The 114,253-nt window shown below is 45.5% G+C and overlaps 1 protein-coding gene across 1 annotated transcript; it reads left to right on the plus strand.

Moving 5' to 3' along the window:
• Nucleotides 1-54,846: 54,846 nt before the first annotated feature.
• Nucleotides 54,847-111,967, plus strand: ARHGEF11 (Rho guanine nucleotide exchange factor 11; the record flags this gene model as incomplete). The annotated part of the gene is made up of 43 exons (XM_084242400.1): nt 54,847-54,863; nt 59,531-59,563; nt 60,718-60,732; nt 61,048-61,136; nt 62,049-62,147; nt 65,845-65,894; nt 66,681-66,738; nt 67,768-67,940; nt 68,687-68,758; nt 74,051-74,170; nt 75,889-75,934; nt 76,451-76,527; nt 77,563-77,700; nt 86,330-86,404; nt 86,580-86,681; nt 87,794-87,892; nt 88,968-89,010; nt 89,864-89,960; nt 90,117-90,239; nt 92,596-92,619; nt 93,669-93,813; nt 94,080-94,179; nt 94,927-94,956; nt 98,346-98,472; nt 101,339-101,518; nt 101,611-101,658; nt 101,869-102,056; nt 102,352-102,498; nt 102,760-102,839; nt 102,943-103,068; nt 103,614-103,731; nt 104,594-104,772; nt 105,321-105,396; nt 105,724-105,891; nt 106,597-106,687; nt 107,376-107,495; nt 107,859-107,920; nt 108,518-108,733; nt 109,037-109,384; nt 110,308-110,403; nt 111,114-111,364; nt 111,608-111,797; nt 111,909-111,967. The coding sequence occupies 43 exons, from the start codon at nt 54,847-54,849 to the stop codon at nt 111,965-111,967; spliced, it is 4,695 nt and encodes a 1,564-aa protein (XP_084098526.1).
• Nucleotides 111,968-114,253: the final 2,286 nt, after the last annotated feature.

Consider the following 114,253-nt stretch of genomic DNA (forward strand, 5'->3'; position numbering starts at 1 on the left):
AATTAAGCAAGCCTTTTCACATTAGCTTTCCAACTGATAAAGGTTAAAGAAGGATAAATAGATCTCCATAACAGTGTCACTATTCCTCTAACGGTGATTTTATTTTCTTAGGCCTGTCCACTAACAACAGCAGGAGAATGATGACAACCTAGCAGCTGTGCCTGGGTGGGTATGTCTGTCCATTAATGAGAAGTTGCTTCCGTAGAACTCATGCTGGGAACCATTCAAGGCTCTGCACCATGGCTCTCCCTTGGCTACTCAATTAAATATTAAGTTTCTAGAATCCTTCTCAGCAAATAAAACCTAACCATACCTGTTTTTTAACCCTTGCTTCTCATTCCTAAAAATAAGAGGGCGGGGGCCTCCCTGGTGGAAGGGGGGTTAAATCCCAGCACTATCAAGCTATCGCCAGCCACTGCAGCACAAGTTCAAGCCCTGGCCAGGGAGGTGACCCACATGGCGCAGCAGACCTCTCCTGACTCACCCACTGCTCCCCTCAGCAGTGTATTTCAGTCAGTCTGCCTGTTCTGCTCCCCACTCTGTCTCTGGTGAATCCTTTCACTCCCCCTCCACACCTCTGCCCGGTACCACAGCTCTTGTATACATAAATAAATCTTAAAAAAAAAAATGTACTCGAAATAGTTTTGAACTATAGCAAAAATATTTATTTAAAGGTTACTCATATTTAATATATAGTTTGACTACCACTCACACTGGTTCTCTATTTAAGAAGTCATCTGTTATACACAGTATGCAAGATGTTTCCAGGAACAGTTCAGACTCATAGTGGATGTAATCACTGGACAGGAATAAGCCTGTTAACTGCTACAAACTTTACAATCTGAGTAAAAGCAGAGGGAAGGGCCATGAAAATCTCTGTTCTGCGGAGATTCATTGGTTATCTCCTGGGAAAAGCCTAAAATGAGATAGTGGACTTAGAGGAGAGACACATTTTTATTTTACAATGTTCTATGATGAGAAATGGCTGGCAAGAGTATGCCTTCTAGCACTTGTTTTCAACAACAAAAGTCCACTTAATCCCTTCAAGGTGAAGATGTCTATTAATAAATGGGGAAGAAATTGTTTTTCTAAAGAAACTCATGTTTATGGAAAAAGCATTTTGAAACTTCATGATGGGAAATATTTTCAATATTGTGATTTATATTTATTATCAAAACCAATATTCTTCACCTATAGAAACTTCTGTCTGCATACTTGAAAAACAAGGAAACAGAATTTTAAAATGTTTTAAAAACCTAAATGAAGCTTCTTAGTGGGTTTGAACCCATTTGTTAATACATGAAATGCTAATCTTTCAATCATTCAAGAAGAATGACTGACTTAAGATATAAATTTACTTAAAATATAAATTTCAATTAAAAGCCTTTGCAGTGCTCGCTTCGGCAGCACATATACTAAAAAAATTGGAACGATACAGAGAAGATTAGCATGGCCCCTGCGCAAGGATGACACGCAAATTCGTAAAGCGTTCCATATTTTTAGCTAAGCTTTGGAAACAACCCAAATGCCCAAAAATAGATGACTGGATCAAGAAGATGTGGTACATATATACCATGGAATATTACTCAGCATTCAAAAAAGATAAACACATGCAATTTGCAGCAACATGGATGGCGCTGGAAGGGATCATGCTCAGCGAAATAAGCCAAAAAGAAAAAGAAAAATACCGGATGGTCTCACTCATAGCAGGAATCTAGAAAACTTAAATAAGGGACCAGGAAAATGAATAAATATAAGAAAGTGAAAATCAAAATCAACAAAAAACTATGAACCAGAGACACTCTATGGGGGGTGGGGGGCGGGAAGGGGAGGGATTGGGGCCAAAATAAGGGATTGCAATTGTATGGGGAATATAAAAATAAAATTTATTTTAAAAAAAAAGCCTTTGCATCCTGGTGAATGGGTTGGAAAATGAGTATCATAATTTAATAAATGCAACCAAAGATGCACTTCTTCTGTTCAAAATCTCACTCTTTGGGAGACAAATGTATGGTGATTGATAGGATCATATTCTTAATGGTGAACTTACTTAATGCAGTTTATACATAAGTTGATTTTCAGTGTCATACACCTGAAACTTATAGTGTTATAACGCAATTTACTGCAATTAAAAATAAAAAACCAGTAAAAGAACCAAACCTACCTCTTTGACAAGTATCTTTCCAGTTATGACAACATTAACTTACCCGAAAAAGTAATGTTTATTAAATATGCTCATCTTAATTTCAATCTTTTTTCTTTTTTAAAAAGATTTATTTATTTATGCATACAAGAGCTGGGGCACAGGCCAGAGATGGGGGGGGGGGGCAGGGGAAGGTGAGAAGATTCACCAGAGACAGAGAGGGGAACAGAACAGGTAGACTGACCGAAACACACTGCTGAGGGGAGCAGTGGACTAGTCAGGAGAGGGCTGCCTCGCCATGTGGATTGCTTCCTAGCTGGCTGGGGATGGAACTCCTGGCTGCAGAAGTGGCGGATTGCTTCACAGCGCGGTGCTTAACCCTGCGCCCCCCAGGAAAGCCCCTCAATCTTTTAATATTTCTACTCTAAGGCATGTTTTATAAGGTATGTAATATTGATAAAATACATGCAAATAATCTTTAAAAAAAGACTACACATGTTAACAAAGCTGAAAATGTTTGCCGACCACTGCTCTATCCCCACAGAGAAATGTCCACTTTTGGGAGATTCACCTTTGCAGGGAGGAAGGGAAAGGAATAGTCGGTAGCAATTTGGACAGTGGTGCTTCAGATACAGGACAGCACTCTCATCTTTGGGAGTTCCGGACTAGGGAGTGAAGGCAGCAGGTCTTTGAATTTGCCAACCTGTACTTGGTAAAACTGAGGGGAAGGTCCCGGTTCATTGAAAGTCCTCAACCGTTGCTTACTAGTTTTTTTCCTCTTGCCATTTGCAAAACCACCACTATTAACACTAAAGTCACTCGGCAGTTCCGGCTGGGGAAGGGGAAAGATACACAAATACAGCCCCTAAGAACAATGGAGATGCTGTGGAAGGAAAAGAATGTATGCAAACAGAGCAATGCCTGCAGGCTATTTTACAATTGCATTTACCTAGGGAAGAAGATCAAGCTAGACTCTCCAGTCCTAATGAAAAAGTTTCCTTTTTATCTGAATTATTTTTAATCATAACGCTTAGGACTTTCAGTCATGTTACTTGGAAAGATTTAGACACTGTGATTATAAGAGAGGGAGTCATGAAAATAGAATTGTCCTTGAAAGGCTTTTCCGTCGAGTTCAAAAACTCTTTACACAACTTGGTATACGCCCAAACCAAGCAGAGGGGGAAAGGCGAAGGGTCTCCGTCCACCACTGTCGGAGGGTGGTGCGTGTGTGTGTGTGTGTGTGTGTGTGTAGGGGGGGTACAGAAAAGGGAGGAAACAGTTCCAAGTGCTCCTGATGCCCTGGAAGGAGGCCGCAACAAATTTTTGAAAATAAGATGAGAAGCGAGGCGGAGGAGAGATGAGCAGTGGCGGTGGGAGAGCAGGGGCGACGCTGGTGGCAGCCAGGAGGTAAAGGCTCGGGTGGGGGTGGGGGTGGGGGGCGCGGGGCACCGCGGCAGCGGGGAGGGGGAGAGCGCGGTCGTGTCCCGAGCCGAGGCAGTAGTCAGGGGCAGGCACCCGAGGGAAGCGGGGAGAGGGCGGCGGGGGCCGCGCGCGGGGCCTCGCGGAGTCGGGGCCGGGGTCGCCGGCGGGCAGGGCCGGAAAAAGCCGGGGATCTGGCCGAGCCCGGGGCCAGCTAGGCCGCGCCGAGGGGCAGGGCCGCGCCGCTGTGGCAGCAGAGGGCCCGGCCGAGGGGCGGCGGCGAGGGGTCGCGGCGGGACAGGCTGCGCCGGGAGGTCCGAGACCCGGCGCAGGCCGGCGGGAGGCGCGACCGCTGGAGCCCGAGGACGCGAGCGCGCCCGGCTCCCGGCGCCCGGCCCCCGCCCCCCGCGGCCGCGGCGTGAGGGGAAAGGCCGGCGGGCAGCGCTCGAGGAGGAGGAGCCTGCGGCCCCGCCCCCCCAGCGAGGGCCGGAGAAAGGCTCGCGGGGAAGGCGGAGGCGGGCGGCGCGGGGAGGGGGCGGCCGCCGGGCCTGCGCCCGAGCGAGCGGCGAGCCGAGGGGGAAGGGGCCCGGAAGGAGGCGAGCGCGGCCTCGACGCCGGGAGCCGGACGCCCGCCCGAGCCGGCCTGCCGCCGCCGCCTTCCCTGCCTGCGCCCGAGCGCGGAGTCCCGCGGCCGCGGAGGCCGAGCGCGGCGGTCGGGCGTGCGGCGTGCGGCGAGCGGCGAGCGGCGAGCGGGGCCGGGCACCGGAGGCCGCCTGCGGTCCTGCGCGCGGCCGGGGCTTGTGGCTGCGAGACCAGGCGAGGGGCGGCTAGGAGGAGAGGCCGGGAGAAGCCCGGCGAGCGATCGTCCAGCGGCTGGTGGGGCGGAAAAGCCCACCCCCGACTCAAATCCACAATAATATTCCAAACTATTCATAATAAGGAGCAGTTTTTTTGGCTGGGCGAGAGGGAGAAAAGGGGAGACGGGAGGAAGCGAAATCTCCGTTTCATGGAGGCTGAGGCAAGAGAAATTTTCGGAGCCTGGATGTGGAGGAGCAAAACAGAACTAACTCAGGAAATTGTCTTTCTGAAAAAGGCCGAACCTGGGCTGGGTCTGAGAATCAGGCTGGGGTAGCTGGAGAAACCTGCAAGTTTAAAGGAAAAAGAAAAGGAGAAAATATTTTCAGAGATTTTCTCTGGTTTGTGGTTATTGCTACCATTTCAAAGAAAAGGCATAACATTTCAGGTGTTCTTTGAATTTTTTTTTTTTTTTTTTGGTGCGATTGGCTCATTTCAGAATTTCAAAACCTTTCATGTAAGAGCTTTTTTAAAAAGGAAATTCATAATTTTGATTTCCAGGGTTGCACTGGACTTGGAAGGAGTGCCGTTGTGTACATACTATTGTATGGTTTTATTTATTTTTCACTGTACAAATAAGCTGGAAGATTTTTTTCCAAGTGCCAATTCGGATTTATCCTTCTTTTTTTTATTCTTCCCTTAAATATATTTGTTGTCGTTTTAAGCATTGGAAACCAGAGAATTTTTCCCCCATTGGAGCTCGAGGCTCTCTTGCCAACAGCTGGGAAAACTGGATTAAAGGATGGGTTTTATCTGTATTTTGCAGTTAAGACTGATATTTTGAAGTCACATTCTTCCTGTGATTCATTTGTGTTAGCCCATAGCGCTAACCTTGAAGAGATTTGTGGTTGGGTTTTTGGTTTTGAAGAAGGTCGTAGTTTTTCCTTTTTCTTTCTTTTCTTTTTTTTTTTTTAAGGGGGGAGGGGAAGAGGGGGCTAAGAAAGGAGGAGACCATGTTAACTGGTGGAAGTAGAACGGAGCTTCAGTTACCAGGGTCCTGAGAGCCCTCGGCAAAAGGACTGTGTCTTCAGGGAGGCCCTCCTCTCACCTTAAAAATTGCAAGCAATTCATTCCTGATCAAGACATCAAAACTACTGGATTCTGGAGCCGTGGAGACGCTGAGAAACCATGAGTGTAAGGTTACCCCAGAGTATAGACAGGTAGGTTGGCTAATAAAATGGTTTTTCAACACTTAGGGAAGGACTGGGAGGGAGGGTGTTGTGTTTTGATAAAAGGTTGCAAGAGAAGGGTCTGGGTGGGCTGTGGGAATTGGGGTAGGAGCTTTGGTCTCCAGGGACTGTCTGGGCTTGTGTGTTTATAGACACCCCACACCCCCTTCCAACACATCTCCTGATTCACTGTTTTTTTAATGTAAGCTACAGTGAAGCCAGCAGCGGCGGAGAAATAGGGGGAAATGGTTCCAGCCACCTTTGACTTTTGCCAGCCTGGAGGCTGAATTTGAGTCCCTAACTTGCCAGCCCAGGGGGTGGGAGGCGGGTATAGGCCTGGTCATGTGAGCCCCCTAAAAGGGATTGGGACTGGCTTTAGGTGTTGGAGCTGCTGGGGGAAGGGCCCTAGCCGAGGCTTGGACCTCCACAGGCTGGTGGTTATGGAATGGTGGGACTTGTTAAAGGGGGGATTCCCATTTCTCCAGTAAGGAGCATGTTCTTGGACTGAATGATGGGGTCAAAACACCCTTTGTACCCATTCAGGTCTGGGTTTTTACCAGTGGCTGACATGGCCCCCAAATACAGAGGTCACTTTAGAACGTCTTCCTCTTCCAGATTATGGCTTAACATGAGACCGGCCAGCGGGCCTGATGCTCTAGGTTTAATCTTCCAAGCTGTTCTTAATACGCTTGACTCTGCAGAATGGGCCTTCCCTCTCCCAAGCTGGAAGGGGTTGTTTTGGGTTCTTGGCCTCATGGGCAGAGGCACTAGCCCTTAGAGTCCTATCACAGTATGCTCCCCCCATCCTCCAGTCTGCAAACCTCCCCATCTCTGGTAACACTACCACTTACAACTTTGTACGCTGTCTGTCTTTACCTTCTCTTCCCCTTCCTCACCCCTTTCCATGAAAATCTTGAGAGAGGGTTTTGGAGGTGCCTCACCCATCCGAACTGGATAAATGGGTGGTTAGAGGACTCACCAAGCAGATGAAAGGATTGGACCTGGAAAAAATATTGGAGAGCTAGGGAAGAATATTTGCAAGGGAGTGATTACTTTCTCCATATCCAGGTAACCTTTGATTATCCATGCTAATAATTTCTTCTTGGCTGTGGAATGTGGCTTAAAATGCATATAATCTCTCGCAAATGCTAATCTGTGTATTGCTTCACAGTCCTATTTAGATTAGTTCAGTACTCCCCAGATGGGGACCTGACTTGGTAGTGGACAGGAGAAGGCAGACGTAAAGGACAAAAAAGTATGTGTGGCTGGTTCGAATCTCTCTCCCTTCTCCGTTGGCCTCTCTGTAGAAAGGGGCAACTGAGGCATGTAAAAGCAAACAGTGGAAATGGTTACCTGGCTGCCCTTCTCTTTCTGTCACTTTGGAGTTTGAAATTAGTGCACTTGCCTTTTTAAGAATTGGATGGTGAATTATGTCAGTGAATTCAAGGATGTAAAAAGATGGAAACCCTGCTGTTAGGGGATGCAAGCAGGAGGGGGGAGTGAGGGTTCCTGGGCTGAAGTTTTTCTTTCCTTAGGTCTCCCCCAACATTTGTATAGCATGGTATGATTTCCTAAGTGCTTTCATAGAACATACCTCATTTGAGCCTTACTATACGTTTGTGAGGTGGACAAGTCAGTGGTTATTATTCCCATTTCACAGAAGGGGTAATTGAGGCTCAGAGAAGCTTCCTGCCTTGCCCAGTGTGATTTTACTCACTACTATCAGTCAGATTCTGTCTACTGATTCTGAATCCTGTTGTCACCCCACCCTGTCTGATTTGGCTGTCCTGTAGTTCATGGGAGCACCGCTGTATTCTCTTTGCGATAGGACAAAATGCATTTTTCTTTGTTAACAGTCTCGGGACCAGCACCTGTAGTTTCTGTCGCCAGAGCACCATTTTCTCCTGTGAGATAATACAACTTGCAGGATGAGAGCATTCCTCCCCTTTACCCCCATGCCAATTCTCATCCCTGTTGGAATCAAATTGGGGGCTGAGGTCCCATTCTGGGGCACTCAATTTGCATTGGCTCTTGCCACTTGATTCAAGACCCTATGAACTGTAAATAATTCACAATCTTACACCATATTGGAGGGTTAGAGTGTAAAAAAAAGTTGCAGATTATGGAGTCAAGGATTCTCTTTAGTTATCAAATTGCTCTGTAGAGAGCCTAGTATAGGTGCTATTAGTGTGTTTCAGAAAATTCAAGAATGCAGTTCTTGCTCTCAAAGAGCTTGCAGTCCAACTGAGGAACTAGGTAAGGTACATGGCTCCTGAGGACCACATAAAAGCAGCACTAGACTGAACTCCATCAAGACAGGAACTATGTTTGATTTCTTCTGGTATATCCTACAGGTCTAGTGTAGAGCTTTGCAAGTAAAGTGCTTCAGTAAATACTTAATGAATGAATTGTGGAATAAATTAGCATGTCAGCAAGTATAAATTCTTTCATTTCAGATGGTTTCAACCTTCATATGTTAATTTCAATTGTAGTGCAGGTAAGGTCAGTTAGAGAAGGCTTCCAAGATGATGTGTAACACCCTCTCAGGAAGTAAGTCGGTGGTCCATAGAAACATGAAGCATTTGTGACATGTCTATTTTTTAGTGTTAATTGTTGCTGAAAGATGGACTAAGTATAGCTATTTTGTGTCTGTTTCAGCTTTTGTCCCTGAATAACATATTGTCATTAATATATATTGTTTTCAAGGGTTTCTAAAAATGTTTGCTATTGCAAGCAGATATAATGACTCTGAATTATATTTACAAGGAATGGTACAAAGCTTGCTAAGTCTTTTTTTTTTAAAGATTTATTTATTTATGCATACTAGAGCTGGAGTGTAGGCCAGAGGTGTGGGGGGATAAGAGGAGTCACCAGAGACAGAATGGGGAGCAGAACAGGCAGATTGTCTGAAATATACTGCTGAGGGGCGCAGCAGGAGAGGTCTGCTGTACCCCCTGGGTCAGCTCCCTGGCCGGGGATCGAACTTGTGCTGCCAATAGCTTCATAAGTGCAAGACTTAACCCCTTGTGCCACCAGGGATGCCCATGACCTTGCTAAGTTTTTATATCCACTTGCTTAGTTCTTCATGCACATGTTTTTGAGATGGCCAGATGGGTTAAGGGTGTGTGTCCATAAAACAGCTTTTTTCTGTGCATTTAGTTATCTCATATGAGGACCAAGCCAGGCGAAGTACTAGATTTAATCCAAGAGTTCTTGGTTTGAGCCCTGACTTCCCCCTAACTATGTGACCTTGGGCAAGTCACATGCTTCCTCTGTTTTCCTCATATGTAAAGCACTAACTCATTTATGTGAAGTGCTCTCCAGTTCTCAAACATTTTCACCTAGCATGTCATTTGAAGATCAAAGCATTTATTGTATTGCTCTCACAGGGCTGTTGAAAGAAACAAATCAAATACAATAATATATTTCAGATAGCTTTCTAAATTGTAAAACTCTATATTAATTTAGGTGATAAATTCATGGATTTCATTTAGCTTCACGTACTACTTTGTTATCGAAGTAGCCCAAAACAAATTAAGGGTGACTGAAAGATCTTTCCATTGATTTTGAAGAATTTAACCAGAGTGAATAGGCTTTTTTGTTGTAGTAGTGCTTGTGGTCAAAAAGAAGGAATATTTTTGCAGTGGTCAGGGTTGGGAGACAATCTAGGAGAAACCTATGAGAAGAGGAAGGTCATTGAATCTCTATCTGAGGAATTTTGATGAATGAGCGTGGCTTCAACTATTTGAATGGGGATGGAAAGTGTTTTATGATCTCTGGCCATTCCCTATTTTAGAAATAGGACTTCCTAATTCAAAATAAATGCAAACCCAGCAACTGTTCTTACCAGAGATCTGAGATCAAGTGTCACCATTCCCCAGTCTAGCTTCTTAAGAAGAGGCAAAATTTCCTGTGAGGTGTATAGAGGAGCTGGAGAGAGGAAGTTGAGAGACTGGGTTTATCTGTAAAGGGAATAGGGTACATTGCTTTCCCAGCTCTTCACTCTTCCCACCTGGACTTCAGGAGCTCCGAGACCAAGAAATCCTCAGTTTCTTCCTAGTTTAGATGGTTGACCACCCAAAACAGTGAAAAGATCCAGAGCAACGAATAGTAAGACTCCTGAAATTATGAGTCTTCTCCAAAATGTGCCCTGCCATATCTGGGAGTGAGATGAGCCGAGGCAGTGGATGTACAGATGAAAAGACATTTGACTATTCATCACCATTACTGTTGTGTGAGAGCAGGCTGACCTTTAACTTTAGATACTCAAAAACTTTTTTTTTTTAAAGAGTTTATTTGAAATTTATTTATTATTTATTTTTCTGATGTCATCTTTGCAGGAATTCCATTCACAGGGATCCACTACTCTTTTTTTTTTTTTTTAAAGATTTATTTATTTATATAAGCACTGGGTACAGTCAGAAGCGCAGGAGGGTGAGAATTCACCAAAGCCAGAGCGGGGAACAGAACAGGCAGACTGACAAAATACACTGCTGAGGGGAGCAGTGGGCGCAGCAGGAGAGGTCTGCGTGCCATGTGGGACCCTCACTGGCCGGTGGGGATCGAATTGGCGTTGCAGAAGCTGCAGGCAGCTTCGCAGCCCAGCGCTGAACCGCTGCGCCACCAGGGGAGGCCCTCAAAAACATTTTTGAATGGGCACCCTTTAATTAACATATTGAGCTTTTTTTTTTTAAAAAAAGATTTATTTATTTATGCATACAAGAATTGGGGTCCAGCCAGAGGTGTGGAGGGGTGGGGTAAGAGAATTCACCAGAGACAGAGCAGGGAACAGAACAGGCAGATTGACTAAAATACACTGCTGAGGGGAGCAGTGGGTGCGTCAGGAGAGGTCTGCTGTGCCATGTGGGTAGCTCCCTGGCCGGGTATCAAATTTGTGCTACAGTGGCTGCTATTAGGGTTAGCTTCATAGGTTGCATCTTAACCCCTTGTGCCACCAGGGAGACCCCATATTGAGCTTTTTCTAACTGGTTAAAGTACTGTCAGGGTTCCTGTCCTCCCATTCAGGAGAGTAGACAAAAAAATATGAAAACTTAATGACAGTAAGAGTTCATCAGAAATAAATGACACATAGCTAATTCACAGATTATCATAAAGATAGGAGTTCCGGAAACTTATATGCTCCATGGACTAGAGTGTGTTTAGAAAACAACTTTGAGATTCTGGGATAGTGGTGCATGTAAAAGGGCTTTGGTAACTGTGACATTGATAAAACCTGGGGAGCTACTGTAATTTACAGTGACTGAATCTACTTCATTTCTTCTTAGTGACATTGCTTTTAAAAATCCATTGATTTGTTATTTTTTAAGCTTAGTTCCTAGGTTTATCACGTGACTTGGAAACTCCTTTCCTCGCAGGCTGTGTGTATTCTTCCTGTTCTCAATCACCTATTGGGAAAAGACCCAAAACATTTACCTGTGGGTGGCATCCAAGGTCACTCCTTCACCCCATGGGGATAAACAAGCACTAAAGAAGTACAGAATCAGATCACAAAAGAAGAGAGTAATCTATCTTATTAAAAGTCATGTTAGATCTTTCATGGAAGGAGGTTAGTATTCTTCGGGAAGATCACCGGGGTCTGAGTTAAGAGATGAGTCGGTTACGCTAGCCAACTGCAGAGATTTGATTTTTTGTTTTGTTCTTTGACCCACTGAAAACTTAATGCCTTGTGTCCTTTCTTTCAGTGAGCCAGGACTTTTTTCCAGGAATATTTATCTGACCTTCCTGAAAACCAGTGAAAATGAAAGTTTGAAGAGACTAGGGAACACAGCTGTGTGATGAAATGGGAGGGGGGAGGGGAGAACAATGATGGGGAAACTTGGGGAGGAGCTGAGAGGTCCGTGGCCCCTCGTAGACTAGTAGGATTTGGAAGGTGTTTTATCTGGAAGAACACCCAGATTTGTACTACTAAAACAACTGGACGGACCTGAGGGAAAACTCACCAAAGTTGTGAGCCTTAAGGGATCGCTTTGCCCTTTCCTCTTGACTCCAAATAGTATGTGGATGTCTCTTGAACTAGTTATGGCAGGTTGAAAGCCTCCCATTTTCAGTGATAGTTTCCAGAAGGTAGTTCCATGAGTTCAACCATTAAAAACTTGTTTGAATTCCCAGCTTTCCTTTGCTACAATTTAACTTTGTTTTATTCTCTTTTAATTCAGATTTCATTATAGACCCTGATGTCACTAGTAATCTTCTAATATTTTTATTGACATCTTAAAGATTTTCCTCCTCATTCCAAGGAACAACAAACTAAGACATGAATGTGTGAGAAAAGGGACTTTGAAAAGTCTGAAGTGATTTTCTTGATTTCCTATCCTTTTGTCTTTCTTCACTGTTTGAAGCTGTTATAAAATGGTCAGAAGGGTTACCAGTCATGGCCTGGCTTCACATCACAGAGGGAACCTTCCAAGCAGTGGCTCTGATTCATGGCACTTGCAGTCCGTTGGTTGGACAGCAGATATTTATCAAGTAACTCCATGCTCTGCTAGTTCTTGGTGTTCTGATAGATAATATGCAAGAATGTGAGCTCCACATTCTTGTTGGGAAATGCTATTAATGAAACAACACAAAACAATAAAAATATAGTATGTAATTGCTGAATCTTGATGTTTACCAAAAAGGTACATTTAGGGAAGAGTAAAAAGTTGGTGCTAATGAGAATTGTCAGAAGCAGTTAGAAACTATTTAGGTGGAAGAAAGAAGAGACCAGGAGAATAGGTATTCTCAGACCAGGAGAACAATGTCAGCAAAGGTTCTGGGGTAAAACCAAGCAGGGTGTGATCTTGGAATAGTAAGTTTGTTGGTCTTTGTTTATAGACAGGAGAAAAGTTAGGTTGACAAGATGAGTGGAGGGGGGAGAGGGGACAGATAAAGGTATTCAGACTTGAGGTGGTAGGAAGAAGGGAGGTTTGTGTGTTATATGGTGATTGAAATAGTGTTTAAAGAGAGAATTCTGATATTAACATGTAGATTTCTGGAGAGCTTGGGGCCACAGGGGGAAGCTGGGAGTTTTTACAGCAAGAGCAATTAATTAAATGAAACTGGAGGAGAACTATAAGCCTGAGGACTCGGGGATCCTCCTGGTAGAGGTCTTGGACTTCATCCTTAGGGCTGGGGAGGACCAACACTTGTTTCCTTATCTTTTTGATCATTGCCTTTCTGACCAGTGTGAGGTGATGCATATTATTATTTTGATTTGCATCTCCCTGTGAATTAGAGATGTTGAGCATCTTTCCATGTACCCATTGACCAACTGTATACAAATATTGAATCATGTTGTATACCTGGAACCAGTGTAATGCTTTATGTCAGCTACACACAGAAAAGGGAAATCAGGTGTGTAGGATGGCACCCTAAGGTGGGTCCTGCTTTGCTCAAAACCCCCCACACCACCTTGGAATAGACAGCAAAGGTTCTGTTGTAAGAACAGGAGAACTAATTTAATTCAGAGCACATGTCCTAAGATAATGTAACAATGAAGAGCAAGATTTGAAAGCCATATAGAAGGTAAATCAGCAAGGTATGTTATGGCTGAATCGAATTTGATTCTCAAGTTTTTGAGAACTGCATATTACTTTGCTAGAGTGAGTAAGACCATCATTGAGTTATTTTGTCTCTTGTTCATGCCCAGCAGTTCACTGAATGCTGAATATTGAATGATACTTATCTCACTAAGACCCTTAGATTAGGCCATTTCTATTAAATTGTTGGAGTTCTTCAATACAGCCTTTGAAAAGGGAGGGGAGGTGAATCAGTTCTGGGAGATCCTTTAGGAAACTGGATCATGATTTGAGATTAGCATGTATGTGCGGGATCCTGGTCAATTAATCATACCCCACTCCCACATAGCAGACCACACTCCAGGGCTAGAGGGATACCTGTGCAGAAACCGTCTTAGTAGCATAATTATAGCGTGTAGGACTTTGAGCACATCTTTGTGTGAGCCCCACTCAGTTGGGTGATCAGGATTTTTGTTAAAGCATTTTGTGAATTTTACAGTGCCAAACATATGGGGAGTGTTGATAAGACATTTATTTGGTTTGGCCAATACCCCAGACTGGCCTGAAAACTCTGGCTGCCATTGGAAGGCCTGTGTTTGAGTGCTCAGGCCTATGTTGATTCTAAACTCAAGACTGACAGGTGTGACTGGGGACATTGAACAAACCCAGGACAGTACTTAAAAATCAGGTGTGTGAGTAGAATTCCATTAAATATAAGTAAACCATCTCTTCTTTATCTGTTCCTCCGCAGTGGATACTTAGGTTGTTTCCATATCTTGGCTATTATGAATAATAGTTCACTGACCACGGTAGGGGTGCATATATCTCTTTGAGATACCAATTTCACTTTCTTCACATAAATATGCAGAAATGAAATGGCTGGATCACATGGTAGTTCTGTTTTTGATTTTGGGGGAAATTGCTGTACTATTTTTCATAGTGACTGCACCAATTTCTATTTCCACCAACAGTGTCCAAGTGTTCCTTTTTTTTTTTTTAAAGATTTATTTATTTATACATATAAGAGCTGGGATGCAGGGGGTGAGAAGATTCACCAGAGACAGAGTAGGGAACAGAACATGCAAACTAACTAAAATACACTGCTGAGAGGAGCAGCAGGCAAGAGAGGAGAGGTCTGCTTCTCCATGTGGGTTGCTCCCTGGCGGGCCAGGGATCTAACTCGTGCTGCAGAGGCTGCGGACTGCTTCATAGTGCGGTGTTTAACCCCTTGCGCCTTCCAAGGTTTCCTTTTTCTCTGCATCCTTGCTAACACTTGTTATTGCTTGTCTTGATAATAGCCTTTCTGACCAGCGTATGGTGATATATCATTGTGGTTTTGATTTGCATTTCCCTGAAAATTAGAGATGTTGAGCATCTTTTCATGCACCCTTTGGCCAACTGTATACAAATATTGAATCATTATATTGTATACGTGGAGCCGGTATAACATTATATGTCAATTATATGTCAATAAAAAGGGAAATCAGGTGTGTAGGATCTCATCTTAAGGTAGATCCCTCTTTGCTCAGAATCCCCTCAAACCTTGGAAAAGACAACAAAGATTCTGTTGTAAAAACAGGAGAATTAATTTAATTTAATTCAGAGTGCAGATGTCTAAGCAGTGCTGTCAGAGTATGAACTGCTAATGTCAGTATCACCTGGGGAGTTGTTAAAAATGTAAAAAATCCAGCCCAACTCCCAACTCGGGATTTATGACTTTTTCCTTCAATTCAGTCCACATCTCACTAGTTGTCGGTGTTATATGACCCGTGTATATGCTGTAGAACTTGTGTGCTGTACCCTGCTTCAGGTAGACCAATCAGCCTCTTTCCTGGGCCACATCATTCTTTCCACATGCTCTTTTTATGTATTGTTCTACCCACCCCCCTCTCCCTATTCCTCCCCTTTCCCCAGATTTATTTCCTTCAAGGAAACCTTTTCTGGTTAATACCATCACTATGTGGGGCCTTCTTGGTGGCGCAGGGGTTAAAGTCTCAATGCTATCAAGCTATCACCAGCCGCTATGGCATGAGTTCAATCCCTGGCCAGGGAGCTAATCCCACATGGCACAGCAGACCTCTCCTGGCTCACCTGCTGCTCCCCTCAGCAGTGTATCTCAGTAGATCTGCCTGTTCAGCTCCCCACTCTGTCTCTGATGAATCCTCTTACCCCCCACCTCTGGCCTGCACCCCAGTTCTTCTATCCAAAAATAAATAGATAAAATCTTTTTTTAAAAAAAAAACATCAAATGGGCCTCCCCTGGTGGCGCAGCGGTTAAGCGCTGAGCTGCGAGGCTGCCCGCAGCCTCTGCAGTGCCAGTTCGTTCCCCGGCCACTGGCGAGGGCCCCACAAAAAACAAAACAAAACAAAAACCAAAAAAACCATCAAACTACATTTTTTGTTACTGAACATTCCTTTGGCACATACATATAGCAGTTGGATTCTTTTGTTTGCATAGAACACTTTATGTAAAAATTTTAGCAGGTTACCAAGCACCTGATAGACTAATAAATGCTAGTTCTTCTATTTTTTGCATGTTTTCTGTTAGTTTTTGTATCATATCCTGTTTTTCAGGGTTCAGCAGTAATGTCTCTTCATTTTTCTGCAGTGTTTTCTAGGACCCAGTTTAGTTGTCCTTACGCAAGGTGTATCCTACCTGTTGTCTCCTGGCATGAAACTGTAGTTCATTCTTGACATTTCCAATTCTCTCCACGCCCAACCAAAGGATTTCAAGAAAGTAACTCTAAACATTGCTGCCAAGAACTGAAGCCAGAAACACCCCCCCACCCCCCTTGTTCTTTTTGGGTGCTAGGTCTTGGGCATTTGCTATTTCTTCTGGGGACAGAGCAGCCTTGTTAGGGTTGCTTGCCTTCAGCCACTCAGAGTTCTGATGGCCTGGTTTCCAAGCTGCCTTTCCCTGCAGGGGTCTGCCGGGCACAGGGCCCGCCCTTCTATTGTCCTCCAGCCCCGGGCTGGCCCCATTCATTTCCCAGAGCAGGGCCCTCAGAAGCTTCCCTCCAAGAGACTGCTGCTGCAGAGAAAGGCCACTGTTGTTCTGGGGGGAGGTGGCTGGAGAGAGTGTAGTAAATAGCTTTGTGAATGGGACCTTGTATGAGGCCAGAACCACAGACACTTTTCTCCTCAGAGCTCTGGGGATGGGGGCAAAAAACCACTAGGGTTTTAGTGACTTTACAGGAACAGGGCTCAGTTTTAGGAATATTCAAATAAGAAGTTTGGTCCAATTAACAAATCTTCACTGACTGGCAACCCTTACTATACTGGGGAGCCTATGTGAATAAGTTGCGTATCCTGCCCTCAAGAGGCTTATGATTTTGTAGGGGGAGGCGGAAGTAAGCAGGAGTTGTAGTATGGCATCCTGAGCTCTCTCCCATGATAGCAGTCAAAACAGGGGAAGGGTTCCTAGTGGAAGGGACCTTTAAATTGAGGCCCCAAGTGAGGCCCAGGGTTGAGACAGAACGTCCAGCTAGAGGGGATGGCACATACGGAAAACTGAAGGCCAGAAAGGGTGTGGTGCTGTAGGAAAGTGGCTGTGATCTATGGCAAGACCACAGAGCAATTAGTTAAATGAAACTTGAGGAGAACTAGGAACCTGAAGACCTAAGGATCCTCCTGGTAGAGGTTTTGGACTTCATCCTAAGGGCTGGGGAGGACCATTGCAAGACTTGAGTAGGCGAGAGTCAGATATGCTTTTAGAAGAAACAGAATCATCTGGCTGCAGTGTGGTCATTGCAGTTGGAAGAAAGAAAGAGTCGAGAGAGGAAAGCTGAACTGGGAAAACACAGGCAATCTGGGCGGTGGGGGTGGGGGGCTCTACTAGAGAAATGACATTGGAGATGGTGAAAAATCAAAGATGAAGTTGTTGGTTATGTGGGGGAGAGGACACTTAGGAGAGTGCGGCAGAGACAGCACCCTTGTTAACTTGGGCTGCTGTGTGGTACTCAAAGGGAGCTCTTGAGCATGATTTCAGGGAAAGGAGGGGAGAGATCGACATGTCTTTCGGACAGGTCAGTTTTGAAGTGCTTGTGGAGCACCCAGGAAGATGTGTAGCAGCAGCTAGCTGGGGCAGGTCAGAAGGGTGCTCTGGGACACAGAATCGCTTTGCAGGTCATTCACATCTGGACATTATGGTGGAAGCATGAAGCTGCAGGAACCAGGTATAGCATGAGAAGAGGCTTGGACAGGCCCCTGAAGGGCACTCCATTCAGAGGAGAGGGGAGGAAAGGCCTCCACAGAGGAGGTGGTAGGGGTGGTGCAGAAGCAGAGGGAGCCTTGCAATCTTGGAAAGGAAGGGAGGAATGGTCAGCAGTGTCAGATGGTTCTGAGAGAAGAGGGATGGAGAGGAGCGAGAGATGTCTACATTTAGTGATGGGGATTTTCATGGCCTCTGGCCAGTTTGCAGTGGGTTGAAGAGAAGAGTTGTGAGGTTTGGTCAGAAAGAGGAGAAAGAATATAGCTCCTGGTTGCTATCAGTAGGAATTTGAGTTTAATTTTTCAAGTAGGGACTAGGTTGCCTAAAGTGGGAGCTTCTCAATCTTTACATATATCAGAATCAGCTTGTTAAAATACAAATACAGGGCCTCCCCAGTGGTGCAGCGGTTGAGAGCTGGGTTGTAAAGCTGCCTGCAGCCTCTGCAGCGCCGGTTCGATCCCCAGCTGCTCCCCGGCCACCAGGGGAGGGTCCCACATGGCGCGCAGACCTCTCCTGCCGCCCGCTGCTGCCCTCAGCAGTGTACTTCGTCAGTCTGCCTGTTTGTTTCCCGCTCTGGCTCTGGTGAATTCTCTCACCCTCCGGTGCTTCCGACTGTACCCAGTGCTTGTATAAATAAATAAATAAATCTAATTTAAAAAAAAAAATACAAATACAAACCAGCTTTTTTTTTTTTTTTTAAGATTTATTTATTTATTTATACAAGCACTGGGTACAGTCAGAAGCGCGGGAGGGTGAGAGAATTCACCAGAGCCAGAGTGGGGAACAGAACAGGCAGACTGACGAAGTACACTGCTGAGGGGAGCAGCGGGTGGCAGGAGAGGTCTGTGTGCCCTGTGGGACCCTCGCTGGCAGCCAGGGATTGAACTGGCGCTGCAGAAGCTGAGGGCAGCTTCGCAGCCCAGTGCTCAACCACTGCGCCACCAGGGGAGGCCCCAAATCAGCTTGTTAAAATACAAATTTTGGGGCCCACACCCAAATTTCTGACTCCATAATTTGGATTGGGCCCTGAGAATTTACATTTTTTTAAAAGATTTATTTATTTATGCATACAAGAGCTAGGGCACAGGCCAGAGTTGCAGGGGGTGAGAGGATTCACCAGAACCAGAGGGGAGAGCAGAGCAGGCAGACTGATGAAGTACACTGCTGAGGGGAACAGCTTGAGGCAGGAGAGGTCTACGTGCCATGTGGGACCCTCGCCCAGCGGCCGGGGATCGAACCCGGTGCTGCAGAGGCTGCGGGCAGCTTTGCAATCCAGTGCTCAACCGCAGCGCCACCGGTAAGGCCCCAGAATTTACATTTTTAACAACATCCTACGTGATGCTTTCGTAGTAGTCTGTTCTTGGAGAACTGCTGCCTTACAACCCCTGCTCATGCTGAAATTAGCTCTTGTGTCCCAAGCGCTTTGTAATAGTGGCTCCACTCTGTTAGGAATTTCTTCAGTAGGTTATGAACACTTTAGGGCCAAGGGTTGACCACTCTGTGACCTTGACACTTAACCTAGTACTTGCCATGCAGTGGACATTCCATAAATAATAGTTAAAATAAGTGGGAAGTTCACTAAGGCAAAATTTGCAGATTCCGGTCTATGAAGTCTTGTTTGGCTCTTTCCTGTCTCCCACTGGCACAGGTGCACATAAATCCTGTCTGCAGGAAAGCTTTAAAAATGGTGGGTTTTTAGGCGCTTTTGTAATTTCACAGTAAACTAAAGCTCCACCCCCACCCCCACCCCACAAATTATGTAGAGGAACAAAACAAAGGGTCAGATAAAACCAAACCAGTAACAACCCTAGAAATCTGTAGAATTGAGGCCACCAGAGGGGGAAGGGAGGAGGGAAAGCAAAGTGGGGAAGGCATTATGGTCGGGAATGGCTTGGCAACTCCTATGCCAAAGGATCAGACCTTAATATCATTTAATTAAGCACTCAGAAATCCAGGTGTTCTTAGCTGGGTGTAGTGTAGGGAGGCTAATAGTTCTGTTTCTGCTTTAGCTCATGCTTTTTACTACTCATGAACTTGAGGCCTGGCAGGTTAAGAAAGCACTGAGAAGGCATGGGAAAGCGACTACTCCCTTGTTAAGACCATTTGTTGGTCTGGGATATGGGACTTTCTCGTTCATTCAGCACATTTATTAAGTACATATTAATGTTAGGCAGTGCTCCTGGTCTTTTCTAGGATACACTACAAACTATATTCTACTCAAGAAAGACAGGCAAGTAAATATATAACTACTAAATATATAACTACTCTTTCTCTTCCTCCTCCCTGAATTTAGTGAAAACCTGGGTTCATAACTCCTATGGGAAAGGTCAAAGGGGATATGTGACAGGATTAAAGGAGAGGTGAGAGTCAAGAGGTGACATCAATTGGGCCAGGCCAGGATTGATGGGGAGAAAAGGATGGAAGTTTTTTGTTTGTTTGTTTTATTAAAGAATTATTCCTTTATTGTATGATTTTTATTTTATTTGTTTTTGCATAGAAGAACTGGGGTATAGGCCAGAGTTGTGGGGGGGTGAGAGGATTCACTAGAGACAGAGTGCGGAGCAGAACTGGCTGATTTACTGAAATATCCTGCTGAGGGGAGCAGCAGGAGAGACAGGAGAGGTCTGCTGCACCATGTGGGTTAGCTCCCTGGCCAGGGATTGAACCAAGGCCATTGTGGTGGGCCTTCTTGGTGATAGCCCTAAGACTTATCCCATAGGCCACCAGGGAGGCCCCCAAGGATGGAAGTTTTAAGACCAAGCTCAGTGCGGTGATGATGGTGCTCCTTTGTATTTCTGCAGTCCCTCTGAGGTCTATAAAGTTGCCTATTATCTTATTGAAGAAGTTCAGGCAAGTGTTTGCATTTCCTATAAGGGAGTAACTTACCTGTAAACTGGTAAGTAATGGAATTGGGATTAAAAACAAAACCTTTGCGGGCCTCCCCGGTGGCGCAGCGGTTGAGCGCTGGGTTGCGACGCTGCCCGCGGCCTCTGCGGCGCCGGTTCGATCCCCGGCTGCTCCCCGGCCACCGGAGGAGGGTCCCACATGGCGCGCAGACCTCTCCTGCCGCCCGCTGCTCCCCTCAGCATTGTACTTCGGTCCTTCTGCCTGCTCTGCTCCCCGCTCTGGCTCTGGTGAATTCTCTCACCCTCCCGCGCTTCTGACTGTACCCAGTGCATGTATAAACAAAACAAACAAACAAACAAATAAATAAATAAAACATGCCTCTAAAAAATTATTAAAAAAAAAAAACAAAACCTTTGCTTCCTGGGCCCTGGCCTAGTGTTATCTGGTCCTGTGCCCTGGCAGGACATAGTGATAGAAATGTAAGAGAGCCACACAGCAGGCTTGCTTAAAAGGACTGGAAGTTGCCTTCAGGGAAGAGACCGGTAAATTAGGAATCAAGTCTTTTGAGTTAAGATAAAAATCACCTTGTGGTCCCCTTAGGACCTGAGGTTTGCATTCACTGTCTAAGAAGATAACTCCTTACCCTCTTTTTGCCTCCTGGTTGGTTAATGGTGGGGAAGGAGTAGCACCCGGGACCTAGTAAGTACGATGAGGTGGGGAAAAAATAAAATCTCAGGAGCAGCATAGTCTTCCACTAAGCAGTGTGGTGTCTGGAAGCTATTCGGGGAACCTTTGTGACATTACGGTACAGTATATAGTGGGTGGATGTGCAGTAAGTGAATAGTACGATTCTTAACATTAACTACCTTTTTGAGATACTTCACATACCATAAAATCCACTACTGGAAAGTTTTCATTTTGTGGTTTTTAGTATATTCACAGACTTGTGCAACCATCCCCACTATCTAATACCAGAAAATTTCATCACCTTCAAAAGAAACTTCATACTCAGTCACTCCCCACAACCCTAGCCAGCCATTATCTACTTCCTGTCTCTGTGATTTGCCTATTCTGGACATTTGTATAAATGGAATCCTGCAATATATGGCTTTCTTTGAATTAGCGGATAATTTCAAGATTTATCAGTGTTATAGCAGGTATCAGTACTTCGCTACTTTTTATGGTCAAATAATAGTCTGTTGTATGAATATACCACCTACAGTGTACACAGTTATCAGTTGCGCCTTTGGGTTGTTTCCACCTTTTGGTTATTTTGAAAAGTGCTGCTGTGAACAATCAAGTTACAATTCCTGTGTGAACGTATATTTTTATTTTTCTTGGCTACCTATCTGTTTTTAAATGTTTTTCTTTTCCTAAATCTCTCACCATGTATGTCCTGTTGGTTTTGTATGAAAGCTGCTTTTCTTGTGGCTCTGTCATCTGTAAACACTTCCATAGTACCTGCCCTGGGCTCTATGCCCTTTTTTTGCGGGGGCGGGGGGGGGGTACACATTTTGAAAGGACAGGATGACTAGGAAAAGGAGAAAGAAAAAGGGCAGGAGAGCTGGACTCTATGCTCCTTAGGAGTCAGTTGGTCCCTCAAATAATTGACTAAAATCTCCAGTTGGGATTTTCCAATAACTTCAGTCAACTTTAGTGTTCAAATGTTGGTTAGTTGTCTCTCTCTTTTTTTTTTTTTTTTTTTTTGGTGGGACCCTTGCCGGTGGCTGGTGGCCAGGGAATGAACCGGCGCTGCAGAGGCTGTGGGCAGCCTCGCAGCCCAGCGCTCAACTGCTGCGCCACCAGGGGAGGCACGGTTAGTTGTCTCTTGATGAAAGATTCTTGCAATTTTTCACACTTACTAACCCCTAATTCTATCCATTGGCACTTTAGGAAAACCCCAGCCCCACACCCCTTTGTTCTCACATGATATTCTAGCCCGCTGAAAGACACCACCATTTTGTCCAGTACTTTACTGTCTTTTGGAAAGTGTTTTAAAAGCCAGCCTGAAATAGTTGTTACAGTTATAGTCTCCCCTTGGAGGTGAGAAAACTGAGTCTCACAGGAATCAGGGCTTGAAATCGCATTCCTAGTGACCCCAGGTGTGCAGCTCTGCAGCCACCTCTACCTCTGTAGCTTGAGTTAGTTGTCTGGCTTGGCCCCTCTAATGCAGTCACCCGTGGCTCCCGGGCCCGGCAGCACTGGCCTCAGAAATGGTTTTCCACCTTCCACTCTTCATTAAGGAAGGTGAACTCAGATGAAATCTCTTCTGCTTTCTCTGTAACAGTCATCTTGGTGATCTGGGACTCGCTTTTGTTTTCTTCCTCTTTGCTCCTGCCTCAGCTGCTGCGGGTTGTTTACACTGGAGATTGAGTTGCTTGGGAGCCCTGCAGGCTTGGTTGGCTACTTTGAAAAAGTGCTCTCCCAATAGGGGAAAGAGAGAGAAGGAGAGACTGACTCTGAATGTGTATGCGAAATAACTGACTAGCATAGGAAACACAGAATAAGCAGAAGGTAAGAGAACAGAATCTCTGAAAGTGGTAACTGTGAGGTTCTCTTTTTTTCCATTGAGAAGAGTATAGGCAGATGAGAAACTGATGGCTCTGTCTGCATCTGACTGTGCTGGTGATCCAGCCGCTGACCCCAAATTGATACTTGTGTCACCAGGGTCTCTTCAGTGAATCTGTTTCATTTCCTGTCTTGGTGATCAGATATTTGGTGAGTTTTATTAGGGTGCTGTTGCAAGAACCAAGACACAAACAAGCAAAAGATAGGAATTTGCTTAATGTAATAATCCTTGCTGTGGCAAACATTTATACAGTGCTTTTAGTCTTCAGAGCACTTTCCATATATTGTACTTGATGCTCATCATATTCTATAAGGGAGTGTCTAAGACTGATGAAGAGGATAGCTCTTGAGCTGAGTAGCTTCCCTTTCCTCCTCCTCTGCCTCTTGGTTTCCAGGTTTCCCTTAAGATATACCGTTTTGACAGTTCTTTCCAGCTTTTGGAATTAACCCCCTTCTGATGCAGCTTCACCCTTCTGCTTCTGGTCCTATGAGTGGGCCGCCTTCTCTCCCTGTTGGTAATTAATGGGAGCCCGCTCCTCTGTGTGGCTGCCCAGTCTGTCATCATCAATCTAATGGTGAGCCTTTCATACTATAGCTATAAGATTAGAAAATAAATTGGCTGGGACAGAAAGAGCACTGACTCAGAAGCCAGGAACCCACAGCCCAAGAAGGCCCCGTGTTGGGGAGGAGGATAGGCAGAGGTAACTAACTGGCAGCACATTTCCACTAGAATACTACTGGAATTTGGACTGTTACCCTCTTTACAGGTGTATATCCCATATTCTTGTGGTACCATCCTTTCCTTCAGCATCTACTTCTGCCTTGCACTGGGTGCTCTTTCCTCCCTCTTCTGGAGGTCTTGGGGAAGATAATGGAGACAAGTGACCCTTGACTTCAGGGGACCTAACAGCTTGGTGAGGAGTCACCTGCAGACGACCTAAGAATCCTTCAGCAGCATAATGCTTTCCTGGAAGGGTGGAGTGAAGGTGCCATAAGCCCACACCAAAGCACTTACTGTCCACACTCTCATCTTTCAGATTTTACCTTCAAGTCTTTTTTTTTTTTAAGATTGATTGATTGATTGATTGATTGATTTATACAAGCACTGGGTACAGTCAGAAGCGCGGGAGGGTGAGAGAATTCACCAGAGCTGAGTGGGGGGCTAGAACAGGCAGAAGGACTGAAGTACACTGCTGAGGGGAGCAGCGGGCGGCAGGAGAGGTCTGCATGCCATGTGGGATCTTTGCCGGCGGCTGGGGATCGAACCGGCTCTGTAGAGGCTGCGGGCAGCTTTGCAGCCCAGTGCTTAACCACTGCGCCACCAGGGGAGGCCCACCTTCAAGTCTTATTTGGCAATTAATTGACTTCAACAGGGAATGTTTATTGATCTGAGGTTGATATGCCAGCACTGTCTAGAAATTGTGGAGATTTAATATTTATAGCATATACTTCACCTGTTTAAAAATGTATGAAAGGAATAGTCGTTCAAGATGCCAGAGCAGTGACATACTGACATGCCTTTGAAAAGATTTCCTCTGGTATTGATAAACTTGGGATTTAAGAGAAAAACAGAAAAAACCGAGTAAGCCATTATAGTAATCTAAGCAAGAGATGGTGGGCATAATTACTGCATTAAAAATCCATGTTTTTACTATAGTAGAGATACAGACTTAAGTTTGATACTAGTGTAGATTTCTGGGGGGGGGGGGTTGTTCTCTTCTCCCGTACTTTTATCTTTAATATATCTTTATTGGTCAAAGCTGAAGAAGGAGTTATTATAAATGTACCCTACAGTTAAGAGATAAATACATTAAAATGCAAATTACATAGCAGGCTGGCACTTCCCATCCTGCAGAGGAGATTTTTGAGGCTTAGTAAACTGGCTGATTTAATTACTACCTTTATGATTTCACTATATACAGCCATTCATTTGTACCATAATAATCTCTTGTGTTTGTGTATTATTTTGCAATTTTATAGTTTGAGTGTTTCCACTTACAGTTATTATTTTTTAATAACAGCTATATTTAGATATAAATCACATGTCATCAGATTTACCCCTAAGTTTGTATAAACATCACCACTATCCAATTCTAGAAATTTTCATCACTTCAAAAAGAAACGGAGTATCTATTAGCCGTCACTCCCCATTGCTAATTGCTCACAGCTCCAAGTAACCACTAATCTGCTTTCTATCACTGTGGATTTGTCTATGCTGGACATTTCATGTAAATGGAATCATATAGTATTTGTCTTTCTGAATCTGTTTTATTTAACTTAGCATATTTTCAGATTTCATCTGTGCTGCAGCATGTATCAGAATTTTACTGCATTATTCCCTCCCTCACTATTCCATTGTGTGTTTATACCACCTTTTGTTTATTCATCTGCTAGTGGATAATTGGGTTGTTTGCACATTTGGTGATTTATGAATAATGCTGTTGTTAATATCGGAGTACAATCATATGGGTAGCTCTGGGTTTAACATTTTGAGGAACTACCAAACTTTTTCCAAAACAACTGCACGATTTAACATTCCAACAGTAATCTCTGAAGTCTTCTATTTCTCCACATCCTCTCCAACACTTGTTATTATCTCTCTTTTTTTTATACCAGCCTAGTGGGTGTGAAGTAGTAACTTCTTATTCTGATTTGCATTTCCTAAATTACTAATGATGTTGAGCATTTTTTGTGTGTGTTTATGGGTTATTGTTCCAGCTTTAAACCAACCTTACATTTCTGGCATAAATCTCATTTTGTCATGGTATATAATCCTTTAGACCTGTTGCTGGATTTGATTTGGTAGCATTTGATGAGAATTTTTGTTCATGTAGTCTTATTTAATCTTTTCAATGAGATTAGGCTTCTCAGGAAGAAACAGGTATAAGTCACACAGCTTGCCTTTGACTGCATAATGTCACACACTGGAGTAGGAATGCAAGACTTCTGAATTTAGTCTCATTTTTCCCCTCAGCTTCTCTTTCCCCCTTTTTTAGATACCTGACAGTTTATGTCATTTATTTTTACTGCTTTCCTTTGTTGAAACCTTATCATTACTGCTTGGATTAAAATTTCCCAGAAGATGCTACGTTCTTATCACATGGCTGTGCAGTTAGGGCTTAATATTGTATGCATTTTGGACAATAATGAAATTTGTATCCTTAATAGTTATTAATATGATTTTAAATGTGTCCTCTCACTCTTTCTTTTTTTTTTGAAATCAGGTTTGTACAGAGCAAGGGCATACTAATTTTTATTTTTACCTTAGTGCTCAGTATTTGCTGTGCACAAATAAATACATGATAAGACTTTAGGAAGGATGTTGGAAGGATGTTGGGATGTTGGAAGGATGTATCTTTATATCAATCACCTGGAAAAAAATCTAAGGACAGTATACTCTGCTGGCAAGTATTTATCTGGCCTGAAATCCCAATGTCCTCTTGAGCAGCTCTCTTTTACTAAACTGTGAATGTCATCACACCTGGCTCCTGCCCTTCTTCTACATAGCATCTGGTTCATCAGAGACTATAATTGCTGAAATTTACTGACAGAATATTAGCATTACATCTTTTGCATTTTCTACTACTTTTCATTTCACATTAAGGAAAGCATTTAGAGACCCAGAAAGGCTATTTGGGGCTGCTCAGGAGAGTGAAAGGGGAAACATGGCAAGATATTTACCTCTAAGTATGTAACATGGGCAGATATGGATGAATGCTTTTGAATTCTCGTTGTCTGCATATAACTCAGTTGCTTCATTCATGTGAGCATTGTGGTTCAACCTTCCCATCTACAAACTCCTTAGCTCTTGCTCTAGTGTAAGATGGAGAGTTGGATAGATAGAAAATTCATTTTAATGTTAGTCAAAGTCCAGCATCCCTTAGAATATGTCTTCTGTAAAAATAAAACCACATATTAAATTATAAGGGCAAATGAAAATGCTTTTTGGATTATCTGTGTTTGCTGATTATTTGTGCTGCCTCCCTGCTAATACAGGTATTTAGGACTTGCCTGTGCATGAATTGATTAAATAATCATTTGTATTGCAAACAAAATACAAGCGTGTATGTATATATTGTGATTTTCCTGTTTTAAATCCAAAGGCCATTGCCTCATTTTAGGATATAGCAGCACTAGCACTATGATTTGTATAATAAACAGAATGTCTTGGGACCAATTTGTATTACCAGTAGAAAGGGTCTGTGCCTGTATCTTTGTAATTGAGAAGGTCAGTGTTTAGTTGTTTAGTTTCTAGTATGGGCCCAGGATGCTTTATTTCCTTAATGCCATTTTCCCTATCAGTAGCTTTGCTAAGGTATATTTGATGTGCAGCAGTGCATATGTTTAAAGTATATATCATCTGGGCCTCCTTGATGGCACAAGTGGTTAAGCACCACACTATGAAGCAATCCGCAGCCTCTGCAGCACGAGTTCAATCCCTGGCTGGCCAGAGAGAAACCCACATGGCGTAGCAGACCTCTCCTGTTTCGCCCGCTGCTCCCCTCAGCAGTGTATTTCAGTCAGTCTGCCTGTTCTGTTCCCCACTCTGTCTCTGGTGAATCCTCTCACCCCCACATCTCTGGCCTGTACCCCAGCTCTTATATGCATAAATAAATAAATAAATAAATAAATAAATAAATTTAAAAAAGTATATCATCTGATGCATTTTGACATACGTGGACATCTGACACTATCACTCTATTCAAGGTAAGATGCATCCCCCCAAAGTTTTCCTTGTTTCTTTCTCTTCTCATCTTCCCACCTCCAAGGAACTATCATTGGAGATTTCCTTTCTATTACTGTAGATTAGTTTGCATCTTATATAATTCTGTAAAAGTGAAATCATGCCCTGTGCTCTCTCTCCTTGATTTTTTCCAACTCAACACAATTATTTGAGGCTAGTCAGTATTGAGGTTAATGAAGTTAATCAGTGAAGTGAGGAAACAATATAGTGTTGTATCTGTGCATATTCCTTTTTATTACTGAGTAGTATTCCATTTTGTGGATAATTTGTGTATTCATTCCCCTGTTGATGGATATTTGGCTACTACATACAAATAAAGCTGCTGTGAACATTCATGTGTTACAAGTCTTTGTGTGAACTTATGTTTTCATTTCCTTGTCTAAATCCTAGGAGAGGACTGGTTGGATCTTATGGTAGATATATGTTTATGTAATAATGTCATAAGAAATTGCCAAATTATTTTCCATTGTGTTCCCACAAGCAGTGTATGAAAGTCCAGTTGGTCTACTGGGACTTAGTAATATTGTGGTTTTATTTTGCACATCCCTGATAACCAGTGAAGTTGAATGGTTTCTTACTATGTCATACATAAGCCATTGATGCAGGGTTTCTTCAAGTCTTTTGTCTTCAAGTCATTTTTTAATTGCCAGTTATTGAGTTTGAGGGTTCTTGGGTATTCTGGATACAATTTTTTTGTCAGATCTGTTTTTTGTAACTTTTTCCCCCAGTCTGTGAATTGCTTTTTATTTTTGTAAGAATGTCTTTTTTAACTTGTTTTAATTTTTTTTTAATTTAAAATGATGTTTATTTGTCCCTCTCTTCATGGCTACCTTCTCCGTGGGACTGTGTTTTTATTTGTTTTTTGTTTAAAGGTTAACAAAAGGTTTATTTAACTTGTTTTAACTTTGCATACAGTAAAATACAATGTTTTTTGAAGAGCGAAAGTCCTTAATTTTTTTTAAAGATTTAAAAAAAATTTTTTTTACATCATTGTTCATTTTTAAACAATATTTGCTTCCCCCACCCCTCAGGTGCAGTCCCCATAGAGTTTCCTTCCCCAAGGCACCCGTGCACCATCCCCTCAGTCCCCTGTAATCCTCTCTCCCACCCTCTGATCCCTCTCCCTCCTCCCCTGCAGGATGTCTCTGGTTTATAATTGTCTGTTTTTGCTTTGTTGTGTTTTGTAGTGTTATTATTATTTTTTTTACACTGATATCTTATTTGGTTCCCCTATATTCCTGCTATAAGTGAAACCATCTGATATTTTTCCTTCTGGCTTATTTCACTGAGCATAATTCCTTCTAGCTCCATCCACATTGCTGCGAATGCCATGAGTTTATCTTTTTTGATTGCTGAATAATATTCCATTGTGTATATATACCACGTCTTCCTGATCCAGTCAAATGTTTTTGGGCATTTGGGTTGTTTCCAGGTTTTACCTATTGTAAATAGTGCTGCAATAAACATAAGGGTACAGGTGTTCTTTTGAATCAGTGTTTTTGTGTCCTTTGGGTAGATCCCTAGGAGTGGAATTTCTGGGTCATATGGTAGCTCCATTTTTAGTAGACTGAGCAACCTCCAGACAGCTTTCCATACTGGTTGAACCAGTTCGCACTCCCACCAGCAATGTAGGAGAGTTCCTTTTTCACCACCTTCTCGCCAGTATTTGTTGTTGCTAGTGAAAGTCCTTAATTTTTATGAAATCCAAAATATTAGTGTTTTTCTTTTGTACTGTGCACTTTGCATTTAATAAATAAATCTTTACCAAATTCAAACTCTGTAAGATTTTCGCCTGTATGTTTTCTCTTAAAAGTTTTATGATTCTAGCTCTTACATTTATGATTTAATTTTAGCTACTTTTTCTATAGAATGTGAGGTAAGGGTAGAGGTTATTTACTCATTTTGGCATATGGATGTTGAGTTGCTTTTACACTGTAGAAAAGAGTTTTGTTTTTGTTTTTGTTTTTTTAGTGAATTGCATTGGCACCTTTGCAGAAAACCATTTTATTTGTATAGTTCCGACTCCATTGATCTTTGTCAGTGGTAATGCAGTGGTTTGGCTATTATGATTTTATAGTAACGTTAAAGTTAGATAATAGAAGTATTCCAATGTTCTTTTGTTTTCAGAATTGTTTTGGTTATTCTAGGTCCCTTTTCCATATAGATTTTAAAATCAACTTGCCAAGTTTCTACAAAAGTCCCTTCTGGGGTTATGATTGAGATTGTGTTGAATCCATAGATCAGTTTGGAGAGAATTGGAATCTTAACAATATTCAGTCTTCTGATTTCTCCATTTAGGTCTTTAATTTCTTCTTTCTTTTTTCTTTTTTTAAAGAATTGTTTATGCATACAAGAACAGGCCAGAGGTTGGTGGGTCTGGCAGTGAGAGGAGGATTTACCAGTGACAGAGTGGGGAACAGAACAGGCAGATTGACTGAAATACACTGGTGAGGGGAGCAGCAGGCAAGACAGGAGAGATCTGCTGCACCATGTGGGTTAGCTCCCTGGCCAGGGATGGAACTCTTGGCACAGTGGCTGTGGACAGCTTCACAGTGCTGAAACTTAACACCTTGTACCACCAAAGAGGTCCAGGTCTTTAATTTCTCTCAGCATTATTTTGGAGTTTTTAGTATACAGGCCTTATACATCTAAATAGTTATTATTTTTGTGCTGTATTAAATAGTAGCTTTTAAATACAAACTTTCAGTTGTTTTTTGTTGGTAACTATATAGACACAATTCATTCCTGTATATTGACTGTATCTGGCAGCCTTGCTAGACTCACTTAGTAGTTCTTAAAGCTTGTTTGTCAATTCCCTAGGATTTTTGAACCAGTTTGTCTTATTCTAAATGATAGTGTTTGCAAGTAATGACAGTTTTACCTCTCCATTTCCAATTTGTATGTTTTTTGAATTTTATAGAAAATAGAGATATAGAACTTTCTGCTAGTCCTGTGGAGCCGATGTAATAAGCTCATATTTACTTTATACTATTGAGAGTCCGAAAGCAATACCTCTTTACCTGTGACTTATTCTCTTTCCTACTTTCTTTATTTAAAAAATATTCTTAGGTAGTATGGCTGCAGCTTTTGCTTCCAACCTTAAATCTCAATCACCTAAGTAAGGCCAGGAACAATGAAGCAGGATATTTGACTTTTTGTTACTTTTAGTTCTAAATTGTACCACTGTGCTCATAACATCTCTGTGAGTTGGGAGCTTTACCCCCATTTCTGTAACCTTGTTTTTTAAAGGGCACTTCTGCATTTATCCTCTTTCCTCATGGCAACATTGAAGTCTTTTTTTTTTTTTTTAAGATTTATTTATGCATGCAAGAACTGGGATGTAAGCCAGAAGTGCAGGGGGTGGGAGGTGAGAGGATTCACCAGAGAGAGTGGAGAGCAAAACAGGCGGATCCACTGAAACACACTGCTGAGGGGAGCAGCAGGTGAGGCAGGAGAGGTCTCCTGTACCATGTGGGTTGCACCCTGTTAGATCTTACTCATGCTGCAGTGGCTAGCAATAGCTTGATAGCGCTGGCTTTAACCCCTGCACCACCAGGGAGACCCCAATCTTGAAGTCTTTACATTTTCTCCTGCCATACACATTTCAAGAGAGAAGCATTCTTTTTGACTTTGTAGCTGCAGCATATGTCTCAGAATCTGGTGAGTGGAAGGTGCTAAATAGATATTAATGAGTGTGTAATAGTGTTGTTTCTCTGTAGCTTAGTTGTCATGTTCTGGATTTCTCTTAATTACATAGGACCATTCCCATTTTACAGATGTTGATGTTTTCCAGACCACTGGAGAGTAAATGAAAATAGGGTTTTCTTTGGTAGAGAATATAATATGTTACTAATTTGTAAAATGGTATAATTTAGAAAATACATAGACCAGTGCTCTTCATTTTATTATTTTTTTTAAAGGTTAATAAAAGGTTTATTTACAAGGGAAGGAGAAACGAGGAAATGTACAACTCAGGGAGAAAAGAGTTGCTCTTCATTTTAGAGGTGAAGGCTCTTGCTATCATAGAGAAACACAGCTTAAAAATAGTAATTTGAGGGCCTCCCCGGTGGCGCAGCGGTTGAGCGCTGGGTTGCGAAGCTGCCCGCAGCCTCTGTGGCGCCGGTTCGATCCCCGGCTGCTCCCCGGCCACCGGAGGAGGGTCCCACATGGCGCGCAGACCTCTCCTGCTGTCCGCTGCTCCCCTCAGCAGTGTACTTCGGTCCTTCTGCCTGCTCTGCTCCCCGCTTTGGCTCTGGTGAATTCTCTCACCCTCCCGCGCTTCTGACTGTACCCAGTGCATGTATAAACAAAACAAACAAACAAATAAATAAATAAAGCATGCCTCTATTAAAAAAAAAAAAAAAACAGAAAAAAAAATAGTAATTTGAGGAGTAGCTTCCTTTTATTGCTTGCTTACCATGTGCCAGACCTGCAATAGAGGCTGTGGATGCAGGACTTCATTCTGTCCTCACAGGCACTGAGGTGTTGGTCTTATTTGTGAGTGGCAGCTCTAAGAACCTAGTCAGAAGTTCTTCCTTTGTTTCGTTAGTGACTGAAACATAAGTGATATCATATTCCTGTTTGTTCTAGGACCTGGGAAGTCACAGACCTCATTTTCCATCACACTGTTGTGAAAAGAGTCTTCCCTTCCTGAACTGAGAATTCTTAGAGGTCGGGGTCCGATAATGCAAAGTCACATACACATGGTAGGAATTCAGTAACCCTTCTTAACTGAGTGGCCTGAGTGTATCCTGTTCACCAGGGGAAGATGCCCACTGGGCAACATGCCAAGAATCTGGTGGCTGACTTTCCACACTAGTGCTGCTTTCTCCTTCAGTGGCATGAAGCACTGACCTGCACATACCTGTGCTGCACATGCGGTAGTCCTCTGTGATCTTTTGACCACCAGCAGCCTGGCCACGTGTATTACTGCATACCCAGAGTGCAAGTATGGCCATGGGCCTTCAGCCTGCAGAATGAGTAAGACAGTCCCTGCCTTAAGTAGCTACAGACCATACAATAGAAAACCGCAGTACATGGTGAATGTGGTGGCAGCGTCATGCTCTGTTAGGCCACGACAGAGATCATTGGCCCAGTGGAGGGTGGGGAGAAAGGGCTGGGGAACTGCTTGTTTGGTAACAAAACTAGTGTATTGCTTCTTACACCCCACGCTTTTCTAAGCTCTTTGTGCATAATAGTTCTTAAATCCTCATTAAGTCCTGCAAGTTAGGTATTTTTAGGATCCCCATTTTAGAGCTGAGGATAATGAGATGTGGAAGGTTACAGAGCTAGGAAGTCATGGAACTAGGATTTGGGCCATCCTCTTTACCACTATGAAGTGCCATGCCTGAGTGGAGCAAGGAAATTGAGAAATAAAAGCATTTGTATCATATAATGGGATTTTTGTGTGTAACTAGCTGTGTGATTAGCAAGAGTCAAGTTGATTCCCTGAGTGTCTACCGTGGGTGAGAGAATTCAGGAGGAGGAAAAGCAGAGTAGATGGAGGTTATCTGGGTGCTGAATTTGAGAACCCACAGGTTCAGGTATCCCCACAGACAGTGACATATAGGAGTCAGGAATTTGAGACTAAGGGCTGAAAAGAGGACGTATGAGTCACCAGGGTCCTAGAAGTTGGTTATGATGCACCAACATAGACACTCCCACCAGAAGGGCAGTAGAACAGCAGGCCCAGGGGAGAGAGGGATGGACTTTTGTTGTTGTTGTTTTAAGATTTATTTATTTATGCATACAAGAGCTAGGGTACAGGCCAGAGGTGCGGGGGGTGGGGTGAGAGGATTCACCAGAGACAGAGTGGGGAACAGAACAGGCAGACTGACTGAAATACACTGCTGAGGGGAGCAGCGGGCAAGACAGGAGAGGTCTGTTTCACCATGTGGGTTGCTCCCTGGCCAGCTGGGGATCGAACTCCTGCTGCAGTGGCTGGGATTGCTCCATAGTGTGGTGCTTAACTCCTTGCGCCACCAGGGAGGCCCGGATTGATGTTTTTGGATACAGAGAGAGGAGTGCAGTTACATGAGATCTGGAAAAGAAAATCCTTCTGAACTTTTTAGTTAAGGGACTATTAACAGTTAAGGGTCTGTAATTGCACTGAAAACAGTCTTATCAGCATCCTGGAGACAAAAGCTGGATTGCAGTGAGCTAAAAAGTACATGGGAAGTGAAAACGAAGGGAGAAGAGATTGGCTGGTAAAGCTAGAGGGGCTTGTTGGTAATAGCAAGAGGAGCTTAACTCTTGCTGAGTCAAGGAAATGCTTGTTTTCCTCAGGTTAAGAGATTTGAAGTAGATTTGTGGGCACAGGGGGGAGAGCCAATAGAACTGGAAGGATCGTGAAGATTTAGGAGAGAAGGGGTTACTAGAGAAGCAGAGAGGAGTGGGGCCAGGAGCATGAAGGGAATTTGACCTTAAAAATAGAGGAGCTAAGACATAAATGTAGACTGAAGAACTTGAAGGTAAAAGTAGGGAATTGAGGATTTGAATGATTCCTAGAACTTAGTAATTCAGGGAGGTAGGAGGCAAAACAACCTAATGGTAGAGAAAGGATGGACTTTAAATACAAAACTGAAGGAGTCGTAAAGGTTTGGAGCAGTGCTGGAATATGGAAAAGAGAATTGACCAAGCTAACAAAGCCCTGATTGGAGACACTGACGGGCTGACAGTGGTTCAAGACCTTGAATCTGTATGCAAGCTTGCACAGCAGTGTGACTTTTCCTCACTGCGTTCAGCTAACTGGAAGCAGGAGCAAGGCCCACACTCAGGAGCTTTGCTGCAACGCCAGTTATCAGGACAGATTTGATGGGAGGAGTAGGGGAAGAAAAGAATCAGGACGGATACTTCAGTGGCCTACTGCAGAACCCAGATTAGAAGGAAGAGAAACCAAGAGGGTTGCTGACATCTGGAAGGAAGATAGGAGAGTCTGGTGAGTTTGTCTCCCTGGTGGCTCAGGAGTTAAGTCTCAGTGCTATCAAGCTATAGGCAGCCACTGGGACCTGAGTTCAATACCCAGCCAGGGAGCTGACCCACAAGGCATAGCAGACCTCTCCTGCCTCGCCCACTGCTCCCCTCAGCAGTATATTTCAGTAGATCTGCCTGTTCTGTTCCCCACTGTGTCTCTGGTGACTCCTCTCACCACGACCCTACACACACACACACCTCTGGCCTATACCCCAGATCTTGTATGAATAAATAAATTTATTTAAAAAAAAAAAAAAGAAGGGTCTGGTGAGGTCACTTACAAGTGAAGGAGCAGATGACTTGGGACTGAATGTGGAGTGAGGGAAAATTGGAGTTTGTGTCTTCGAAGGTAAAAGTATTGTATGCAGTGTCAGGATCAAAAGTATACTTCTGGGAGTGAGCAGCACAGGTAAAAATCATGGCAGTTAAGGGAGAAAAATAAAACAAATTCAAGGAATGCCAAGTGTGTTATACAAGGGAGACCCGTAAACAGAGATTCACTGTCCAGAATGAGAGGTGCTATGATAAAGTGAGAATGGGGGTAAGCAGTTGTGCTGGGAATAGGGAGGGGGCGGTGTTTCACCAACCAGTTACTGTTTGGTCTGAGGCTTGCGGAATGAGCATGCCTTGCTCCACCAAGGGGGAGTATGGCAAAGCATGGCTGTGCCACTTCAGGATGGGAGAGGCAAAGTGCCCGTGCCTTTGAAATAAGCCCACCCCCTGGAGAAGGCTCTTGATGTGTTTGGGATGGGTGGGAGGTGTGGGGAGTTAGGAACAAACCCAAGTACAAGTGCTAGAAGGAAATGGAATCTGCCCTGTAATAAAACAGGTTTCTGTTCTGTTCTAGGGTAGAACAGCTCTGGCTAACAGGGATAGTCCATTACAGGTGGTCAGGACTAGATTGCAGAGCATAGGATGAGGTGTCCACATGCATAGTAGCCTGTCCCATGTCACTGCCCCATTAACCCCAAGAACAACTTCCCTTATTTAAAGACCCTCTATACCAGACAAGGAAGGAGAATCTGATTTTTCTTATTTTGCTTTTCTCTATGTGATACCTAGCAGTGCTGTGTTCGTATACAGTAAGCACCCAGTAAATATTGTTGAATGAATGACTTAGAAATGATGGTGGTGGTGGTGAAGATAGTAACTAAAACTTACCTAGCACTTACTGTATAGAAATGTTCTGAGTTTATTTAACACTCAACAGCAGTGCTGTGGGATACATTTTCTTTCTTTTATGTTTTCTGGTTATAAGTCCCATATCAGATAGGTGATTTATAAATATTTACTATCTTATATAAGCTTTTGAAGCATAAAGGTTTTTATTTTTTATGAAGTTCATTTTTTCTTTTGTGATACATACTTTTAGTATAACTTCTGAAAAACCGTAGCCTGACTCAAAGTCACAAAGATTTACTCCCGTGGTTTCTCATAAGACTTATAGTTTTAGCTCTTACACTAAGGAAATAGTCCATTTTGTGTTCATTTTTGTGTTTGATGTGGGGTAGGGATCCAGCTTCATTTGTTTGCATGTGAATTTCTGGTTGTCCCAGCATGATGTATGGAAAAGATTGTTCTTTCCTCCATTGAATTGTCCTAGCATGGACAATTCACTCACTATCAAAAATCAGTCATAAATGTTAAGATTTATTTTTGGATTCTCTATTTTATTGAAATGTCCTTAATGACAGTCCCATACTGACTTGATTACTGTAGCTTTGTATATGTTGTATGTGTTGAAATCAGGAAGTGAATCCTCCTACTTTGTTGTTATTTTTTCCTTTTACTTTCTCCAAAGATTTATTTATTTATGCATACAAGAGCTGGGGTGTAGGCCAGAGGTGTAGGTGCAGGGGGTGGGGGGGGGGTTGGTGAGAGGATTCACAGAGAGAGACTGGGGAGCAGAATAGGCAGGCAGATATACTGAAATACATTGCTGAAGGGAGCAGCAGGCGAGTCAGGAGAGGTGTGCTGGGCCATGTGGGTCATCTCCCTGGTCGTCTGGGGAATGGAACTCATGCTGCAGTGGCTGCAGATAGCTTGATAGCACTGTCTTTAACCCTTGCACCACTAGGGAGGCCCCCTATTGTTCATTTTTCAAGATTGTTTTAATTCTTTGTTTTCATATGAATTTTAGGATGAGCTTTTCATTTCTGCCCAAAAACCTAGGATTTTGATCAAGGATGCATTGAATCTGTATATCAGTTTGCAGAGTGTCGCCATTTTAACAATCTTAAGTCTCCCAACCAATGAACACGATTGTTTCTCTATTAATTTCTTTCAGTGATGTTTTGTTATTTTCACTTGGGCTTCTTTTGTTAAATTTATTCTTAGGTAATCTTTTGATGTTATTAAATGGAATTTTTCCCCCACCTAGGTAATCTTTCTTATTTAATAAACTGTAGCCTTAATAGCTACAAAGTCTTTTTTGTCATAAAATATAACATATTGATAGGTTGCAGGGAGATTAGATCTTGAACATTTTGGGGGGTCCATTCTCCCTACAACAGACAAAAGAGGAATGGAAGAAGGAAAAACTTGTAACTGAAGTAAAATTGGTTTACATAGTTGTTAGTATTTTGGAAGTATGGGAACTCCCCCTTCGGGTTTAGTCCCTGTAGCTCTCCCACCCCCAAAGCACCCATAATCCTCCACCATGATCCATGTGCTCCCCCCACCCTGTGCTCCCCATGCCCCCTCTGGATGCCTCAGTTCTGTGATCAGGTTTCAAGGGTTGGTTTAAAAATTTGTCTTTGATCCTTTGGTTTCTCTGTATTCCACATACAAGTGACATCATCCAGTATTTATCTTTCTCTTTCTGGCCTATTTTGCTTAGCATAATCCCTTCCAGGTCCATCCATGTTGCCACAAATGACATGAGTGAAAGGGGAGCACTTCACAAATATTCGTGTCATCCTTGTGCAGGGACCATACTAATGTTATGTCATTTCAATTTTAGTACATGTGCTACTGAAACAAACATTGGAATTGCTTTCTTAATTTTTTATTTTTATATTGCTACTAGTCTATAGAAATGAAATTTTTTGTGTCGATTTTGTATCCTACAAAAAAACTACTCTAATAGGTTTTTTTTTGTGTGTGGATTCTTTAGGATTTTCTGTGTATAGCATGTCATTTGTGAAGAGAGGTAGTCTTATTCTTCCTTTTAAATATGGATGCTTTTTGTTTCTTTTTCTTGCAGAATTCCTTACCTGGAACTCTTAGTACATTGTTGAAAAGAAGTGGCAGAAACAAACATCCTTTTCTTATTCCTGATCTTAGGGGAAGACTGTCAGCCTTTCCCCATAGAGTGTGAAGTCAGCTGTGGTTTTTGTATGTTTGTTTTTGAGAGAAGGGTGAGATTGAATTTGATTGGTGGTCTGGGCAGCAAGTTCATGTTGAGAGAAGGCAAGAGAATTCAGGATGAGAGTCAGCAAATGAATATAGAGCTAGGAGGTGGTGACGTATATAATGTTTGTAACGGAATGAAATGACTCAGAGCTAAGATGACAGGTCCTAGAATTCTTGTGTGTTTTGAACTCTGCATCCAGGTAGACTGGCAAACCTCAGCCTAAGTTTCTCACTAGCTGGCTTAGATGAGCTAATGAATTCGCTTTGATCAGGAAGCCCTTTGTGTATAGGTCAAGTCAGAGTTCAGATTCTGGATTAGAAGTTGGGAGAAATAGAAGAAGAGTGTTTATCCCTCTGGATACCCTTTAAAACCTCAGCATCACTCCTTGAGAAGCCCTCTTTTCTGATCATTGTATTTGTTACTGTTCTTTCTGTATACACTCAGCTATTTGTGGATTTGCACTTCTTATTTGTACATTGCACAAACTTAAATCTGTTTTGCCTGTTTCTCCTAACTCCTCAAGATTGTGTGTTTCCCAAGGACAAGACTCATGCCTGCACCTTAGTATATGTCCCAAGTGTCCAAAGCACTTCTGTGTACCAGTAAATTCTTGTTAGCTGTTGATAAAGGTAAATGTGATCATTAATAAAAGCTTTTATGGGGCCTCTCTGGTGGCGCAGGCGGTTGAGCACCATACTATTAAGCTGTCTGCAGCCTCTGCAGCAGGGGTTTGATCCCAGCCAGCCGGTGCTCCCCTCAGCAGTGTATTTCGCCGCCCGCCTGTTCTGTTCCTTCCTCTCTCTCTCTGGTGAATCCTCTCACCCTCCCACGCCTCTGGCCTGTACTCCGGTTCTTGTATAAATAAATAAATCTTTTTTAAAAAAAGCTTTTATGAAACATAATTGGGAAACATAAGAAGTGGCAATCCATTTTATACATGAGAAACAGACTATTAGTAGGGATGAAGGAGATCACTGGAACGTCATGATTTTAAAGTTTAATAAAGAAACACTTGGATTTTTTAAGATGTGCAGGAGTGTTAATTCTAAACTGCCTCTCAATTTTAAGTTCATTCTTAATTATCCACTGGTGATATGCCAGATAATCTGACTTTTCACTTCCTGTGGACTTATCTCTACTAACCCCACACCAGAGTGCAGCCTTGTGACTCAGTAGCTGGGAGGAAAAGCCTTTGAAAGCAAAGCCCTGCCTTGCCTTTTGTTCTTTTCCACACCTTGTGAAAAAATGCAACAGTACTTAGGAGAGAAGCACTGAGAAGTCAAATAGAAGTGAAATAGACGAGCTCAACCCATTTTTCCAGCTTCTCCAGTGTTGTTATTTTCAGGATGGCTGACACCCCTTCATTGATTGCAAACACATTCCAAGATCTTGGTGTAATAGAAAGCTAACTGGCCTGGCATAAGACTTCTCACCCTGCCATTTAGGGGACCCTGAAATTTTTCATTTAAAGATCATATTACTCAGCTTGGTCTGCTATCACAGATACCATAGACTGGGTGACTTGAACAACAGAAATTTATTTTCTCATAGTTCTGGAGGCAGAAAGTCTGAGATCACAGTGCCAACATTGTTGGGTTCTGATGAGTTGAGGCCTTCCCTCCTTGCTTACATATGGTTGCTTTCTCACTGTGCACTCAGGCCCTTTCTGAGGCCTGTGCACCTGGAGAGAGAAAGAGCAAGCCAGTTCTCTGGTGTCTTTTCTTATAAGGGCACTAATGCCACTAAAAGTGCCTCACCCTCATGACCTCATCCAATACTTCTATTGCCCAAAGGCCCATTTCCAAATATCATTACAGTGGTGGATAGGGCTTCAAGGCAAGATGGGGAGTGGAGGTTAAAGAGGGGAGACATAACACAAACATTCATATGTAACAAAGACACTGATCCTGTTTCCCTGCCTGTGTGATGAGGGCATTGAACTTGTATTTCTTACATATATGATTTTGTGAGAAGTCCATTTGCATTATTTTCTCTATTGAGTTATATGAAATGCTCCCCGCTGCATTCTCTCAGGCAGTTGAGAGAATAAGTTAAGGTTTAAATAGAGAGTTAGATTTATTCTTTCATTTTATAAATGTTTTTGAGTATCTTCTATTTGTCAGAAACTGTTGAAAGCACTGAGGCTAGCACAGTAAATAAAAGAGACAAAAATCCTTGCCTTGCTGGAGCTTACATTCTAGAAAAATAAGAAATAAAATTATAATGTATTAGGCAATAATTGCAAAAGAGATAAAATGGGGTCACCTCAGGAATGCAGAATTGCAATTTTAGATAAGGTTGTATTAGAATCAAGATGGGGGAGAGTGTGTGTTTAATTCTGCATGCTAGATTGGAAACCGAAGTTCTGCTAGGGAAAGTTCCTTAACCCAGAAATCCTACGGCAAGCCTGGTTCTGCCCACTTCTCTCTCCACTAACCCATGTCCCCATCACTCTGTTTTGTGCCAGTCACTAATTAATGATTTCACAGCCCTCTTGTAGCTCTCAGCCCAAGGACTGTAATAAGTTCCATTTAACACCCCTACTGCCAGGATAGAATCGGGCTGGCTTAGAATCTGTACCAACTCCTTAGATCGTTTGATGTTTAAATAAGTCTGTAACTCCCTTCTATCACCTTTTAAATACTTTCCTCTTTTTGCCCTGGGTTTTTTTCTTTCTCCACAGCTTGCTCTGGAGTTTTCTGTCCCAGATCTTTTTGGTTTTATCATTCTCTTGCCGTTACTCTCTCCTTTCATTTTTTAACTTCTCTGCTTCCTAATCTCCCCACTTCTGTCTTTACTACACCCTGTCTTTTCTTTGTTCATCCCATGTCTGTTTATATTCCCTCTCTAACTCTTCCCTTCTCCCTTGTGTTCCTTTCCATCCTGGCATTCCCCTATACCCCGTAATGTCATGGAGAATAGGCTAACCAAGGTGAATGCCTCTCCATTTCCCATGGAATAAGTCACGTTGTCTCACCCGACCTCACTGCCTGAGCATGCAGAACCCTTTAGGGAGAGATTTTGACACCAGCTGGTTGCGATTTAAAGGATTGTGACTCTCAGTCCGTCTGGCCCTGCAGGAACCCCTCCTCCCTAGGCCAAGTAGATCTTGGCCAGCTGCGTTGGGCCCTTCATCCTCTGGCTCAGACCCTTGGCACACTTATACTCAGTGGCTTATGGGAATGGTCTCACATATCAGTCAAATCATTAAATGTTCAGTGTGATCCAGGGAAGGGCATGCCATCAGGTGGTGGAGCCTTTCACCGGACACTGCCATCTTCTCACAGTCTGACCTGAGCCCTATCCAAGTGGCAGACACTCAGACCACCTGACTTGCTCTGGCACTACCCAGAACCAGAGCATTAAGTCCCATCCCAGAGCAACCTTTGCACCAGAGTACAGTCAGGAAAAAGTGACAGAGAAACTCTATTCTACTCATTTCGACTCCATGATTACAGTGTCTTTGATGGAATGCTTGCTAGACCCCATTCTGCCTGCAAGTCACAGTCAGCCTTAGGGTTGGAAGCAATCTTAGCAGTGATCAAATTAATCTGACCCTGGTTCTTAACCCACCTGGCATGTGACTCCATCTTGAGTATCTGCAGTTTCTCTTTGGCTGCCTGGTCCCTTAGATTTGTGACTTGTGCTGTCAGCTGCTTTGCTGAACAAGTAGCTTGAATAGTTCTTTGCACATAGAATCCTGTATTTTGTAGTGGATGCTGTATGTGTTTGTGTGTATACCTGTGCAAAAAAAAAAAAAAAAAAAAGGTTTTACCTCGCTGACCAAGAGAGGAGAGAATGCAAAGTTTACAGCTTAGCTGGGGAAAACAGATGTGCAAGTATATTGATTTCACAATACTTAGAAAAAGAGTGTCAGGGGAAGTGCCATTTAATACACAAATCAGGTCTTTGTAGAATGAACTCTTGGGAAGTTTTTTTGGCCATGCTGATATGTCAAATTTAGCTTGAAGTAAATGGTCTGAATGATTGTTCATCTGTTTTTCACTGGTTTTATCGTAAGAAACTAACCATTTATACAGAGTGAATTTATGAGGACTGAGGTAATGCCTGCCAGGGGTAGGGAGAGGTTGCTCAGGAAATCTACTTGAGATTAACGTGTTTGAAGTCAGGTTTTGATAGGTAACGTTCAAATCAGTACCAGCTTGATTTGGGACTTTCCTCAGTCTGCTTTGCCAGCCATCATTCTGGGAGCTCTGGAATGGCCTGAGAAACTGCCCTGACAACCTTCAGTTCTAGTCTCTGAGCCATCACTGTTCAAAAGTCCTTTAGGATGTTGAAGTCCACTCTCTATTTGGGGTAAGACCATCTCTATCCTTTGCACTATCCAACACTAACTTCACCTCCAGGTGATCCCAGGGAACTCAGGCCCACTGTAGGCCTTCAACATCATGGGGGTAAGGGTAAGGACAGCCCTGAGATCACCGGGGAGCAGTAAGGGACACCATTGTTTTGTAATGGTGTGTCTGGGCAGTCATCAAAGCTAAACTGAGCAAATACACCACCTAAACAATGGACAGTGATACTGGAGGGAAGAGGGAAGCCCAGCACAAAGTGTGCTGTGCTAGAGCTTCAGTTAGGGGAACTCCAGTCTCCTATCTCTGGACATAAGAGCAGCATATTCAGAACAGAAGGCAAGGCTTGGCATTCCCTCCTGCCAGCCAAGATTAGGAGAAATGTGGAAGGACCACTCCAGCATCTTGGGAATAAGAACTAGAAGCCTGAATTTCTTTTTAAAGATTGATTTTTCTTTATTTATGCATAGAAGAACTGGGGTATAGGCCAGAGGTATGGGGGTGAGAGGATTCACCAGAGACAGAGTGGAAAGCAGAACATGCAGATCTACTGAAACACACCGCTGAGGGGATAGCAGGCGAGAAAGAAGAGGTCTGATGTGCCCTATGGATAGCTCCCTGGCTGGGGAGTGAACTCATGCCTCAGTCAGCTCCGAGACTTCAACCCCTGCACAACCAGGGAGGCCCCAGAAACCTAGATTTTTTAAGCCTCATAGATGTCATCTTTTCCCCATACCATCTCCAGCCAAGATGCTCCCCTTCTGGAGAGATCATGGCTGCTGCTTACTGTCCTGCACAATCCCTTTCATTTTCACATTGGGATATCAAGGAGACATCACCTCCTTTATGTCATTGGGAGGTAGAGGATGCATTGAGGAGCGGGGCCTCAGGGATGTGTCTCTTTTGTGAAAGTTGTTTTTTTTTTTTCCTTCTGTGTTCACTTGCCATTCAGCATTAGTTATATCCACTAATGAGATGGCTTCTTTCTTCCCTAACCCCACCCTTCTTCAGTTTCCTGAAAATGGAGTGGGGCTGGAAGAAAGAAAGGGTGGAAATTCCCACTGCATCTCTCCCCACTGGGTCATGGTTGAGATGGAGTCTGGGCAAGGGGGGTGGAAGGGTAGAGATGGAGTCAGCCCTGAAGGGAAAGGCCCAGAGACTGCTGAGCCCATGGTATGGGTCTAATTACTCCCCTGCCTTGAGCCTGCCTGTAATTGTGGTTTCTGGGAGCCAGCACGTCCTGGAAATCTGCTGGAACAGCAGAGATTTGGGGTTTCGCCTGGGATAGAGTTGAATTTTCCACTTGGAACAGTTTGCCCAGCACCCATTTTTGGTTGGGGAATAGGGTGAATCCCTAAAGCTAAAAAGAGGCAATTAGGATAGTGTTAGGATTACAAGGACTCCCTTTGGAGCTGAATGAGAGGAAGCACACCCTGAAATTCTAGACATTAATGAAAACTTCAAAGAGGCAACAGATAGCAGAGTCTGATGAAGAGCTGTGTGCTGAAACTCTGCCCTGGACCTTGAGCAAGGGACTTAATGTATCCAGACCTATGTTTCCCCATCTGTCATTTATTTGAACTTCTGTCTTTTTTTATTGGTATCTTTCTAAATGATAGATGGGGAAATGCTAGACTGATATAAGGGAGCAACTTAAGCCCCCTTTTCCATATGGTGGTGATAATAGTAATAACTAATACATTTGTATTTATTGTGTGCCCTGTACTAAATGCTTCAGGGGACCATTTAATCTCATAGCAATTCAGAGAAACAGTTACTAACTGCTCAATACATGAGGAAACCTGAGGTGGTGAGGCTGAGTATCTTGCCTGTGGTCACAGAACCAAAATCAGCAGGTCTGATTCCAAAGCTTGTGCATTGGATCAGCAGACAGTAAATGCTAATCTACCTTGTGTTTTTTGTTTGTGCCAGGGAACACCAAGAGCCAGACCAGCTTAGTGAGGACTGCCTATTTGACTTGGAGTCAGGGAATCCAAGTTCTAGTCCTGGCGCAAACCCTCTAATCCTGGCACCTGAAGCAAGTCCTTTATCTTCTCTGAACACATCTTTAAAATAGATGTGTTCAGAATTGTTCCAAAGCTAAAACAAGACACTGCCTAGCACAGCTCCCTAGCAGATGCTTAATAATTTTTAGCAGAACCAAGCAGCCAGTCCCTGTCATCTTGGGTTTATGATCTGAGATTTCAGAACAATGACATAGGTTAAGGACAGATCTATGGCAAAACAAACTGGGTGATTAGGAGTCTGTAGCCCAGGAGCAAAGTAGTAGTGGACAGAGGACTCTGAGGCTAAGCTGAGCTCCATTTTACTCGCTGGATACTTGAAATTGAGCAGTTACTCAGCGTTTTTATAGCCCAGTGTAAAATGCAATTAATGATACTAACTCCTAGGCTTGTGAGGCATTAAATAAAATAAATAAGAATGGTTAATACTTATTAAGTTCTGAGTACCAGGACCATGCTTGAACATTTTAGTCTACTTGTTTTAAATAATTCATTCCTAACAACAGTTCCAGAAGATAGGTACTTTTATTATCCCCATTTTAAGGATCAGAAAGGTGAGGCCCTAGAAGTGAAATAACTTGTGTGAGGTCGTACAGCCAGGTCACACAGCAGGGCCACCATTTACACCTGGGAGCAAGGTGTCACACTCCTAATCATAGTGTCTTGTCTGATGGGTAAGTGGTCAAAACATGCTAGTTCCTGTCCCTGCCATCATTTCATCTATCAGTCCATCTGTCAGTCACAAGAAGTCACTAAGAGCTTATGCTTAACCTCTGCCAGTTATTATGGGCTTTGTCAACAGAGTGTGGAGGATTTCTGCTTTTAAGTTGATCTCTCTTGAGGGGAGACATGTATGTCGTAATTTGAAACCAGTCAAGTGCTAAGTGCTACTGTATGAATGCAAAATGCAGCAAAAATTAGTTTAGTTCCCAACAACGTTGCTGGAGAAAGTGGACAAGTTAGGAAGGCTTCCTGGAGAAGGTGATACTTGAAGTGTTGACTGAAAGGTGGCATGAACCCCGTGGAGTGCTAGAGTTTGAGAGGACTTAGAATTTCAGGGTTGGTTAGTCGTCATTCAGCAAGTTTTCACTGAGTATAGACTGTGTACTAGGACCCAGGGAGAATAAAATCATACGAAGTACTCATTTGCCATTATTTCTCCCCTGGTCAATCCAGGTTTGCTGCCTCAAGATTATTTATGACTTGCAGACTGGCAGTTTCCAAGTTGAAAACCTATTATGACCCTGCTCAAGGTGGTCTCTTGCTGACATAATAAAACCTCATTATAATGTGATTTGTGCCTGGACAGAATCATAGTATGCTTTCCAGGTCCCTGGGAAGGAACTGCAGGGACCATCTGGGCATCCATCCCTGTCCCTCACTCCCCACACATATACACACTGGCACTCTGTATGCTTGTGAGAAACTAAGGCCTATAGCTAAATGATAATAGAGAACTTCCGTTCCACCGGGACACATTATTTAAATGACTCTATGCTGCCTGATAGTAAACTGAGTCAAATTAAGTGCCTTAAAATATAACTACATAGAATAAATTCTTTACTCTTTTTACCTACAGAGGTGGTTATAAAGTCCATCTCTCAGCACCAATAAGGTTCATCTCCTTAAAATCCCTTACACTGTTGTACTGCCCCTTCAATTAAAAGATTTAATTCAGTAGGAGAGAGAATGAGAGACATATCCTTCCTACTGTTGCTTCCAGCTCTTGCTGGAAGGGGCAGGAAGTTCTAAAAACCCGCCTCACAACACAATGTCTTCACCTCTCCCAGGGGAAAAGGCCTAGCTGATCTCTCACCCTCTTTATGCCCATCTGCTAGCTCTGCAGGCTGGAGAGGGTGGGAAAAGCAGGGCCATGGAGCATCCTGCCTCCCATCAGGCAGTGTCTCACTTTGTTGCTTGGAGTAACCAGGTTTATGTTTAATAACAGTTCTTGTCTAGTATTCACAGTCCTGTCCATCAACATAAGCTATGAAGTCAGGGTCTGAGAGGTCCATTGTGGATCACTTGGTGAAACTGCTATGACAGCTAAGGAGTCTGGCTTCTAGGAAAGTTAACTTAGATTTTCTCCACTTCTAGCCAGTTATGTCTGAAGTATCCTTTGTTGAGATCAGTTTACCCAGTTGGGGCCTGTGTCGGTGGTTGGAGATGCTGGTGTGAAGAAACACAAAACAGAAAACTTGAATTCCTGTCCCCTACCCCCTTTTCAGGCATTTTATTAGAGAAAACAGAATAATACTGTGTCCCCTTTTAAAGTAGCCTAGAGGCAAGTTTATGTGATTATAGCGCAAATCAGATGCTTAAGGGCTAGAAGGATGCCAAGTATAGGAGTGGTCATTAGAGTTAATTGAGGGAAGAGCTTCCAGAAGAGTGCAGTATCTCAGCAATGTTTAGAAGGAATTTGTAGGGAGCTCTTGCAAGTTGAAGGAGAACCTGCCTCGAGGCCTTTCTTCTTTTTCTCCACTTCCTGCAGCTCTTCCAAGTCGCACTAGGAATGTGAAGGTAGGGCTACTCCGCCTGTGATATGCTGGGCCCTGACCCCCATTGTAGTTGGCAGCTTAGATACTGTGACTACAGCTGCATCTTCCCACAGCTGCTTCCCTGAGGTAGGATAGGGATTGCAAAGAAGAGCAACTCAGGTTACTCTGTCAGCTACTCATTTTATGGTTTAACCTCAGCAGTTTTAAAATTAACTCTCCTCTACCCCCTCTCCCCCTTTCTTATCAATTTTGGTGCGAACTCAGGAGAAGGAAACTAATTTAAAACCTATCCAAATGGTGTAAATTAGAAAGGTGAATCTTCAGAGCCAAATCACAAATTTTTAAAAGCAAAATGAAGACTTCTTAGATTGGCCATTCTAGTTGTTTGTTTTATGATTTGTCTTTTATTTGTGACAATAATCAAAAATTGACTCAAATACAATTCTATTTTTACAAAATATGACAAGATAGGCCTTGCTTTAAAAACAAAAACAAAAAACCCAGTCTTTTGAAAGTTTGTATTTAAAGTGTTATCACTTCAAGAGGATTTACTTCAGAACACATTTATTTATCTTTTCAGGAAAACTGTAGGTAAAACAAGATATACCTGTGGAGTGATGTGGGGTTTACAAATAGACTACAAGGCTTCATCTTCCCATTTTATCAGCATGTAGCAGAGATGCTGAGGTGTCAGGTGCCTGTCCATTGTCCACTGGGGGGGGAGGGGTGCGTGGGTGGGGAAGGAAGAAGCCTCATTCCACAGACCATCCCTCTCTCCCTCCTCCCCCTCCTGCCCTCTCGACCTCCCTCCAAGACCTCTCTAGTCCTCAGCTCCTGTGGCCATCACCAGTGCAGCTCAGAAGTACTTCCAGATCCTTGTTTGTGAGCATGTCTGCTATGTTCCTTCTAGCTAAATGAATTTAGTTCTCTCTGAGTCCACTCTGATATGTCAGAGGAAAATTGTAAAGGACATAGACTCGTGCAATGTTAGGAAAAGAAAGGATGAGAGCTAACCTGGACCAGGCCACACGTGGTGGGGATGTTAGCACTACCATGCTAAGAGACACAGATGGACTTTGGTGTCAGCAGATTGAGTTCATATCTAAACAATAGTTCATGGCTAAGCAATAGTCAGCGGCAGATCGACTACTTAAGAGGAGCTCTTTGAGGTGGTTACATCTATATTAGATATCCCAAAATGCATTTATTTTGTGTTGCAATGCTTTGGTGTAGCTTACTAATTATAATGACTTAGGGTCTTCTACCAAGAATCGCTGTGTGATCATTGCTGAGCATTGCTGAGCATTGCTGTGTGCCAGGCATTGTGCTAGTTACTTTACGTATATTACATCACTTCCTACCACCTGGCAGGATAGGTAGCTAGTGTTCTAATTTTATAGATGAGGAAACCAAGGTTCACAAAAAATAAACCATTTTCTCTAAGTCACACACACAGCCAGAGACAGAGCCAGGACGCAGGTCTTTCCGTCTAACTGCACATGCCACCTTGCTGTTCCTCGGTGTCACGTTGAGTTCCTGGAGATAGTCCAGGTGCTCTCTGAGAACTCTGTGACAAATTAGATAAATCAGATGTGAGTCTAGACCTGTGGGATAGAGCCTGGAGATGGGTTCTGAATGAGGAGAAGGGCACAGGGCCAGAGTGGTATGGACTTGTTCTCTGCTGAGCATTAAGGGTGGTTGCCTCTAAGACCAGGGTTCCGTCCTCCCTCACTGGGGTCCAGTGCTTTCTTGACTCAGTGCTTCAGTTGCTCACATTCTAGCCAGGAAGACAGAAAGGTTGGCACCTAGAGGGAAGTGCTTTGGCAGACATACATGCCAGGTGCTGTGGAAGACATTGGTTGGGTGACTGGCAGGCTTCTGGTTTGCTCGAACTGTCTGAGTCTGGAGGGCCTGCCCTGGCAAGAGGGATGGGGGTGGCATAGCAGCAACCGAAGCAGGCCAAACTCATACATCCTGATAGAGATAGAACAAAAGCTACATGTGTAATTAAATATTTTCTAGGGCCTCATTAAAAATTGCAAAAAGAAAGATGTGAGAGTAATTTTAATGAGATATTTGATTCAGATATTCAAAATACATTATTTCAACATCTAGTCAGTATAAAACTTGTTGATCTTTTATTTTTGGTAGTAAGTCTTTAAAATCTTGTGTGTGTTTTAGGATGTGAGGGCGATCTGGCTGTGACATCTGTCACCCCATTGATCGCCAGGGTTGATTCGGCTGATCTGGCTGGCTAGGCGGGTGTCCCCTTCCTCCCTCACCACTCCATGCGCGTCCCTCGCGAAGCTGCGCGCTCGGTCGAAGAGGACGGCCTTCCCCGAATAGAGACGGACCGGTCTTCGGTCGAGGGTATACGAGTAGCTGCGCTCCCCTGCTAGAACCTCCAAACAAGCTCTCATAAAATCTTGTGTGTGTTTTATACTAACAATCAGTTCAAACCAACCACGCGTGGGTGCTCAGTGTACATGGGACTTCTGCCTCCTCTTCCAGGCAGTGCTAGGCAGGAAGGCCCTTTTGAGGCCAGCCTCTTGCACCACGCACAATCTCTCCCTCTCATTGTCCACCCCACCCCCTCCCTTACTCTTTCCCTCTCTCTGTCTGAGTCTCTCCCTCCCTCATTCCCTCTCCTCCTCCCTCTTTCCACCTGCCTCTTTCGCCAGTCCTGTCTGTTTCAACCTGGCAGCTACCACCCCAGTTCAAGTGGGCATCATCTCAGTTCAGATGCGTGTCATCTCGGCCACTCCTCTTCCAGTCCATCATTGTCTCTACAGTCAGGCCTGTCTTTTTAAAGTCTAAAGTTGACTCTCTCACTCCTCTGGAAAGCCTCCAGTAGCACCCCTCAGTAAAGAAGAAACTCCATAACCTGCCCCCGTTTTTTCCTTTAGTCTAACATTAACATGTTTTTACTATTAGCCTTTTCAGCACCGTCCTCATTTAATTCTCATAGCAGCTCTGTGAGATGAGTAGACAGGTGAATTGCCCGCATTTTTGAGGTAGAGAAATAGACTGAGAGCATTTTAGAGAGTTCCCTAAGATCCACCAGCTAGGATGAACCAGGACAGGAGTCATGTGTGTTCATCGTTAACTCTCCTCTGACCCTTCCCTCTGTCCTCTCTTGTGTTGCACTGACAGCCTCACAGAGCTGCCATGTCTGCAGCTCCTCTGTCCTCTGCTGAAGGAGTCAGGGAGTGTCCTTCCACAGCAGAGTTCCCATTGGAGTTCCCATCTTCTTCCCAGACTCTGGATAAAGTCCCCTCCTCACTGACTCCTCCTTTGGCTATCGGCTCCACTTAGCCACTTTTGTGTTTACCAAGACACAGTTATACGATTTTTCTTGTTTCACTGTTTTTGTGTACAAACTTGATTTTTAGAAATCTGGGAGGTTGAATTTAAGAACTCAGAGTTCTTACAGCCAGGTTGCTGTCACTGCTGCTGAGAGTCCACACAGAATTTAACACTGTCCTACTTCATTAATTGTTAAAACCATGAAATTGTTAATTTAACCCTAACATAAGCTTTATGGAGGTTACTCAGTTATTTCTCTTAATAGTGTGTGCTTGTGGTGTTCTGATGTCTGTAAAGTTCTTTTGTAGTCATGTATCTCCTGATATCAGCTGCTTATGCAAACAATTTATCTTTTTAATTTATCTAATTTATCTTTTTAAAAATTCACTAGAGAATGAAGCTTATCATTAGTTATTAAACAGACATTACACAGTCAAAAAAAAAAAGACACTCAAATTATTAGTTACTGTTGAGCTAAGCACTACAAAGGGAAATTTCAGAGGAAAAGCTTAATGGAGTGTCAGAAGAGACTTCACTGAGGAAGGGACATTTAAACTGAACCATGAAGAATAATGATTGGAAGAGAAGGTCCCTGGGGTTGAGATCGTGAGCGAGGGGAGAGTGATGAGATGAGGCCTTGGAGTAAGCAGAAGGGCCACACAGAGGGCCTGCTAGGCTGTGTCAGGATTTGGAACTTTATAAAAGAACAGAGGAAACCACTAAAGAGTAGTTTCTACTCTTTTCATTGTCAGTCACTCCTTCATTGTCTGCCCCCTGTTTTTTTCCCTCTGACATGTTGAAGTTAGGTCACCTGATGCAGACCTGGAAGCAAACAAAATTTATCTTTTTAATTTATCTTTTTAAAAAATCACTAGAAAGGCCTCCCCTGGTGGTGCAGGCAGTTGAGCTATCTGCAGCCTCTGCAGCGCTGGTTCGATCCCAGCCGGCCAGCGAGGGTCCCACATGGCGCGGCAGACCTCTCCTGTCGCCCCCGCTGCTCCCCTCAGCAGTGTATTTCGTCACTCTGCCTGTTCTGTTCCCCGCTCTGTCTCTGGTGAATCCTCTCACCGTCCCGCGCATTTGGCCTGTACCCCGGTTCTTGTATAAATAAATAAAATCTTAAAAAAGAAATCACTAGCGAAAGGATAGGTCTGTAGTAGTTAAATCTGGAGTAGACGTGAGCCAGGTGTTCTGGGTGAGAGATGACGGTGTCTTACCCCAGTGTGGTGGCAGAGAGGGACAGAAGTTAGGTGGGTTCCAGAAATATGAGTAATATCAGTGGGAACTGGCAGTTCATTATTGGGGTGGGCAGAGTGAATGTCAGTGAGCGCTCAGATTCCTGTCACGAGTAACTGCACTGCTCTTTTCCTAGGAAAAAGCTTGCTCAGGAGCAGGACTGGGCTGAGGCGATAGAGTACAGTTTCAGTATTTTAGCTCTGAGGTGTCAGTGAAGGTCAGGTGGCCCACCCCAGTAGCCCTTTGAGAAAAGAGGTATTATCCACATTTGTTACTGAGAAACAGACTTGGAGAGGCCTGGCAATGCACCTAAGACCATAGCCAGGACAAGTTTGAGTTGAGCTTGACCCCTAAGTTCACTACAGCACTGTGCCTGCCAACCCACACCCCACGGGCTGTGTGCTGAGTACTCCACGCTGAGCCAGCCGGCCAGCCTCTCCACATGGCCACTCTTGTTAGGGGGAAAGGATGTCCTGAGCAAACTCCATACAGGCTTTGTGGACTCCACCCCCACTCCATCAAGACACTGGGAACTACAAATCCTATCATCACCAAAGGGAAGGTTGCGAGGATCCGAGGGTGGAGTTAAGCAACTATTCTCTGAATATTTAACTGTGTGTGTGTGTGTGTGTGTTGTCGTCTCTCTCTTGGCCACGTGGCGCACTCGGCTTTTCTCTAGCTCGGCGGGTCATTGGGATTCCTGGTCAGCGGAACGGGTAGTAGGACGCATTTACGAACTTATCTCCCCCTTTTTCTCCCTAGGTTATTCATTTCCCATTTCCCCTTCCCTTGTAAATAAACCATTTATCAACCTTTTGTGTGTGTCTGCAGTTTAGCATTAATAAGTCCCCTTTAAGCATGCAGGTGAGGCCCACAGTCAGGCAACCCGTTTCATATTGGGGTTGCTCTGTAACACTATCACCTCCCTCTTCCACACACCTGACTGCCAGGTTGCCTCTGACAGTCAGACAAGTTCTGAAATCTCTGCTCTCAGAGACCTCCTGCAAGCAGAAGAGCTCTTTCCTGCCCCGGCCCACCCACAGTCAGAACTCACCAGGAGTCACCCCACTTCTCTTTTCATTATCAACCATTCCTTGCCCTGTTTCTTCCCCTCTGACAGGTTGAAGTTAGGTCACCAGATGCAGACCTGGAAGGGACTTCAGCAAACACAATCAAGTCATCTGCATAGGATTTTACATTTTCAAAGAACTGAGCAAATTTACCTCTCTGATGCTCACATGAGCTCTGAAGGAAAGAAAGAATGTGTATGTTCCATCAGCATACATTTTTGGAGCTGTTGCCCACCATGCAGCTGGCACTGCTAGAACTCATGGTGATGCAAGGATTAAAGATGCCATCCTCCTCCCCAAGGAGCTTAAAGTCTATTAGGGAAAACCGTTGAAAGACTTAGAAGTTAAGGATCTTGTTTTGAGGGCTTCTCAGAGTTAGGATCTTTCAAAAAGAAATCATTTGGACTGGTTATTAAAATAAAAATAGATTCCACCTGCAGACCTGCTATATTATAGATCCCTGGGGCTGGATCCTCAAGTGGTTCATACGCTGCTCATAGCTAGTAGATGATCCGAGTGAGATGTGAGCCTTTTCTGGCCATGCTGCTGGAGACGTTTCCACTCCACTTGTCTGCCCGCTCGTTTTACAGATGAGAGAACTGACCCATGTGGAAGTCAAGTGGGTGACCACCCTCTAAAGTGTTAACTGCACTCTGCTTCTGATTGAAACTGCCGCTTTTGCTTGCCCTTCTTTTTCTACATGCCTTCAATTATATAAGCTCCTAGTCTTCAGAGGCTTTTTGCTCACAGCCTTTAGGAATGTGCGAGCCAACCTCAGGCCACAGGGAGAGTTCTACCTGGAGGCAGAATCCTTGGAAAGTGAGGGTGCCAGGAGGGTGCTTAAAACCCCACCCTGATAGATAAGGGGAGCAGACCAGTAAGACCAGGAAAGGGTTCAGTGAATGTGGACTTTATCTAGAACTAAGGTCCTGGCAGAGTAGTGCTCTCCTGATTTACTGCTCCTGGCTTTGGGGAGGGGCTCAGGAATATTACTTTGTCCTAGAACCAAGGTCACTTCTAGGTCAGCCTTTGTATAGTGTGTTTTTCTCCCACCCCTCCCCCACCCTATTTCTATTATGTGTGTATTTTATCTTTATGTATGACACATACGTATTATCTCCTATTGTGTCATATACGTATATATGGGTACATGTGGGAGGTGTGCATATATGTGTGTATGTGTTTATAAAAAAAATAAGAGAAGGTCCAGTAAATATCAGTTCTACATACATATTGCCACAGGTCATAACTTTTGGCAGCACAGCCCTTGAAATCAGACCAACTTTATGTATATCTTCATTGTACCTGCTGAACTGCTCTGTTCACTCATCTGAAAAGGGGGGCGTGATGTCTACCTTGCCGCACTTAACGTGACGTTTCAGTGAGTTAGTGTAAGTCAGATATTTAGCACAATGCCTGATAGGAGCAGGGATAATCTAGCCCCTTTCCTACTTTACATGAGGGGAGGGAGGAGTTGGCTCAGGGGGCAGCCATGAGAGCAGGAACCTCTTGCCAGGGAGCCACCACCCCCCAGCTTCAGCTGATTACCAATTGAGAGTATAAACCCAGTGGTGCCATAACTGCCACCATTTCTAGGGAAATCAATATTATTTTTAATGTAAAATGGTCTGATTTTCTAATTTTAACACCTGATTTAAAATATATATACACATCAAAGGCTAAGAAAAGGTTTATGTGGGCTGGTCCAAGCTTTTGGGTTTGCTCTCTGGAGGGGCAGCAGGCACTTCCTTGCTTTTATCAGGCACCTCTCGGCTAGGAGGAAGGGTATGCTTTCAGAGTGTGTTTGCACAGCGCCTGCTCCTTGTGTAGTGCTGCTTGCGCCTGCAGGGAAGTGCAGCTGTGACCCTTGCCCTCTAGCAGAGGCCATGCTAACACAGCCCATGAGAGGGAGCAGTGTAGGAATGGGGACACTTGTGTCCATACGCTAGCCCCATTGTAAACTGATAGGGCCTTACTTGGAGGAAATAGTAAATGAAAGAGCAAGATGTAAAAGGTGTAGAATACTGCCTTTTGTGTAAGCAAGAAAGGAAAGAATATCTGTATATATTTGCTTAGTTTTATAAGATGAAACACAGGAAACCAAAATGAATAAAAATGGCTACTTGGGGAGAGGTTAGAGGGAAAGGATAGGGATGCCCCTGAGTGTACATCTACCACTTCATTTTGAGTTTTCAACCATGTACATGTTAATATTTAAAAAAAAAAAAAAAAAAGAGGGCCTCCCCGGTGGCGCAGCGGTTGAGTGCTGGGTTGTGAAGCTGCCCACAGCCTCTGCTATGCTGGTTCGATCCCCGGCTGCTTCCCCAGCCACCGGAGGAGGGTCCCACATGGTGCACAGACCTCTCCTGCCGCCCACTGCTCTCCTCAGCAGTGTACCTCGGTCCCTCTGCCTGCTCTGCTCCCCCCTCTGGCTCTGGTGAATTCTCTCACCTGCGCTTCTGACTGTACCCAGTGCTTGTATAAATAAATAAACAAATAAATCTTAAAAAAAAAAAGAAGATTAAATAAGTCTCAAAAAACACACCTTAAATTAAATACAAACAGTAAAAGAAACCCAGAATGCATTTCAAATTAATAACATGAAGAAGAAGCAAAGGTAAATTTCATACTCAACACTGACTGACTGCCTTTGGTAGGATATAATCTAAGGACAAAAAGACAGTCAAGGAGACCTTGAATTTTTACTTAGTAAGTTTATTGTTGCCAGTGCTGTTGGTGTAGCAACTTGAGCAACTTACATGTGTGTTATAAAGGAAAGGAAATGAGGAAACAGTTTGCTATTATTGGGAACAGAGTTCTCACTATGGGAAAATGAAAGATAAAATACGGAATTGGTGAAGATTAAGAGGAACCCTATAGTGATGGAGCCAAACTGGAGGTTTCACTATGAACTCACAATTTCTTAATAAATATTCCCTAGCTGTCTCCATTGACAGGGTCAAGAAACAGTGACAGCTCAGTAGCAATGAATGCCTGTCACCCAGCTCTTATTTCTAAATACATTTCCTTCTGGAATGAGCCAGTGCTCCTTCCAGAAGTGTTTGACTCCAGGTCTTGGCTAGGGAAAGAACAGGTGAGTCTGGAGTTACTTTCTGGGCCAGAAAACATGGGTGCACTCAAAATGACATAGGAGTAGTTTGTAGAGGCTTCCACCAACCAAATTGGGACAATTTTAATATTGTTTTTAAAAGGTAATGATAATATCTTGGGGGCGGGGGCAGAAATTCATGAGTTCATAGCATGGCTCTAGAAAAGGGAGGAAAATACTTTCTCTACAGAATGCTGATAGATGTGGAGGGAATGATAGAATTAGTTAGCATATAGTTATTTTGCAGCCTCTGGCACAGTAATTGGTACAAGCAAGGTTCCTCAGTGGATGGGCTGAGAGGATGTTGGAGAACAGGTTATTCATGCAGTCTCATAATACGCTACCACAGAACTCTCAGTTGAAATGGGAAAATATACCTTTACCATTGAAGTCTGAGGAGCATCAACCTTACCTGAGTAATCAAGCCTTAGCGTCACCAGAAATGGTCAAGCTCTATGATATCACTTACATAATACAGGGTCAGTGGTTTTGAGTCTAAGCAAAGCTTAGTTTTCTTACCTTTTGACTTACCAGTTTGACTTAGCACTTGACTTGCCAGTTTCCATATCAGTATATGTGGAGGATTAGTGAGAAGCTGGGCCAGCACATCTGTCTCACTGGTGCCATTTAGAGAGCCATAAATTTGAGGGGAAATTCTCCATTTTCTGGGCCTTCTCCAAACCCATCAGTTTAGATTGAGTGGAATCTGGTCTCTGGTGCCAGATTTTAATGGGGGCATCATCAGGAAGAGGGGGTGCCCACTGTTAAATGAGGCCATATACCTTCTTCCCTGCTTTCCCTCTCCCTGGTCTCTCAGATTTTAATCTTCCCACAGTCATCCTTCCAACCTTTGCTTAGACTCAATCCCACTGACCCTGTCAGTTGTTCCTTCTACTACATCTGCCACCTCAGGCATTTCTTCTGCCTCCATTTCAGTGGTAGTTTTTCCTCCTTTAAGCTTTCAATTATTTAATTACTTATTCAATTCAACTACTCTAACTTACTCAATTACCTGCCCTAGCAAATCTCTTTTTTTAATTTATTTATTCAAGAACCAGGGTACAGGCCAGATGTGCAGAAGGGTGAGAGAATTCACCAGAGACAGAGCGGGGAACAGAAAAGGCATACTGATGAAATACACTGCTGAGGGGCGCAGCGGGCGCGACAGGAGAGGTCTGCTGCGCAATGTGGGACCCTCACCGGCTGGCCAGGATCGAAGCAGCGCTGCAGAGGCTGCAGGCAGCTTCGCAACCCAGCACTCAACCGCTGCGCCACTGGGGAGGCCCCCAAATCATTTTTTTTAAGGAACATTTGATGGTTGCTAAAATGATCCTTGTCGGGCTTCGCTGGTGGCGCAGCAGGTTGAGCAAAGCACTGTGAAGCTGTCCTCAGCCTCTGCAGTGTAGGTTTGATCCTGGGCAGCTGGGGAGCTACTCACATGGCTCAGCAGACCTCTCCTGTCTCGCCCGCTGCTCCCCTCAGCAGTGTATTTCAGTAGATCTGCCTGTTCCCTGCTCTGTCTCTGGTGAATCCTCTCACCCTCCCACATGTCTGACCTGTACCCCGGTTCTTATATGCATGAATAAATAAATCTTTTAAAAAAATAAAATGATCCTTGTCCATTTATTTTTGTTGTTGTTTAAAGATTTGTTTATTTATGCATACAAGAACTGGGGTGTAGGCCAGAGATGTGTGTGGGGGTGAGAGGATTCACTAGAGACACAGTGGAGAGTAGAACAGATGGATTGAATGAAATACACTGCTGAGGGGAGCAATGGAGAGGTCTGCTGCGCCATGTGGGTCAGCTCCCTGGCCTGGGATCGAACTCATGCTGCAGTGGCTGCCAATAGCTTCATTGTGCTGAGATACAACCCCTTGTGCCCCTGGGGAGGCCCCATCCTTGTTCATTTCTTATGGACCTTGGCTCCCACATGCCTTCAGTGATATGAAACAGCTCACCACCCACCTCACATACAAACTAAAGTAGGTGAAGAGTTGCCAGACCATTCCTTCCTTCTAGGCTTTAATATGGGTGCAGGAAGTCAGTTTGCTGCCCGGGTCAAGCAGAAGGAAGCAAGGAGGAGCCCTGATGTGTCCCAGAAGAATAGTAGGCTTTCTGAGGAGGAGGAAGAGTTCAAATCACCTTGGGGAGCCAAGGGTGGGGTGTGTATGCAGATAAGCAGCAGAGTTAAAGACCTTTAAAGGTCCATTCTTGAGAATCCCAGTCTGACTGGGGGCAGGGCAGAGCTGTTGCCACTCAGTGTTCATACTAGAGATCTGAAGCTTGCCTGTGATTGCCTTACTTGCTTTTGTGTCCCTACTGCATGGCATAGTGTCTGCAGCAGCACTGTCCCAAAAAGCTTTCTGTAGTGATGGAGATGGTCTATTTTGCTCTGTCCAGTGTGGTAGCCTCTGGATATAAGTAAAAAAAATTTTTACAAAATTTTTTTATTTATGCATACAAGAACTGGGGTGGGTATAGGCCAGAGGTGCGGGGAGTGAGAGGATTTACCAGAGGCAGAGTTGGGAGCAGAATAGGCGGAATGACTGAAATACACAGCTGAGGGGAGCAGCAGGCAAGAGGAATGGAGCTCAGGCCATAGAGATGATAGTGCTAAGACTTAGCTCCCTAGGCCACAAGGGAGGCCTTACTTATTTAAAATTTAAGGGGTTAAGACGCAGCACTCTGAAGCTTTCCGTAGCCACTGCAGCACAAGTTCAATGCCTGGCCACAGAGGTGACCCACATGGTGCAGCAGGCCTCTCCTGACTTGCCCGCTGCTCCCCTCAGCAGTGTATTTTAGTCAGTCTGCCTGTTCTGTTCCCCACTCTGTCTCTTGTGAATCCTCTCACCCTCCACACCTCTGGCCTGTACTCCAGTTCTTGTATGCATAAACAAATAAATCTTTAAAAAAAATAAAAGTTAAATAACTACCTGTAAGCTAGTAACTATTGTATTGGATAGTACAGATCCAGATTCTGGAACATTCATTAAATAATCAACTAAGCTGAATCATTGTCCTGGGTGAGGGGGTGGGGTGGGCAGAGAATGATATATAATAGGGTCATTTGAAGAGTCAGAAGGTGTAGGTATTAGGAGGAAAGGATGTCCTGAGCAAACTCCATATAGGCTCTATGAACTCTACCCCCACTCCATCAAGACACTGGGAACTATAAATCCCATGATTACCAAAGGGAAGGTTGCGAGGACCTGAAGGTGGAGTTAAGCAGCCATGTTCTCTGTTTGAGTATTTAACTGGCCATGTGGCCAAGGATTCACTCTCTAGGCCTGATGGCATGTGGTTTTTCACCAGCTCATTCGGTCATTGGGATTCCAGGTCAGCGGAATGGGTAGGACACATTTACGAACTTATCTCCCTCTTTTTCTCCCTGAGTTATTCCTTTCCCCTTCCCTTGTAAATAAACCTTTTATTAACCTTTTGTGTGTGTGTGTGCAGTTTAGCATTAATAAGTCCCCTTTAAGTGCACGGGTGAGGACCCACAGTCAGGCAACCCGTTTTATATCAGGGTTGCTCTGTGACATAGGTAGCTCCTAGAAGCTTCCCTTGCCTGACTTAAAGTTATGGTCATGGGGAGTAGAGCAGGAAGAGCATTGAGGAAAAAGGAACAGTGCGTGCAGACAGGAGCCAGAAAGCATAGCAAGTAAAAGAACAGTAAAGAGGGACCAAGGGATCAAGAACAGGAAGGAGGACGAACTATCAGCAGACACAGGGATGTAGACCTGCAGGGCTGCCCTGCTGCAAGGACCTTCTACCACCCCACAGCCCTGTGAACTAGCAGCTCCCTGGTGCTTTCCTGGGGTGCATACTGGGAATGTGGAAGGTGCTACCCAGCCTCAGGCAGCCCCTCCTAGGTGCTAATGACCTAGCAGAAAGAGCAGCTACCTGAGGGTAGGGAAGCTCTAAAAGGTTTTAAGCAGCCAAATGTCATGGGTCAATTTGCATTTTAGTGAGATTGCTGTTGCCCTGTGGCAGCATTTTGCCTCCAGGCCCTTCTTAACTTGATTATTGTTTTCTTTTGAATGTACCATCTCCAGTGTCTTGTCTGGTTTATGTCTTGTTTTGTTTTTCTTTCTCTCTCTTCCTCCTGTCCTGCATCACTCTCTCCTGGGTCCCACGCTTTCTTCTTTGATGTCCTTCTCTCTCTGATCCAAAGATCAGCCAGTAAAAAGCAGTCTCACCTATCCAGGTAAGAGGAATGGCAGAGTGAGGGGGGAGAAGACTCCTCTTTTAAATTGAAAAGTTCTTTATTTGTATTGACACTTTTTGTTTGAATAATAGCTTCACAGGATTTAGAATTTAAAGGGCATAAAGAATATAAAGAAAAGATTCCAGCTCCATTCTCTGCCCCAGCAACCAGTTTCCTTCCTCAGAGGCAAGAAGTGGTATATTTCTTTTGTCCCCTCCCAGAGATATTTTAGGTATTTTTTGCACACATAAACACATCTATAAACAATGTCCTCTCTTTTACTTACTTTTTACTGTCTACAAAACCGTGCATCTTGCTTTTTTCATTTAACAACATTCCTTGGAGATCACTCCTTTTCATATGTAAAGAACCTCCTCATCCTGACATACAGCTGAATACTGGATCTTTCTATTTCTATGCTGTAATTTATTTAACCAGTCACCCCTTGTGAGCATTTAGATTCCTTCCAGGGGGTTGCCACTACAGAAGTGTTCCCGTGAACCACCTTTGCTGCGATATGTCATTTCTGTGATATGAGTAGGGAGATCCCTTTCAGTGGGGCAGCTGCTACAGATCAGGAACTGGCAGCTCCTAGACTTTTCTAAAAGATGAGCATGGCAATGATTAGAGTTCCTGTTCCTGCAGGGGTCCCATTAGAGAGAAGATAGCCATAAATCTGGTTTGGTGATCTGTGGTACCTTGGGTTTTAGGGTCTGAAATAGTTCTTCAGCAAGCTGGTTGCAAGAAGGGGCTGAATGAGGGCTGGAAAATCACCCTCAAACAGACCAGTGCTGTTCTGTGACACCCACAAGATAAATGCATTTTCAGAGGCTCAGCCATTATCCTCCTTTCTAGAAAAATGTATGTGTTGCCAGTTACCTAACAGGTTAGTACCAGATGCCCAGTTACTCTCCTGGAGACACTGTTTTGGAGAGGGACAAGGAGATGAAGCTACAATGGGGGAGATTGTCACTGCTACAGCCACTGCAGTCCTTGCTGTGTTCATGCAGGTCACTGCGCTTTGACCCACCTCGCCCGTGCCCTCCAGTCTCCCCTTCCTTCACAAATCATTGCCTAAAACTAACTTGTTATTTGTTTTTTTCCTGTCTTTTTCTTACATTCATTTTCTTTGCTGCTCCATTCTGTTCCATCAGCCCCATTGCCGCCTGGTAAGACCCAACAAGCATGGGCATTTGTGCGCATTCTGTCTTCTTGTCTGTCTGCTGACTCTGGGAAGGGTTTTTTCCTCCATGCCTTGCTGGCATTAAAGAGATCATGCTTGCCCTGCCATCCTAGGGTTCCAGATAGATAATGTTGCCAGTGGTGTAGACATGGCTGATTTCCCACCACATTGAGCAGGATACAGAGAGTTGGTCTCATTACCCAAGACTTAGGGCCTCTTTTCACAGAGCTTCCTTCCACCACAGGGTTGGTCCCTCCCTGCCCAATTAATTTGTTATACTTTTTTTCTTACTCCTCTCCAGGTTAAGTAGCCTGTCTTTGGGAGATTCGGCGCCTGAACGCAAGTCTCCTTCCCACCACCGCCAGCCCTCTGACACCTCTGAGACAGCAGGTAACCTTGGGCATTAACGCATGGACAAAGAGGCATGCAGATAGATATGTTTACCCGGATGAAAAAGAATTTAGCCTTTCATTCAGTGTATAATGTGTACGCGTTTTATGAAAATTGCCTCTTCGATCCTTAGAGCAACTGTAGAAAGTAGACTTACTATCTTTATTTTACAGATAGGGAAGCTGAGGCACAGAAGGTTTAAAAACCTGCCCAAGTACACAAGCCTTAGGGGACAAAATCAGAATCTGGAACCAGTTGGGTTTTAGCTGTAGAACTCATGCTTTATCCCTCACAGGAAGCGTCCTGCAGGCATGATATCTGTACACACCCACAGGGTAGCAACAGCTAGAAGCTGTAGCCTTTCTTTTTTGTTTTTTACATTCTGTGTAAAGCAACTTCTGTCATCATCTCTTCCTTGATTTGGCAAGGGGCAAGCCATGAGTTACCCCACATGAATTATCCAGCTCTACAAAAAGAGTCAGCCAACATTGGTTGTCCCACCTGCTACTCTCGTTGGACTTAATTTGACAGAAAACTTCCAGCCTCATGGGGGCTCAATCTGGGGTTGTGTCCCTATAATTAGTCTTTGGAAGAGTGGCCCTAACATGGCCCTGTCCCTTCTCTGGCCAGTCTTACCCAGAAAACCTAAAGCAGCAGACATGTACAAGAGAGACAGACACACCTCAGTGCCTTTGGAAGTGGTAATTTCTTAAATGACATACAAAGTAAGTTGCAGGTTTTTATCCATCACTGTGGGAGGCATGTCACTGCAATGGTGTGTTGGGCAGAATAAGTCTGGAAGACCTTTCTGGAAGAAGAAATGCACTGGGCTCCCCTGGGTTGGTCTTGGCCTTTATGCACTACCTATCCAGTGACAGTACCTACCTGCTCCCTTCTCTCACCTCTCATCAGGTCTTGTTCAACGCTGTGTCATCATCCAGAAGGACCAACATGGCTTCGGCTTTACAGTCAGTGGGGACCGCATCATCCTGGTGCAGTCTGTGCGGCCTGGTGAGTGTCACATGCCTCATGCCTCTGGACAGAGCAGCCATGTGTATGACAGTGCCCCATGACCTCTCTGGGGGCCAAGGGCAGGGTGAAGGGCAGGAATGTATTGCTCTGGAACTTGTTCCCCAGGAGCATTTGGGAAGGCCCCACAATGCTAAGCCAGTAGGGAGCACTTTGAGGGCTCACACTTCACACTTGCCTTCCCTGTTGGGAAGTGGAAAATCAGCAGAATAGCCCTCATGTCATCCAGCAAATGCCTGAGTGTCCTCCAGAGGAACCCCTCCTATTGCTTTAGAAGAGGCTGTGTAGGAATGAGGGCTCCGCTGACTTAATCTTACCTTCACGATAATTACCTTCCCAGTGCACAGGTGGTCACTGTCCTGCAGCAGTTCACAATTGGAGATAGGCACACTGGTCCAGATGGTGCCCTGCATTTGCAGATACAGTTTACATTAAGTAATAAATTACCAAAAGATAAATGATGGGTGTTGGTACATGAGAGGCGATATGTCTGCAAATCTGTGTTTGGGTAGTTTGTGGTTTGAGACATAGTCATTTCCCTTCTGATCAGTTTGGGAATCTTCTTTAGGAGAAAAGGGATTTCAGGAGTAGTTCGAAAGATAGAAATGAAAGTCATTTTGGCAGGATAGAAACTTGGTGGGAAGGTAGTAAAGAACTTGAGGGCATGGGGAGTAAAAGAATCAGGTGAACGGTTGTGTATGAGAGCACATTGACTATTTCAAAGCACTGTCATATGCAGGTGGTGGGATCCTTAAGTGCCTTTGCTAGAGAAGGAAGGTGAGGTGGGGCAGAGCAGGACGCAGGTATCTCTGAGAGTAGCAGGCACCAATCTAGCAAGTGGAATTGGGCCTGGTAATGTGGACCATCATAGTGGTGGCCAGAAGAACAGTGCAAGGAGAAGGCTGGGAACAGGCCAGCCTTGCGCACTGAGCGCAGTGCAGAATGGGAAGGAGGATTTACTTGAAGTAGTCTTGGAGAAAGTTTTGAGCTTTGTTTATGGGAAAGTTGAGAAGAGAATTTCTTTTTTTTTTTTTTTCCTTCCTACTGTGCATATCGCCACAGAGACTCCACATATTTTAGGTTTAATTTCATTTTGAGGTCTTTTTTCTTCTTTTTTTCAGGATTTATTTATTTTTATACAAGAACTAAGGTATAGGCCAGAGGTGCAGGGGGTGAGAGGATTCACCAGAGACAGAGCAGGGAACAGAACAGGCAGGCAGACCAAAATACACTGCTGAGGGGAACAGCAGCAGGCGAGATAGGAGAGGTCTGCCTCCACCATGTGGGTTTCTCTCTGGCCGACCGGGAATCGAACCGGCACTGCAGAGGCTGTGGACAGCTTCACAGCGCTGCAGTCAACCCGCTGCTCCACGGGGAGACCCCGAGAAGAGATAACCAAGATGAGGTGTGTGGCTCATACAAGAATACCATTATAACAGCTTCTGTTTGAGAGTTACTTTATTTGTTGGAGGTTTGTTGTTCATATGCTAGGGTAGCGCTCTGAGAAGATACTTTTATTCCTTGCTTCCTTTAATCTCTCAAAGTTCCTGGATTGGCATGAAACAGCTAGTGGGCCTGCCAGTAACTTGCGCTTGGCCTCATCGTCTGTTGGTTACAGAGAGTGTTGGCACCCCAGTGCTCCTGCACTGCTCCTCTTCTGAAACTGCTAGTGTGGGAAATGTGTATATGTGTTTGTACTTGGGGGAGGAGAGAAGATAGGACTTCGTTTGGGTTGGAACTGAAATCAGAAGTGTAACAAAGCAGTTGTAATTGTCTGTTCCAGATGTTGGGGTTCTCTAGTCACTGTTTTTGTCGGGTAGCCTCTGCTCTACATCCTAAGCCCTAGGATAATTGAAGTCCCCATTCCTGGACCCAACCCCCGGAGGACTGAGTCAGTATCTGGCTAGGGGACCAAGATAGATGCTTTTTAACAAACTCCTTCAGTGATTTTCATGCTAATTAAATTCTGAGAACTTACGCTCCCATTTCATTGCTCAGAAGAATAATTTTCTTTTTTTTAAGATTAATTAATTAATTTATTTATTTATACAAGCACTGGGTACAGTCAGAAGCACGGGAGGGTTGAGAGAATGCACCAGAGCCAGAATGGGGAGCAGAACAGGCAGACTGACGAAGAAATACACTGCTGATGGGGAGCAGCAGGCACAGCAGGAGAGGTCTGACGCGCCATGTGGGACCCTCACCGGCAGCCGGGGATCGAACCGGCGCTGCAGAGGCTGCAGGCAGCTTCGTAGCCCAGCGCTCAACCGCTGCACCACCAGGGGAGACCCGAATTTAATTTTCTTTTTCACCACTTAGTTACTAGGAGTCAGCATGTATGTTTCATATATTCCAGCGAGACAGGTCTCTATCTCCGCCTATAGTTTTTTTTTTTCTTTCACTTTTTTTTTTTTTAAAGATTTATTTATTTATGCAAGCACAGGGGTACGGGAGCATGAGAGAATTCACCAGAGACAGACCAGGGAGCAGAACAGGCAGAAGGACCAAAGTACACTGCTGAGGGGAGCAGCAGGCGCAACAGGATAGGTCTGCTTCGCCATGTGGGAATCTCCCTAGCCGGGTATCGAACCAGCGCTGCAGAGGCTGCGGACAGCTTCACAGTGCTGTTTCACAGTGCTGCCCTTAACCCGCTGCACCACTGGGGAGGCCCTCCGCCTTTAGTTTCTAGATGATAGGGTTCCGAGCATTTGCAAGTACTCCTCCCTTAATAACACACTTTAGATGAGGGTTGTCTTGAGTCTCCCAGTATTGGAAAGTCAAATAGTCATCACTGTCGTTTCTCTTTTTAGACTAGAAAATTCTAGATGTGCTTTGTGGGTGTTTTGTTGTGATCAGATTAATGTAACATGCAGATTTAATGATCCTTTTCAGGCAAATATTCTAAAAGCTTAATTGTTATGCTTCTCATTTACTTGTTTCAGCTTTAATGTTTCTCATGCTCCCTGGGTGTCAGTTGAACTAGGCCTCTTAAGTCATTTAAAACTACACAGTGGTCAAAGCCACTGCAGCCCCCAGAGTGGGAGTGAATGGGAGATGCTGTGCACATTCTAAGCAACTCTCGTCAGTCACAACCAGAAGCTCCTATTCTGGTCCCTTTTAAGGGGAGAAACTGTAAATAGATTTAAGAAGTCTTTTAGCAGATACAAGGCAGTTATCATTGTCATCTTTAATGATATAAATCCCCAGAATATCTTCATGAACTTCTCAGGGCTTTATGAACCCTGATTTGAAAACTCTTAGTTGCATCATTTTCTTCATATTCCTCTTAATAATTATTACTTGCTTTAACAATTTATTACAGTATACTTAGTCTTCCTACTGCATTATAAGAGATAATTTATTTGACCTTGGAACACATCCAGATACTTTCAAGTGAAGCAGAAACACACTTTTCCAGGAGCTGGGCCCTGCCTCTCTTGACCTGGCCTAGCAGTCAGAAACCTGGCATCTGAGCCGGGTAGAGAAAAGAGCAAGAGATGTAGTCTTACATAGTCCACTCTAACTCAAAAATAATTGTGCCACTGGAGCAGAATAGGATGTACACCCAGCACTTGAGAAAAAATTGTGGAGGGAAGCTGGCCTGCCAGGGACTTTGGTGCAGACTCAGTGACTCCTGCGAAGGTTGTTGGGCTCTGCTCACCAGGCCTTCTCCCTGCAGGAGGTGCAGCCATGAAAGCTGGTGTGAAAGAGGGCGACCGGATCATCAAGGTGAGTGAGCTCCCCTAACCCACAGAGCAGGGTGTGCAGGGCCACTTATGGCCTTGGCTGTCCCATGCTCCATTTTAGATCAGCTGTCAGTCAGCCACTGTATTAGGGGCTGCTACCATGAGAGTGAGCACAAAATGTCATGTGACACAGAGAGTGGCAACTGAGATAGCTGGGCTCCATATTCTAGACCCTTTCTGACTCTAAAGTAGCCAAAAAGTTTCTAGAGCAGGTTTTATTAATCCCATTTCACAAATGACATAAACAAGATTCAGTGGGGGAGTGGATGTGACTGGTGAAGGGCCCAAAACCATCAGATTCTCAGCTTAATGTTCTGTCTTCTGTTCATACCAGCCTCGGGTCCTCCCAGGTCTAGATTGCTGTGATCTGTCTGTCCTGTCCTTTCAGCGCTTCTTTCTACAATATGGAGTCCCAGAAACATTAGAAATCCTAGATGAGGAGGCTCCTTAGTCCTCTAGTGAGGAGGAAACAACAGGTCGGTCAACATGTATATAAGGCTAATGGTTGAAAGGTAGATACCAAAAATAAATGAGGCATGCACAAATGAAACTGCAGATCTCATCCCTAAAACTTTAGGCCTGATGGGGAGAAGAACACGTGGCAGGTAAGAATAGGCATGAATTCATAATGTAGACTTAAGTAAAGAAGTGACCAGAGGTGGCTCAAGAGCATTGGAAGTGGCTTCCTAAAGGGGGTGGCATTTTGAACTTGCAGACGAATGCCCTGGATTTCCATCACCATTACTCAGTACAATTTGTCCCCTAACAGGTGAACGGCACCATGGTGACCAACAGTTCACACCTGGAGGTGGTGAAGCTTATCAAATGTGAGTTGAAGAGAGCTGACAAGAAGGAAAGTAGGGGCCTCCCTGGTGGCCTAGGGGTTAAGTCTCAGCATTATCACCTCACTCAGCAGACGTCTCCTGTCTCGCCCACTGCTCCCCTCAACAGTGTATTTCAGTCAATCTGCCTGTTCTGCTCCCCACTCTGTCTCTGGTGAATCCTCTCACCACTCACACCTCTGGCCTACACCCCAGTTCTTCTGCACAAAAATTAATTAATTTTTTTAAAAGGGAATTAGGGGAGCAGATGGGCTGGGAGGGAGTGGGGAGACACAAAGGCCTGTTGGCCTAGGTGGCTTCCTTTATAGCTGTTAGAGGCAGCTGAAGAAGTCATGGCTATCATGCTGATAGGACAGACCTGTGTAGGCTGCCTCAGCGCCCTCTTGTCATTCCAGGTGGAGACTCTCTCAGTCTCTCATCTCATCTTTATTTTTACATCCATCTTTTAAGACCACATCCTACTGCCATTTAGACCATATCCTGCTAAGACCAGGTCTTACCCAAATACCATTTGCTCCCCTCTCCCATTCATGAACATTCTTATTTGTTTTCTGGGAAGGGGGTAGAAATGGGGGCAAAAACATTCTGCTTGCAGAAAGACAATTGAATCTGCCAGGTAATTAAATAGAAGAACAAATGCTGAGGAAAGAATTAAAGGGTGTGTGACGTTTGGAGAAGGTGAAAGTCTAGACAGTGTGCTAGCTGGGGCTTTACATGAACTACTTAATTTAGAAGAGAAAACAAGGGCTTTGTGGGGCAGCCCTTCAGGAGTGTTCCCACATGTTCATGGGTGGGGTTTTGGTTACAGTCTCTGGATGAGGAAAGAGAAGGGAGGGATGTTTAAATTGATGCAGGGTAAGAGAACAAAAATTAGAGAATGGGTGGAACATTAAAAGGGAGGAGAACTTTATCTACAGAATTATAAACGTAATGAGAGGAGAAGGGACAGGAATCCCCTCTTGTAGCTGGAATGTCACTGTCCAGAACAAACCCACTCCTTCTGTATAACTCCAGCTGGTGCCTATGTTGCATTGACGCTCCTGGGCTCTTCACCCTCGTCCATCGGTGTCTCCGGGCTTCAGCAGGACCCAGCAGGAGCTGCCCGAATCACCCCTGCGATCCCACCACCACCACCTCCTCCACCACTGCCACCACCACAGCATATCACAGGACCCAAACCTCTGCAGGTAATGGTCCCGTGGGTACCTCGCCTCAGTCTTCTATCCTTTTTAGGGGCTCCCCATTGGGCAAGAAAGCAGGTTACATTAAACAGTGTGCAGGTAAGCAGAGACAGGCCACAGAAGTAGATGAAGACCATCAAAAGAGTTAAACAAAACAAGGATACAAGAAAGGGGTTGTTCCCTGCTTCAGTGTCCTTCTCCACGTAAATGCATGTGCACTTTTATCCAACAGCAATAGGCTTGTGTTTCCTAAATGTGGGGTCTCTGAAGAGGCCCCTCCCCATCAGGGAAACAGTGCACACCTGCAGGCAATGACAGCGCCAGTCACTGTCACAAGGGTAGAGTAAGTCACGCGGGGAAACAGCTGCTTGGAGGAACAACATGTGGCGCCCGGTGTGCAGATTCTGGAGGGACAGAAACAAGCAAGAAGAGAAGGAGGACTAGGTAGGCCTGTGGGAGGACAGGAAGCAGATAGGAAGAGGGGACAGGATCCTCCAGTTGGAAAGAAAACTAAACCAACATGTCCAAAGAGACTTCAGGGAACCAATTTGATACCATAGGTGATTACAGCCAAGGCTTCTAGGAAGTTCAGGAGTAAGAACAAAAGAAGGTACTTGGTATTATACAAGACATGCTTATGACCCATACTTATGACTCTTAGCTTTCCTTGCCCAGGAATGGGCGGGTAGAAGAGAATTCAGCCATTAAGCTGGTCCCCACCTCATACTACTATCTTAATTTTCTATTCTTAGGATCCAGAAGTTCAAAAACATGCCACCCAGATCCTTAGGAATATGCTGAGGCAGGAGGAACAGGAGTTACAGGTACGTCACTGCTGAGGGTAGGTGTGCCATGGCCTTACTGAAATAGTTCTTCATCACAGCAATCTACAAGGGGCACAACTTAACTTACAGGCCACATGCTGTCACAGTAAAACTTTGCAAAATGAAATTTCAGGGCAGCCAAAGAACTGCCAGAGTTCACTAGAATTTGTTAAAGCAGAATTTGATCAATAGGCTAAATAGGGCAGTAGAGTTCACAAAAGATAGATTAGGATAGTGACTTCGTAGACAGAATACAAACAAGTAATGAGACAGGTGGAATGAAATGAAGGAACATTAGAACTGAGAAAAATTAGAGTCCGCTGGAATTGATCTTGAAGGTTTCCAAGGAAAGGTAAGAAAGGAGGGTGGGGAAGGTAGGTGAGTGCTGGGCTAGGCTGACACAAGTGGGGCAGTGTTGGTGGAGGATGAAGAAATGACGGGCATTCCCAAGCCTGGGAATGATGGGCAAAGGGAACAGTAAGGTTAATTTGACTGGAGTGATGTCACCAGATTCCTATAATAACTGTGGTTTATAGAGAGTTCCTCAATTCAGCAAATATCTCTATTTAAAGCATAGTTTCCTGTGGTCTGCAGAGATGAAAATGATTAGCCAGTTCTTACTCTCAACATGTTTAAAATCTAGTAGAGAAAATTCAAATTACAGTAGAGAAAGTAGAAGAACAGAGAGCTTGCAATGAGAGAATAATAGACAGCAGTTAGTGATGGGAAAAGGTAAGAGAAACAGAGAGGATAGTGTTTCAGCTGGGCCTTGAAGATCCAGGGTCTCATAAACAAAAGAAGTGGTGGAGAGAATGCTAGCGATTGGACAGCCATAGGTCAAAGATACAGAGTTATGAAAATACACTCATTTATTTAACAAACTTTGAGTTTCTGCAGCATGCTGGGTACTGTACTGTGTATATATGTTGCAGGAGAGGGAGGGGTCTGCTCGAGATAAAAACTGGAATGCTTGCAAAGATAAATGAGAGGTGAATCTTTGCTTGAAGGAGTTTGAAATCCAGTAGGATTTTTCAGTAGGATTATCAGTGGATGATTGAAGATATAGTTACATTAGAATGTAATAGGCACTGATACTGAGGTATTGGCAATTGTCATAGAATAATCAAGGTACTGTGGTACTGGTGTAAGGATAGATCTATAGATCAGTAAAATAGAACTCAGAGTTTCAGAATTAACCCATATATCTGCGATCTGTTATTTATTTATTTTTAAAGATTATTTATTTATTTATTTATTTATTTATTTATTTATACAAGCATTGGGTACAGTCAGAAGCGCAGGAGGGTGAGAGAATTCACCATAGCCAGAGCGGGGAGAAGAGCAGGCAGAAGGACCAAAGCACGCTGCTGTTGGGAGCAGCAGGCGGCAGGAGAGGTCTGCATACCATGTGGGACCCTCCTCCGGTGTCCGGGGAGCAGCCGGGGATTGAACCGGCGCCGCAGAGGCTGCGGGCAGCTTCGCAACTCAGCGCTCAACCACTGAGCCACAGGGGAGGGCCTGCGATCAGTTAATTTTTGACAAAGTTACCAAGACAACTCAATGGAGAAAGAATTGTCTTTTCAACAATTTGATGCTGGGACTACTGGATATCCACATGCAAAAAAATGAATTTGGACCCTTACCTCACAAAGTAAACCAAATTTAACTCAAAATGGATCAAAGTCTTAAATGTGGAAGCTAAAACTATTCTTTTAAAACTACAAACCTCTTAGAAGAAAGCATGGATGTAACGTGCCCTTGGAATAGGCAGTGTTTCTTAGATAAGACACCAAAACAACCAAAAGATAAATTGGACTTCATCAAAATTAAAAACTTTTATATGTCAAAGGGCACTGTTAAAAAGAAAAAAAGACAACCAGTTTACTGAATGGGAAGAAATACTTGCAACTCATATCTGATGAAGCCTTAGAATATATAAAGGATATATAGAATATATAAAGGATCTTAACATTCAATAAGACAAAGACAAATAACTCATTTTAAAAATTGGCAAAGGATTTGAGTTAGTCCCATAAAGAAGACATACAGATGGGAAAAGGTGCTCAATGCCCTTAGTCGGTAGGGAGATCGTATAAAACTATAGTGAGATACCACCTATATCCATTAGGATGGCTAGAGTCAAAATAACAGAAAATAAATGCGGGTGAAATGTAGAGATTGGAGAAATGCTTCTTTATATTTTGTTTACATATATGCTATCCTAATCTATTTCCATTGTTAATGGTGAAAATGTAAAATAGAATAGCCACTGTGAAAATCAGTTTAAATGGTTCTTCAAAATAGTTAACATAAACACAGAAGTAAGATTCGTTAATTCCACTCCTAAGTATATACCTAAGAGAATTGAAAACACATGTTCACACAAAAACCTGCGGCTGAATTTTAGTAACAGCATTATTCATAATAGCTAGAAAGAGGAAATAGCGCAAGTGTCAATCACCTGATGAATAAACTAATGTAGTATGTCCAAGCAATGGAATATTAAAGGAATGAAGTACTGATCCATTCTGTAACTTGAAAGAACGTTAAAAACATTGCACTAAATGAAAAAAGCCAACAGCCACATGATGTATGATTCTGTTTACATGGAGGTCCAAAATAGGTAAATCCATAGGGACACAAAATAAATTAGTGGTTGCCAGGGGATGGAAGGAAGAAAAAATTGGGAGTAAATCCTTTCTTATTGGCATGATGGAAATGTTCTGGAATTAGATAGTGGGGATTGTTGTACAATTCTGTGAATATGCTAAAAACCACTGAATTGTATACTTTAAAGTAATGAAGCTTATGTTATGTGAATTATTGTCAGAAATAATTTTTTAAATATGAAAAACAATAGTGGGGGAATGGGAAATTTTTTAGAAATATTTTTGGTGCCATAGAAGCCCAAAAGGAGGGATAACTAATTATGAATGATTAAAGGATTCTTGAGGTGACGCTTAAATTGAGTTTTGCCTGTCTTACTCTGAAAAGTTCTTTTGCCTTGAATAGTGTGATAAGCTTGGAGTTGATTCTGAAAACATGGAAGTGGGTCAAAGGATTTTGAGTAGGGGTGTGATGATTATCTTCAAATCAGGACTTTATAGAGAAGTGTGTTGAATAGATTGACAAGTAAAGAAACCATTTAGGAGGCTATTGCAATAAGGTAAGAAATGGTAACAGACTGAACAAGAACAGTAGGAGTAGAACCAGAACAACAGCCCTGGGAGACACTTCACAGGTCACACCAGGAGAACTTATCAACTTGAAGGGGGAGGTAAGGGAGGAGAAAGAATAAAAGCTGGCCCCAAGTTTAGGAGCCTCAATGGCTGGTGATGTGATTGATGGAGTGAGAGGCAGATGGAGCAGGGTTTACAGAAAGACTTGCAGGTTAGCCTTGGAAATACTGAGTATACAGTAGTCATGAGACATTCAGATAAAAAGACCAACAACCAGCTTTATGGAGACAACAGGGCTCAACCTCAGGAGAAGAGGAAGTCGAAATAAATGGGGGCATCCACAGTGCAGAGGATGGTAGTTGAGACTGGAAACTAGTCATCACCCAGGGCATTGTGCAGGGGGAAGGAGCGAGCCAAGTGGGATCTGGGAACTTAGGTACACCAACCTCTGTTGTCACATCACTTCCTGTTAAATATTTGTAGTTTGTCCTTCTCCCCTATTGGACTAAGTTCCTTAAAACCAGGGCTCATGCCTCTTATCTCTACCTTTGTATCTTCCTCCTCAGCTGGCACGGTGCCTGGCATAGACCCTCTCTCTGTCAATGTTCACAGAGTTGTGGACGTGCTTAGATTGAAGAGAAGAGGCAGGGAGAGAGCCACAGTTGGGGAGGGGTTTGAGGAGACCCTGGGGAGCAAAGAGATGGGAAGTCAAAAGAGGGCATCCTGAGGAGGACTTTGAAGAGGCCTGAAGAGATGAACACTCAGCAGCAGGGGCCAGGGGTTTGGCTGAGGGAGCGGCTATTTGAAGTAATGGGAGGAACTACGTTGTGTACGCCAAGGAGTGACCATAAGACAAAGATGTCTGGACTCCTGTTTTGAAAGGAAGGAGAAAAGAATGGGACAGTGGCTTGTAGAATAATCAAAGTTGATGGGAAGGGTTTTGTTGTGGTGGTTTTGTTTTAAGACAGGAAACTTGAAGGTTTTTGTAGGGTGAGGAGAAGGCGCCATTAGAAAGAGGAAACTTTCAGAGTCTATGAACAGTGCCCCGGGCAGTTGGAGGCTTTAGCCCTGTACAGGATTTAGACAGTTTCTCTTCTGAAGCAGGGAGAGAGAATGGCTGTGATTCCCTCTGTAAAGAGGGAAAGTTCTTACTTGGTGATATCATCTGCCAGGCAAAGTAAAGGGATGGTGGAGGGTGGAGGGGCTTGGGTTTGATAGGTTTGGAAGATATGAAATGATAAGTATGAGGAGTTGGTAACAAAAGGTTGTCAAGTAGCACTGTGGTGGGATGGGGGTTGGGGGGTGGCAGTGAGGGGGTCAGAGGAGTTTACAAAATATATGTAGCAATGTCTTTATTTAACTAGCCAGCTCTATGGAACATTTTTTTGTAGTAAAACAGTAATAGCTGCCATTTATACGGTCATGTAATTATGCCCCAGACAGCCTGCTATCACTTCTCGTACATAATCTCATTCAGGTCTTACAGCCATCCCAGGAAGCAGGTACTGTCATCTCCATCTTATCGATGAGGACCTATGAAAGCTTGCCCAGGTCTACACAGCTAGTAAGTGGAGATACCAGAACTCAAAGGGAGATCTCCTGAACTGCAAAGCCCAAGCCCTAAATGTGTGTGCTGTGCTCTGCTGCACGTCAGTGTGGCCCCCCCCCACCGGAGGTGGGAGGAGGAGGTGCTGGCCCTGGTCAGGCTCTTCCTCTCATCCCGGGTGGTTGTCACATGTGTAAGTTTTCTCTTTGGTGCTTTTTTTGTGCTGATCTGGATGGTCACTTAAATATCTGACACTTGAGTAGAAGTCAGGGAAGACCTTGTTTAGGATGTGGGACTTAAGCCAGCTCTTGAAGAGTGGGTCAGACTAGGACAGACCTTCGTGTGCATCTTCCTCCAGTTGCCTCATGTGTTCTGCTTCTCCCTATTTACACCTTTCTCTGCTGCTAAACGATGGTGAAATGACATGGATCCAACTAGAAGGCAGAGCTCTCTTCTCTCTCCTCCTTGTTTTGGGGTAACTGCTGTTCTCCCCACTGGTAAAGTTGTCTGCTCTTTACTAACCAGCCCTTCTGCCTTCTTCCTCCCCTGCGCCTTCCACACCCCCAGCGTATCTGTGAGGTGTATAACCGGAAACCCGCTAGCGAGCTGGAAGAACAGATGGAAGGTGCCCGACGGCGAGTCTCCCAATTACAGCTGAAGATCCAGCAGGAGACTGGTGGCTTAGTGGTGAGTGATAGCAGGTGCAGCTCCAGAAAGGGCACTCAGGTGACTGGGGGAGAACTAGGGAAGAAACCAGGACAAGACTCCAGAAGGCAGGCAGGACCTGGGGCTGAGCTAGTAAGTTTGTATTTTACAAAAAACAAAGTCAGCAAGTCTTTACTCAGCACCAGAGGGACTATAAAAAGAAAAGTCCTAATTCCTGCCCTCCAGAAGCTTACAGTTGTAGTGGAAAGAACTAAATTAGACTATCAGCTTTAGTCCTCTGCCTCTCTGTCCCCTCCTGAGTAGTTTCCTCATAGCTGATGTACATTCCTGCACAGCTTTTACTCAGCCTTCATCTCGTAGCTTATTCTACCACTTCTCCCTCAGGCATTGTGTCTTTTTTTTTTTTTTTTTAGAGATTTAGTTGGCTTTATTAAATAGTTCCTGAATTGCATCCCACCCCACCTAGATACTGCCTTGGTCCTTTTTAGGGTCAGTAGTAATTAAAGGGTTCCTGACAAGGGAGAGGCACCCACAGCAGCAGCTAACCACACTTTGTGGGAAGTCACAGAGAAGAGACAATTACTTGTCTCCTTGTCTGTTCTAGTCAGGGACTTTGCTGTTTGTGTCTGCCTTATCTTCATCAGGCCTTAATTCTTTGGGTAAATAAGAAGTAGCTACAGAAACTTAAAGGTCTCCAAGAATAATATTTGCCAAAATCAATAGAAATCAACTAAGGATTATCTACTTTCTTTTTTAGAATATCCAAATGTCCTGGGATATTCTAATCAGAGGCTAATCAGAGTTAAGCTATTTTACTTTCTGAAGGACTCTTCAGGGTCATGTGGGTGACAGGAACCCCGGTTGTGGACTTGGACCATCTGGAGTCATCCCAGCCCTGGTGCTCACCAGCATTAAGACTCCTGGGCAAGTCACTTGATCCCTGGGAGCCTGGGAGGCATCATTTCTAAAACGGAGCTCACAGCACTTCTGTCCCACGGGTGACTGAGGGAGTGAAAGCACACCTCCACAGGCCAGGCACGGTGCTGCACAGCCCCGCTGCACAGCCACGGGGTCTGCGTCTTCATCGTCTGCAAGGTGTGAGTCTTGGACTCAGGGTCTGAGCATCAATTCTGGCTTAAAGTTTCCTGGCTGTGTAGCTTGGGCAAGTTACCTAAGATCTCTGGACTTGTGTCCTCGTGTGTGACATAGGAGTACTATACCTGCCTCAGAGTTGTTGAAAGAGTCAACGAGTATAGAAAAGAGTGCTTCATAAACAGTGAGGCTCTGGCAACATGGCTCCTGCCACATTGGCTGGGTGTCAGCCCTAGACCAGCACCTTCAGTCCACCTCAGAGGTCTTTAGATGTGACCTTTTATGTCTTCCCTCAGCCACTTGTTGGAGCTTTTCTACTTTCTGATAGGAGGTCCTTTTTGTGTGTAGCCCAATTAAGGCAACAGATACTCTGCATCCAGAGTGATAAATCAAGTGAGGTTTTTGAATTTTATTAAAGGTAGAAATCTTTTTCTACCATTAGGGAACACTGTCTTCATCTGTATGGCTGTACAGATGCATCAAGAGCTCTTCCAGTTGGGCATTTTTAAGGCAGTGAAGCAGAAGAGGCTGTTAATTGTAAGCAGATACTATCTGCTGAGACTGAAGCAAAGGGTTGACTGAAGGAAGGAAACAGTAGGGGAGAGATTCCCAGGACTTGCCCACCTACCACATCTTTCTTTTTGTAGGACGTGCTTCCACTCTGTGGTGACACCAGCCAGAGAGCATCAGAAGGTGAGCCTCCCATGTCCCTTCCTGGCAAATCTCTAGTCCAGGGTTCTTACCAATTGTGCCCTCCCTACGAACAGAAGATGCATAGTACCTGCCCTCTGGGAAGTGGACTCATGAGAGAAAGCCCTGCCACTACCCAGGGAAACTGGCTACGGCTTACTCTGTAGAAATGAGTTGCCCTGAATAGCCAAGTAGGGGGATGTTGGATGATGTCGAGGGACAGCCTGCCTACAGCACCAGCTCTCAGGAGCGCAACCACATGGAGAGAAATTGGAGAGGCTGAGATGAGCTGAGGGGAAAGCCTCATGATGAGGTAGACCTGTAGCGTTATATCAGGAGGTGACATGATCTGGGCACAGCTAGAGGTTGGTGTAGTGCATTGGACTAGGGGGTCATGACAAGAGAGAGCTGAAGGGAAACTGGGAGACAAAGGAAGGGAGATACTACAGGTACCCAGAATCAAGGTTCCTCTTTGCCCCAGGTCTTAGCTCCTTACCATGTAAGCTATTTCCTTCTCAGGCCAACTCTCCCTGGATTCACAAGAGGGGGACAGCGGCTTGGACTCTGGGACAGAACGCTTCCCTTCCCTCAGCGAGGTGAGTGCTAACAAGCATGAGCCTCTCTTTAACTCCACATCTAGGGGCCTGGTTGCAGTTCTAAGGATTTAGTCACTGTGCTCTGGGTTTCAAAATGGTTCAGATGTTTCTTTCGTGTGGGATCATCAAATCTGGTTTCTGTGGTATCATAGTCAATTCTGTTATATAAAGAGCAGAGTGGAGAGAGAGGTCATGTCATGAACTCCAGCAAGTCTTGAGCAAAAAGGAACAGCGTCACAACCCATCTGAAAGGCATGTCTGCAGTGAGCATCATCTTAGAGTAATGCAGCAAACCCAGCTCAGTCAGAAGTGGTGGCCTCTTTCTTTGCAGATCTTTTTGTTCTTGAGCAACTCCTCTTTTCTGGAGTGGTCAAAAGAATTTCAGGTTTTGGCCTCAAAGGTTACCCTTCCACATGTAAGTTTGCATTTGTAAACTGCAAATATAAGTCTATGATACAAAAATAAGATTCCACGGAAGAAATAATGATATTAGCAAAATATTTACTTAGCCAGGTTGATTAAGATGAGTTAATTAGTTGAAAACCTGTTTAAAATCTAATCTTAAATAATAGTTGAAAAATATATGTTTGTGGGAAGATGATGACTGGGAAGGACATCCCATCTATGGGAACGACACCACGAAGTGGGTGGAGGGGTTTGGTAAATAATCTACAGTTGACATTATCCTGAGGGCTTGCCATCTGGAGGCAGCATTCAACTTGGTAATGTGGACTTTGGGTTAAGACGGCCTGGGTGAAATCCAAGGACTACATTGCTAGCTGTTCTACCTTCGACTGGTCTTATAATCTCTCCAAATTGTAGTTTCATTGTATGAAAGTGGAAGGAATAATGGTTCCTACCTCAGGGGGCTACTGTGAGAGTCAGTGCACTAATATGCAGTCAGGGCCTTATAATGCTTGGCACAGAGAAAGCCAGTTTATGTATTAGCTGCTGAGTGTGCTCACCACCAAACAAGCCTAGCCCTGAGAATCTTCTGAACGGGTTTTCTTCTCACAAACTCCTCTGTTGCTCTAGTCATTAATGAATCGGAACTCAGTACTGTCAGACCCCGGGCTAGACAGTCCACGGACTTCCCCAGTGATCATGGCCAGGGTTGCCCAGCACCACAGGCGGCAGGGCTCTGATGCACCCGTCCCACCCACCGGCAACCAGGTGAGTGAGCCAGAGCCACCTACAGTTTCCTTTCCCTTGTTTCAGAACTGAGTTACCACTATACAGCCTTGAATAATCTTAGATGTTTTGAGATAGACATCTAGAGAACAAATAGTAAAGAAAAGGAAATAGATGTTTCAGAATTACTTCAGAACACTAATTTTCAATTTTCTCTTCCTTTAGCAGAATCCTTTCCTTAAACAAAATCTTATTATTCACATCCCAATAGAGAAAGCAGATAAATACTCAGCTTCCCTGAGAACTTTCCTGGTTAGCCTCCCCAGCCCCAGAGCCCTAAGGCTCTGCAGAATCTCATTTGAAAGCCATTTGCTGGCAAGGGTACAACTAGGTCCAGGGGAGATCTAACGAAGACTGGTTTTGGGTTTGTTTTTTTTTTTGAAGATTTATTTATTTATGATTACAAGAACTCAGGTACAGGCCCAAGGTGTGGGAGGTGAGACAATTCACCAGAGACAGAGCAGGGAACAGAATAGGCAGATAGACCCAAGTAAACTGCTGAGAGGAGCAGCGGGCGAATCAGGAGGGGTCTGCTGCGCCAGATGGGTAGCTCCCTGGCCAGGGATCGAACTCACACTGCAGAGACTGTGGATAGCTTCACAGCGATGTGCTCAACCCCTTGCGCCACCAGGGCACCCCACAAGAGCTCAACCTCTTGCACCACCAGGGAGCCCTACAAGAAGACTGGTTTTGGCAGAAAGATTGCAAAGAATCTGGCCTGACAATGGAGTGAGCTGACTTGAGAACCAGGGAATTGCCTGTCAGTGTTTAGGTAGAAACTGGGCCCCTACCTGCCAGAGATATTGGGAAGAATCTTCCACTTTTGTGAAACAGTGTTTCTTAAAATGCATCTACTACCTCAGTAATGATTTTTTTTCCATATCTTTAAACCAGTTATATAGATAAATGTTACTTAATAATTTTATTTAAGCTAACTCAGTTTTTAAAACTTAGATTTATTTTAAAGGAAGTCTGTCATTACCTTAAATTAAAACCAGCATCACACACTGTCTGGTGCTCTGGTTTTACCCATAGGATAGGATTTTGTTACTTTTAGATCCTGGAAAAGAAAATGGATCTAACAAGTCTTAAAATGCCTGGTGTACCAGCTGCTGTGCTAGATCTTTAGGAAAAAAATATCATTTAATTCTCACAATGAGGAAAGGAAGGAAGTAGACAATAGAATCTTCATTTCGGCAGTGAGAAAACTAAGGCTGAGAAAGCTTAAGGGAGTGTTGTTCAAGGACACCATTGTGGGTGACAGTGTCAGACTAGACCCTAATTTCCCTGAACCCCCAAGCAGGCTACTCTTTGCCTCATGCCCACCCACCCCCTCCATCTCACACCGGGCGCTTCAGCACCAAGTTCAGGTACATCTAATATTCTTTTTTTTTTTTTTTTTAATTTTATTTTATTTATTTATTTATTTATTTTTTTAATAATGAATTTTATTGTTATATTCCCCATACAATTGCAGCCCCCCCATTCTGACCCCAATCCCTCCCCTCCCGCCCCCGCCCCCCTAAAAGTGTCTCTGGTTCATAGTTTTTTGTTGATTTTGATTTTCACTTTCTTATAGTTATTCATTTTCCTGGTCCCTTATTTAAGTTTTCTAGATTCCTGCTATGAGTGAGACCATCCGGTATTTTTCTTTTTCTTTTTGGCTTATTTCGCTGAGCATGATCCCTTCCAGCGCCATCCATGTTGCTGCAAATTGCATGTGTTTATCTTTTTTGAATGCTGAGTAATATTCCATGGTATATATGGACCACATCTTCTTGATCCAGTCATCTATTTTTGGGCATTTGGGTTGTTTCCAAAGCTTAGCTATTGTAAACAGTGCTGCTATAAACATAGGGGTGCAGGTGTTCTTTGGAATTGATGTTTCTGTGTCCTTTGGGTAAATACCTAGGAGTGGAATTGCTGGATCATATGGAAGCTCTATGTTTAGTAGGTCCAGAAATCTCCACACAGCTTTCCACAGTGGTTGGACCAGTTTGCACTCCCACCAACAGTGTAGAAGAGTTCCTTTTTCTCCACACCCTCGCCAGCATTTGTTGTTGCAAGTTTTTTTAATATGTGCCATTCTCACTGGTGTAAGATGGTATCTCATGGTAGTTTTGATTTGCATTTCCCTGATGACAAGTGATGTTGAACATTTTTTCATATGCCTGTTGGCCATTTGCATTTCCTCTTCAGAGAAGTTTCTTTTTAGCTCTTCTGCCCATTTTTTGACTGGATTATTTTCTTTGTTGTTGTTGAGTCTCATCAGCTCTTTGCAGATTTTTGTGATCAGTCCTTTATCATTAGTGTTGGGTGCAAAAATGTTCTCCCAGTTGGTGGGGTTTCTCTTTGTTTTTGTTATTGTCTCTTTTGCTGTGCAGAAGCTCTTTAATTTGATGTAGTCCCAGCTATTTATCTTTGCCTTCACTATCATTGCTTTGGGTGATGTGTTTGTAAAGATGTCTTTGATGTGCAAATCACGTAGTGTTTCGCCTATATTTCCTTCTATATATTTTATGGTTTCAGGTCTTATGTCTAGTTCTTTAATCCATTTTGAGTTGATTTTTGTGTATGGTGTGAGGTAGCGGTCAAGCTTCATTCTTTTGCATGTAGCGACCCAGTTTTCCCAGCACCATTTATTGAACAAACTTTCTTTGCTCCAATGCATAGTCTTTGCTCCTTTGTCAAAGATTAGTTGACCATAAATCTGTGGGTTTATTTCTGGATTTTCTATTCGATTCCATTGGTCTGTATGTCTGTTCTTGTTCCAATACCATGCAGTTTTGATGATTATGGCTTTGTAGTATAGTTTGAAGTCTGGGAGTGTAATGCCTCCATTCCCTTCTTTTTTTTTCAGGAGAGCTTTGGCTATTCGGGGTTTTTTGTGATTCCATATGAATTTCATCAATAATTGTTCTATTTCTTTGAAGAATGACATTGAAATTTTGATTGGAATCGCATTGAATCTGTATATTGCTTTTGGAAGGATGGCCATTTTAATAATGTTTATTCTTCCAATCCACGAGCAGGGGATGTCTCTCCATTTCTTTGTGTCTTCTTCTATTTCTTTTAACAGTGTTTTATAGTTTTCTTTGTATAGGTCCTTTACCTCTTTTGTTAGATTTATTCCCAAATATTTGATTTTTTTTGTTTCAATAACAAAAGGCATGGTTTTTTTGATTTCTTCTTCTTCAGATTTATTGTTTGTGTATAGGAAGGCTACTGACTTTTGCGTGTTGATTTTGTATCCTGCCACTTTACTGAACTGATTGATGAGTTGAATTAGCTTTTCTGTGGAGTTTTTGGGGTTCTCTATGTATAATATCATATCGTCTGCAAATAGTGATAGTTTGACTTCTTCTTTTCCTATTTGGATTCCTTGGATGTCTTTCTCTTGTCTTATTGCCCTGGCTAGGACTTCCAGTATTATATTGAAAAGCAGTGGTGAGAGTGGACATCCTTGTCTTGTTCCAGATCTTAATGGAATTGCTTTCAGCTTTTCACCATTGAGAATGATACTGGCTGTTGCCTTGTCATAGATGGCCTTTATGATGTTGAGGTATGTTCCTTGTATCCCAAGAATTTCAAGGGCTTTTATCATGAATGGGTGTTGCACTTTGTCGAAAGCTTTCTCAGCATCTATTGATATTATCATATGGTTTTTATATTTCTTTTTGTTGATGTGTTGGATAATGTTGATTGATTTTCGGATGTTAAACCATCCTTGTGCCCCTGGAATGAATCCTACTTGGTCGTGGTGAATTATCTTATGGATACATTGTTGGATTCTGATGGCTAAAATTTTATTGAGGATTTTTGCATCAGTGTTCATTAGGGAGATTGGCCTGTAGTTTTCCTTTTTTGTGTTGTCCTTGTTCGGTTTTGGTATTAGTGTAATGTTGGCTTCATAGAACGTGTTTGGTATTGTCCCTTCCTTCTCAATTTTTTGGAAGAGTTTGTGAAGGATAGGCACTAATTCGTCTGAATGTTTGGTAGAATTCATTTGTAAATCCATCAGGTCCTGGGCTTTTGTTTTTGGGGAGGTTTTTGATTACCATTTCAATTTCGCTAATTGTAATTGGTCTATTTAGGTGTTCTATTTCTTCTTTATCTAGCTTTGGGTGATTGTAGAGTTGTAGGAATTTGTCCATCTCCTCTAGATTGTTAAACTTGTTTCCATATAACTGTTCATAGTAGTTACTGATTATTCTTTTGATTTCTGCTGTGTCCGTTGTGATTTCTCCTCTTTCATTGATGATCCTGTTTATTTGTGCTTTCTCCCTTTTTTCCTTTGTGAGCCTGGCTAGGGGTTTGTCTATTTTATTGATTTTTTTCAAAGAACCAGCTCTTGGTTTCATTGATCTTTTGGATTGTTTTTTTAGTTTCAATTTCATTTATTTCTGCTTTGGTTTTTATTATTTCTTTTCTTCTACTGGTTTTGGGGTTTTTTTGTTGTTCTTTTTCTAGATCTTTGAGCTTCGAGATTAGGTTGTTTCTTTGAGTTCTTTCTTGTTTCTTGATGTGAGCGTCTATTGCTATATATTTTCCTCTTATTACTGCTTTTGCTGCATCCCATATATTTAGGATATTGGTGTCCTCCTTGTCATTCAATTCAAAAAATTTTTTAATTTCCTCTTTGATCTCCTCATTAGTCCAGTGGTCTTCCAGTAGTGTGGTTTTTAATCTCCATGAGGTAGGAAAGTTCCTTGCCTTCTTTTTATGGTTTATTTCTAGTTTGATGCCTTCATGGTCAGAAAAGATGGTTGATATGATTTCAATCTTGGTGTATCTGTTGATGTTTGTCTTGTGCCCCAGTATGTGATCGATCCTGGAGAATGATCCGTGTGCGCTTGAGAAAAATGTGTATTCCGTTTTTTTGGGGTTTAGTGTTCTATAGATGTCTGTTAAGCCCAATTGCTCTAGGTCCTTATTTAGAGCTTTGGTTTCTTTACTTATTTTTTGTCTTGTTGATCTATCCATTGTTGATAGTGGTGTGTTGAAGTCTCCCACTACGTATGTGTTTTCTCTGATGTCTGTTTTCAGAGAGGACAACAGTTGTCTGATATATTTTGGTGCTCCTTCGTTTGGTGCGTATATGTTAATGAGTGTTATTTCTTCTTGAAGTATTGTCCCCTTGATCATAATGTAGTGACCATTGGGGTCTCTTTTTATCTTTTTGAGTTTGAAATCTGTTTTATCTGATATAAGTATAGCTGTTCCTGCTTTCTTTTTTGGTCCATTTGCTTGTAGGATTGTTTTCCATCCTTTAACTTTGAGCCTATTTTTATCTTTTGTAGCTAAATGTGTTTCCTGGAGACAGCAAAAGGTTGGGTTTTGTTTCTTAATCCAGGCTGCAACTCTGTGTCTTTTTATTGAAGAGTTTAGTCCATTTACATTTAGAGTTAATATTGATATGTTAACATCTGTATTTGCCATTGTGTTTGTCTTTCCTTTGATTTTATTTATTTATTCTTTTAATAACTTTTTTTTTTTTTTTGCCTTCTTTCATTGTTATTCGTCCCTCTGAGGTTCTGGCTTTAGGACTCCTTGTAGTATTTTTTGGAGTGGGGGTTTAGTTGCAATGAAATTCCGGAGTTTCTGTTTGTCTGGGAAGGTCCATATTCTTTCTTCAAAGAGGAAGGAGAGCTTTGCGGGATAGAGTTCTTGGTTGGCATCTGTTTTCTTGGAGTCTGTTGACTATGTCCCTCCACTCTGTCCTTGCCCGTAGTGTTTCTTCGGAGAAGTCTGATGTCAGCCTGATTGGCTTTCCTTTGAATGTTATCTGTTTCTTCCCTCTTGCCAGCTTCATTATTTTTTCCTTGTCCTGGATTCTTGGGAGCTTTACTATTATGTGTCTTGCTGTATTTTTTCTTTCGTCGTGGAAGTTTGGTGTTCTTCTTGCTTCTTGTATATCAATTTTCAGCTCCTTCTTCACATTTGGGAAGTTCTCTTCAATTATCTCTTTGAATATTTTCTCTGTTCCTACTTCTCTCTCCTCTCCTTCTGGTATTCCTATAACTCTTATATTTCCTTTCCTCATGGAGTCAGATAGTTCCCGAAGTCTTTCTTCATTCTTTTTCCTTCGTACTTCTCTTTCCTTTTCTGTTTTGGTTCTTTTTATTTCTGTGTCTTCCAGAGCACTTATTCGTTCTTCCATTTCATCAATTCTGCTTTCATTGCTTTTCCCAGAATTCTTTAGTTCTTCCACTAATTCTTTGATCTCCTGCATTTCTTTTACTTCCCTCTTTAGGGACTCAATTTCATTCTTCTGATCGTTGATTATTTTTCCCTTATCATTGTTTTCCTTTATGACTTCTGTCAGTTTTTTAATCACGGCAATTTTAAATTCTCTTTCTGGAAGGCTCAGAAGTTCTTCCAAGTTACTGTCGTTGCAATCTGAGGGCTGGTTTTCTTTTTGTGGTGTGCTTTTTCTCTGGAGAGTTGCTAGGTTGCGTGTGGTTCTTCTCCTCCCTACTGTCTGTTTTCTAATTTGCCGTATGCGTTGGGACACTGTGTAGTTGGGACTGGCCGGCATCTTGGGTGAGCTTCTCTGCTCCCCTCTGGTTCCTCCAGGAGTCATCTGTCAGTTTCAAGCAGTCTTTATTGGAGAAAGGTCCCTGTCCTAAAATGTCGATGTGGGGACACACTCCCCTGTGCGCCTGGTCTGCCCCGGCGGTGGGTTCCTGCTCCCCCTCTGGGCTTGGACTGCAGGCCAGAGGGGGTCTGGCGTGGGCGAACTTCCCCCGCTCACCTCTGGCTCCTGAGGAAGCCTTCTGCAGGTAGTCTTTACTGAAGAAATGTCCCTGTTCTAAAATGGTGATGTGGGACACACTCCCTGCGCGTACGGTGTCAGGCACACTCTTCTGCGTGCCTGGTCTGCCCCAGCTGTGGGTGCTCGCTCTCCCTGTGGGCTCAGACTACTTGTTCGGAAGGGGCCGGGTGTGGGCTAACTCCCCAGCTGGCCACTAGCTCCTTCAGGAGCCTGTGCTGGCTTCAAGTCGCTAGGTGGCGCCAGAGATCTCTCCTAGAGCCCTTGGGAAGCTGATTTTCCACCCCGTGGGACAGGGAGCAGAGCGGGGATGGTAGGGTACACCTCAACGGCTTTGGGGTGCTGTGTCTGCCTTGTGCCCCACCGTCGTGGGGAACCCACGCCCCTAATTTCGTGCCCCGGGTCTCAGTTCCAAAGCCCTCAGTTCCAGGACGCGGGCTGTAGCCCAGTTCAGTGGCGCGGGAATGGCGCCTTTTGCACCGCTCCCGTGCCTGGGCGCCTGGTTCCTGCTTACTCAGGGAGGGACCTTCACCTCAGTGAGGACCTCCGAGCGTCTCCCCGCAAGCCTAGGTCGTCTCCCAAGCCTAGGTCGCAGGCGCGGGGACCTGGGCAGCCGCGATCCCGGTCTGCACTTGCTTTTCAAGCGCGCCGAGCGCGCCACTTTCCGCGCAAGCTTACCGGCAGCCTGGGCTGTGTGCGCGTCTCCCAGGGTCTTTGTTCTTCTCTAATGGCGCCCGGAGCCGTTCGCTCACCGCCGCGGCGAATCCTGCAGGGTTCGCCTCAGCTCCCGTTCACGGGGTGTGGTGGCTGCAATAGTTCCTTTCCACTCACAGTCCCACTTGCTGCGTCCGTTTTTCTTGTTGGCCGTTTTGGTTTGTTGTTTCCCTCCTCTCTGCCGGTCGGAGAGTGCCGCCTCTGTGGGCGGGGGAGGGGAGCAGGGTTCTGCGCTTCCCTCCCTTCTGGTCCTCTTTTATGGCAACTTTCTTCTTTGGGCAGTTTGCTGGAGTCGGCCGTTTATCTTCCGTGTCCCAGTTCTCACTGGGACCTGCCGCTTTTCCTCCCTATTAACTTTTTTTAATGGGAGATCTTACTCGCAGCGTCTCCTCGCCGCCATGTTGCTCCGCCCCTCTCTACATCTAATATTCTTAAGGGAGGTTTTCCTTTAGGTGGTCAATAGGAGCAGGTGTGGAGTTATTAGTCTTGGGGCCCTCTTTGTCCCCCTCTGAATTTGTTCATCTTCTGAAAAAGTTTATTTAAAGTGCTACTTTTAAGTGGTGACAGCTAACATAGTACACTTCTTTTCTTAATAATTGTGTTCGTGAACACAGAAACCTGTGCTATCTATGAAACTGTCAACAGCAGGGGCATAGAATAATGGAAACTTTCTCTCCCTTTCCCTTAAATCATTTTGTACTTTTTGGCACACAGAAACCCTGAGCAGCACTGTGGTAGGCACCAGACTTGGTGGGGGGGCGCCAGGGTAGAAGGCTGTTTAGGAAAATACCCAGACCCCAAGCTGACAGTCCACTAGGAACGAGAGGTTCTTGTTTTTTTCGGGTTATACTTCCTCCCAAGATCTTTCACAAACAGGAAGAGACACTTTCTCTCACTTCCCATCCTCTTATGCCCTGTGACCAGGGTGCTCTGCCCCACCCAGAAGCAGTTGACTTCCTGCAAGGGGAAATAATTGTTTCTATTCTCTGAGATGCAGGGTGGGAGTGAGATGTCAGCCTCAGCCAGGCCTGTGTAGCCTTCCCTGCTGCTGCTCAACAACTTCGCTACATAGTTCAGAGCCCCGTCTACTTACTCTCATCTCTACAATTTGGCTCTCTCCCCCAGGGTGCAGATCAAAGCTCAAAACCTTTAATTATTGGCCCAGAGGAAGATTATGACCCAGGGTATTTCAACAACGAGGTAACTTTTCCTGCTTTCCTCCCATTGTTATTCTACCATTTTGGTCACTTTTGACTAGAACAATCTGACCAGCACCAGCTGTGCGGGAGCATGGGCGGGCACCAGACTGGAGCAGCCTATGCTGCTGCACCCTGCTTCTGTGCCTCGCAGCTGTCCTTGTCCTTCTGCCTTCCAGAGCGACATCATATTCCAGGATCTTGAGAAACTTAAGTCACGGCCAGCTCACTTGGGGGTTTTTCTCCGTTACATCTTCTCTCAGGCAGATCCCAGTCCACTGGTAAGTCACAGTACCAGCTTTGATTGGTTGCCTGCTTGTATTATTAGGAAGGAGGATCTCTGGCCTCTGGGCCTGCTCTGTAGATGTTTTAAATCAGATCTTGGGCACAGTCGGGTGTCTCACAAACAGAGACAAAATAGAAGAGAAGCCGCAACCTAAACAGAAGGGACTTTTACTGCTAACTCCATCCATGGCATAAGGAGTGGCAGAAAGAGCTAGACCAGGAAACCATCATTCTGGATCAGCTTAGAGAAGATGGCCTTTCTAGAGTTTTATGAATGAAGGTAAATACAGACCGATTAGAGAATTGAAAGGATGGCCCTTGCAAATATACTGTACCGACTAGAGAATTGAAAGGATGACCCTTGCAAATATACTGTGTTACTACAAGAAAGTTTAAAAGAGATACAGAGGATAGTATTGAGATTACGAAAGGAGAGCAGAGCCCCTGGAGCAGCACTTGGAGCCAGCAGCCCCACATTCTGCTCAGCTGCTTAGAGATGAAGGTGAAGGGTTACAGCGTCTTCTTCTGGACAAGCTTTGGCCAAGGCAGCAGCAGTAGCATTTCTTTCTGAGGGTACTACTCTTAGAAGCCAGAATCAATATCCATTTATTCAGCAGGTATTCATTGAACATCTGTGTGTAAATCCCAAGTGTTGGCACCTCAGAAGTTTTCCTGAGTGAAGGTGGACATTTCCCAAAGGGAAATAAAGCACTAACTCTTAGAAAACCTTGGATAATTAAGTAAATACAAGACACAGAAAAGCAAGGTGGAGAGGTGCAGAACAGAGGCGTGATTGTGTGGGAAGTGGGTGTGTATGTGGAGGCAGAGAGGTGGAGATTCTTTACCGCAGGTCTCTGAAACACTCTTATCCAGGGTTTCTTAACCTCAAAGCCTCTCACATATTGAGCCGTAGGCTTCTTTTTTGTGGAACTATTGTGTGCATTGTGGGATGTTTACTGCATCACTCCACCCAGTAGATGCCAGTAGCTTCTCTCCCCATGTAGCCATCAGAAACATCTCTAGACTCTGCTGATTGCAGAGACAGGGGAGAGTTAAATTACTGCTGGTTGAAAACCACTACTTTAACCCATTTTATCTCTTCTCTCAGCTTTTTTACTTATGTGCAGAAGTTTATCAGCAGACAAACCCCAAGGATTCCCGAAACTTGGGAAAAGGCATCTGGAATATTTTCCTAGAGAAAAATGCGGTAAGGCAGTCATGGATTGATTTAAAATTTTATACTCTTTGGACCACTCAGAGGCAGAGGGAACTTTCAGCCAAACGTTTCAGGCAGAGTAGATATAGGTTATTAACGAGTATAGGCTGAGAATTTAGCATCTCTGGATTCTGTTCTAGCTCTGCTCCCTAAAAACCCATCTACCTGTATCTCCTTTGTTCTACCTGTAACAAGGTAGACTACACATTGCCTCTCTCTAAAATGTTTGGAGGAAGATTGCATCAGCGATGAATTACTCTTTCCAGTATCAATACTCTGGTCCCCCACCACTCCCTGCTTTTGCCCCTCTTCCTAGGACAGAGAAATAAGCCAGAACATTGCACAATGGAGATCAGTGAGCCAGGAGAAGAGCCCAGGTTTTCAAGGCTCAGATTGACTTGCTATCACTGCTCCAAATCAAGATCCAGCAGGAGAAACCCCAGACTATGTGTAGATGGCACTCTGCGTGGGGACACAGTCCTAGAGCTTGTGATAGGCTCCCACCTAGGAGGGCAGTGTCCATCCTAGACTTCCTACTGTAGTCTACTAAATGATTCCCAGGATGATTGTTCATTTAGCAGTAAGCTAATAAAACTAACGAGATTGGGAAATCAACTTTTTCCTCAAGATACCTATTTGCCTCATTAAGGGGTCTTGAGTAAGGAGGTTAGAGATGCCAGTCATACCCTGTTGGTTGGTACAGAACCCTCACTACCCAGGTGTCGGGAACTCAGGAAGCAGAAGCCAGATGCTGTGTTAATTGGAAGACTTGGTAACATCAGTTAACTTTTCCCTTGGGAGTGAAAGGGAGTGAGAAGGCCTTCAAATAGCCTAACAAAGGTTCCCCCTTGTTGCTAAATTGGCACCACGCCACTTTTTGGAACATTCATTGCTCATAAACCTATCCTAAAACTCAGATCTACAGGCTGGAGAGAGGTGAGAGGCGGATGGGGTAGGGAGAAGGAAGATGGCTGTGTTCCAGAGCCCTCCTTGCCCTGCATATGCCTCCTTTGTTAACCCAAGGTGTGAACCTCACCACTTCTGCCCCCTCTCTTCTGTTTTGTAGCCTCTGAGGGTGAAGGTGCCAGAGATGTTACAGGCTGAATTAGGTAAGTTGGCTCCTTGGTCTCTTCCTGGGCCCTCAGAAAGCTCCAGGGACAGAGGGGGCATAATCCTTGTGTTTGACTAGCTTTCCTCTATCTAAGAAAAAATAGGGACAGTCTTCCAGAAGTCCTCCCAGTAGCTGATGGATAGGCACAGGGGTGACAGACCCTGCCTTGGAGCTCGCTCTGCTGGTGCAGCTTGGCCCAAAGAAAGAACACTCTAAGGAGACGTGGGCTCATTTTTTCCAGCTCTCCCCTGACCTCTCAGGGCCTCAGTTTGCTCATCTATTCAAAGAAGTTGGGCTCAATTAGGGTCATCCTAGCCTGGTCAATCCTCAGAATCCCTTGGAGAGCTCTTCAGAAATACAGAAACCAGGGCCTCATCCATGTCCTAGGATATCTGGAGTGTTTGGTGTTTTATTTTTGCTTTAGTTTTTAGAGTTCCTTAACTAAACTTGGTAACAGCTGGTCCCGAGGGAGGACCCAGTGTCCTGGGAGACTGCTTGGCCTTCTCATTCTCAAGGCCTGAGTAGAAAGGAGAATGAGCCCTAGAATGTGCACTTTGAAGTCACAGGGCAGCCAGCACCTGGACACTCATGAGAGGGGCTTTATAATTTCTCTAGTTAATAGAGTGTAGAACACCCTTGCCTTGGGACTTGGGTGTCATGACTCCAGCCCTGAATTCAGGAATAACCTGGTAGGTCCAGGCCTCTGCCTCCTTAAAGCTAACAGGAGGCCAGAAAGTCAGCCTCCCTTCCTGGGGCCACAGGAAGCTAATGGGCTTCAAGATGCTTACAGAAGCAGCCTCATCTTCCCTGACATGCCAGTCCACTTCTGTCTTCCCTCGGCTTCCACACAGACGCGCGCCTGCGGAGTGGTGAGGATGCTCGTGCCCTTCTCTGTGATGCCCAGGGGGCAGCCATGCCAGAAATCCAGGAGCAGATCCTTGACTACAGGTTGCCTTGCCTTCTACGCCCTCTCCTCTCTGCCCCTTCACCCTTTTCCTCTCCCCTGTGATATGGTCTTTTGTTCTGTGCACACTTCCCTCACTCTGGGAGCCTGTCTCTGAGTGTTTGTGTGCATTTGTTTCTTCCTCTGTGTTTCTGACTCAGAACCAAGCGCACCCTGGGGCTGGGCAGCCTGTATGGTGAGAACGACCTGCTGGACCTGGACGGGGACCCTGCCCGAGAGCGCCTCGTGACTGAGAAGCAGCTGGCTGCCCTAGGGGATATTTTGTGAGTCAGCAGTCCCTCTCCCACCCACTAAACTTGATGAGTAGACTAACATGTTGCGTGTGTCTGTTTCCAGACCACTCCCCCTCTTCCACTTCTTGCCTGAGTCTTCCTCCCCTGAAAGACAGGAGCACCCCACCTCCTGCTGCATTCCCCAGGCCCAGGTTTGCCGCTGTTGCAGGGAGTTGTTGGGCCTGGAGCACCTGACAGTGGTTATGACACCACAGGCATGGGAGCGTGGTGAGCTTTCGGCTTCTCCTTTCCAGTCCTCCTCCTGACCTTTGTGCCTCTGTAGTCATATCTGACATGCGTGTGAGAGCCACGCTCAGTCTCCAGTGGATATAGTTCCTTCAGGAGGCAAATAGGACTGGCTTATGGGAAACTGAGCCGTCTGTTACTGATCACATCAAAAGACTAACCTAACTGAGGTTGAAGAACCTCTGGCACAACCGCTGGTGTTGCCCCCTTCCACTTCTGTTTTCTGAAGTGTTGCAGGCGCCCGTGATGATGTTGTGAGGACGCTTCCAGTCTTGGAGGACCATTTGCCCCAGTACTCCTTCTCTACTAAGTAGTAGTATGACCTTGGTCACACTGTTTCATCTTCTTGGTCTCATCTATAAAGTGACAAAAGTTGGGCTAGATGATTTCCATAGTCTCAGCTAATGCCGATATTTCAGTTCAGCAATTGTGGAATTCCGACTGTGTGCTAAGCACTACTCTAGCTCCGGAGTACATAGTAAACAGAACAACAGTTACAGAACTTATATTATAGTGGGAAGAGAAAGCTATGTAGAAAAATACGTACATTGTAGAGTGTGTTAGAAATACAAGTTCTGGGGGGAAGTAGAGCAGGGGGAGAGGGCAGGAGTGCCAGAGCCAGTTGCAGTTTTAGAGCCGTCAGGGTGAATGAACCTCGTCCAGAAAGTGACATTTGAAGAATGTACAGACAAGTTGTCCTTGAAGACATCTAGGGAAGAGCATCCCAGGCAGAGGGAACAGCCAGGGCAACATGGAAATATGTTTGAGGGACCATGGCAGCCCAGAGCAGAGGGGGAGCAGGTGTGCCAGGCTGGAGCGGAACAGGCGGGGCAGCCACCTGCTACTGTTGTAGGATTTGGCTTTCACGCTCAGTGTGAGGGGAGCCATCGAGGTGATGGGAGACTCGGTGGTGGAGAGCAAGAGAAGGTCCCAACAGGGAGGCCAGTCACAGGAATCCAAGCCCCAGGGACTCAGACCAGTATAGATGCGATGGCGGTTGTGCAGAGAGGTCAGTGCTGAGTAGGTCTTGACAGTAGACCCAATCAGAGAATTTCCTACAAATTGAGTGTGGATATGAGAGAGACAAGTCAAGACTTCATCTTTTTTGCTTAAGCTACTCAAAGGATGAGAGGGCCACCAGTTGAGATGGGGAGGCTACTGGTGGAGTTGTTCTGAGGGAGAAATCAAGACCTCTGTTTCAAGCACATTCAATTTGAGATCTTTTAGATCTCAGTCTGGAGACTTGAGCAGGCAGCTGCATACCTGAATCTGGCATTTGGTAAGATGGGACCAGACAAAGTTCCACAGGAAGGGCATGCTATTTGGAAGCAACCCTCTGACCTTTAGCCAAACCCAACTCTTCCTGGGCCTTAGTTTCCCTTGTGGGCAGATGGTGGTAATCACCTAACCGCTGCAGGGCTGGAGGCAGAGCTGAGCCTGTTCTGAGATCATGGGCACCGCCAAATTAAATGGAATTATAATTGACAGCTTAAGGTTCCCCTGCTTACAGTGGTTTCTATTTAAAGCAGTGGAGTTTCAGTCTCAATAATAGCAACATAATACCTACTATGGATTATTTTGAGGATTAGATGGGTTAGCACATAAATAGTGTAGTGCCTGGCCCATAGATACAGTCCCAGGTCAGTTACTCTTAACCATTTACCTTCTCTAAATGGGTTTCTTTGAGCTGGTCTCAAGTATCACCTCTGTTCTCTCCCCTCATTCTTGCCTCAGCGTTAGCCCAGTCCTCCTAGCTTTGCTCTAGATGGACACAGGAGCACAGAAACCACTTCCTCCATAGTAACGTCACGGGTTGAACCAGATACCAAGACGCTGTGTGTGCCACATTCCCCTTCATGTTAGCAAGAAGGACGTCATTATCATCATCACTCTGTGCTGAGCTCCTTAGGAGAATGAGAGCTCTCACCTCCTGAGTTCAGAGCTGAGACCAAGAGTCTGAGTCTGCCCTTCTCTCATCCTCCTCCCTGCTTCCCCACCCTCCCATTCTCCAAGGAAGAACTGGCCCTCCTCCCAGTCTCAGCACAGGCAAACAGGCCTCTGTCTTTTTGGTCTGAGTCATCTGTTCTTTCTTTTGTTCCAGATCCAAATACGAGGAAGACAGGAGGTGAGTGGGTTCGAGGTGGGAAAGAGTGGGGTTGAGCTCCCGTGCTTTCCATCCCTGCAAGTCACAGGGAGTCCCTAGCATCATAGGCTCTCGTAAGCCACAGTCTGTCCAAGTTTAGTTCGCTGGTGAAACTAGCACAGTCAGGTCCTGAGGTCCAGACCCCTGACTCTCACGGATTACTGCCTGGGATGAGGACTGCTTCTCAGTGTGAAGCCTCCATACTGCCATCCCTCCTAACATCTCTGCCCGTGGTCTCCTCTTCTTCGTCAGAACTAGCCCTGTGCCTCCCTTCCCTCAAACTACCTTTAAGAGTGACGGTGATAGGATCGGCCTTGTTAGCTCTCCTGCAGTGGGGAGCCCAGCACTGTTTCCTGTATTGGCACATATGTTCTCAGAATGTTAAAATAAGTGTGTGCTCCCTGAGCATACACATACTTAATAAGGAAGAGAAGATAGCATTGGAAGCTTAAAAGCAGAAGCATTTGCTGCATTGAATCCACAAAGTGAATAATATGTCTACTGAATTGAGAGCCAAATATATTTTTAAACACAGAGGTCTGGACAGTGTCATTTGTGGCATTTGGAAGCTGCCTGACAGTGTTCTTCCATACCTGTCTGTACAAGGGGTGGGGTGGTAGAGGCAGTACACCTCAGCAAAGGCCAGTGGTGTATGTCCTCTCCCCTTTGTCTTTGCCTCCCCTTACACACACATAAATGCCAGCGGATCCTGGCCCATCCTCCAGCTCTGCCCATGACTAGTGTGCCTACATTTTAGAGAACGGACATCCTGCCATCCTGTCATTAGGAAGAGTTCTGCTGAACTCCTGAGAATAATGTTTCTTCTGAGAATAATGCCAGCCATTTAGCCAACTTCTGCCTACAGTCAGTCCCTTTTGTGTTCCAGGCCTCCCTCTGAATTCTGACCCCAAAGTTCTCCCTTCACCATCCCACTGGGTGCTGAGGACCTTGTTAGAAGTGGGATTTTGTTCCTTCCACCTGCTGGAACATACATGGCCCAGCTTTCACCAGCCCCTGTTCCTCTCTCACAGCGCCCCCATGGACTTTGCCGTCAGCACCTACATGAGCCATGTTGGGATCCGTCTTCGAGAGACACGACCCTCCAACACAGCCGAAAAGGCCCCATCTGCTCCTGACAAGGACAAGTGGCTGCCCTTCTTTCCAAAGACCAAGAAGGTGACAGAACTCCCCTAGAAAGTGCCTTCAGGTCTCTGTCCTCAGCAGCTTGGGGAAGCCAGTTCTCAGGTTCTTTCTGTCACCTATAGAAGTGGAGTCCATGAAGAGTCCCCTTCCCCCAGGTCAGGAGATGTGCTGCTCAGGACACAGACAGGATGTTACACTCCAGATACTAGCCTGTGGCGAGCTTGGGGGCAGTGGCAGAGGGAGTGGTGACCAGACCTGGTATTGGGACCTTCTCCAAACCACAGTGCTTCTTGTCTCAGCAGAGCAGCAATTCCAAGAAAGAAAAGGATGCCTTGGAGGACAAGAAGCGAAATCCCATCCTCAAATACATTGGGAAGCCCAAAAGCTCTTCCCAGACCAGTGAGTATTGGGGAAGCAACCACCTTCAGCAGTGACCTAACCTGCACTTTCCAGGACATTAACAGGAGCACAGCCCCACACTCAGGCCACAGCTTCCTCTCAGTGCACTGCGCTGTCCCCTTGCCACACTTCATACAGGCTCTTTGAGCTGCAGGTAACTGCTTCAGGGCAAGGGAGGCCATGCAGTCCTGGATCTGAGTTTATGAACTCAGTCAACTGTAGCTACCAGCTGGCCACGCAGGACAGTATTTCGTCCTTGGCAGAGATTGCTCTGTTGACCCTCAATACCCCTTCAGCCTTGTCCATGGGTTCTCTGTACTCCTGAGGTCTTGTGTGTTAGGAGCAAATCCGGGCCCTTAATGGGGAGTTTGAGTCACTACTAAGCAGAACTAGGTGAGTAGGTGGCAGGTTTTGGACTCAAAGCTTCCCCTAATACCATATGTAACCCAAAAGTCAGTTTATCCAATCATTTATTTCTCCCAGCTGTGTCTGAAATGGCTGCTGGCCCTCCCAGTCGGTATCTGAAGACCCCACTATTAGTGGGAATCTGTGAAGGGCCATGGGGTGAGCCTGCTGCTTTTTCTGAAGTTGCTGCTTTGGGGGAGGTAGGAGGGAACACTTCGAGATCAGCCTGATTTTTACCAGTACCTTTTCATTTTCCAGCTTAATGTAATTTTTGTTTTGACTCTTGAAACATTTAATTTGACTTTTCATGGTTTACCTTTGTTTTTGTTTGTTTTCTTTTAGCATTTCATAATCCCTTGTCCCCTGTGGAAGGTAAAAGGACCATTTTCTTTGGGTTTTCCTTTGCATTAGCGTTGAGTTTCTGTTTCCTAAATCCTCTCTTCCCTCCTTCCCTTTCCCTTCTTCATCTTCTCCTTACCTGTCCCTCTCTCCTTCCCTTTCCTCACTCCGTTTCTCTTTTTTATGTTCTTCCTTGTTGCTAAAACTGCTCTGTGACATACATCACTGCCCAGGGGGCTCCCTCCCTCTGCTGAGGACCACACTTAACCAGCCCAGCCCAGAGTGCGCAGGGGCCCCTCCTAGTGCCTCCACAGAGGCCTTCTCCTCAGCCCTCGGCAAGCATCTATAGCTGAGGCCTTTCTCTTTTATTCTGTTACCTCTCCACAGTGGACACTAAAAGCCTAGGCTTCTGTATGAATGAGGGAACTCTCACACACTAAATGTGCAACAGACATTCCTCAGGTATTTTGGGGTTATTTTTAATTAAAATAATAAAAATTCTCATTTTTTGAAGATCACAGGGTTTGGATTTTTTTTTATTATTATTTTTAGTAAATAATGGTCTCTAACAGTTTTTCCTTGAGTTTTTTGGTTTTTTTTTTTTTTAGATTTTTTTGTTTTGTTTTTTTATAGAGACATGTTTTATTTATTTATTTGTTTTGTTTTGTTTATACATGCACTGGGTACAGTCAGAAGCGCGGGAGGGTGAGAGAATTCACCAGAGCCAGAGCGGGGAGCAGAGCAGACAGAAGGACAGAAGCACACTGCTGAGGGGAGCAGTGGGCGGCAGGAGAGGTCTGCGCGCCTTGTGGGACCCTCCTCTGGTGGCCGGGGAGCAGCCGGGGATCGAACCGGCGTCCCAGAGGCTGCGGGCAGCTTCGCAACCCAGCGCTCAACCGCTGCGCCACCGGGGAGGCCCCAAGATTTATTTGTTTATTTATATGAGCTCTGGGTACAGTCAGAAGTGCGGGAGGGTGAGAGGACTCACCAGAGCCAGAGCAGGGAACATAACAGGCAGACCGATGAAACACACTGCTGAGGGGAGCAGTGGGCGCAGCAGGAAAGGTCCGTGCCATGTGGGACCCTTGCCGGCAGCCAGGGGTCGAACCGGCGCCGCAGAGGCTGCAGGCAGCCTCGCAGCCCAGTGCTCAACCGCCACGCCACCAGGGGAGGCCCGAGATATTTTTATTTATCATCCACTTTGCTTAAGCACTTCAGTGTAGCACCTCTGTTTCTCGACACTATAAAGCTGTAGCATGTAGACAGACCCCAAAATGTGTTTAAAGTATTTAATACCTTCTAGAATACACACACAGCTGATCCTTGAACAACACAGAGGTTGGGGCATCAACCCCTGGCAAAAAGTTTTTCATCATAAAGGTCTTCATCCTCATCCTCTTCATGTTGAGTAGGCTAAGGAGGAGCAGATAGAAGGGGTGTTGCAAAACCCAGTGGAAGCAGACCTGCTCAGTGCAAACTCTTTTTTGAGGGCAGCTGTACATATAAAACACATTAACACAAAGAAGCTTAAAACCTAGATTTAGACAGTTCATTTCATATCAAAGGTATCCATATGTGTACAAGAAAATGAGTAATATCTTTTAGGTTCTGCGGTAAATTAGTAGAGATAGCAGTGGATGTAATCAGGAAATTATTTTGTTCCTAGAATTCATTTTATGTAGAAGTAGCAGTTAAAAACAATGATCCTCAAAGCTATTTTAAAAGTTACTAGATTCCTAGACTCATTATGCTATTTTAAACAATAAAAATAAACAATTATTGGGGGGGAAAGTTTATAAAAACAATGGAAAAATAAAACTGGCCCTGAAATCTAGGCCCTTAGTTAACACGTATTTCCTCCCAGCCGCCCTGCCCAGGGAAAGCGCGCCAAGCACTGGGATTGGGGAGGCTGAGTGGCCCTGCCCACACTGTGCTTTGTGTCTGTGAGAGCACAGGAACGCCTCGGGTGGAGCTGCTGATCCCAGGGCAGGATACTGATATCCACCATCTCTTTGAGTCAGATCTTACCAGTGTAAGGTCAGGCTTAGGTCTGATGTTCTAAAGTTTCTAGGACATCAGACAAATCTGAATCCATAGCTAAAGATCAAACACCTGCCAAAGTTAAAAAGTCAGTATTAGAAAATAATGCCATTTATGATCACCAACTACTGCCCTATTACTAATGCAAATATCATCTGTTTGTAAAATACAGTTTACATTTGTATTTAATTTCATTGTTAGGCAGACCTGGCCCTAATTTCCAAATTGGGAATGTGGATAATAGCCCCTGCTCTACACGTACACACACCCCCACACACATCCCACCCTCCTCTTGTGCAGCTTTAAAAAAATACCACCCTATCTAACTACCTACAACTTGTAAACTTGAAGAAACTAGCTAAATTAGTTTTTAACTTTTCCCTTGGGCTTGGGAATTTTCTTATGAAACTGGAGTTTAGATATATAGGGAGATTGTAAATTTGTGTAAATTTGTGTAAATTATGTGGAGTCGGGATACCTGAGACTTGGTTAGTATGACTAGGGAGGCTCTAGCCTGCACTATTTATATTGCTTCTCATTCCCACTTTTTCTGTTAGTCTCGGAAAGTATAGCATTTCTAACCCAACTTCTACCCTAAGATCACCAGGCTTGGAACTGAGATAACTGACTTTGAAGATGAAGGCCCCTTAGTCCTGGGCCTGAGTCCACTTCTCCAGGGTTTTCCCTGTCCTCGTATCTGCCATTGTATTCTCTCACCTGCCCTCTTTTTCTCTGAGCAAGAACAGCTCTCCTTTGTCAAGGCTTTGAAGAAGGGCTGGAATCTGAATACCAGAGAAGGGCAGCTCTCCTCTCTGTTCCTCCTTAGATCCCTTTCACTGGTAATAACGCATATAATTATCTAATTATGGATACCAGAGAAGGGACAAGGGGGGTCAGAAAGAACAGGAAGGAGAGTGAAGGAAAAATAGAATTGATGAACTCTAAAAGTAATATAAATTTGAAAAATGATTGATATAATTTGGCAAGGTGGGCATATTACATGTCAGATAGATTTGTGATCCTTCTGGCTACTTTTTTAACCTGTGTGTTGCTCTTGGGAAACACCTAGTCACGATTTTCAAGCACAAGAGTCATTGTAATAGAGTGTGAGAGCCAAAAGAAATATGCATAGAAAATTTACTTCTATACCTTCCCATTTTGTTTTGATAAAAGGTTGACCCAGAAAGGTAGTGCCACTGCCTCAGCCACATGGGGTGGCAGTAGAAGAGCCTGGACTAAACCGTGTTCCCTGAGTCTCTGCCCATGCTGTTCTCCTCGTGTTTGCTCATTGCTCTGTCTTGGGGGCTGGAGGGGAATGTGAGCCCTGAGAAGTCAGTCCTAAGCAGAAAGCAGAACATCCTTCATTATATGTTTGTTTCCAGTCAAACCTGGCAACGTGAGGAACATCATCCAACACTTTGAGAACAACCAGCAGTATGACACCCCGGAACCTGGAACACAGCGACTCTCAACAGGAAGCTTCCCTGAGGACCTGCTAGAGAGTGACAGGTAGCAGGGACTGGGTGGGGCATGCAGCTCCCTTGTAGGAGAGCCCTGCAGGGTTTCATTCCAGCTGTTTCATCCCTTTCTAAGGAGACTCCAACGCACCTGCTGTAGAACTCCCCCTCCTCTGGACTCTTCCCATTGTGGTATCTTTATAAGAAGATTTTACTGTTTGTTGGTGAGGCCAGTGGAGGAGAGAGCAGCTCAGGAACCTCAGACCCAAAGTTTCCATTGGGTCCTCCTCCCCCACTACTCAGCAGCCCCCATCCCAAGAATGAGCTAGATTATACCATAAACAGTTCATCAGGAAACCCTAGGTGACAAGGCTAGAGGAAAGTACAGAGGGGAGCAAAGGGGAGTCCTGGGAAATGATGAGGCCAGGCAAACAACCGTCTCTGCTAGTGAAGAAGAGAGCTGGAAATGAGATTTTTCTGGTGCTTTAAAGACAAGACATAACTGTGGCTACCCAATGCCCATCTCAGCCAAGAGATGCAAAGGTCATTGATTCAAGACCAAATGTTCTTCCCTTTGCAAGAAGAAAACAGGGACTTGAGGCTGTGGCATCTCTCCTGTTCTCTTTGGTCAGGTTCCAATGAGGACCCTTCTCTGGCAATAATGTTACTCTTGGACTTATTCTTGACTGTGACTTGACAGCAGTCATGTCATGTCTAAAATTCTACAGCCAACATTTAATGTGAAAAATTACCTGTAGTTGAAAATATTTTGCAAATTCTTTAAGTCACCCTTGAGGTAGTAACATGGTCTTGAGTATACAGAAAAAAATTTTATGTATACTCCAGTCTGAGAGCCACTAAGCCACACTAAAGCACAAAAGCAAGTCAGTATTAAGCAGTCCTCATCGTCCAGCCATTTCTCTGAAGGAAGTCATCATCAACCTCCAACTCAGACATCCCTGCTTTTATGCATGTACTTCTTTGTCTTTATAGTAAGCTTAATACATGTTACAAGATCTTGTCACAGTGAGAAATACAAAGATTATGTGTAAGAAGATAAAGGCTAGGATAGTACTGAGAGGTTGGGGTCTAATAACTGCTGAGTAAATGAAATACATTGATGATTGCTGGCATAGGCGTGGTCTTGCAGATGTATCAGATCTAAGATTGTGAGATGCAATAACAACATTTTGAGGACATACTTGAGACTATTTGCAATCTTGAATTCTTGAACTTTCTACATAAATTTACCTTAAGTTATTTACTAGGATCCTACATCTACTCTCAGCAGAAGTCACTGGATTTAATGATTGTAAACTCACTGGTAATCTTAGAAGAAATAGTATTATCAGTATATGAGCCAGAAGTTGTCAAAGATGCTTACTTAAGCCCCCAGTTCTAGAAGGCAGTACTCTAGGAATTTGGGTCTCACTTCCTGGTGGAAACATCATTCATTTCTGGGAAATTAATGAAAGTGCTTAGCTTTGCAGCCCTAGGAACCTCACTGGATGAGGTTTCTCATGATGCTAAGTGACCCATTGCAAGCACTGGTAAAAGTTTTCCATTAGTCTGCATTGGAATTGTTCCAACAGACTTCATACATGAGTTCAGTAGGGGTTCAGCTGGCAGTGTGGTTTTTAACCCTGTGGACAAAGCCTTGGGCGCAGCAGGGGTAGAGGAGCACTCCATTTGATTCCTCTGGCGGTTCAGAGATTTGATGAGTGGAGACCAAGGCACTTGGCTCATTTAACGCAGCAACCTGCTGTGCTATTAAGAGCTCTCCAGACTCCTCAGCCTCTGTGGTCTTAAAGCAGAGCAGGATGTAGATTAGTAATAATAATGTCAGTGAAGAAGCCTCCCGCAAGCTGGAGAAAGACACCATCGTTGGGTAGCTACAGGTCAGAGAGGCCATCTGTCTGGGGGCTGATGCGCTGCAGGACTTGAAAAGAGCACACCCAGTTGCCGCATCTCATCAAGCCCAAGTGGTCCAGCATAGCAGACCAGGGAGCAGGTCCTCCCTGTATGTAAATAGGCCCCTTAAGCTTCCTGCAGTTGGTCTGCTCTCAGGAGGGGTATGTGAGAGTTTAGTAAGGATGCTATCAAGAGAAGAATGGAAGAAATCCACATCACAGCAGGAGAGGTGGGAACCTAACAGCAGACAGGAATTTCGTTTTTTTAAAGAGGTATTATTGTTGCATGCAAGAACTGGGGTACAGGCCAGAGGTGTGGGAGGTGAGAAGGTTCACCAGAGGCAGTGGGGAACAGAACAGGCAGACCGACTGAAATACACTGCTGAGGGGAGCAGCGGGTGAAACAGGAGAGGTCTGCTGCACCATGTGGATCAGCTCCCTGGCAGGGGATGGAACTCGTTCTGTAGTGGCTGCAGATAGCTTCATAGTGCTGCGACTTAACCCCTTGTGCCACCAGGGAGGCCCCAGAGAGAATTTTCTGACAGGTGGCATGGGGCATTCTAAAATGAATATATGAAGATAGTGCCTGCATATCCCTCTTACATCCTGTAAAGGGAGAGAGCTGCCTCCAGCAGAATCCAAGGTGGGAGGAGACCTGTACCAAATTGGACACAGTGACCTGAGGACAGGGAGGGTGGGACCTCTAGTCCCTCCTGAGGGACTTTGGTGTCCACAACTTTCTGACTCGGGCTTGGTTCTTTAGCATCTGGCCACAAAAGTGATTCTTTTAGTCCCAGATCTCCTTTACTGGTCAGTCACAAGGAAGATGAAAGACTGTCCATCAAGCCAGGCTGAGAGGGTGGCAGAGCAGCAAATGTGAGGAGCATCTGCTAACCCATTGTCTAGGCCTTTGCTTGTGCCCTTTGGGGTGGAAAAGATGCAGCATTGAGGTGCCCTTGGAATGGGCAGCAGATCCCAAGTGTCTTGCCTTCTCCCCACCCCCTCAAGTTCTCGCTCAGAGATTCGCCTGGGCCGCTCTGAGAGTCTGAAGGGCCGGGAGGAGATGAAGCGGTCACGGAAGGCAGAGAATGTACCCCGCTCTCGCAGTGATGTCGACATGGATGCTGCTGCTGAGGCTGCCCGCCTGCACCAGTCAGCCTCATCCTCTGCCTCCAGCCTCTCTACCAGGTGGGCAGGCCTCAGGGGCTCTTGGCCCACCAATGTCTCAGGGCAGGGGCAGGGGCAGGGGCCAAGCAGTGCTGAGGTGACTCTCTCCACAGGTCTCTAGAGAACCCAACTCCTCCCTTCACCCCTAAAATGAGCCGCAGGTGAGTGCTAGGTGCAATAGTGCCTGTGTTTAGTAAAGTTGCTCCTCCAATCTAACAGCTTCTCCACCCGTCCGTGGCTGTTTGGGTATGCATCTCCTTATGGCCTGCTGGTTCCCCAGGGGCTCAGTCCAAGCAGGGTGGGCCAGAGGGAGAGGGATGTGCCCTGGTGTGGGTTCTTTGAGTGAAGCTGAACTGCCCGTTTTCCCTCAGGAGCATTGAGTCCCCCAGCTTGGGTTTCTGCACAGACGCCCTCCTTCCCCACCTCCTAGAGGATGACCTGGGCCAGCTGTCTGACCTGGAGCCAGAGACAGATGCCCAGAACTGGCAGCATACAGTGGGCAAGGATGTGGTGGCCGGGCTAAGCCAGAGGGAGATTGACCGACAGGAGGTCATCAATGGTGAGAAGTGCCCCCCAAGCCTCCTCCCCCCATTTCTGCTCAGACTCATGGGAATTGGTTCTGAGCTCTTAAGATGTAAGACGTGGACAAGACAAGACCTGTCCATGTTGTTGTTCCTATAAGGGCCCCCTCAGTTCTGGCCTTTGGGGTGACGGAAAAGTTGCTGCACAGTCTGAACCAGTCCTTAGTTCTCCCAAAAGTAAAGTGGTTTGGGAATCAGGATAGTGACCCTAGATACATGTTGACATTTTTTTCTACCCATCTCTTTTCTACCCATCTCTCCTCCCCTTCTCAGAGTTGTTTGTGACAGAGGCCTCCCATCTGCGCACACTCCGGGTCCTAGACCTCATTTTCTACCAGAGAATGAAGAAGGAGAACCTGATGCCCCGAGAGGAGCTGGCCCGACTCTTCCCCAACCTGCCTGAACTCATCGAGATCCACAGTGAGGAGCCACCCACACCCTTCCTGCCCCACTCTCCGCTCCTCCCATCCTTCGCCAGCCTGTTTCTGTGCCAGCTTTGCCCATGTGCAGGACCCTCCTTTTTGGTCAGACAACTGATATTCACCCTGAAACCAGCTTCCCAGTTCCTCCCAAGCAGCTTCCAAGCTCTTCTCCATGGCATTGCCAAAGACCCCTTTTGGGGTCACAAAATGCTTGGTGGTGAAGCTCAGCCCCTGGTGTCTCTGTCTCTTCTTGCTCCAGATTCCTGGTGTGAAGCTATGAGGAAGCTCCGGGAGGAGGGCCCCATCATTAAAGATGTTGGTGACCTCATGCTGGCTCGGGTAAGCTTGCAGGAAGGAGGTTCCCTTAGGCCAGGCAGGGGGGGGGGGGTGGCCATCGTTAGTGTGGATGTGACTCCTGGGCCTTGTCCATTCTGCCCTTCAGTTTGATGGCCCCGCCCGGGAGGAACTGCAGCAGATGGCAGCTCAGTTCTGCTCCTATCAGTCCATAGCCCTGGAGCTGATCAAAACCAAGCAGCGCAAGGAAAGCCGATTCCAGCTCTTCATGCAGGTGTGTCCTTGCTGCCCTTTGACCTGCCCTTGTCACCACTAAAAGTTAACCAAGTGATCATGTCTCAATAAAGTTGGTGGTCCAGGAAGTAATCCTATTCACCAGGAACCTCCCAAGCTTCCCTGCTGGCCTCCTGCTTCACGCACTCTGGCCTCTTCTACCAAAGAGGATAACCAGCAACTCCCTGCACCCATTTGTACCCTCCCTACGCCACATGTGAGAAACATGGGCACAAACCCCCTCTCAAGACAGACCACTGTTCACTAGAAAAGGCTGGTTTGCAGTCAGAAGGCCCAGTTCATCTACTGTGTATACTTAGATGGATCTCAGTTTCCTTATCTATAAAGTAGGCATTATACCTGCTCTATGCAGCTTGCTTGACCATATTCCCATATTCCTTCCTTGGGTTGTTGTCTCCCTGCCCCCACCAACCCTTCATGGAACATTTAAGGAAGAAGCCACCACCACCATTTGGCATGTCCATACCCATTTTGATCCTGAGGCCCTGCAGGCTGCCTGTAATCACATGTTGACATCCCTTGCAGGAGGCCGAGAGCCACCCTCAGTGCCGGCGGCTGCAGCTTCGAGACCTCATCATCTCTGAGATGCAGCGGCTCACCAAATACCCACTGCTGCTGGAGAGCATCATCAAGCACACAGCAGGTAGGGTTTGGAGAGGTGCTCATACTGGGGACATGGGGATGCTGCAGTCCTCATTTCACACCCTGGTTCTACCACTGACTTACTGGGTGACCTTAGCCAGCCTCTTAACCTTTCTGGTCTTTAGGGTTTTCCTCCTTGTCTTATTATGGTCAGGCTCACAGAAATGAGCTTTGGAAAACAGATTATGCATGGCCACAGGAGGGGGTGAGTTCCTCTGTCTAACCTGTGGGGTCTTTGCACAAGTCAGAGGAAAGCATGTGTAGACACAGATTCAAATGCGAGGGAACTTGGCTTCTCTCACCACCATGACCCCACAGGGGGGTCACAGTTTATGGCTGGAGTTCAGCCCCTGTTCAGCCACATTGCCAATGTCCAGCCCTGCTGCCAGACATCCTGAGCAATGCACAGCAGACAGAACTGTGTGTGAGAACTTTCAAGGTTAGGGACCAGGCTTAATAAGGGGGCTAGCCAGGTTGTCACTTTCCCTGGTCTCCTGAGCATCTTTTACCACCCTCGAATTTGGGATATTGGAGTCAGAGTATAGTAGTGTTAGAAGCCTCAAACTGATTTGAACAGGCATTGCAAGAGGCGTACTTGTTGCCATCACCCACAGTCCCTTTCCCTGTCCCCCATTTGTAGAGCTGGTTGCAGTCTAGGCAAGAATCCCCAAGAGCTATCAATGTCCAGGGTAGTGGTCTAAAACGCAGGGACACTCAGTGAAAGTTAACCTCACACCTAAGGTCCTCAAGTAAGGCAAGGGCGGCCACCTCCGGGTCTGAGGCAGGTCAGCCACCATGGATATAAGTAGCCAGATCATATTGGACTCTGAACCCCACACTACCTCCTCCACCCTGTTTGGTAGGTGCCACCTCTGAGCATGAGAAGCTGTGCCGGGCCCGGGATCAGTGCCGGGAAATTCTCAAGTATGTGAATGAAGCAGTGAAACAGACAGAGAACCGGCACCGGCTGGAAGGCTACCAGAAACGCCTGGATACCACCTCCCTGGAGAGGGCCAGTAACCCCCTGGCGGCAGAGTTCAAGGTAGAGGCTCCTACATGGTCAGCACCCCCACACACATCTCAGGCACCCATAGGAGCAAGTCCTGGTTAGAGCCTGGAGAGTTCTAGTGCTGGGACACGTGGGCCACTCTGTAATAGGGGGACTTGATGGTGCCCCAGGATATACGCTCCCTATTACCATGTCATCTCACCCCTCTATAGGTAAGGACAGACATTAGAACTCAGCCAGGGAGAGAGAGAGTGGGAGTTAGAGTGTGAGGTAGAAGTGAAGATCACTTGGAAGGGACTAAAGCTCACAGGATGGGCAGGTAAGACAGAGATATCTTGGGGAGGTAAATAACAGTTGGGGTGGAGGGTAGTCCAGGGATGAGACACCCTATCCAGGACCACTGGTAGAGTCCCCAGCATGGCATGTGCCTTTGTATTGCCTTTTTGTCTGTGACCCCAAAAGAAGTAAAGGCAAGGACTGTTTCTTCACCACTGAACTGACTCCCCACACCTTAGCACACTGTCTGGCACATAGTAGTTCTCGGGTATTTGTTGAATGAACAAATGATATCTCTTTAACAGAGCCTGGATCTTACAACAAGAAAGATGATCCACGAGGGACCCCTGACCTGGAGGATCAGCAAGGATAAGACTTTGGGTGTGTGCCAGGGGTTAGCTGGGGGGCTCTGTGGTAGACAGGATGGCCCCGGGTGCTTCCCTGTCTATGCCAGGGGATAGCTGGGGGCGCTCTGTGGTAGACAGGATGGCCCCGGGTGCTTCCCTCTCTATGGCATAAGCCCTGGAACCCATGCTCTAAGGCAGAGGAATGTAGCCAGGAAGCAATGTGATACTCAACTGGAAATAGGAGCTCTACTCCTTGGGCACAGAGTGGGGACTCCCAGGGCTTCCTAGACCCTGTCATTCTCCATGTGTTGATGAGGGATGAGTGGGCAGCAGGGACCACTCATAACCACCACACCTACAGACCTCCACGTGCTGCTGCTGGAGGATCTCCTAGTGCTGCTGCAGAAACAGGACGAGAAGCTGCTGCTGAAGTGCCACAGCAAGACCACCGTGGGCTCCTCGGACAGCAAACAGACCTTCAGCCCAGTGCTCAAGCTCAATGCTGTGCTCATCCGCTCTGTGGCCACAGGTACCATAAGGAGAGGGCCTCAGGGCCACCATCACTATTAGAATGTCCAGCAAGCACTGGGTGATGCGGGGCTCACCTCAGGCCTTATAGAACTCACTGGCCACTTGTGTTCCTCTCTGCCTCTCCTGACCCTCCTAAGTGGGAGGTTGTAGGCCAAAGGGAGGGCGAAAAGCTGGAGCAGAGGGAGGTGATCAGCCTCCAGGATGTGCTGGTTGGGATGGGATGTGGGAACATAGGCCAGGCCTATCTAGGCAGGAGTGGGAAGAGGGGGCAGGCAGAGAGGAGCAGGACAAGGGGCAGGGCTAGGTTGAAGAGCAAAGGCCCACATTACAGAGCAGACCGACTCTGGGGGAAAAGTGGAATGTATACAGGGCTCTGGAGAAGCCAGGCAACCACTCTGTGACTCGCTCCCTTCATCTTCAAACACTACCTGTCTTATCTCTTTGATCCCTTGGGGCATCAAGGGATGATGAGTATGGGAGTTTTAGAAACTCTAAGCACCATGTACACATCAACCCCTTAAGTCATTATATCACTCAGGGTTCCTCCTCCCCTTGGTAGAAAGGTCCCAACTAGATTTGATGATCCAGGTCTGTCTCATCCTCTCTTCATCCTTGTTGTGGGTCGGGCTTCATCCTGGCCCTGACTGCAGTCATGCCTCTGCCGCTCCAGCACACACCTTTTTACCTTCCTCTGCTCACACAGATAAGCGAGCCTTCTTCATCATCTGTACCTCCGAGCTGGGTCCACCCCAAATCTATGAGCTGGTCGCATTGACGTCATCAGACAAGAACACGTGAGGATTGAGGGGTCACCTGTAACTGCCAATCCATTGCGCCCAGGGTGGTGTATGTGTGAGGACAGTGGTCAGGGAGGCCCAAATTAGGCCCCAGAGCAGTCACTGGACCAGACCCTGGGAAGTACAGAAGTAGGGAAGCTGTCGAGCTACCATCCCTGACTCTAACCAGGGCTATGAAATAAGAATGAGCTCCAGCAGTCTCACTAGCACAGTTACTGCTGCTTCGCTGTCTCTGGCCCACCCTCTTTGCCTTGGGTTCTTGTCTTTCCCCATCAGGCATTTAAAACATGTATGTTCTAAGATGCATGCCTTCAGAACCCACTCCTACCAAGTCCTCTACCCACCCCGCAGCCAGCCAGAGATGGCATGGCATGGTGGGAGGGAACAGGTTGAGTCCATTTTTTTACCTCAGGATTTTCAGCTACATAATGTGGACAATGCCTCCCTTTTAGAGTTTTTCTGAGAGAGAGAAACATTTATACAGAGCATAAGGGAGAGCTGTGTTCACTAATTGATAACTTCAAATAACTTCAAGGAGTGTCAGTCGGGGCTGTGATGGGCGGTGGGGCCCTGCCAGGCAGTGGTGATTGGACAGGGCATGTGGGTCAGTGGGTCAGTGGAGGAGAAGCTGTGTGCCTTGATCTTGTTCTCACCACCAGTCCCCTCTGTTTCTGCCGAGCAACAGATGGATGGAGCTCTTAGAAGAGGCCGTGCGGCATGCCACCAGACACCCTGGACCTACCCCGACGCCCATCCAGCACCCAGCCCAGGGCCCACCTACCCACCAGAGCCCCCGACCCAGCAGGTGCTCAGCCCTTCAGACTCCTCATTTCCCCATTCCCCCAGACCACTTGCTTTCTGCAAGCACCTCACCCCTGGAGATGGACAGCCTCAGGAGAGAAACATTAGCAGGGAATGGGGGGCATCCCCCACATCGCTGCCTCTGTCCTTGTCTGCTTCCTCCCTCGCAATTGACTGTAATGGAGGCTGTGCTGAAGTGGGGGAGGGGGCGTGACCAGCACCTACCTACTCTCCAGCTCCCAGCCAGCAGGTGATGCACCCAGCACTGGCCTCTTGGACCCACTCCTTCATCACCCATTCTAGCTCGGCCAAGGGCCAGAATTGCCGGCAGGTGGCCTTCTCTCACCTGGTGGGTTTTTCCCCTCAGGGTAGAGTTGGATGACTCAGAAGTATTCCACAGTGAACCTGAACCCGAGGAGCTACCTGCCCGTGAGTCCCTTGAACTGTCCAGTTTCCATTGGCATAGGTAGGGAGGTGGTCAGACATGGGTGTGGGGTGATAGGACACACCCATTAGGGCCTGAGGAATGGGGTTTGTTAAGGATAGAGTGAGTGTAGACTGACTCACTTGAACAGGTTCCACCCTGGCTCTTGGAGGGTCGGGAGAAGCAGTGCAGGAAGAGAGGAACAATCTAGCAGAGTCTGCAGCCCCTCCTCCCTTCAGCCCAAGTTGGTCATGGAGCATGAGCTGCACACAGACATGGGACAAGAGCCACTGGGTAGGCAAGGGAGAGCACAGGGGGTTAAGACAGTTGTTGGGATGGGATTGTGGGGTGGGAGGGTCCCAAACAGAATTCTCACTGAGTTTTTATGTGAAATAAGTTAGGGTCTCGGCTTTAGAAAGAAAATCCTCAGGCAGGGTGCTTTGTTTTATTTACTGATGTGTACCAGGAGTCGGGGGCAGCGCCTCGCCATAGTTGGTGCTCAGCACGCATTTGGGGGTTGGATCCTGTTCCTAGCCCTTTGAATCCAAAACTGTACCTGTCCCTCTTTCCCTGGCCGTACACTGTCCTCTCTTCCAAAACAGGCACTGGGCCACAGGAGAGGGCCACAGCGATGCACCCAGCACTGCTAGAGGACCCTGGGCAGGAGAGCAGTATAGGAGAAGAGCTGCATGCCCTGCCTCACCCTCCTGTGTCCCTGGATGCAGAGAACAGGGGAAGCAGGATGAGAAACCCCATCCTCTTGCCCCTCCCAGACCCGCTGTTCATGGAAGGCCTCGCTGATGCAGCCCTAGAAGACGGTGAGTGCCTCAGGGCCTGCCTCCAGCATCTAGTCCCAAGAGCATGGCCAGTGTGACTACAGACACCTCCTTCCCCACGCTGCTCCAGTGTGCTCCCTGACTGTACTTCGGGGAGAGTGGCCACAGGGACAACTGTCACTCCCTACCCCCTTCCTGCACCTCTAGCCAGCTGGCCAGGGCTCTCCAGCTCCACCCTGTGACTGAATTGACCAAGTTGGGGGAGAGGCAGCAGCCAGCTCCTGCAACCCACGCTCATGTGCTGTGCAGCCCCCAACCAGACACCATTGCCCTGTCTCCCCATAGTGGAGAGCCTTCGGCACCTGATCCTCTGGAGCCTGCTGCCAGGTCAGCCCATGGAACCACAGGCTGCCAGGGAGCCCGAGGATGACCTGACACCTACAGCTTCTGTCATCAGCATCACCTCTCACCCCTGGGACCCTGGCTCCTCAGGGCAAGCTCCCACTGTAGGTGACGGTGACAGCACCCAGCTCCCAGGAGCAGAGCAGGAGGATGTAGCTGGCTGTTCTCTGGAACACCTGCCCCCAAGGACGAGAAATTCGGGTATTTGGGAGTCTCCTGAGCTAGACAGGAAACCAGATGAAGAAGCTTCAAGCACAGAGGCAACAGGAAGTTACAAGGTTGTGAGAAAAGGTAAAATGAATTGGGGTGTTCCCTGGGGAGACAGACACCCAGCTTTGCCAGGGTAAAGGGTCTCCCAAAGAATTGCTTCCTTCCTGACATTTGTCCTGAAAACCATGTGTGCAGTGGATCCCAGGAGGACCCCAGGAGACAGTGGATAGCACACACAGGCTCAGGGTGGCACAGCTGAGGTTCGCACTCTGACACTTGACATTAGTGTGACCTTAAGCAAAATTCTGAATCGTCCTGCACTTCATTCTACACTGTGAGGCTATGACCTACTTCCTGGAACAGATGGACCATCAATAAAAGTTTCTGCTAGTGGTCATTGGTCTTGAGGTCCTAAGGGAGAGATGTGGCTTTTCCCAGGAGCCTGTTCCCCAAAGACAAGGACAGCTGCCAAGGCCAGTTTCTCCAGATAGCAAGGAGAGGAGCTGGCGGTGTGGGGGATGGAGCTGGGACTAGAGGTTGATCAAAGATGGGGAATAAAGGAGAAGACCAGGAATACATGAGTAAGGGGGTGACCAGATGGATGTCCGGGGAGCAGCTCTACGACCAGAAGGGCCAAGACTCCTAGAATGCGGGCTCTGGCCAAAGCAGTCAGCCCAGGGGAAGGGGCGCCCGTGCAGGGAGGAGACCGCTGAAGACAGGAGGTCGAGTTGAGTGAGGCTGGAAAGTGGCCTTCCGCCCGTTGTCCCGAGGGGTCCTGCCTCCCTTTCAGCGGGCCTGCTTGTCTCCGGTTTCTGGGACCTGACCTTCCTTCTGTCTTTCGGGGAATTGGCGGACAAGGTCTCTGCAGCCCCCCGCACAGTCGTGTGTACACTGTGCTCACTTTGTTCTTCCCTTTTTCTCCTCCCCACCCCTTCTCCTCTCTTTCATCCTCCCCCCTTCCCTTTCTGCCTCTGCTTTCCCTGGTGGTGGTGGTGTCGGTGCAGCTGAAGTGGCAGGCAGCGAGGCTGTCCCTGTACTACCAGAGAGTGTCCAGTCAGGGCCTGAGCCACCTGAAGTGGAAGGCGGAGCAAAGGCCACGGGTAATGCACTTCTCCTTGGAGCCAGAGCAGCCAGGGCTGCAGTGTACGCCAGTGGGGTTCAGACTCGTTCCTGCAGTCACATATACCCGCCCCCCCACCCATGCACCCTCCCTCAGCTGTGTGCAAGCGGGTGAGGACAGGGCCACAAGCAGGGGACCGAGCCCATGCCACCCACTGTGGGGAACTTCATAGCCCTTTAGTGCAGCAGGTTAGGCAGCCTGTGCTCAGCCCTGAGATGGGACAGGAAGCCTGGCTACCACTTCACCCACCCCAGCCACGTCTCCAATGTCATCGTGGAAATTGGCTTACATAGCCTGTCAGGTCCCCCACCCAGGGCCCTTGGGATTGCCCTGTACTTACTGCCCTGTCAGGGGCTCTCTACTGTCTCTGACACCCCTCCTTTACCCCGACTCCCCTACCCCGCCAGGAACTAAGGTTATTTCCCCATATGAAACACTGCACCCTGGCCACTCACTCTCCCTCAACTTCCACCACCAAGCATCTTCCCTGGTGTGGGCCAAGCTGAGCAAAACTGCCATCTAGGAAGGCGTTCTGGAGGAGGAGGGCTTTAGGAGACCATTGAACAGAGTGGGGCCCAGATGCACTGCGATGTCTGCAGCCCTGTCAGTCAGCATGGGGACAGCAACAGAGCAGAAGTGGCTTAGATGCCTCCATTTGCTTCCTAATCCTCTTTCTCTCCCATGGGGCAGGGAACTGTTTTTATGTCAGCATGCCAGCAGGACCCCTGGATTCAAGCACTGACCCCTCAGGGGCACCCATAAGCCCCTCCCAGCCCATCAGCCTGCCTGCGTGGCAGACAGAACCTCAGTGCCAGCAGCAGCAGGGCAGCCATGAGGATCAAAGGCGTCCCACCCGCTCTCCCCCGAGTCTGGCCCTCAGGGACGTGGGCCTGATCTTCAGCACCATTGAGCAGCTCACTGTCAAACTCAACAGGCTCAAGGTAAGGAAACAGTGCTTGGACCTTGGAGGGTTTGAGTTCATCCCCCAAAACAGTCATCCCCATGAGTGAGTTGTGTATCTCCAAGGGACCCCCAGATCCTGGCCTGGGACTCTTCCCTCATCCTACCCAGTGTCCCTCCAGCACAGCCCTGTGCCCAGGGCCCAGCTGGAGGAAGATTGTGGCCCCTTTCTCAGCGGCCTAGGAACAGGACTCAGAGCAGATACACCTCTGCAATCCTTTCAGGACATGGAGCTGGCCCACAGAGAGCTGCTGTGCTCCATTGGGGGACAGTCATCTGGTGGCACCACACCTGTGGATAGTTTTCACACAGAGGCCACCAGATGGACGGACAGCTTCCTGTCACCTCCAGCCAAGGAGCCCCTGGTTGCTGACTCCAGGGACAGCCACGAACTAGGGCCTTGCCCTGAGGATGGTAAGTGAAGCCGGCTCCTTTGTCCCCCAACTGGGGAGGGCTCCAACTGGCAAGGAGGGATGAGGGGGTCCCAAAATGGGCCTCACTGTCACCCCTCCACACACTCCACAGGCACTGACACCCTCCTGGAAGACAGCACACCTGATGCGACCACGTCCCCAGGACTGTAACTGTTGAATCCACCAATCCTCTGTTTCCCTACTCCTCTCGGGACTGGCCTGAGGCAAGGGCACGGGTGAGGAGCCCCGACATCCTCTCCCTGGTAGAGGCAGTTGAAGAGACTGGGATCCAGCCGAGACCCTCCGCATGTTGCTTGGTCTGCCCAGATCGGAGCTTTCAGTGTCTTTCCCTCCCCTCAGCCCACCCCTGCAAGGCCCTGCGTCTCCTAAGCATGCTGATTGCGTCTGAGCCCTCGTCCCACATAGGTGTGTCCACCTGTATGTGTGGGTACCCTCAGACATGCAAGGGGAAAAAGGCTTCAAGTAAATGCACTTTTCTCCCTCCCCCCACAGGACCCCAAGGCTGAGGTGGGGTGCCTCCACCTCTCCTGTCACTTTGGCTTCCTATAAATATGTATGTATTGTATGTGCATCTTTGCTGTTGTAAATAACTGACCTTTTTTTCTGTTCCTGGGGTGCTGGAGACGGTTACAGAAGGGATCACTGTGGAAAAGGTTTGCTTTTATCTCCTAGTTAACAGCCCAGCTCCCCTGTGGGTAGGAAGGTCTCCTGGCTTCCCACTGACCTAGCCCCAGAGCCTGCTTGGTGCCGTGCTAATACCCTCCCTTTTTGCTCCCTACTTCCAGGAATTCCCATCTTCAAGGGAATTTCTCTCACCCACCCCTACAACCATGTCTACCCTCCCCACCCTCTGTATAAAAAAACAGTATATCAGGTACGGAGCTGAAAACTGGGCCCCAGGAGGTGGGGGAGGGGGTTGAATGCTGGAGTCCCTGAATTAACCCAGGACCATCCCCAGGGGCCACCACAACATTGGCCCCGACTACCATGTCCACTCCTCTCCCCACTGACGACTAGAATATACACACTGTGCTAGGTGTATATATACATATATATATATAAATATATATAATATATATAAAATATAGATATGGAAATGACTGTTTTGCTGTTAAAATAATGTATACTCTTATTTTCTTCCTTTCATGGTTAAGATTTTTTTTTTTTTTAAGAAAAGTTAAATATTCTTTAATTGTGGTGGTGTGTGTGTGATTCTTGGAACTGCTGTGATAGAAGACAGGCTGGCTAGAACTGGCGGGAGGGAACAGAAGGAAGCCCCCTCAGCCCAGTATCAGGCCCCCAGGACCTAGTCGTCTTGTCTTTCTCCCACAGCTCCAGGTGGAGCCCACTGGGTTGCACGTAAGCAAACTAAGTTAAACAACCCCACGGCCAAAATACAAAAGGACGCCAAACCCACTCACACACATCTGTCTATAGATGCACCAGACTCCAGAGACCTCATGAGCTGCCTCCATTGAGCTTCAGAACTTTAAAGGCAAAAACAGGGGAGGCTCATCCGCCAGACCTGGCCCGTTCATCACTGTCCTCTGCCCTCACGTCCTTCGTCAGGTTGATACCTGCTGCAAGCCACAGGCAGGCACAGCCTTAACAGTCCACTCCTTAAGTGTGCGTAATGCTGGGTGCTGACTCCCCGAGCCTCCAGTGTCATCTGGCTTCAGAATTAACACACAGGTTTTTGGTGATAAAGGATCATATCAGACAGGCCTGTAGGGGTTCATGGGAGCTTTAGAAGGATTCAGGTGGGGTCACTGGTCACCGCCAAGCATCTGTCACATGCTCATGACTGGGAGTGCAAAGAGTGAGTCTCTTTCTCTGCAGTGTTTCTGCTGCCAGCAGAGGAAATGCTGAGCAGCAGCCATGCGGAGGCCAAGAGGGGCCCGTGAGGGAACTGAGCCTCACAGAGGAGTTCTGGGCATAGATAGCGGGTCTCTGTTGAGCCAACAGATTTCAGGGACACGAATCAGGTCTCACCTGCCCAGAGATGAGGAAAGCTTCCCCTGGAAGCTCCCTGCAGAGTGGGTGGCAGCTTTGCTGAAGCCAGACCTGTGCTCGCTGGCCACTGTCAGTTAAGTTAATGGAGGTATGGCTCATGGGCAAAGGGGTGGGGCCCCCAGCTCTCCCAATCCTCTGGCCCCACACTGAGTGCCCCTGGTTTCAGGCAGTGTCAGTGGCATTCATGTTCAGTGCTTGGCCTTTGCTACCTACATGCTGAATCAGCGCACACTCCAGAGTAGCCTGCCAACTGCATTTTCTTAAGCTGAGCCCCTGCCTCTCCTCCAAACCAATCAATGGGGCCAGACAGAAATGGGGCAGGGGGAAGGAAGGGAGGATGGTTCTGGAATGGGGAAGCCCAAGTTCAATCCCTCCACCAGGCCCACCCTGACTCCCTCTCCCACTTGGCTTGTACACAGCAGT

This window comes from Talpa europaea, assembly GCF_964194135.1.
Source record: "Talpa europaea genome assembly, chromosome: 9".
NCBI classification, from domain to species: Eukaryota; Metazoa; Chordata; class Mammalia; order Eulipotyphla; family Talpidae; genus Talpa; species Talpa europaea.